Here is a 143,851-nt window from a genome sequence, read left to right on the forward strand (position 1 = left end):
ATTGATTTTCAGCTCCATTATGGAAATAGCTTTCTCTTGTACCCTGTGCACATCCCCTGGGTGTGGCTTGCTTGTGCCCTAAAGGGCTGCTTCCTGCTTGCCTCGTGATTGTAGACCATCTTGGTCCGGAAAGTCAGAGAATTTTTCACCATCCAGTGGATCTGCAACTCTACCTTCTCCAGTAAGGTCTGAACTCTTGTCCATGTTTGTCTTGCCTTCGTTACTCTCCCTCAGCCCCAAGATCTATTTATATCTTATAGTTACTCTTCTATCATAGCTTGATAATTTTTTACATTGAACTTCCATTGTTTAAATCACAGTGTACTTTCTATCTTCCGACGGGACCTATGTTAAAACGGACTCCAAATTTTGTACCTGGCACAGGTCCAGAAACTGAGCGAGCAATCCGGAATTTTTATTAAGACAACATTCTGCAGCCCTCTGTTTATCCATTCTTGCTTTCTTTTTCTAGTATTATTTTAAAAATATTTTATTTATTTATTTATTTATTTATTTATTTATTTATTTATAGAGAAAGAGAGTGTGTGAGCAAGGTGAGGGGCAGAGGAAAAGGGAGAGAGAAAATCCCAAGCAGACTCTGTGCTGAGTGCAGAGCCTGACACAGGGCTAGATCTCGTGACCCTGAGATCGTGACTTGAACCAAAATCAAGAGTTGGACACTTATCGACTGAGCCACCCAGGTGCCCCATATCTATTCTTGCTTTCTTTTTCCCATCTATTTTGCCCCTAAGGACACTATGTTCTACTAACCATCTCTACAACCCTGCAGGTCAAGTCCTTTTGGATGCCACGTCACCTTTGCCCATCATGACGACCATTGCGAACCATTGGCTTCCAGTCAGTAAATGCTGCCATTTGTCTTCATCCCCTCCTGTCAATGAGCCAAGCTCCCCTACTCCACTACTGTCAGATGAGAGCCGCCACTAGACTTCTTCGGGAGGCTGATGCTTCTCACTGGCATACACCTGATGGCCTTGGTAAATTGCCTGATCTCTGGGACTTCCACAGAACAAAATCTGATGGATTTTTCAGCCTCACAGGATATGTCCACTCAAGTGTGCTCATTGCCTGAGCTTTTTATTCTTCCTGTTCATTGTATGCTACAAAAATTCAAGCATTTCAACTTAGCTTAGCATAAGCCATTGCTTTCTTCAGCTAGTCTTGCATTACGTTTGTACTGTCTCCTGAGTTTCTTGGAAGGGTGCTAAACCCAGTATCTCAAGAGAGTTCCCCTGAGTCAATAAACTCTACCTCATTCAGTCTTTAAGTTTCAGCCCCTTTGATAAAATATTCTCAAGATCCAGTCCCTCAGATATCCCCTGGTTCCATGTGGAAAATGCTGACTAACTCTCACAGCTCCTGTGGAGTACAGGCCCTGTCCTCCCTTATCAGGCTCAGCATGAGCCTGGCTGTCACTCCACATACCTATTAACTTGACGGTTTGGGCCCAGTTGCTCTGAGGAGGAGAGGTGTCTAGAGTACCTTCCTCTGTGAAGACAGTATTCCTCTTAGTGAGGAGAAGGAGGTTACCCTTGCAGGCCCTGAGGGTTTAGGTAAGTCTGTGGAACAAAAGTCTTCAAGAAATATGCAGATATTCTTATTCCATGTATCAGGATTCTTGCGTTTCCCAACCAGGGCCCTGACATTGGCATAATAGACCTTCTTGCGTAATGTGTTCAATCGTCTTTGAAGCTAGGAACTCTATTCAATTCTGAGTTTGTTTGTTTGTTTGTTTGTTTGAAGGATTTTATTTCTTTATTTCACAGACGGAGAGCACAAGCAGGGAGAGCAGCAGGCAGAGGGAGAGGGAGAAGCAGGGACTCGAGCCCAAGACCCTGGGATCGTGACCTGAGCTGAAGGCCGAGCTTAACCAACTGAGTCACCCAGCCGCCTCCTGAGTTTGGTTTTATGCTTTTTCTGCTTCTTGCTATGAGAGAAAAGGGGCCTCTAGGAAACCAAAGAGGCTCTCTGGCCTCCACAGTTAATTTTCTATGGTTAATTGCCCTCAGCTTTTCATTATCCCTCTGTAAGACAGAGAATCTGTAAGATACACCTTCATAGCAAATAACTAATTCCATTGTCTTTGTGTGTGTGACCTTCCAAACCCAGGCCTCAGACCAGTTTTGCAACTTGTGCATTACAAAGGGGAGGGGTTTAGATTCTATCACTCTTCCTCCTGTTTAGATGCAATCAAATGATCTAGAGGTCGGATGACAAAGCCTAGGAAGAATTTAGACAGCCTCCCAAGCTTTTTCAGATGAGGATTTTTACTGGCTTACATGAACTCTCAACCTTGTGTTTCTGTCTTTCACTCTTTTTGTTTGGAAGTATCAATTTGCCTGATACGGAGTAATACATTTCTTTGCCTCACATGTCTATACGTTTTAGAAATCTGAGCATTGCATGAGAGACTATGGACTCTGAGAAACAAACTGCGGGCTTCAGAGGGGAGGGGGGTGGGGGAATGGGATAGGCCGGGGATGGGTAGTACGGAGGGCACGTATTGCATGGTGCACTGGGTGTTATACACAACTAATGAATGATGGAACTTTACATCAAAAACCAGGGGTGTACTGTATGGTGACTAACATAATATAATAAAAATATTATTATAAAAAAAAAAAGAAATCTGAGCATTTCAGTTAGTTACCAAACATGAGACATGAATCCTCCATACAGAATGCAGATTATAAGGAGTCGTCTCATTCCATCACTGAACTGTAAAACAGTGACCATGAACGGAGCATTTTATTTCCACGTACATTCTTTATTCTGCACCACAGCACTATAAAACAGGCCTAACCCACCTTATTTCACAGATCGGGAAACTCAAGGACGGGAGCTGAGGTAACTTGACAATGATCACACGTGCTAGCAAGTAGTACAGCCGATCTGACTCCACACTCACAGTATCAAATGTAATCAACTGAATCATTTAGGTAATTCAAGAAAGACATCCACTTTCTTCCAAAATTAAAAATTCAGACACATGCCTATGAGGGGTTAAGAAACTTCCCCAGACAGTAGCCCTAATATTTTGCCCTGTGTTTCCTTCCCTATTTTAAGAGTGAGTTTCTATAGCAAATCCTGGAATCTGAGTAACTACTAATTATCCTAGCGGAATGACCTAGAAAGAATGCTCAAGGGCATACATAAACTTTTATGTGTGATTACCTCAGGATAGTTATCTCCACTCCAACCCAAAGTTTAGAACATCAGACAAAATACTTTGCCCAGATTCAACTACAAAACAATGCCTTCTTTATTACTATCATACCAACTGGGTTTTTAAAAAATGGAAAAGTTTAGTTTAAATAATATTAAAAAGGAAGACCTTTTATTTTATTAAGGCAAATAGGCTTATCATTCTTGTAAGAGACTGAGGGACAACAAAGTCCCTTTGTGTAACCCTTTCTTCTTGTTACTATGGGACTACTTTTAATATTATTATCTTTTCCTGGTAAGGTCACTAGGATACCCAGCCCCCAAGCGTGCACCCTGTGTCCCTAGGCTCCTGGATGAAGTTTTTTTCTTGGTAGTCCTGTGGCTCCCGGTGGCCCCCACTGCTTTGGCACTTGCTGGGCTCATTCCCAAAATGCTGCTTCATCCCTTCCTGATATCACTGGCCATGCCCAGGAATGGAAAAGGGTCTCTCTTCCAGCAGTCATAGCTTTGTATTTGGCTCACAAAGAGTTTTATGAGTTCTTCCCTGTTGGCTGGAATGAAACACATTTGATAGTGCGTCAAAGTCCTACTTAACGATTCCTCTTGTGGAAAGATCAATTTAAGCCCCAAATTGACTCGTGTCTTAATTCTTTCCTACCCGAAGATGATTTTACCTCATGAAATGAGGTATGACTTTTTTTTCTTCTCCCTCTCTTCCTTCCTTCTTTCCTTCCTTCTTTCCTTCCTTCCTTCCTTCCTTCCTTCCTTCCTTCCTTCCTTCCTTATTTTTCTTATTTTTGTGGCTTACACACCCGCATGCTGGATTCCACATAATCACATTTACAGTTTACCTCATGCTTTCTTGGGAGCCTTGGGACCCACAGCAAATATCTGTGAGCTTCTTGAGGACAGTTTTTGTGCTTACGACTTAACAGGAGTCAACATTCAATTCATGTTTATTTGCATGAATGGCTACATTGGTGAGACAAAGCTATTAGTAAGCATAGCAGTTACGGTACATAAGAAAAATTGTGTGGTGCAGTATTTATGTATTTAAAAATACCTCTGTAATCTATTTGCGTGTATTTTTTAGACATTATGATTTGTTTATTGGGATATATAACTTTTATTGCAGTATAATTAATATACAATGTTAGGTTAGTTTCAGGTATAAACATAATGATTCAACAAATCTGTGCATCACTCAGTGCTCACCACAATCAGTGTAGTCACCATCTGACACCCAACAACATTACTGCAATCTGAATGAGATCTGACCATTTGCAACAACGTGGATGGACCTAGAGGGCATTATGCTAAGCGGAGTAAGTCAGACAGAAAAACACAAATACAATATGATTTCACTCATATATGGCATTGAAGAAACAAAACAAAGAACAAAGAAAAAAGATAACAACAACAAAAACAGGCTCAAATACAGAGACTAAACTGGTGGTTACCAGAGGGGAGGTGGGTGAGGGGATGGGTGAAATAGATACAGAGGGGATTAAGAGATACAAATTTCCAGTAACAAAACAAGTAAGTCTTAGAGATGAAAAGTACAGCACTGGGATATATAATTTTTAACAACGTATAACTGTACCTTTGAAACACTTCTTACTGAAGAATGGGATCCAGACTTACATTAATAAAATGGCGGGAAGCACTTAGGCCAAGGAAGAATGCATCTGTATCTACCACCCAAAACTCTTCATCTCTGGTTAGCTGTAGCCTCTCAACATAATGTCTTCTATTTGTCTCCACACTTCTTCTTCATGTTTTTACTACTCGTAATGACACAGAGTGACATGTACACGTTAAGAATTCATTATAATATATCTCCTAAAACACTCACAGAACTTACTAGGTGTTCCATAGTTAGGCCTGCCATTCATTTGGTAACTGCATGGCCGGCCACGGCCACCCTGTTACACAGGGCCACGGGGCTTCACAGACACCCATGCGAATGGAGATCCTGGAATTGTGTAGCCACACATAGTGGCCCTAAGATTGCATACATCTCCAAAAGTTTTACCGGCATATTTCTCTGCCTCCTTTGGAAAAGACAGGGCTTGCCTATCCGGTCAAATTCCTATCAAATCTTAGCATTGAACTAGGAGTCTGCTAATCTCTTCCACTGAAGAATTTTGATCATTTTAACAGTAAAAAGAATGTAATAATAATAATATATCTTCTCAGAAATTTTTTTTTAAAGATTTTATTTATTTATGTGATAGAGAGACAGCCAGCGAGAGAGGGAACACAAGCAGGGGGAGTGGGAGAGGAAGAAGCAGGCTCCCAGCGGAGGAGCCTGATGTGGGGCTCGATCCCATAACGCCAGGATCACACCCTTAGCCGAAGGCAGACGCTTAACGACTGCGCTACCCAGGCGCCCCATTCTCAGAAATTTTTTAAAAGATTTTATTTATTTATTTGAGAGGGAGAGAGCACAAGCAAGGGGAGCGGTGGAGGGAGAGGGAGAAGCAGGCTCCCCACTGAACAGGGAGCCCCATGTGGGGCTTGATACCAGGACCCCGAGATCATGACCTGAGCTGAGGGCAGACACGTAGCTGACTGAGCCACCCTGGCACTCCATATCTTCTCAGAATTTTTTTAAAGATGAGTTTTTAATAGAGTCATTTCAGGAGCACCTGGGTGGCTCAGTTGGTTGAGCTGCTGACTCTTGATTTCATCTCATGGTCCTGGGATCAAGCCCCAAGCCCTGTGTTGGTTCTGTGCCCATCATGGAGTCCACTTGCTTCTTTCCCTCTGCTCCTCCTCTCCCCCCTCCCCCCACCGTTCTCTCTCTCTCAAATAAATAAATCTTTCGGGGCACCTGAGTGGTTGCATCCGTTAAGCATCTGCCTTAGGCTCAAGTCATGATCCCAGAGTCCCAGGATAGAGCCCCGCATCAGGCTCCCTGCTCAGTGGGGAGTCTGCTTCTCCCTCTGACCCTCCCCCCATCTTGTGCTCTCTCTCTCTCAAATAAATGAATAAAATCTTTTTTAAAAATTAAAAAAAAAGAGTCATTTCGGTCTTCAAAGAATTTCCACATCCATTATCCCATTGTATTCCCATACCAACCCAGGGTATAAGGTCTGCAATTCTTACCGTATCAAATCTGGAACTGAGGTTTAGGGAGAAAGAGCAACTTGACCAAACATCACACAGCCACTTTGTGACAGACTCAGAATTCAAGACTCTGATTCTAAATGCTATATTTCCACTATCTACTTTTTTAAAAAAAATCAGAAATATCTTGCCTGTGCCAGAGAGAATTCAACGACCTCACAAGTGTGTATAAAATCAAAGGGGGTGTTTCATAAATAATGCTTAAAAAATATTACATAAAAGCTCAAAAAAGCAGAAAAACCACCCACAGACACCAGAAGGGAAATTTTATTTATTTATTTTTTTGTATATTAGATTTTTAAAAATTTTTAATAAATGGTTTGTTGACTCTCTCATTAACTCAGTGTACATTTCTGGGGTGTCTGTTATTAAAGAGGCACTGAACTGAGCACTCTGAGAACTGTGAAAATGAATAGGACGCAATTACTGACCTCCTGAAATATGTCATCTCTAAGCACACAAATAACTAATAACAGGCAAAATGTTATAAATGCCATACCAGACATGTGAGTATAGGGTTATGAGAAATTAGCGGAGGCAATATAATTGTCATTTTTGTCTACAGTAAATACATATTACTCTTATAACAATTTTATGTATTTATTTTCTTAATTTATTTATTTTTCATGATTTTTGTTTCCCTCCACCTTTTAGGATTTTCCCGCTCCTATCTATTTGACAACAAGGCTTTTAGTGACTCACCGATATCAAGTCTTTTTTCTTTTAAAGATTTATTTTTTAAAAAAGATTTATTTCTTTGAGAGAGAGAGAGAGCATGTCGGAGGAGCGGGCAGAGGGAGAGAGACTCTCAAGCAGACACGGTTGGTGGGGGGAACCCTGAGACCACGACCTGAGCCAAAACCAAGAGTCAGACGCTTAACTGACTCTGCCATCCAAGTGCCCCTACAATAATAATTTTAAAAGATTCATTTAATTTTTGAAGAAGAGAGAACATTACATTTATGGAGGAGAAACAAAGGTATGGAAGTAGCCATGGAAGGTCGGAAATACAGGTCTTCCACAACAGATGACGGGATCACACCGTGCTCACTCGTTGTAAAATGAAAAATTGCAAGTCAAAAATGCATTTCATACACCTAATCTACTGAACATCATAGCTTAGCCTTGCCTATCGTCAACATGCTCAGACTTACACCAGCCTACGGCTGGATACGATCACCTAACATAAAGCCTATTTTACAAATAAAGTGTCTATAATAAGGTGTTGAGTATCTCATGTCATTTATTCATACAGAAAGGAAAAATGGCATGGTTCTAAGAGTATTGGGTATTCATCCTTGTGAACGCTGGGGCTTACTGGGAACTGTGGCTTGCCGCCCCTGCCCAGCATCACAAGAGAGCATGGTACCATGTACGGCTAGCCCAGGAAAAGACCAAAACTCGAAAGTTTGAACTATGACTTCTATTGAATGCATATCACTCTCACCCCAGTGTGAAGTCAGAAAGTTGTAAGTTGAACCACTGTAAGTTGGGACTGTCTGTATATAAACCAACTTTTTCTTTGTCCAGTGAATGACCGGAAGAAGGAAAAATAGCTGCCTTCCCCAGCAAAGTTCCAAGGAAATGATATCACCTGAGGGAAAATAGGCTTCAGTTCAGACGTGCAAATTGAAGAATTTTTAGGGCTGGGTGGGGACATCTTGACTATATCATCTTGCACAAGCCCTTATTTTAAAGTCGTAGAAACTGAGGCACAGATGAGTGAAGATACTTGCCCACGATCAGGTAACCAGTTGGAACAGAGACACAACTAATATTCATGCCTCCGGACTCCACGCTGTTTCACTGATGACTGGCAATATGTGGAATGCTATGTGAGACATAAACAGTGTTCGATTGTCTTCATTGGATAGCCACAGTGCCTTACATATAATAGGCACTCGCTGATTATTTACTGAATAAGTGGAAAAATTAAATTAGTAAATTGCTATTTGATGTAATAAAAGTACAAGATGTGCTATGTGTCTATTCAGCATCCTGAATTACTAAGAGATATTTTGAATTTTACATGTCTAAAACCGAGCTCCTGGTCTTCCCTCCACAGGTATGCTTCACGCTGTCTTTCTCCTTTCTATTAAAAAAAAAAATTTTTTTTTTAAAGATTTTATTTATTTACTTGCCAGAGAGAGAGAGCAAGTACAAGCAGGGGGAGCAATAGGCAGAGGGAGTAGCAGGCTCCCTGCAGAGCAAGGAGCCAGATGCGGGGCTCAATCCCAGGACCCTGGGATCATGACCTGAGCAGAAGGCAGACACTTACCTGACTGAGCCTCCCAGCCTGCCTCTCCTTTCCACTAATAGCACCTTTATCTATCCAGTTACTCAGGCTAAAAACCTTGGAGTCATTACCGATCTCTTTCTCCCACCACATATCCATTTTGTCAACAAATCCGATTGGCTCTACCTTTGAAATATCTCTAGAATCTACTCTCCCGCCACCCTCTCTACCACCACCGCCTTCAATCAGTCCACCGCTGTCCCTCTCCGGGGTTCCTGCCATGGTCTCCAAAGCAGACTCCGCTTCATCGCCCAGTCTATCTCAAAACGGCCAGAACGATTCTTTTAAACTTAAGTCACATCACCACTCCTGTGACCCCAGCTCTAAAATCGACTTTCATTTTCCTTCTCGTCAAGACTAAAGTCCCTTCAAATGTTTATAGCAGCGTCATTCGTAATAACTAAGAAGCAGAAGCGACCCAATGTCACCAGATGAGCACATGAAGGATGCCTTTGTAAGAGCTACTTTAACGACTACAAACGCGGCGGCTGAAAACAACAAAAAGTGTTCTCTCACAGTTCTGGCGGCCAGAAATCCAAAACTGGGGGTGTCCTCGTTTTTCCAATTGATTTATAGTTCTTTATATATCCTGGATATGAGTTCTCTTTGTCAATATATGTCTTTCCCTAATCTGCCCTAATCGCCTTTTCATTTTCTCGCTTGTGTATTTTAGGCATCAGCAAACTTTTTCTGTAACGGGCCAGATGGCAATTATTTCAGACGTTGCAGGCCTCGGTGATGTCTGCTGCTGCCACTCAACTCCGCCACCGCAGCCCAAGAGCCGCTGCCGACAGCCATACGTCAAATGAACACGCACGGCTGTATTCCAATAAAACTTTATTTATTTATGGACACTGAAATTTTGAATTTCATGTACATCTCACATATCATTACATATTCTTCTTCTTTTGACTTTTTTCAACCATGTGAAAATACAAAAACCATTCTGAGCTCACAGGCTATACAAAGCCAGCAGCAGAATAAATGTAGTACGTCGGCCATAGCTCGGTGACCGCAGATATATGTTACGCATACAAGTTCTTAATGTTCATGAGATTCAACTTATATCTCTTCTTTTGTCATGAATGCTTTTTATTCCTATATAAGACATCTTTGCTTATCCCAAGTTCCTGAATATGTTCTCCTTTGTTTTATCCTAAAGGTGCATTTTATGGGGCACCTGGGTGGCTCAGCCGTTAAGCGTCTGCCTTCGGCTCAGGTCATGATCCCAGGGTCCTGGGATGGAGCCCCGCGTCGGACTCCGTGCTTGGCAGAAAGCCTGCCTCTCCCTCTCCCACTCCCCTTGCTCGTGTTCCCTCTCTCACTGTCTCTCTCGGTCAAATAAATAAATAAAATCTTAAAAAAAAAAAAAAGGTGCATTTTATCATTCACTTTTACGTCAATGATCCATCTAGGATGAGGTTTTGTGTGTGGTGTGAAGTAGAGGCTTTACACGTTTGTTTCTGTGTCCCCGAGTCATCATGGACCTTTTGCAACTTTGTCATGCAGCCATGACTTCTCTGCTCCATGAAACTCTCCCTGATGGCCGGATATGGAGCTTACACCCGTCAGCGAGTCCTTCATTCAACCACTACTTTTAAAAGGCTTATTAAGTAACATGCTAGACACAAAGGTTTGGCTTTTGTCTGAAGGAGATTATAGTCTTTTAAAGAAAACCACGAAGTCTCTACAATAAAATGTGATAAGTGCCATGATAATATTGCAAGTATTGGTTTGTTTTTCTCCTACTAAAAATGAGTCATTTGAAGAAAGGAACCGTAGGCTTTCATTTGGTTATCTCTAGCACCTCGCGTGAACTCTGGTATAGGACAGGTGCTAAGGAACATTGGATGAGTGATTAAACGAGTGGATCAATAGTCACACATATGCAGTAAACAGACATATATTCGTACAGTGCATCTGTATACAGAATACGTACATATATGAATTCAGTGACTAACACACGTCAATGTACATACGTGTACCTACGCAAACACACACACACAACCTTCTATCTCCTCTTCCCAGACACATGAGCTAAAGTGCCTTTGGGCAACCACTAATGTCTGTGTATGTTAGTCAGAGGACAAAGTTTCTGCCGTGAAGATTCGTGATTGGGGTCCCGGTGGCTCTTGTATTAGAGAGCTTCTGTTCAAATCCCGGCTCTCTCACTCAGTAGCTGCGTAATCTTAGACCAGTTACTTAATCTTCCTGTGCCCCAGTAACCTCATCTGTAAAATGGGAATACCTTCCTCGTAGAGTTGTTTAGAATAGTAAATGAGCGCATACCTATAAAATAATCAGAGGCCTGGAAAGCTCAATGAGGACAGGAATTTTTGTCTGCTTTGTTCATTGCTGGACCCCTGTCTCATAAAAGAGTGTCTGGTGCGTAGTAGATACTCATTAAACACATCTGTTGCATGAATGACCAATCCTTGGATCGGGAAAATCTCAGTAATTGTTGACTATTCTTAGTTCAAGTATGAGGTGAAAGTTCTAGATTCCCTTTCCAGCCATTCCCCATCCTCCATCGAGGACAATTTCGCTCTTCGGGAATCATAGCATTTTCCGACAGTGACACAAGGTGGCAGCATCAGTCTCCTTTTGAGCCATCAGCTGCACTAGTTCGCACGTTCTAGACAGACCCTGCAACTTCTCTATTTGCAAGTTCCTCCATCCGTTCTAGATTCTGTTATTTTAAATAACAACGTTAATTGAATTATTGTAAGGTTAGCTCTTAACTGCCCTAATTTCTAGCTAAAGAAAAGATGACTGCTTGTAAAAAGATAAAAATACTGACATTACTCCAGGCTGCCTTACAGTACCGCTACTGTTTCGTGTTCGTAAAGCTCTGGCTTTGTAAGAAATAATGAGCAAACCTCTTCCATTTCTGCTACACAAGGTGCAACAATGTTGTTCCTTTCCAAGTCTATAAGAAAAGACAAAACAAAATCAAACTTCTCTGCTTTCTAAATAAAGACAGGAGGCTAATTCTGCAGTCCTTTTAACTTACTCTGCGAAACCACGTTGAGAAGCAGAACTTTCTGGGCACCTTTGAGGGCGAGACCTTGTGGTGCAAAGAAAAGAATCTTGGTTTAAATGAAGAGAACTGGGATTCCAGTGGTGCCTCCAGGAAACTCCTTACTTTCCAGAATTCAGTATCTTTATTTGTAAAACAAAGATAACAATCTCTGCCTTACCTACTTGAAATGAGATCAGTGAATGTAAATTCCTTTAGAAATTGTAAAGGCTCTATTTTATACTGCACGAGCTAAGGTTAGAATCATTTCCATTTTACCAACGGGGAAAACCAGTTCTAGCTAGTTAAATGGGCTTGCCTCAGTTTTCTCATCTATAAAATGGGCTAATGAAAGCAACCCCACCTACTTCGGTGAGTTGTAAGGATAAAATAAGATAATAGATGTGAAAGTGCATTTAAAATGAACGTACTCTCACTTGTACAAGATTATTAGTTTAAGCAAATGGCTTTTCTTGAGTTTCACCAACAATCCTGAAGGAAGAAATATGTAACTAAATAGTTTTTTAAAAAAATAAGATTGTTTGATTTACTTCAGAATCTCAGGAAATTGCACATTTAAAAAAAAAAGATAGGAATAAAGAATCTCAAGGTATCATCGCATTCAGGGAAGGATAAATAAAATTAAATATTCAGAATTAGTTGATAACCACTTCTTGAATATTTGCATTTAAATTAGGAGTATTGTAGAAATAAATGTCTTCCCTTAAACTCCTAACATTCAGCTAACATTTGTCAACTGCCTATTTTGAAGCAAGTATTCTAAAAATGTGTTCTTTCATTTTTTAATGCTTTAGTCCTCAAAACGAGAGAGAAATTGAAATTAAATTGAAAATTAATGAAAATTGAAGTTAAAAGTTGAGAAAACTGAGATTCAGAGAAGTTGCCTAGCCTGCCTCCGGTCAAACAGCAGATCCAAGATACTCAGACCTCCAATCCCCTGCTCCTTCCTGTCTTGTCTTAGGCGCATGACTGTGGGGGCTTCTCTCCTCTCCTCGGCAGCACCCCTGATACTGCATCCAGCACTTACAAAAGCAAGCTAGCAATTTTTGTTTAGTATAAACCAGAGGTGGAGTGTACCAGTTTCAAGGAAACTGGGTAAATGGGTACTTGAGAGCCAAAACTTTATGTCTTCTTATGTGAATTTCAAAGGCTCGCTTTGACCTTTGGACTACACACTCTCCCGGAAAGGCACTCAGTTACCTTTCCCCTAAATATTTCCAGAGCCAATTCAGGCCTTTTCAAAAAATAAAAAAAAATGATTAATTATTAAATGTTAGGGGTTAAAGAGAAAGAGAAATAAAATTATGAGGTAACAGGAGATCTTAGAAATGAAAGCCATTTAAATCTCTTGGGAGGTATCAGTCGGTTAAGAATGATGTGCTGTTGTTGCCACGCATAATAAGTTAATCTTAAAAAGGCATTTATCCCCGCTGATGTTACAGTTTTTCTACAGACGCGTTTAGTGAACTGGATGCCATTTTTAGGTGTGAGTTTTGGTCAGCTATGTTTACCAGGAATTTTAATTACTTAATTACTTTGAAATGACGTGGTTCTAAACTCTGGAGTCTGTTCCATTGCATTTAACTTGCTAGTTAGACTGTTCCATTTCAGGGTTAAAGCAAAGAGGCCTTCAAGTTTCCGTGTCTGGTTAGGTGCTTTGACTTCCTATTATCTGAAGAATGATATTGACGCTGTGCTTATGACTTGTTCAAGTCAATTTTAATGAGTATCTGTAGTATTCTGTTCCCTCGAAGAGTAATCCAAATATAATACTTGTTTGCATACAACTCCATGCCTCAATTAACACTATGATCTTTGTGTTATGAGGGGAAAAAAATAGCCCACAGAGCCCTGTGAATGGAAATATAAAACTTATTTAAACATCCATTACTTTTCCCTCTTATCTGCTCCTGGAACACCAGACTTTAGGCCTCTTATTAAGTGGCTGAGTTCAGTCTGGAGGACCTGAATATTAGGTTCCTAGCATTCAATCTAGTGCCAGCTAAAGTTAACAATCTTACCCAATGGCTTTAGGGACCAACAAGATTGAGGAGTTGTAATACCATTTAGCTAGGGTAAAAGCCTGGCTTTTAAAGATGTTTATTCTTAAATTAATAAAAGTCATTTCCCAGATAAGACAAAGCAGACAGGAAATGTAAAGGGAGGTAACTCTAAAATTCTAATGATGGAACAGAGTAGAATATCTTGGAACATAAGCAGCTGCCTTATATGGCACAGGTGCCCAAGGAGGAGATGAGAGAGGTCCGCAGTTTCAAGAAGATCTGCATTTACTTTTAGCTTAGAATTCCAAAGATAGGGTTTAGTGACTTAGAACTTCTAGGATGATTATAATTACAAGGAGGGTTGGGTGGGCAAGGGAAAGACACTGAAATCCCTGAATTCCTTTCGAAATGTCAGTAATCACATTGTATTGTTTCTGCTATTTTAACATTTGAAGAGGAGTTTCTCATTGAAAAGCTATCCAAGGAATTTGTTCTCTTAGTTATCCTGGCTTAGTTTTACCTGCTGCTGTTTGAATTGAGAGTGCCGTGTCTGACAGGCATCAGGATGCCCCAGCTTCCAGAATTGTCTTGGATATTCCAGAAGACAGCGATTTTGCCTTTCTTTGCCAGCCCTATCTGTTGTCCAGCCTGGACCTGAATTTCATTCAAGAGACACCAAATCCTGTGCTGGGTACTGGGGAGATGCTGTGGAGCTGATAATCCACAGAGCTGACTAGATTACTAACGATAACGCCCAGACTGTGAGAAGTGCTGCAAGAGTGCTGTAAACAAAGTGTTGAAGGTAAAGTTAATTCTGTCCAAGGGTCAGGAAAGGGCTCAGAGAGAAGGTGACATTTCAGGGGACTCTAAAGCAAGAGAAGCATTTTGCTAGCTGGAGAAGGGATAGAGGTGCATCGTAAACAGAGGGAGTAGGAGGGCAGGGGTGGGAAGTGTCGAAGGAGTATTCCAGAAAGGACAAGTGGTTGATGGTGGCTAGATGTAGGGGTTACTGAACCCCGTAACAAGTCAGTGTAAATGTATCAAAAAGTTACAACTGTTTCTATTTTGGGATGCACAGAGACACCTGGAATAAATATCCATTTATTGTCCACCGTGTGCCCAATTCTCTGCTAGGGACTATAGAAGATATAGGGGAAGACCCATGCCCTGGGAATGTTTATAGAGCATTCTGTCTGGAAGAAAGATGAACTCACATAAAATAATGTAAAATAATATTACAGCTTTTAAAGCAAAGCATTAGATTGCCCCAGACTCAAGCTAAAGATGATACCTCCAGAGAGCACTCCTGCTGTCCTGGACTCCCCCAGCGGCCCCCCCCCCCAAACAGTGGTACAGGCAGGCTTGAGGCCAGCTGAACCAGCAGAGAAGCTTGAGGGCTTCCGCCGCCCTCACCTCAGAAACAGGTATAAAAGTCACGGCGAACCCTTATACAGCCCTTCTATATACCTGGCACTGTTCTAGATGCTTACATGGATTAACTAATTCAGTCTTCGCAATTACTGTATTTGGGAGAAACAGTTAATATCTCCATTTACATATAGGGAAACTGAGGCACAGAGCCACAGTCAGGATTCAAATCTACAGGGTCTGGCTCCAGGGTCCGGTCTCAAGTTCATATCCTCAAAGACTTCAGCCCGGTATCCGATGCTGGGCGTTTTTCCCTGAGTATTTTCAAGATAATATGATTCAAAGCGAAATAAATACTTGAAAGCCCCAAATCTGTAAGGGAGGAGAAAATGCATGTTCGCCATATACAGCCTCAACTTTTGCCCGACCCAAGGCCAACAAGAAAATGTTTCTTTTTATTTACACAGTTTTCTTTTTGTGACAACTTGGTGTTTCTGAACGCTAGGGGCTCCCGGATTCTCTGGTTTGAGAGTAACTTTTCCTTTTAGGATTTTTTTTTTTTTTTTTTTTTGAAGGGGGTGGGGGAAAATGTGGCCTTAATTATCCTACGTCTTAGGCAGCTTAAGGAAGGGGCTGTGCTTTCGGGATCTCTTCAGAGCCAAGTAAGGAGGTCCGTCTTTCCCTCTGTCCCCCTCTCTCTCTTTTTAAAAGGACCTCGTGCAATAAAAGTGCAGAAACAAACCCAGGCGACCACAACAGCAGCCGCGGCGGCAGCAGGAGGAGGAGGAAGAGGAGGAGGAGGAGGAGGAGGAGGAGGAGGAAAAGTTGGAGTTGGGGCAGGCGCTCCGGAGCGGCCGGGCTCGGAGCAGCTCCCATTCATTAAGTAAGCAGCCCCCGAGGAAGGTGGCCGAGCGCCCGCGCTGCCCACTCACCCGCTCGCGCAGCCGGACACGCGCCAGCCCAGCACGCCCCGGGCAGCACAGCTCTGCAGCAGTCTCTGCTCGGCAGCGGGCTCTCTTCCCCCTGGACTTTCGGACGCTTTGGGGCTGAGAGAGGAGCGCAGAGGAGCAGCGGGGAGCAGCAAACAGCCCGGGCTGCAGTGCGAAGCGCGCGGCGGGCTGCACCGTCTCCGCCGCGCCGCGAGCCGGGGGCCGACCCTCCGCGTCCCGGAGCAGCCGCGGCCGGGAGGCGGGCCGGGCGCGCGGGTGTGTGGCTGCCGCCGCCGGGCGTCTTCGCGGGGCCGGAGGCTCGCGCCGCAGCCAGCGCCATGCAAAACTACAAGTACGACAAGGCGATCGCTCCGGAGAGCAAGAACGGCGGCAGCCCCGCGCTCAACAACAACCCGAGGAAGGGCGGCAGCAAGCGGGTGCTGCTCGTCTGCCTCGACCTCTTCTGCCTCTTCATGGGTGAGCCCGGCCCCGCGCCGTCAGCCCCGGGGGCCCCCAGCCCGGTCCCGGAGCCCTCGCGCCGCCCCGAGCCCCGGCGCCCGCCCTTCCCCGGGCCGCCGACTTCCCGGCCTGGAAGCGGGCGTGGGGCGCGCTCAGGCTCTCCCGGGCCACGGGAGCCCGGCCCCTTAGGAGGCGCCTCCGGCCGGAGGCGCAGGCAGGGTCGGGTGGAAGGTGTGGGTTCGGCCCCTTAGCGCAGGGCGGTGGGCGGAACCGTGACCCGGAGCCCGCGCTGAGCTGGGTGCCCCCATCCAAGTAAAATGGATCTCCTGGGGCGCCGGGCCCCTGCCTGCAGCCGCGCTGCCTCCTCGCTGGCTGTGTGTAAACACCCAACCCTTCCTCTCCCGCCGCCTCGGCCCGGCCGGACTCGAGCTGGCCTTTCCCCGTCTTCCCCCCCGCACGCCCCCCGGGGGGCTGGAAGGTGCGCCCCGGGGGCTTGCTGAGGGCACCCATTCAGCTGCCACTTGTTAGGCGCCTACTATGTGCCAGTGGTAGGCGGTGTCCCGGACTTAGTTTCAACCAGCCCTCTCTCCGACCCTGTACGGGATGGGTGAGGAGCCCCATTTCACCGATTAGGAGACTGAGGCGCTGGGAAAGCAATCCAAGATCGGGATCGTGTTTGAGGACCACGATTAACTGCAGCCTCAGAAAGTTAAGGCCATGGTCCATTTCTGTTTTCCAAACTAGTTGCATGCCCCAGCCCGAAGAGCGGGGGGGGGGGGCGCTAAAAAAATTGAGCGGGGAGTGAGGAGGATTTATGAACTTGGCGGGGGCGGGGAGAAAGCTATTGACATGAATCTACAGGAGTTCCAAGGTTGAAGTCAGAGTAGATTTTTTTTTTTTTAAGCGATTCATGGTGTAATGGAAAGCGCACAGGACTTGTCGTCAGAACAGTGCTACTCTGCCACTTGCTGGGCGTGCCACCTCCTTGCCTCCTGGGCCTCGGTTTCCTCATCAGTTGAGTGAGTGGGTTGCATTAGATGCTCTCCTAAGGCCCCTTCCTGCATTAAGAACTCGGATTTGGTCCAGGAGCTGTTCTGCCAACTCTGCTAACTGAAGAAACATCTGTGTTCTCAATTCAGTTCCCTTAAAATAGAACTCCTGCACGGAGACGTAAGTCCCCTTTGAAATGGATTTGTCCGAGCAGATTGTGCGAACCAGAGACTTAGTGGGCTGGAGTTACCCTTCTCTTGTGTTTCATGAGTCTTTCTGCAGCAAGGTCCTCCCTGAGGTCCGTCTGTCCTTGGCTTCACTGTCCGTAGTGAGTTTGGGAGTCAAAGGAAGATGGGACACTTAGAATTATTAAAACACAAGAATGGCCCCCTTGGGGTACAGAGAGACAGCTGTGGCTAAAATCGTGCTCTGTGGAAGGGAAGAGAGGTGACTAGTTCAGGTGGCAAATCCCCTTCCCACCTCTTCATAGAAATTAGACGTTAAGGTGCTATGTAAAGGAATTGTCACTGGGGGGCCTGCCTTCCTGTGGGCCGCTGGCTTATTAGCCTGCACAGTGGGAAGATGAGGATTTAAAGTCAGCTGCCAAGCTATTGAATTTTTAAAAGGCCCTCCCTGGTCCTGGGGGAGTACAAGGAGAACACTAAACACATTCAAACTGTTTGCTGTAAACTTGTCTGGGGCTTCCCAGTATTTACTGGTGTGTTTTGTTGGTGGTAAGGTAAACTCTTCCCAGACGGCCTGTGCTGAGTACCCTCCTACCTCCTACTTTGTGATTAGGACAGCAAAGCTAGAACACGCCTGACAGCCTTTGCAGTTTCATTGTTCTCCTCCCCTCTTCCAGTCTTCTGATTTCAGAAGGCAGGCCCGAGAGATGGTGCATTCTTATTAAAGGGAAAAGAGGTGTGAAGGAATTTGCCGGAGGACACACCTATCAGCTCTAGTTTAGCCAGGGACAGGGTTGTACATTGAAGGTACAAGGTGGATGTTTGCACCTTTCACTTCATCTGCCCCAACTCTCCCTGTGGCCCCCGAAAGCTAATATCCTCTGCCAAGCTATCGAGGATCTTTACTCACTGTTGGTCTGTTGGAATCAATTATTTTGTTTACCTCAAAAAGGTGGTAACTGGTCCCCGCATTTTATTCTGAGGCACATAGCTATCTATTTAAAGGGTATGCCTTGCTGTTAAAAACAAAACAAAAAAACGCGCCAACAAAGTCATTTTCAAAGTGACTTATCAGTGTCTCCCCTAGGCATAGACCAAAATATAACATCACTAATTTAATGCCTCACCTACCTTCAGTAGGAAAAACTGTAAGGTAAATACTTGAGAAATTTATGCAGGAGAACTCTATTTGGCTTCCAAAAGAAAATTATTAACACAACATGTGATTTTAATATCCCCTACATGACAGCCCTAAAAAAAATTGTTTCTTCTTGGTTCACTTTTTGCCTAAGACTGTCAGTGTGATTTAATTTTTATATAGTTTATTGATCATATGGTCTGGATTACAGGGCACTAATACAGTAAAAAAGAGAAACATAGTTTTCTGTTTATTCTCTCACAGGAATATATACCAAGCGTCATCTCCTTGTATCTGGAAAAAATAAAACCTGATGTGCTACATAAGTGTTACGTGAGTGGAAATATGTGAGCAGTTGAACTTGTTTCACATACCTTCTTGGAATATGAAGTTCTTAGCAGAAAACAAAAGTCCACTCTTGTTTGAAGGCCTAAAGAATCTGGTGTCTGAGAACCCCAGAGGGAGTTTACCTCCCATTGAACAGCTGTCTTTGCCAACTAATTGCTTTTATAAATTCAGTTAAGAATCTTTGTGTGCTAGTCTTTCTAAAATTGATTTTGTTTTCCTTTCAATTACATAATATGCCCCACCTCCTGTTTTTCCGGCAGTTGGTTCTGGACACCAGGTGACAGGAGAGCCGCAGAGGCTGTTCCCAGGCAAAAAGGGAGAAGCGTGTGCCGTCTAAGCTCTGCTAGCCTCCTCTTTATATACATGTGTGTACTGTCCGCATGTAAGCTTCTCCATTTCATAGGTGAGAAAACCATGTGTCAGGCAGGAAGCTCTGAGATGCACTGTGAAGTCGACTTGGGTGGATGCCTGATTCTCAGTTAGCAAGACTGGAGTCCATCTGCCTTTCAGACTCGAGATTCTTAGCAGAAAATCCCAAAGCTGTTTGCAGAAAGTCCTGCCTCTCCCGCATTTCCGAGGTCACCTATTTGCGCCAAAGCAAATGGGTAGAGGTGGTTGAACTCTTCTGGTCAGGGGTGCAGTCTTGTTGCTCCACAGCCTTGTTTGGATTTGGAGCTAGTTCTGAGACTAGTTACCAGATTTTTGAGGGCACTTTTTTACCCCTTGAGACAGTGGTTGCCCAGAAAGAACACCAGCAGTACGTGGCTGGAGCAAAAGGCAGAGATTTGGTAAATCCGTGCCGAGTGTGCCCCCGCTTTCCCTCTCTCCTGTCCCTCATCTCAGCTTTTTGCTGAGTGCCTCCCTCCAACCCGTGCCCTTGGAGGCCTTGGCAGTTTTAGACAGGTCAGCTTTTTCTATGTGGACTTTGCTCAAGGCCCTTCATCCTTTGAGTTCAGTTAGCTCCCCTGCAAAATGGTGAGCAGACTGGCCGCTTCATTCCGTTGCTGTAAGGATCAGAAGAAATCTCTCAAGTCTTAGGCAAATGCAAGGGCAAATGCAGGGGATTCATAACCCGGAGCCCTGGGTGAAGGCTTTGTGGTTGTCTTCATACATCGTGTCTCAGAGTCATAGATAGATGAGACCATGAAATAAACACCCAGTAATATTATTACAGTGAAGACCGTAAGGCTGCACTTTAACTAGGAGAATGTCACATTGGCCCAGTGAGTTGATGACAGATGATTCCCATTCATGTCCACTCTACACTTGAGCTGAGAGGGCAGCCCCTAAAACCGAGCAGAGCTCTGGAGCCAGCTATCTGCACTGTGTACCCTGAGCCCTCTTTAGAGAAGGTTCTTTTGTTAAAAAAACAAACAAACAAACCTGTTCCTCATTTGGCTTTTGATACTAGAGGGTAGGTGAGCTGAACTTACACCAGGAGGGCTGCGAGGCGTTGGAAGAAGCTGGTGCTTGGTCAGGTTGAGTCTGAAAGGCCGGACTCCCATGCCGTTCCCCACTAGGAAATGCAGTCAACGGGTGGAGTACTGTGAAGCGAAGGGAAAGAAACTCAAACAGGTAAAAATTTAGGATTTGGATGCTCAGCAACCATGCTGTGTAATTTAGCGGTTCCAGAATGTTCTTGGCCTTTTTTGATTTTCAGTTAAATGGTTGAGACAAAATTCCTAGAACTGGTTCCGTAGATGGGCTATATAACATCATCTAGTGTTATTATTAAATTACTCCCTTTTCATCCTGAAAGAGAGGCAGTGTGAGCAAGAACAGGAGACTCGGAATCAGAAGCTTCAGGTTCCAGGCTGGCCAATGCCACTATCCAGTTGTGTGGTTGTGGACAAGTTGGTTTTCTGTGGATCTCAGGGTGTTCTTTTCCCCATTGGTAAATGGCAGGTTGGGCAGGATCACATCTGATACGCAAAGCTGCTAAGCAACGTTCTGTGATGGATTTCTGGCAGAGAGGAATGAGCCATTTGTTGAATGTCTCCCTCGTGCATGCACTTGCTTGGCTCTTCGTTGTACATTACCTCCGTGAGTCACCGCAACAGTGATGAGCCTAGAAATAGGAGTTCTGGCCTGGGACTGCTGCTTTGTCGCCCTGTAACGTCGGAGAAAGGCGCTTGACTTTTCCGGGCCTGGGTTCTTTCATTATTGCAATAGAGGGAAGGGCCTAGATCATCTTCTCAGACCTCTTCTAGCACTAACAGTTTTATGATTCTGTTCTGGTAGATACATACTGTGATGTAGAAACCCGGTCATTCCGTCATTCCGTTAGACCATTCATCATCGATTGAATTGTTACGTTTATTAACTGAAGAATGCATGCTGACAATGAGCTTATATTGGTATTCATTCTGGAGAGAAAGTAAGCACTGTTCCTAAAGTTAACCCACTATGCTGAGAAACCAGCTAGATTTTTCCTTAGCCGCATGTGTCCCCCAACCTGCCTCCTGAAATTTATAGTACAGTTGACCCTTGAACAATGCATATGACTTTTGACTTCCCAAAACCTAACAGCGTACCATTGACCGGAGGCCTTACTGGTAACGTAAACATCAGTTACCACGTATTTTGTGTGTTATATGGATTGTAAACTGTGTCCTTACAATCAAGTGAGCTAGAGAGAAGAAAGTGTTCTTAGGGAAATCATACGGAAGAGAAAATGCATTTATAGTACCGTACTGTATTAAAAAAAGTCTGTGTGTAAGTGGACCTGTGCAGTTCAAAGCTCTGTTGTTGAAGGCTCAGCTACAATCACAAGCAAACAAGCGTAACAGGTAACTTTCCCTCTTTTTTTGTTACTCTTATTATATTCACTAAGTACGTGTTTTTAATAATAGGTTTTGATCATTTAATCTACCATGCGAACCACAGAATATAGAAATAGATTTTCATTAATCAACTGGTGAACTGTCCAGCCAAGCATCTCGGATGGGTTGAAATAAAGGAGGGAACCTCCATTTTGTAGGTAAGCCATGCTGACTTTTCCAGAATGGTTGAAAACCTCTATTTCCTCATTGTCCAGAATGGCTAGGGTCTTTTTGTTTTTGCTGTTTGGTTTTTGGGGTTTTTTTTTTCCCCCTTAGCTCTTTCTTCCCCAGCTTTCTCGAGTACTTAAGAGAGACACCATGGGGGTGTAGCTGTCTTTGTGGGAGACTGTTAAGGCCAGACTTGGTGGCCTTTTCCACTTGTAGCCCTGTTTGATTTCCTGTCAATTTTGGATTCTTTCTTTCCCCTTCCTGTGCAGTTGTTTGGGCTGGCAAGCCCAGCTGGCTGCAGTATGATGCTAATGAGACCAGAGTCAAGGACTTCTTCCCTGTGCAGGCAGTTCAACCAGTACACATTATTGGAGGAGGGATCACTTATTTGGGGGATGTCTGCTGTATCGACATCTCACAGACTTACTAATAAGAAGACCCATCTGGTGTGAAATAGAGATTCTCAGGCTCCTTCTCAGGAGATTCACGTTCAGCAGGCGTTGGGCCAGGGCCTGGGAGTCTGTATTCTATCAAAGCTTCTGCTGATTCTCATCAGGCCAGTCAGAGCATCATTGTGTTAACAGCCAGTGTCTTAAGGGCAACTGGCTGTGTCCTGGGCTTTTTGTCCCTGGACTGAATGTTCTGGCACTTTTCACATCGTTAGGTTTTTTTCATTTGTGGCCAGCACACCTGTCTTTCAGCAAAGATAATGAAGCTTGTTAGAATTCGTTCAAAAGGAAAAATTACCTCTGGGTACAGGCCTGAAGGTCTCTGGTGATTTTTAGTGTAGGGGCTTGGTGGTGTCTCCTAATTGCTGAGAGGCTGGGAGTTTTATTTGTTTCTGGGTCCTAAACTGAGTTCTGTGTAGTGGGAGTTGCCCGCCTAGTGACCACTTCGGAAAAATGAGGTGTTAACTCTGTAAATATTTTCTTTTGAGATATTGAAGTTTGTGTCTGAGTGAAAAGAGAAATGAATAAATGAGATTTGGAATAGAGCCTTTAAAAGATCAAAGTTAGCCTGGCAAACGATTGTGGAAACAATACCAGCTTTGGATTCCCTCTAATCTGGGTGTGACTTGGGCAAAAAGTATTTCACCTTTCCAGGCGGAAACGTGTCCTCCTCTAGAAAAGAAGCAAGGGACCCAGTGACACCATTGTACGGGAAAGCTCGGGTGAAATCGTGACTCTGAAAGGACTTTGGGAAGTTAAAAAAGCACTCTATCTTGATTATCAGGTGTCATGTCGCTATTATTACTCATAGTAGTATTTTCCCATACTTCCCACTGTTCTTACTCCTCAATGGTGCTGTGAAATCCTCTCATTTTTTTGGCAACAAAGTTGCCTGAAATGTATTAGGGGAAAAAATTGTGAAGAGAATCGTAAGAAAAAAAAACCAGGCAGAGGGAACACAAGTGTTTCCCATTAGCCGAAGAAAATCAGTGGCAGGTTTTCTGACCCCATCTGGGAAAGTCACAATGCAGGGACCTCGGTAGTCTTTGGTGAGTTGCTTTTTCCCCTTTGAAAGGGACATGGCCATATCATCTTATGAGAAGGACAGATACATCTTAGGAAAGGTGGGAGGGAATTGGGACAAATGGTTTGTCTTACGGTCAGCTCTTATCTGTGTCTTTTGACAGCCCCGGGAAAAACCGAACTGAAAAGAACAGTCGGGATTGAAAAGGACCAAAATGCTTGTGATCCGGGGCCCTGTCCGCATTTCTGGGGGAAGGGAGGGAGCAGCTGTGTTCATTATCATATTGATTATTCGGGCCAGCCACGTGGTATTGGTACCAGACTCCTTTCATAGACAGGAAACTGCGGCTCAGGGAGGCTTAGGAACTTCCCGTGTCCCCAGCTGGTCAGTAGCCGTTCGGTTTTCCAGAGCTCTTGCCACCTTGAATCTGTCTTGCTGCCCACTTTTCAGTACAATGAATGCAGCAAAGACTCGTTCTTTTCTAGTTCATTCCATTTTATTCATTTCAATTTTATTGAGTCCGAATGTGTATGATATGTTTTACAGGACCTGATCTAGGACACAAATAGGAGTCTTTTTAAAAAGTTTTTATTAAGATCTATTTATTTGAGAGAGAGAAGAGAGAGCACGTGAGCATGGGAGCAGGGGGAGTGGCAGAGGGAGAGGGAAGAGAATCTCAAGCAGACTCCATACCCAGCGCAGAGCCCTACATGGGGCTTGACCTCACGACCCTGAGGTCATGACCTGAGCTGAAATCAAGATTCCGTTGCTGAACCCACTGAGCCCCCCAGGTGCCCTGACACAAATACGAGTCTTGAGGATCACGTTGGGCAGTGAGGAGCTAGGTATACATAAATAATTGCAAAACAGCGCAGAGAGTGTTGAATGAGCCTTTCTGTGGACAGTGTAAATTACGAAAATGCTGTTGGAACAGTTCTTCACTGCCTAGTTCATGGAATCTTTACAGTCTGACAGTAGCTCTTGGAGTTGTCGTTATCAGCCACATCAAGGTCATTTTTGATCTCCGTCAGAAATACAGGCCTCTTGGGGCAGGGCAGGAGGTGGGAGCGGGGGAGCACGGGCTCTTGAGTCCGACAGATGGGAGCTTGCCTGCTGTTACTGGCTCTTGCCTTAGACAAGTCACTGAGTGTCTCTGAGGCCCCCGTTTTCTTATTTGTGAAATCAGATAGTATGGGTATCGTGGAGGTGTGAGGCTGTGCCAGGGATGGTGCGTGGTGCTGTGTGCCCAGCACGTGGTGGCAGCTCCTGTCACCTCTGTCACCACATCCTACTCTGTGCTCTCCATGTGACATGAGGAGCCCAAGGCCTGGACTGGGTGGTGATGGTCCCGTGATCCTGAAAGATCAGGGCCTACAACCCATGTCTTGCCTTTATGCCATTTTGCTTTTCTGGTGGTGTTTACTTCTCAGTTTGAAATTGGTATTGTCCGGGAGGTCTGGTTCTCCAGAGAGCTGTAATCTCTTCTTTCTCTTGCCTGTGTCACTTAAAAAGGGAACAAGACAAACAGGTTAACTTTTTTTTTTTTTAATTTATAATAATTTCTTATTACATTATGTTAGTTACCATACAGTACATCCTTAGTTCAAAATCATTAGTCATCAGGGAAATTCAAATCAAAACCACATTGAGATACCACCTTATGCCAGTTAGAATGGCAAAAATTGACAAGAAAAGAAGCAACAATTGTTAGAGAGGATGTGGAGAAAGGGGATCCCTCTTACACTGTTGGTGGGAATGCAAGTTGGTGCAGCCACTCTGGAAAACAGTGTGGAGGTCCCTTAAAAAGTTAAAAATTGAGCTACCCTATGATCCAGCAATTGCACTACTGGGTATTTACCCCAAAGATACACGCGTAGTAAAGAGAAGGGCCACATGCACCCCAACGTTCATAGCAGCATTGTCCACGATAGCTAACTCGTGGAAGGAGCCGAGATGCCCTTCATCAGGTTAACTTTTAATCCCGATCGTTGGGTAATGGTCAAGTGAGGCCAGAGAGACATGAGGCAAATTTGAAGGACGAGGCAGTTTTTTGATGCCACTGTTCTTCCAACTGGTGCTTGTTCTAGAAAGTGCTTATTACCAAAGATCATTGCTGACTGATTTGAACTTGAACAGGCGCCTGCTTTTGCAAATGATGTATCACAGGAGAGAAGAAAGAAAAACCCAAATTTTCAAAGTTTTTGCTTTTTAAAAGCCTCTTGAGGTAGAAACTATTCTCACTGGACCGAGGACAAAACGAAGTCTCAGATTCAATAATTTTCTTAAGGTCATGCATTAATTGGCGGTGCCAACATTCAAGACAAAGCTAGGTCAGGTTCTCAAGCATCCTTGTGGAACCATCCTTCCTTTCGATCCACGTTTATAAATTAGAATCTGCATTAAAATTCCCCAATTTAAAACCAAACCAAACAACACACATAAGATCCAGTTGGAAACTTTTGAAAGGAACTTGTTGATTTCTGTGTGCTTTGAAAGTATATGTTGCAATCAGAATATTGGTGGTAAGTGTGTTTTTGAGGTTTGTCACAAATTAACAAAATTATATGCTTCGCGAGTTTCGCAGAGAAATGCAAATCAGTATAAGCGCCTTGTCATAATAAGCAGTATGCTTTGGTTCCTGTTTATGTATCCCCAAAGCACATAATACACATAATTATATCGACACGAAGGAAACCTTTCTCGTTGATGGTTTCTTTATATCTGGCCCCCAAATTAGTTTGCGGTATCAATCAGTGTAATTTCTAGAGAGCCTATTTCATTAAGTCTGGGTTTGTACCTGTCTTTCAAGTATCAGTCTTGTCTTCCATGGTTATTTCTTGAGCACCTACTATGTGCTCGGCCCCCAGGCTTTCTTGACCTGTAAGAGTTCTCAGGCTGGGAGAGGGACCCAGACCCACGTGATTAAACACACTAAGTGTTGCTGATGTGAAGGGGTAGAGGCAGAGCTGCAGCAGCCCAGGGAAGAGTGGGGAAGTTTGCCTGAGGCCGTGGAGCTGGGTCCTGCAAGAGAAATCCTAGCTCACGTGCCAGGAGAGGGGAGAGGGTAATCCAGCGAAGGGAGGAACAGATGCTGAGCCGTGGGCCCGCAACCAAGCCTGGGAAGGGTGAGTATGAGAGGCTGCGGTGTAATACCACCTTGTGTGTTTGTGTTGTGTGACGGAAGGAGGATGTTGGAGATAAGGTTGGAGCCCGATTATGACCGGGGGTGGGGTGGGGCTGTAAATGGCAGGCAGCAGAGGAACCTGAGCTTGACTTTGGAGGACCAGCCGAGCCAATGAACTTTTATTTTTGTTTTCGTTTTCCTTTTTATTATGGAAAATGTCATCTCGAAACCAAACACCGTATATACCTAGGAGTGGAATTGCTAGGTCATATGGCAACTCCGTGTTTCACTTTTTGAGGAACTGCCAAATGGTTTTTCCATAGCGGCTGCGCCGTATTTTAGAAATAGTGTGACATTAGTTAAAATACGTAAGGAAAAAAATGAAGAGTTTTATAGACAACGTTTGGAATTAACATATTCATGAATAGTTTTAGGAGAGGATGAATCTGCTCTGAGCTGTGTTTGAGATTGCTCAGTTTGAGGAGAGGGAAATGGGAGAGAGAGGAGGGACACTAGTGACACGGAGGCAGAGCTGGACCGTAAGCACTGGACACCAAGAAGAGCAGGGTGGGGAAGAAGGAGGACAGGTAGCCCCTCATCCCCTGGGTGGGAACCTCTGACCTGTGGTGCTGCCATTCCCTTCACAAACTCTTTGAATGCAGTGTGTATAGAAGGCTTAATGAAATCCGTCTTGTAGGATTACTGAAGTGCTTCATGGTTCTAGCCTTACTAGGCAGGTGAAGCTGTAAGTTCCCTTTCTACCCCCACTCTGGAATTTCTTAGTTTCTCAAATGCCCCTTAAAATACATGGGCAGTTGGAAGTCCTCCTGGTTTAGGGAAATAGTGTTTCTTGGGTTGTAATGCTATTTTTGAAACAGTGTTGTTGAGATATAATACCTGAATTACATAAAAATCACATATATATTACATATTTTAGATGTGCAGTTCACAGGCTCTCAGTATATTTATAGACGTGGGCAGCCATCCCCACTCTCAATTTTAGAACATTTTCATCACTGCAGAAAGAAACTCGGACCTGTTAGCAGTCACTGTCCATCTGCCCTCTGGTCCCGCCATCCCATGGCAGCCACTGATCCGCTCTGTGGGTCTGTACATTTGCCTATTCTTGACATTTCATGGAAGTGAGGTTATATAATACGGGGTCTTTGTGAATGACTCCTTTGACTCGAGATGATGTCTGTAACGTTCATCCACACCGTACCACGCATGTGCAGCGTGTTTGTGGAGCATGTGTTAGCACTTTACTGACTTTTATTGCCAAATAATATTCGCTTGTATGGCCGCACGGCATTCATTTTATACATGTACCAGTTGATAGACATCTGGGAATTTCCCACGTTCTAGCCATCATGAATAATGCTGCTATGAACATTCATCTACGGGTATTTTGTGTGGGCACACATGTTCGGTTCTCTTGGCTATCTATGCCCAGGAGTCGAATTGCCGGGTCACATGGTAACTCTTGTGTTTAACTTCTCGAGGGCACTGCCAAACTATTTCCCATAGTGGCTGCGCCATTTTAGAAATATCCTACGATTAATTAAAATATGTAAGGAGAACACACAAAAGTTTTACCAGGGACCTTTGGAATTAACATATTCATGAAACCACTCTAGTGTCGCTTTGTTGTTTGAGCCATTTTCCACAAAGAAGCAAAGTTTTTCATCAGTTCACTACTGTCACTGGGTTTAAGATGAGTGAGCAGAGAACAATGAAGCTGACTGAGAGAAAGCTGCTGGGTGGTCAGCTGGACCCGCTCACCCGCTGAGTAACATACTTCCACAGTCCGCGGATGTCACAAGCAGATTCCTGCCCCAGCGAAATGGAAACAAGCCTCGGATCTTCAGAGTCTCTCGAAAACTGTTAAAAGTACGGGTGCTGATATTAAGATCTTCATATGCCTAGGATCTGTTTTATAATAGTTTTTAAGACCGTGAGATAGAACTATAGTTTCTGATGAGGTTGACCAGTCACCCTTTTCCCTGCTAGATGTATGGCTGTGTATAGAATGATCACCCCAGAAGTCAGAATTACCGTGTGTCTTTTGGACTCCCGTGCTGGATGCTGCAGATGGTAAAGAGCGTAAGACCCAAGCACGCAGCCTTAGGAATTAGTTGCAGCGTCAGGTTGTAAGTTACACTAAAAATTAAACTGTAAGTGCGTAAAAAATTAAACCACCGATATGAAAAAAGGGTGAGGAAAAGAGACTCACCTTTATTATCAGGAGCATGAGACGCTGTCTTGCTTCATCTTTCCAGTAACAGAATAAGGTCGATGTCAGTAACCTGGTTTTGCAACTCAGAGAGGGTAAATGATTTGCCCAGGTTCCCACAGCTAATGTGTGTGGGGGCTGGGCTGGGACTCAGGCCTGCCAAAACAAGGACAACTGCTGACATTTGTCAGGTGCTAGCTCTGCTTCTCACTGGGGAGATCAGTGTGCACTCATTCACTCCTTTAATCCTCCCACTGAGCCGATGGCGTCCTTGTTACCGTTATCTCCGTTTTATAGAAAGAAGGTTCAGAGAGGTTAAAAAATCACTTCTCAGAGGTTCTGTGGCAAGTGACTTTTGCAACGTTGCAAGACCTAAGCCTTCAGACCCATCGGGCCATCCTTCACCACCAGGCTCTACTGCTTTTGTTCTCCGGGTGCCTCTGAAGCCCCCTTTGTCCACACCCCTGCGTGCTGGCTCTCAGGTTGGTCGCACGTGATGATTTGTCCAAAATGAATTAGACTTGGGATTCTCACCCTGGGCTCTCTGCACCTGTAAAGGTGTATTAGGGCAATTCTGGGGCATCTTATGCTCTTTTCAGCGCTTCAAAAGTAGCTAACCTGTGCGTTTACCAGTGTGCAACTAGTCTAGACTAACCCGGAGCATCAGCCCTGCCTGCAGTGGTCAGAGCGCTGGGTTCGGGGCTGTGATTTGAACGTGGAAGGACACCTGTCCGCTCATTCTGGTCTTGCTGGTTATCTCCACTAGTCAGGAGATGGGGTTGGCACTTTCTATGATGAACAGAAGTAGATGAACAGAAGGAGAGAAATGATTTAAAATATAGTTTACTTGCTAAATGAGGACATCTTCCAGACGTCACAGAAGGTCAAGAAGGAAGCGGCAGGTATCTTTGGTGGTGAAAAGGTTGGACATCCTGGAATAGATAAGCTGCTCTGTGAATTTAGAGGAGAGGAAGACACCGTGTCATGGGAAGATGTCCTAGAGGGAAGAGGGGCTTGAACTAGGCCTTTGTCACTCGCATCAGGCAGTAGTGATGAGTCGCCCCATTAGTGACCTTTTTTGTACCATGGGCTTGACCTGCTGTCCTTGTGGTTTCGTGTAACCTTTGGGTCACGTGGAGAAATTGTGAGCTTGTCTGGTTAGTGGCTGTGGGCGCAGCAGCTTCATTAAATGTGGTGACTAGAACTTCTGCTAGTAGCCTCTTCCCCACAAATGACCCACATTGTTGTGGAGTTAGCAACCACTAACAGGAAGTGGCAGAAATGCTTGTCAGCCGCACAGTGGATTTCATTAGACACTTGCCCAAAGTAGCCGTTTTGGTCAATTTGGCCTCCGTAGGTTCCTGGGGAAGAATGGCCTAATACGTTAGTTCTCAGCATTGCATTTGTCTTGCCGTCATCTTGGCCTTGACGGACATGTTGATTAAATGCGTGGTGCTGTCTTTGGAAGCAACACATACTAGGATGATAGGGAGGAACTCTTGGTAGGCTGAGATCTTTAAGATCTTTCCAAGGCTGTTACCAACTTACCTGAGTTTTTTCGTGGGCTTCTCGCTTAAGTCTCTTTGGAGAGAGCAACTCCAATAACTAGGCAGGAGGGATGACGGGCTCCACTCATCCTAGTAAACCATTGCTTCGGAAGATCTGTATCGTAGGTATTGGGTGAATGCATGATTCCCAGGGGCTGGCTGGGAAATTAAAATATACCTCTGGGGTCAAAACATTAAAAATACTGGGTGCTTTCAATTCCATGGGGGAAGTAAGCCATCTTGATTTTTGGTTTAGTTTTCCTAGGGCCATTGGTGGTTGAAGAACCTTTAATTACGATTTTGCCTTAAATTGTATGTTTGCGGTTCTGCTGGCCTCAGCTGTGGAATCCAGTTATTACTAATTAATAATCTCTTTCAGTGAATAGTTCCATCAAACGATAATGTGTGCATCTGAGAATTAGAATGTAAATACGCTTTTTTGCCTCAGTTTCTCTCCTTCTAGATCTCCAGCTGCCTAAACCCTGAAAACTAACAAAACACAAATACCTCTACACCCAGGTTGTCATTCTCCAAATGCCCACTGGAAAAAGGCTAGGAAAAGAACGTTTTTGAGCCCTATGGTATAGTCAGGCATATCCATGTGTCGCATGAAATAGTATAATGCCGAAGGGGAGATACTGCTAGAACTGATTTTTACAGATGAAGCCGTTGCCCTTTGGAGAGGTCGTGTGGCTTGCTGGGGATCCTGCAGCTGGAAAGTGGTCGACTGCCTGGGATAAGAACCAGTCAACACCTTTGCTCTTTCTTCCAGCAGTGAAGACTGGCATTGGAATTTGCACTGACTTCTATTTTCAATAATAAGCTTATGAAGCCAACAAGTCAGCCAGAAAGTTTTGAAATGAAATTATCAGGCCTTGTAAAGTGTTGCAAGTGTGATTTGGGATTTAAAGCCTTTTGCCCATTTTAGTTTTGCCTGTTGCTTTGTAAAATTCCTGGAGGACAGAGATTAGACTCAAAACCTTCAGGCTGGAAGGGGGAAGGGCATGAATTTTGCTGAATCTTTCCCTGGCAGGCAGTAACGCAAGGGGCTTTACAGGCATTATTAACTGACTTGAATTTCACAACAACCCTGTGAAGGAGGAGGTTGGAGTTCATTTTCGTTTTCTCTGAACCTAGTCAGCAATGCCTGTCTCAACTCCTTTTGGTAGGTGGTGACACATTGTATTAATAATTCAACTAGTTAATCACCAGCAGAGATCATTTACTAAGATTCCAGGGGAAGTGCTCTGCCGGAATCGGCTTGGAGCTTGTCACTCAAGCCTTGTAGCCACTTTTATTGAAAATAGGTGGGAGAAGCTCAGCTTGTGTAGAGCGTGAGGAGAGAAGGACAGGCCAGGGCAGGAGAATATTTTGCCCATTTCATACAGCAGCGGATGGACATTTCTGCAGGGGGATAGCAGCTTCACCTTCTCTTGTTGCTGAATCTTATCAGTCTTCCCCAAAGGAGTTAAAAAGGCAGGGAAATGCAACATTTTGAGTGAAGTAGCCCACGCTTTGGTTACAGGCTCTATGTATTTCCCAGGCTCTTGTAGGTTTCCTATTCATCTGGGATTTGAATGGTGGTGTGATTAGCATGAGAGCAAGTGTATAAAGTAGGTCTTTTTCTCCTTTTCCTAAAAGAAGTTCTGTGGCGTTTCTTTTTCTGACAGAGTTGGCATGAAGCTTTGACAAACACAGACCCATGGAAAAGTTAAATAGGACTCAGAGCAGACCCATTTTGTACAGATCCTTCGCGCTTGGAATGCAGAGCAGCAAAGCAGCTGGCAAGAGGCACCTCGGATCATAGAGTCATAGCAAGGGCTGTTCCTCTACTGTGGACCAGTCAGTGATGGATGGGAAATACCCACAAGCCCAATGGGAAAGTGCATTCTTGGCTATTGACCAAAACTACAGATGAGAACATTCCTGGGACCCCGTTGTCTCTCTTATCTACCCTTCAGTATTTATTGAGATAAATGCAAGGGCTGAAAGAGATACCAAGAATTACAAGAGGTGGAGCCTGCCCTTAAGGGGCAGGTGAGAAGATGAGGAGATAGACACACAGTCAGTTGATGGAGAAAACACAGCCAGGTGTCTTGAGTGGAAAATTAAATGAAAAACTCCCAATATGGAGTCTAGGAGGCAGCTCCTTGCTGGTCTTGGGCTCTGTTCCCTGCTTTGCTGTATTGGCTGGGGGACTCCTGGCAAATCATTGCTACTTTAGGAATGATATGGTGGGGGTGATGATTCATTCCCTGCCTACCTCATACAGCTCTTGAGACCCTAGGGTATGGTGTCACAAATGTATAGGAAAATGCTTTAGCCTGTAAAGCCATGTCTGTGTTGTGCAATGAATATATGTATTTTTTTTTATCTTCTGAAATTGTTCTCTCTTCTGCATTCTCCCTATTTCTCATTTTAGGTGCATGCTGTCACATACCTGTGGCTGAAAATATTTCTTTAGAGGTTTTGTTTCTAGGTGACAGTGTCCGCTCTCCCCCATATATACTTTATGCAATAAATCTATAGGAGTCATTTCTTAAAACTGCATTTCTGATCACATAGGTCCTTCTCTTCAGACCAGGACTTTTATGACCTCTCATTGATTACAAAATAAACTTTTAAATATATTTGAAATCCTTCAGAATCAGACCCCAGCCAACCTTTTCTGCTCCTCATTCCCTTGCTTGCCATCCCCCCTCTACCCCGCTGCTTCATACTCCTGTCCCAGACATCTCCATCTTGTGGCCAAGCCACGTGCTCTCCCACGGTCATTCTTTCTCTTCATTTGATATGTACTACTTACCTCACGAGACTCACTCAGTTCAAGTGCAGCCCCTTCTGTGAAGCTTTTCCTGATTTCTTCTGGGCAGAATTAGACCTTCTTTGGGCCCTTTGTATTGATCTTTCTTAGGAGGAAAATTTTGGTTTGTTTTCAGTTTTGTACAGTTCTGTCTTAATAGGATATGACTTCCTGGTATATAACAGATGCTTAAAAATTTTTATTAAAGAAAATGGGGGATGCGGGGTGGGGTGGGGTAACTGGGTGATGGACATTAAGGAGGGCACTTGATATAATGAGCACTGGGTTTTATATGCAACTGACGAATCACGAAATTCTACCTCTGAAACTAGTAATATACTATATGCTAACTAAATCAAATTTAAATAAGACATTAAAAAAGAAGAAAGATGCTCTCAAAAAAATTTTTACTGAAGAAAATGTCAACAAAATTTATTTTAGAAAATAGAGAAAAGAAGCAAGATGAAAAACAACATTTCTGCTGCCTCTACAACCACAATGGTAAGGTAGCCACTGGCACAGTATGTCTTCTTTCTATAAATAGCTACATTATTATTAAGTATAATTATAAAGCTAAACAGTGGCTACTTAATACGTACTTCTGCAAAGCAGTGTGATGGAATGGAAAAAAAACCCAAGAAAACCCTTTGCTGCTAGAGTTTGTAACAGCCCATCAAGTACTGACTAACTTGAGAGAATTGGGTATGTAACAAAATGAAATGCAGTTAGAAATTTTGAGTTCAACTTTGTATTCATACAGTGTTCTGAACTTGGTCAACAGACTGAATTTGTACTAACAATGATAGCTCCCATTCAAAAAAAAAAAAAAAAGTTTAACTTACCTTAAAAGCTAGGGCTGTTTTTAGAGTGAGAGGGTTTTCTCATCTGGTTCTGCCTTAGGTGGGGTTCTTCAGGGAGAGAGAAAAGTTGTCCAAGCTGGTGATAAGAAATCTGGGTTTATGGCCTAACTTTCTGACTTACTGGGTCACCTTGGCCAGGTAACTTTCCCTGTCTGTGACTGTTGGCCTCAAAGAGTATGTTAATATGAAATCTGTCTTCCTACAATTGTAACATGGCATCAGCTATGTTTGGTACCGTGTCGTTAAGTAATTATTACCATTATTAATAATATTAATTAGTTTTATCATTAAAAGCCCCAGAATAAGTGGTCATGATGTGTCATTTCAACAAATATTCCTTAAGCATCTTTACTGTACCAGGTACTGTGCCTGGTGTCGGGATCTAATGATGAGCTGGGTGGGGTCCCGGCCCGTGACTCTTCTGGAGTGGACACTGGTAGATCCAGGCCTAGAAGCGCAGCAAGGACATCTTACAGACAAAGCAGAATTGATTTGGGAGGCTGAGAGCAGTAATGTCACAGTTGTTCAGATGGTGAATCAGGAGAATGCTGTTCGGCACCGTTGTCAAATAGGGCATTCCGCCAGCAGAGTGGTTCTTCTGTCCCAGCTCTGACCAGTACTGACGACCATGCTTTAGAAGAATCTTAGAATGCAGGAGGTGGGGGGACCTGACCATCAGGTTTTTCCGCTGCCTACCCCTGTTTCATGAATGGCAACAGTAGGCTCAGAGAAGTTAACGATCTTGGAAAATGGGTAAATCCAGAAGAAATAAAACCCTTATCTGGTGCAAGTTCGAGTTTAAATCCAGTTAAGTACCGTATTTTATTTATTTATTTGTTTAGTAAGTACCATATTTTAAAGCATCCCTGTATACTACGGATTTAGTTATTCTGCAAACCAGATATTGGCCCCACGTGTCAGTAATCTACAAAGCCTTTTAAACCTTAACACAACATCCCAAAGCATAGTAATATATTCTTATAGTAAAAAAAAATTCCAAAAATACGATTATGCTTAAAGGGAATAACCCTCTCACCCGTTAGCCCTCTAAATTCTAATCCCCAGAGGCATCTACTGTTAACAGGTTGGAGTTCCTGCCAGCCTCATTTGGAAGGCACAGGTATTCTCCTTGACATCCTCCTTCGGCCATATTGCTCTCGTTGTTTCCTAGACACACCCCACAGATGTCTGCCTTCTGGCCTTTGATCATGTCTTCCCTCTTCAAAGCACCCTCCCCTTCCTCTCTGCCTGTGGGAAAAAGAATCCATTCTGATGGCTGGTTTCTGCTCATCTCACTCCCTCACTACATCTGCCTTGGGTGCTTTCACCCCCTACCCCACCCCTCCTCTGTGATCTCAAGTCATCTCAGCTCTGGCACTAGTTAGCAACCTTAAGCAGAGCACTTAGGTTCTGTTGTTCTAATATTCCTCACCTAAATAATGGGGCTGTTGAATTAGATGGTCTTTAAGATGTGCTTGATGCTGTAAAATATGAAAGACTGCACCTAGCACAGTGCTTAATTAAGTAGTTGGGAGTCTTGACTGTGGATTGAGTGCCTGAATCCTGTCAGAGGATTTCAACATAAGAGGAGAGATGAAGATATTCATCTAACAAGTTCCCCCAACTTAAGTCTGGCCTGAAGTGTTCTACTCTAAGAAACAGTGTGGCACAGTGGAAAAAGGATGTGTCTTGGGGGCAGTTCTGGGCTCAGATCGTGGCTCCGCCATTTTGCTAGCTCACAGCCTGAGGCAGGGGTCTGAACCTCTCAGAAATTCAGTTTCCTCATCTGCAAAATGGGGACAATAATTCCTATCTTAGAGGTTGTCCCAAGATTAGAAGATGCCTGGCAGACTGTAGGCTCTTCCACATTAGTCTCTACCCTGCCCCCCAAAACTTATCTGTCCCAGATAATCGGCAGGCTTCAGAACAAATAAACGTGTAACAGAGTGCTACCTGGATTTATAGCATGTGTAGTATACAGAGTATGGATTAGTGGTAGTTTATCTGATCTTTGAAAAGTAGCCCTGGAGTCCTGCCAGAGAATCCTATGTCAGCCACCCAGATGGGGCTACCTTTCCATCTGCTCTTGCCGAAGGAAGGTGTTTTCCAGTTGGGAGAGCGTATGCTGGGGATTCGTCTTTAATGCATTCCAGTGTTCTGAGGCAAAACTTGCCTGAGAGATTAAGCCGAGCATATTAACCAATATCATTTAAAGTTGATTAAAACTATCATCTTAATTAAATACAAGAGAACAAGAAGTTCTCAGTCTTCTGGTAGCAATTAAAGACTAAAGAGTCAATTTGAAGTTGTTTTTGCAATTCTTAAAATAATACTCTCTCCCCCTCCCCTCCCGTGAAAAGAGTTTCTTAGCTATAGACATGCCCTCACATTGAGGTTTTTGAAAGCTGTTAGGACCACAAACCTGCTGGCAAGGCATCAGAGTTCTCAAAAGCAAGAGGGTCAAGCTCAGGATACGCTGATTTGGAGAGAGAGCCCAAACAAAGGGCCTTTTGAGGCAGGAAACGGGGCTTTGGCCTCAGCACAGAGCAGTGTGGGATTGGAACAGCGCCCCGGGACTTGCCGAGGAGGAGAGGGACTATGAGATCGATGGAGGAAGTATAAACTTTCTCCATGCAGTGAAAGTTTATTCCAAAACCCTCGAAAGTTGGTTTCAGAAGCTGTTATCTTTCCTCTGTCAGCTTCATCCGTGTGCCTGTAGAATGTGGACTTACCACTCTCTATGTCTTTGAGCAGAAGAGGGAAATGGTCCATGAAGGCACACGCAGACGCGACCATTCTAGCAAGGCTGTCTGACCTGAGACCAAAGGTTTTCTTTCAAGACCCAAAGCAGCTATGTTCATGAATTCACTTATGCACCCATTTATTCATGCAACATTTACTGATCACCTGCTGTCTACTAGGAGCTGTGGAGTCGAAAGGGTACGATTCCTGCTCAGGGAGCTCAAACCTGAGTTGACCAGAGCTTGAAGATTTGAAGGGAAGAAGACTGCCCTTCTTCATAAGTACCCACCGCTGCGTTCACGGACACATGACCCTCCTCCCTGCACACCCCCCCAAACAGGTTCTTAAATTTGACCTTCCCCGAAGTGAGGCTTCTCACACTCACCTTCACAGATTAGTATCGGCAAACCGACCAGCAGATTGGGCCCTGCAGGGACTGGTGAGTTAGAGAAGGGTGATAGCCTGGAGAAGACTCAGGGATGTCAGTCAAGGAGGAGGAAATAAATTCTGGCAGATTCTAGTCTTCATTTTTCTGTATCAAAGCTGTACCTACTAAGCCGAAACTTCCATGAGCAGTAAAGACCCACTTCCTGTCCACGGCTGGGTAAGATTGGGGGAGGGGGTGGGGGTTGAAATAGAACAATGGGAACAACAAAAGGAAATGAGTGGGTTTGGCAGAACCACTGACCACAGGACTGATCCTGGGAGGGCCTGGGTCAACTGGGACTGTCACCTAGAAGAGGTGTGGTGACTCTGGGTCACAGGTTTGGAAAACTTGAGTTTTCTGGAACAGATGGGACTCCGAGCTGTGAGCAAGAAGGGACAGTTTGTCATAGATGAGTGATCTTAAATGCATGCTCTGTGTCCCCCCCCCCCCCCCCGCCATGTGCATCAATAATGTAGCCATTGCTGAGTGGCTTTTGAGAGTCAAGATCTAAGCTTATCCAGCCTCTGCCTCCTGGCATTGCTTATGTGGCTGTTAACTGCTGTTGTAGTAGTTTTGCAGACATGCTCCACCAGCAACTGCAAGCACATTGGAATTCAGAGGTGCCAGGGCCTTGAATCTGCAGACAGGTTAGGTTACCCTAACATCAGTTAAATGTTGGCATGAGATGCAGGGACGGCTAGTCTCCCGCTTTGATTCGCACTCACAGGTGGTGTTTTTGACAACTGGATTTAATCAGAGAAGATAATAGCTGATTGGTTTATTGAATAAGGACATTTAGAAAAGTTTCTGGTGTGTTTATAGATGTCTGGACCACACAGGCAACTTTTCTTTCCCTCTTTGAATTAGAGCATTTTGCACGGGAGATTGAAATTTGAAGGACTACTGCATTCCTATACGTATTTGGAGAGGTGCAAAGGATAAATATTGGTTTACGTAGAGCCCTGACAGTGAAATCTGAGGCAGGGATGCTCTCTTTTTACTTCCATATTCCTCGTGCCTAACTCGGGGCCTACTATATGTAAGTTGTTCAGTAAAGATTGAAAAAATAGAAAAACCCAAGTATTTTGACACTAGCATAAACTTTTTAGCCCCTTTTTTCCCCCTAAATCTGTGACTTTGTTTTTTTATCACTGATGTTTTAAACTACCCAAAATTTGGGAAAAGGGAGAAAATCACCCATAATCTATGACCTAACCCAAATGTTATTACCATTTGGCGCATTTCCTTTTAGTCATTGTTACTGATTTTCTTTCCCTTATTCAGGTATAAATACATACATACACATTCATACGATTTTCTGTGTTGCTACTAATTGCCATAATTAAAGTTCTTTCTCTTTACAGTCACCCAGAATTAAGGATTACCCTTTAATCACATAGATTTCTCTTCATTCCCTTTTGCTTTCCTTGCCTTGCTCCCCCAAATTAAAACTCTCTGGGTAGGTACCGTTGCCCCTGCTTGCTAGAGTGGCTGTGACCAAGTGCCACAAACTGAGTGGCCGAAACGGCAGAAATCATTCTCTTACAGCTCTAGTGGCTACAAGTCCAAGGTCAAAGTGATGCAAGGTGGTTTCTTCTGAAGGTCGTGAGGGAAGAGGTGTTCCATGTCTGGCTTGGTGTCTGGCTTCTTGGCTGACGATGGCGGTCTTCGTGTGAATATGGCGTCCTCTCCGTATGCGGCGGTCTTCGTGTGAATATGGCGTCCTCTCCGTATGCCCTGTGCGGGCGTCTCTAGTCCAGATATCCCCATTGTAGTAGGTCACTTGTCATGCTGGATAGGGTCTACCCTAAGGACATCACTGTAACTTAATTACCTCTGTGAAGACCCCATCTCCAAATCAGGTCACACCCTGAGGTCCTTGGGCTCGAACTTCAACTATGAATTTTTTTTTGCATTTATATGCAAGGAAAATGAGGCCCAAGTCAGGTAGCATGAGCTTTGGATTTAGGCTTCTGTGACTCTGAAATGTGCATTCTCATCACATCCTGTTTTCTACCCAGGAATCGAAAATCCCATGAACAAAGGAAAAAAAATTACTTCCTTGATCTGAATTTGATTAGTGTGAGACAATGTTTGATGATGGTTATTAATTGCTAAATTTAACCGTTTGACCAGTTGAAACCTGTGTAATCATGTTATTTAAAAATGAAGTACAGTACACTATGCTTTGTTAAACCTTTTCATTGTTCTAAAGTGTTTGTTAAGCCTGTTGCACAGGTCGTCCCATTCGTATTTGAAGTACCGGGGAGCACAGCTCCCTATACGCTCTGGGGCCCCCCAGTGATTCCCTGGCAGCTGGATCACATTTCACAGTAAAACCAAGCAATATTGCATATGGCTCATGAGTTTTCATCTTGTTTCCTTAGCTTTTATGTAGATTCCCTTTAGTTTTTTGTTCTTCTCCCACACGACTGTGGCAAGCTCTGTGTACACACGCGTGTGTGCTAACTACAACCCCCACACATTTTTTTACAACCAAAGTAACATGTATTCAATAATATCCCATATATGGTTCATACTCAAAATTGTACAATTGTGCCAATATCTCTTTTATAGATTTTTTTGGATCCAGGATCTAATCAAGTTTCACTCACCATATTTGATATTATCTCTTCTGTCTCCTTTATCTGCGACGGATTCTCATCTTTTATATAAATATAACATTGAGTTTATCAAAGGGTTCTGGCCAATTATTTTGTAGTATGTCCCACACTTTGGGTGTTGCTGTTTCCTTATTACTAATTCCGTGAGACAAGTTTGGTGTGAATGTCGCATACACACCAGTAGGCCCCAGGGAAGGCTAGAACCAGTATAACAATACCCAGGTGACATAGTCAGCCGGGCCGTGGTGCTTAGGGTGTGATGTTCACAAGAAGTCCGAGGCCCTGTTGAAGCTGGAGCAGAGGCGGTTGCATGGGGCCTGCTCAGCCTTCTCCACGAAGCAGGAGTGGAAATGGCCCTGAGTTTCAGTCCTGGCTGAAACTGAGGCCTGGAAGTAGTGACCTCTGGGGTTGTGCAGCACGTGGAAACCTGTGTCTCTTTTTCACCGAGTGCACTCGGACAGACCCCTGTGCTTTTTCTTAACTTCCCCACAGGAATTTTAAAAAAGGGTTTGACCTATAATCACTGCATATATCCCCAGTTGCTCTCACGTCTGTCCTTTGTTCATTGTGGGCGCGTAATAAATATTTATTGGAAAGAAGCGAATGAAGAGAAAGTGAACAAATCGTCTCCATAGAGATGGAGACTATCAATATGAAGTGAAGGTCCAAGGAAGTCCCGAGGGACATTCCATTCAGACCAGCACGAAATGCTAAGAAAATCCCCACTCTTTTCCTTTAGCTGGATATAATCAAACATTGAGAAGACACTGGTATTTTAGAGAACTCTACACATATTGTTGCCCTTGGCTGCTTTAAAGGAAGTGCAGAGCTCCCACATGGGGCAAAGGGCTACCCTCATCACCTTTCTTCATGCTGACATCTTTTGTAGGGAAGACCGTGAGTGACAAGAGCCACTCCCATGAATTGAGGGCACTGTATATATCGTGCTGTGTCTCTCTGTTTCACAGAAACCCCTCAAGGTGGGCTTGGCTAGCTCCCTTCTGCAGATGGCCTTAAAGACCCTCGCAGCTTGCCCCATGTCATAGGAGTAAAAAGGGGTGGCAGAGCCAAACTTCAAATGGAAATCGAGTCGACCCCCAAGCCTGTGTTTTTTCTGATAATCAGTGTCACTCACTCATGTCTCATAAAAAAGCCAAAGCCTTGGTGACCTTCATGGTACCTATTCAGTAACGGTGCATGAAGTAAACAATGGGTTTCTTTGTGGGCCAAGATAACACCTGTCTCTGTCCTTGCTGGAGAAGACACACCATCCCATCGTCGTCGTCATAGTAACAGTACCGAGCATTTCTGGGTGCCAGGCATCGTCCTAACGTCTTTGCTCCTAGGATCGCATTCCTCTCACATCACCGTGAGCTGAACGGACGTGGTGAAGGGGGAGATGAGACCCAGGTGTGTCTGACTCCCAAATCCACGTGCTTAGAGCTACACCAGGCTGTTGTACTTCCGCGGCCAACAGATGGGCTGCCCTCTTGAGCCGTTTGCTTCTCATCTACATGAGGCGTGTTCCCGAACAGCGCTGTGTATTAAGATAAGCCGAGAGTCTGAACAGGGGGGCTGCAGCGGTCGGGTTCAGAGAGGTGTTTAAAGCAAGAAGGGAAATAGCCCCAGACTCTCCTGGAGAGCAGGCACTGTTTGTTTGAGTTGTGCTGGCCAGGACCTAGCGTGGCGTCAGGGCTGTGGGAGGCCTTAATACGTCTTATTCAGGGTTGATGGGGGTGTGTCTACAAAATGCAGAAGGCTTTTCCTCGGGAAGGTGGTTGGTCACACCTCAGTTAGCAGGGAGCTCGAGTTCTCAGGGCTCTGTGCTCCAGCCTGTCCTCCACATGGCTGCCAGAGTCATCTTTGTGAAACAGCCTGACCACGCCACTCTCAACCCTAGACACATTTTTATGTTGAGTCTCTGCTGTATATCCAGCAGAGGGTAAATAGAAAACACTGTTACTGCCGGCTAAGAAACGAGTCTTGTTTGAAAACCGTATACGTGAAACATAATTTTAGAGCCGGCAAGAGATCATTTAGGCCCACTTTTCTTGCGAGAGTGTTCTGGAGAGCTCTGGTTCTTCGAGTTTGTACATCTCCCTTTGAAACTCAGCAGTGAACTTTGATGAAGGCCCCAGGGAAGGCTCACGCTACACTGCTTTAGGATATGACCATGACCAAATAGTCCCGTTTCCTCTCTTCTCTAGATAAGGAGGCTCAGAGAAGAACAGGGACTTTCAGTGGAGAAAGTTATCCAGGCTTGGGCTCCAAAACCCAGCCCCAGGCTTTGTCTGCTGCACAGGGACCCACTCTGTGTCTGTCTTCAGTCTAGGCAGTCCTAAGGCCCATATTTTCTCCTGTATCTTGAAGCCATATGTTTCTCCGGCTTTTTCTCCCCTTCTAAGATAGGCCTCTGAAGTTGGGTGTCTGAAATCATTCTGTTTCCTTTTTGGTGCCGTCTTGGCAAAGATACTGGAAAGCAAAGTCCACCATGAGGCAGAAGAGAAAGGAGGAGGGAAGAGCTGTAGGTTTGTAGTCTCTGGGGATCCCTAGGTTAGAAAGACTGGCTCTTCTGCTGGGATGTTGCTGCATTCCTAGACAGGGAGCTCTTCTGAGGGCAGGAACCCTGTTTTATTCGTCTCAGTATTTCCTGTCTCCAGCATACGATAGGTACAACGGCAAACATTTGATATGTATTTTTAAAGGTTTTATTTATTTGACAGAAAGAGAGAGAGCACAAGCAGGGGGAGCAGCAGGCAGAGGGAGAGCGAGAAGCGGGCTCCCCACCGAGCAGGGAGCCCGATGTGGGGCTCGATCCCAGGACCCTGGGATCATGACCTGAGCTGAAGGCAGACACTTAACCAACTGAGCCCAGGCGCCCCAAACATTTGATATTCACTGTGGCTTAAAATGGTGTTGATTTGCTGGATGTACATATAAGTTTCATTTTATGTATATTATGCATCCATGTTTTTTAAAGGCCTTGACTTCAAAAATGAAATCGTTTTTACTTTTTAGAGCAGTGACTCCCAAATCACCTGGGAATAGAATCATTTCAAAGGCTTGTGAAAATGGAGACTTCTCAGGCCCTTGTCCTGGGGATTCTGATTGAGCTATTAATCAGGTCTGGGTAGTGCCCGGAATGTGTTTTTTAATGAGTGCCCCTGATGATTTTGATGATTGGCCAAATCTGAAAGTCACTATCCAGAGAAGAACCTTGTTCCATGCCCAATTTTACCCTTAAAGACAGACGTGAAAATCAGCACTGGCTTTCAGGCCTGGAACCTTGAAACCAACAAAGCGTGCTGAGAAATTGAGAAAGGTTACAGGCAGAACAATAGGCCAGTGTACCTGGTGTCAGATTGAGAGGGGGTGATAGCAATGATTCGGAACCCTAATTAGACCTGCTCCCCAGTTCTCCAACCTGCAGCTCTAAGCCCCCTGCTAATTGGCAGTCCCTTAATAGATTAGGAGTTGGCATCAGGCTTGCATGTTATTATAAACCACACACAGAAAAACCCAGTGGCTGAGGAACTCCTGCCAAACCCAGGCCTGGGTTTTTGTGAGGCTTTTGAAGTGTGCTGGTCTTTCAGTATTTTGTATGGTCAGTGTACTGAAAGGCATCAAACCATTCCTTTGGATGGGATTTGTGAAGGGCCGGTTTGTTGAATAATGAATTCCCCGAGACCCATTCTGTCATCTTGATGGACAAGCCGGGGCCCACATCCACAGTTTTGCTCTCAGCGGTACAGGGAGCAGGCTAGGAGAGGTGACTTTTCACGGATCCGGTCCTGCGCCCGGCAGCCTGTCCCCTCCCCTCGTGCTCAGAACCCCAGTGCGTGCGCTCCGTGCGCTGCCCAGCTGGGGGCCACCCCCCACCCCCACCCCAGCTCTGGAAATCCTCACCGTAGCTCTTCCACGCGGCCTGACCTGTTTTGCCATCTCAGGACGAGGAAGTCCTGAGAATTCACTGGTCCGGGGTCACACTGCCACAGCAGAGAAGGGAGGGACTCATGCGAGGTCTGCTCCTTCCAGTCACCAAACCTGACCAAACCCAGAAACTGATTTTTGATTTTTCTTCTTGGAGCTCGGTGGATTCAGGGGGGCTCTGAAACAGTTTTCAGCCCTTGACCTCACTGAGCTGGGGATACCTGTTTGCACCCGTGGGTAATACATGCGTGGCAAGCACTCCCCCGCCCCCCGCAGTTCCATACTAGGGTCCGTCCTCTGGTCCTCTGAGGTGAGGCAGCCCATTACAGAGCCACATTGTGCACAGGGGCGAGCGGCTGCAGGAGGGGCCCGTTCCAGGCAGCCAAAGGCACAGTCAGGTACTCCTCCGGCCTCCGAGCAATCCCAGGGGCCCTGCTCTCTGCTCTTGTCTGCCCAATTAGGTTCCAGTTAGGGGCCTTCCATTTCTTTCCAAGTCCATTTCCACAAAGGGAGAGCTGTAGTGGAGGCCGAGATTTCCATGAAAACCTTCCAATTTTCAGGCAAACATACCAGGCAGCTCTCATGGCAATACCATGGTGAAGGGGAATAATGTTATTTGGCATTTCGCCCTTAAAAAAAATGTATGTGTGGGGGTGGGTGGGTAGGGAGGATGTGGGGAGGATGGGCAGAGAGAACAGTGGGGGCTTTGTAATTTACTGCTATAGAGAGGTCAGGTGGGCAGGGCCACGAGGGGAGGAGGGATGCAGAGAAGGCCTGAACCCCCGCCCCCCACTTTGAGCTTTGCTACCTTCTTCTCCCTCTCTGCCTGATTCACACATTTTGAGAGGTTGTAAGGGCGAAGTTGAGGAGTTTTTCTGTTTTTATTTGGAAGAAGGACTCTAGACATTCTGTCCCTCTGAGGGAAGCTGGCTCCTTGCTGCTTTGCAAGGATTAAGGGCCTGGCTTCCAGTACCATTGAAGAAACATCCCAGGAACTACCCTTTTCTCTCAACAGCTGAAAAATGCATCACGGAGCGTGGCTTCCTGGAGAGCTTTGGCAAAAGAACTTCCCTCTGGAACAATAGGGTTCCTATAGCAAACCACCTAGGTTTTTTTTTTTTTTTTTTTTTTTTTTTTTTTTTTTTTTTTACTGCAGTCCGTTCTCCTGTATCTGAATGCCAACATTTTGTTATCCCCATCGTGGTGGGAGGGGAGGGGAGGGCTGCCAGAGCAGCTGAGGGTGGCCCCGGGAGCACAGGGGTTTCTAACTATGGGGAGCCAGCCAGTTTGCCAGAGGCACCCCTTCTTGGTCTGGGGAGAAGCACCTACAGAAAGGGAAAGCACTGGCTGCCTGGAACTGTGGAGAGCCAGCCCGGCCCTGTAGCATTTCTGCTCTGCCTGCTCCGCGACCTTGCTTCTGATCTTCAGTCCGGGCCTTTGCAACACCTAGCTTGTCCTGCTTAGCTGGAAAGGCTGACCGGGAGGAATAGTAGAGGCCCCTCTATAAAGCGCCTAGAAGAGTACCCAGTGTGCTGCGGTAGCTGATGCTAATTCCCACCTGCCTGCAACCCACACGGCGTTTTTGCTGTGAACCTCCTTCTTTGACAGAGCCAGGAGCTGCCAATCGTTCATTCAGTTCGTATCCGAAGGTCTGCAGATTCGGGGATGTTGCTGGAGCTGTTCTTTTCTAAATGAGCACCTCTGAATTCTGAAGGGCACTGCTTGGCCAGTCTCTCTTCCCGGACTTAAAAAGAACATGGTGCGCCCCTCAGTTACCCCAGTGGGGCTAGCGGGCAGGTGGCAATGCCCATCTGTCTGTCCCGTAAGGTTGCCCTGGGAAGGAAGCCTGCGGTTTGTTTATAAAGCACCGAGGCTAAAGACGGAAACTCCTGCGTTAGAAATGTCCCTAAGACACCTGATAAAACCACCCCTTTCATTTTGCACATGAAGACACAGAGCCTGAGAGAGCAGAAGTGTGAGTTGTATAGTTAGTTAGCCTCACTAACTAACACTGATGAATACGGGTCATTAGGACTGTCAGTTAGTGTGCGTTGGGATTTGTTCTTTGAGGTCTCCTTGCCAAAAGAAACTGAACTAATACTCCCAAACTCACTTGTGCTGTCTTCTTACTGATAGCAGGCCTCTCTTCCCTGAATCAGAAGCTAGTGTGGAAATCGTTTTCTTCTCCAAGACATTGGCGAGCTGACCCGGCTCTGACCGCTTGAGACTTTGCTGTCCAGTAGGTGAAAGGTTGCCTAATTCACTAGGATAAACACACAACGTTGAGTGACCCTCGTATATCTATTTGGATTCAACTTATTTCAGTTTATAGTAACCCTGGTGATGATTAACGAGAATCCTTTGTCTCCAAGTAAGACAGTTCTTCTGGAGGGAGCAACATTTTTAGCTGCCAGTGCTCCCTTTTTAGCATCTTTTCAGCATCTGTGTTTTAGGAATTAGATGGGCTCCCTCAAACTCCTTTTCTCATTTTTCCTCAGGGTTAAAAGTTGGGTAGGGGCTGAGGGTGGGTTACCACAGCAGTTTTATTAACTGTTTTGGGGGGGGGGATCTTTCCAGTTCTGGATTTTTTTTTTTAAATTACTTTTATTTAAAAAAATTTTTTGTATAGCCTTTATTCCGTTGTTGGCATTCAAATGGCAGCAAGGAATCTTTGAAATGCATTTACTGGGTTAGTCAGTAAACTGGTATTACATCCCTGCTGGCGGCCCAGTCATGCGCTCATCCTCTGTGCTCCCTGGGCATTTTAGAAAGGCCTCCCTGGACGGTCCTGTCCCGCTGCATCATGGGTAGCTGTCCCCAGAGTCTGCATTCTTAGACGGCAGGGACCACATCCTATTAATTCCTGTAGCCCATAATTCTCCCAGTGAGGGCTGTGCTTCAAAGCAGCCTTTTTCTCCTTCACTTTCTTGCTACCCAGTGCATTCTGGAAATCTTGGTGGGGCGTACCCCAAGCCTCAGATGTGGGGGAGAGAAGTTCGACTTGTACTTTAATCAGGTGTTCTGTAATGCCATTCACTCTCCGGATACTTCTGAAACGAAAACGTAGCCTGTGAGCGCAGCACCGAGAGAGGAAATAAACGACAAATTAAAAAGTGATTAGTGAGCGTTTAGGCAGAAGGTCAAAGGGATTATTTTGGACTTCAAACTTTCCCGCTTTCAGGGCCTGTATTCTGTTACAGAATTGCATCCCTGAGTTACTTGTGCAGGTGGCAGCTGTCAGAGTGGAAGAAGGTTTCTGGGTTCTACAAAGGGAACGTTGACAGGCCCAGAGTGGGAGTGTGCTCCTGGCGCGAGGGTTGTCTGTCCCTGGCACACTGGAATGGCTCCAGCTTCGCCTGACTGGAGTGACAGTCCTTGTCGGAGCCGACACAGCCTCGTCCAGGTTAGTCTGGGCACCTTCGTGAGGAAAGTGGAGGAAACCAGTCACGCCGCCTGACTGGCATCACGTAAACAGCTGGAGAGTAGATTTTCAGGCCAAGAGGGCAGAGAACTCGCGTCCGTTAAATCCCTGCCCGGTGATGGGTCATGCTCACAGCTCTTCAAAGTGGGTATTATCCTCTTTTTACCGCGGGGGCTCTGAGAAGTGAAGCCCCTTGCGGACGGTTGCATAGATTTGAAGTGGCAACACTGGTTTTCAGACCCAGATCCGAGTTGCTGTCTTGAGATTGTGCTCTTCCTCTGACTGGGAGCTTTCTCCTGGGCAGCAGTTCCCCGGAGGATCACGGGAAGTGGGTCAAGGGTGTGCCGAAATGGATCTCTAGGTCCTCGGGACAGCGGGGCAGGGTGGAGTGAGCCGCCGAGTCCCTGAGCGGCAGGCTGCCCAGCTTACCTGGGTGCCCCACAGAGTATCTCCTGGTAGTTGCACCGCATGAAAAAGACTGGGGGACTGAAAATTCAGGGTCTTAGCGGTCGTCCAGCCCAACCGCCGCCCGTCTGAGACTTGGAGCTGGTTAGGTGCCCCGTAAGTAATTCCTCATGGATGCGTCTGCTCGTCATGAGGACGCGTGGCGCCGTGTCGTTTTGGGGGATCGCGATAGAGAAACAGGGGTTGAGACGTGAAAGAGTTCCGATGAAAACACAGAAAGGTGGGGGGAAAAGGATCTAGAAGCCATAGGCTGTATTTGGGGCAGAGCCACGTCGTCTGGATTTTAGTTTGTTTCCTATATACGGTTATCCGATATCCATTTGTGAAGCCCCCACTCAGTACTAGGAGTTACTCTTTGTGCTGGGCATACAGAGATGAGTAAAATATGGCCCCTTTTCTGAAGAGACTACCCACTAGTGTAGGGGACTTACAGAAAAAGGAGTAATGACAATGCTAGAGTATGATGGATAAAGCATACTGGATTTATAGTTGAACACAGATAGGCTTAAGGTTAAAACAGTTAAATAAACTCACGCATACACTGCTACACATACGCACGTCTCATGAGGCCGTTACCTACCACGAAGGGCATGATTGAACCAAGAGTTCGTTATTTCTGTTTTTATGGGTTCATTCAAGGACTTCCATATTTTCTAGAGCAGTGCTGGAAAAAGTAGAATGTCTACAGCGGCCGGGTGGGTAACGTAAATAACTGACACAGACCAGGCGTAGGAAAATCGACAATTCAAGCTCAGGGACAGTGATGACGGACCTGCGGCCTGGATGTCAGGGAGACAGCAGGAAAGGCGGAGACCACATTCAGCCACAGTTAGCACTGCTTACATTGCCACGTAGCATTTGAGCTGGTTCAAGAGCTGGAAATCTGGATGTTGCGTGAGACCCACTGTCATGAAGTGGTAACAACCGATGTTAAGAAATTGAAGCCACGGGTGGCCAAACAGAATATCTCTGCAGGCCAGATTCGGCCCTGGGCTGCCAGCATGTGACCTTTGACCTAGATTGGCCCATGCAGCTCGGTGCCCTGGTGGGTGCCCTGGTGGCCTTGGATGGCCCATCAGCATGATTTGGTCCTCACGGCCTCTCCAGTAATGCTGCAACTCCTCATTTTGGGCAGTGTATCTGGCTCCAGTCTTGGTTTTGGACTATCTCGAACTCTGGCCCTCCCAGGTGTCTGATGTCCTGCCAGTCCACGTGTTGTTTATCTTACCGCCATGTGAACCCCGTGCTTTGTGTACACCTGGGCAGCCTAGCTTGGGTGGGAGCGTGCATGCTGACGAATGTATGTCTAACTCTTTGAGAAAACGAAAAGGGAATTTTTTTCACCCTTATATAGACTTACCTCCCATTCAGCCTGGTGTGATCTTTTGGCAGTGCATGGCAGGGTTCCTGCCGCGATATTTCTTCTCTGCATCAGGGTGCCAGGCCCTGCTAACCACTGTCGAAGCCCCTTCTATTTATACAATCCCAAGAAGTCCCTGGGATTAGAGGATTTTATGAGCGTGCTTTTCCCGTGGGATCAGATTGCATTTGGGAAGGAGTTGGCAGGCCCCAGCTGCCTGAGTGAGCTTTTGACTGAACTCTGATCACATCTTATACCTGCTTAAAAGCTTTCCGTGGCTTCCTGTCACATGTAGGAGCAGGAGCTAACACTTAGGAGCCAGGCAGTTGGATCTTTTATAAACGGTGTCGTCTCAGTCCTCACAATCAACTCTGTACATTGGGAATTATTGTACAAAGTCCTATTGTACATTGATGCAGCCCAGAGAGGTAAAGTGACTTGCCCAGGGTCATACAGTAAGCATGGCAGATGATAGAAGTAGAATGTAGAATCCTGTCTGCCTGACTCTGAAGTTCATGGATAAATTGAAAAAAGTCACTCTACCAGAGTGGCTGAGGTGGCTCAGCGAATCCTTTGTAGAAGAGATATTTAAGTCTTGAAAGACATACAGGAGTTTGCCAGGGGTACTTTAATCTAGATGTTAAGACATTATTTCATGGGGCTGTTAGGAAGATTAAATGTGATTCTTTATGTAAGAGCTATTAAACCCCATGCACACAATGGGATTCTTGCTATGTCTTAGCTCTAGGCAGCCATATTGGAAATAAACACATTGGGGTCATCTGGGGAGACTGAGGCAAGAGATTAGCTGGATCTATATAAATCCATCTCAGCATCTAAGGAAGAGCCTTGCTTTTTATCCTTGTTCAAGGTCAGCATGCACTTTCCCAGAGTTTTGTAGCTTTGCTAATATCTGCATATTAGGAACCTAGTTCCTCTGTGTACTTAGCAGGAAAGGCTAACTGGCCCCATCTCTGAATGAACTTCAAGAGTCTCAGTATTCTATTATAGATCCTGGTTACACTGTTCTTACCAACGGTGGTGAAATATAATCTCTGTGACTCAATTCTTTGGCTATATGCTAATAATTGTTTTAGAGGATTGATTTGAATTACATCAGTTGATGTATCCAGAGCTCCAGGCATGTAGTAGGCACCCAATGAATGCAAATTTACTCTCATCCTTATTTGAAAGAGGGGTCAAAAGAGGAAGAACGTGACCCAGTTTGACCTGGGGTAGAGGAATTGTATGTCCTGTTAGCTCTGGTAGTTGTGTATTACTAGAAATACCATGCCTACAAAAGAAGGCTGGGGCTCTCTTCGTGAAAGGTGTGAATCATGCACTGTTGGCGAGTTTGTTTTTTAGTCCCTGGTGGATCTGACAACCCTTTCAAAATCCAACTGAAAAGGTCAAAAACAGACAGAGCTAAGAGTTTTAAGGTGACCCATATTATTTTGGAGAGTAAAATGTTTTCTCTTCAAGCACTTTCCAATAAGAAAGGCCATCCAAAGTTCTTTTTCACACCCATGATTAGACTAAAGACAGGTGTCCCTTTGTCATGGAACCTGAGAATTTCCAAAGTTGCGAAACTCAGAAACAGTTCGGTATCTTGATATTGTGTGTCCCCAGCACCTAATCGTGCCCCATACTCAGAAACTGCCCTGCATGTTTGTGGAATTAACACTGAAGGCCCTGGACTTGGGCTTGGGAAACCCAGGCACCAGGACTAGATCTGCCATTAATGTCTTCACTTCTGCCACAGAGTTGCTTTCGGTTCCGACAATCTTCTTTTTGTGAAGAAAGGGACTGGACTTTCCAGTTTTGAAGAATGAGCATTTGTCAAAGAAAACCCCTAGACCCAGAATATTGCCTGTTCACACCAGCCAACAGCAAGTGTTTTTCATGGCAGCCCGTTTCAAAGGTGGGAAACGCCTTCATAATAAACTTAGTTTTGTCTCATCTGGATTGTGTCCAGTATAAAAATCTGGACAAATATCGTAAACCAAAGAAAGTTTGCACACTTCTAAGACCAGTAGCAATTAATTACTTTAAATAGAAACCCTGTCACTTACAAGCAACATAAATATTTGTATTTTGAACCTCTAAGTAGTAGTTGGGTTGACCATTCTGGCCTTAAGTGATTAAAAAAAAAAGCAGTTGGTCATATTTTAACAGGGAATACATTTATAAAGAAAGGGAGGGTCAGGTCATGGAGTAAGAAAACACGAACCAAAAAACAGACAGACCTGGGTTCAAATCCCAGTGACCACCTGACTCATGTGGGAACCCTGGCCACGTTACAAAACTTCTGGCCTCAGCTTTCTGTTGGCGACACATGAAAATAATAATGTACCTTTTCACAGCTATTGGAGAAGTGCAGATACATTAATTCCTAACTGGACTCCAGGTTTGAAATCAGAAGCCCCATGCCTTCCTTCTGTGTTTCTAACATCTGCTCCATATTGGCACCCTTGCTAACTTTGCAGTGTGGATGAGCGGCTTAAAACTCTGAGCCTTAGTCGGTCATTTGTAAAATGAGCAGAACGGTAGAGTGTACCGTAGGTAAGATGTCTAAAGTACTGTCATGGAGTTCTCCTAACTGCCTGGAACGATGAGTCTGTGCTTGATACCCACACACGGATTCTGTACCCACTCTTCTTCTGTGGGTAGGTGTTTGTTTAATCATTACTCTCACAGATCCTGGACTCTGCTTATTTTAAGGTAACTACAGATCAGATGAAGTAGAAAGCCAGACAACTCTGGGGAAGGCGCCGGAAGGCCTTGGTCTCTAGGAGCCATGGGCAGCCCCTCCCTGATGCCCTAAGTTGGGTCCTGCCAAAGAGTGGAGATTTCTTTTCTTTTCTCTTCTTTTTTTTTTTTTTTAAAGATTTTATTTATTTGTTCAACAGAGATAGAGACAGCCAGCGAGAGAGGGAACACAGGCAGGGGGAGTGGGAGAGGAAGAAGCAGGCTCCCAGCGGAGGAGCCTGATGTGGGACTTGATCCCAGGACCCCGGGATCACGCCCTGGGCCAAAGGCAGACGCTTAATGACTGAGCCACCCGGGCGCCCCAAGAGCGGAGATTTCTAATTCAGTCTCCCACCCCCACTCTTTCCCTGACACACAGCACGGGCTTTCTAAAAAGCACTTTGAGAGCAGGAGTGTGTTTAATTTTGTGCAAATGTGAAGCTGGGGCTGAAGGGAGCAGGGTTCTGGGGCTGGGTCACTTTGGTAACACTTCCCACATGACTTTATCAATGGGTGGGCCGCAGAAACTTATCCTGTGTTTTTTTACACCCCACCCCCCAAACCACCCAACCTGCTCAAGTGTTAGTTTTTCAAAGCCCAAGAAGTTTCAAAGGCCTGAACCCAACACAGGGGCCTTTCTTCATGCTTTGATTTTCTGCCCATTAAGTGTTTGTCAGTGAGTTCGTATTTCGCCGCCTCTGCAGCCTACACATCCCTAGAGGTCCCGGAGGTATAGGAAGTTAATTGATCCTTGATTAAAAGAAGAAGAAGGACTTTCAGTTGGGGACTAGAATCACCAGATGGTATGTACACACACACACACACACACACACACACACACACACACACACACACACTGTTTGGATTTGCTTTGCAAAAAGCTTGTAATGTACCTTTCATTATAGATAAATCTAAAGTCCAGGATATTGGCTTCAGAGTGTTGATTAAATTAGGTACTGAGCCCGTGCGTGGTACGTGGTAAATGTTCGGTGGATAATCGCCCAAGCTATGGCCTTGACTGTTCCATATAAAGGCATCTTTTTCTTCAAAGGCCATGAAATTTGTGAGCTGTAACTGATTTATCAATACTCATAGAGGCTTCCTTCTCTGTTTTAAGCGACTCGCTGACTTTCGAAAGCACCCAAAAGTCCTCGTGTCTCTGGCAAGTCACTTTAATCCCTTTGAATCTTCGGGTGACTGAATGTGTTCGTTGTTATGACTGTTCTCCCATTAGCCCTTGGGCCACTCGAAGGTTGGGACTTCCCTCAGCACAGTGGCCCAGTCGGTGGCACCCAGGTTTGTGAAACGGCAGATGTTCACATGGGGCTCCGCAGCACAGTCTGGGCACATAATAGTCAGTTGGTAAATGTTAGCTACTCTCGTTGTGTCTGTGCTAGCTTTCCCTTTCTTCCTTTCATTGTCTACTTGTGTGTCTCTTCCAGCTCTGTAGCCAAATTTAAAATCGTATTCTCATAATGGCCATCACTTTTGATGACTGCCTTATTGAAATCCCTAAACTACATTGAATTTTTTGAGTATATTGAGTCCCTGGACCCAAAGACCTCCTAGTCACATAAGGGCTGCCTCAAGCCTCCCATCCTCTATGGGCCATCTTTGGTGCTCCTGGTGGAATAGTCTTTTTTTTTTTTTTTTAAGATTTTATTTATTTATGTGACAGAGAGACAGCCAGCGAGAGAGGGAACACAAGCAGGGGGAGTGGGAGAGGAAGAAGCAGGCTCCCAGCGGAGGAGCCCGACGTGGGACTCGATCCTGGAACGCCAGGATCACACCCTGAGCCAAAGGCAGACGCTCAACGACTGCACTACCCAGGAGCCCCTCCTGGTGGAATAGTCTTGTTGGGCCTCCCTGTACTCTATACATATGCCAGTCCTCACATTGGAAATATTGTAGTGCACTTGTTTTTGTAATTTTCTTAAAATACGACGAGCCTGTTGAGGGCAGGTACTATGATGTATTTACCTCTAGATTTCCAGGCGCTAGCACTGGGAATTTTTTTCGAAATGATACGACTGGGGACTATAGTGGTTGGTAATAAAGATGGTGCCGGTGCTGGAAATGGAGATCCTGCTGTGGAAAAGAACAGCCTCTTCCCTGTGTCCTGGAGAGGCAAGGCATGGTCTTACGTCTCTTGAGGACTAGCTCTGCCCCGTTGAGAAAATGTTTATGCTTTTCCCATCAACTGAAGGGAATCTGAGGTTACTCTCTTCTGGAGCAAAGTCAAGACTTGACTGGCAACCCCCCCCCAATCATACCACAAGTTTGTAGGGGAGACAGAAAAAGCCATTGGGTTTTCTAAATGCTATCTCCATGCCTTTCAAGAAAATAAACAGAACACATTCAGATCCAACTTCTTGTCTGTTTGTGGTCATCCTCCATATAATCAGAACCGGAAACTCCCCGAGCCTCAGGCAGAGGAATGAGAGAAAGGATTTGGATCGCTCCCAGGTTAAGAGAGGGCAAAGGAACGGAATAAACAGATTTTCTTTACTAGCCTTCTCTGTGGGATTATCCCCCCCACAACTTCATCCTTTTAACGTCTATTGAGTGTCCACAGTGTGTGCCAGACTCCGTGCTCACGTTACCCAGCTGTTGCTCGGTTTCTTTCAACTAAAGCGACTTCCGACGCTGACTTCATCCCATTACGTCTTCCCCTACTAGACGCTAAGCTCCCTGAGGGCAGGGTTGTGCCATCTTTGTATTCCTTGCACTTGTGTACATAGTGAAGACTGAATAAATACTGGTTGAATAAATGCATGGATTAGTAGCGGCGTACTACACCGTCTGAGCAATCCCCGAACTAGAGCCCGTTCTTCCCATCGCACAGATGAGGAGGGCGTTGGGGACATGGGAAGTCACTCGCTCAAGTAGCCGGGAGCAGAGTTGAGATCATTAACCCAGTTCTGTCTAACTCCACAGCTCTTTTATATGTGTTTTATTGTCCTTAGAAACATATGTTTTACAGGCCTATCATGTGAACACTATTAAAAATAGAAGCTGGGGCCTAAGACGTGGCACAAATGTAAGGCACTCGGGGTCTGTTCCCTTCCTGAGTTTATTAGCAACGCTTTGGCTCCCAGGCACCACAGAGGCTGCGGCCGGGCTCAGACGTGGAGCTCAATGTTTTATCACGATGTGTGGAACTTGAAAAGCGGACTATTAATATCATACTGCTGGCTTCTCGGCTACTTTTCATAGCCAACTTGGCCACGTTTCAAAATGTTGAGTAGTAGAATGAAGGTGGTTGAGGCCCATATGATATTTTGTCTCTCGCAGCCCCCCACCCCCGAAGATAGGCTGACTACTCTTGTCATTGCTAGGCCACCACGCTCACCCACTGCCTTCCCTTGCCCACTTCACTCCTTTGCGGAGACAGAGTCTCGAGAGCTAATGGTAACTGCCTTCCAGGGCCCCTCTGTGTTTACTTTGAGAAGGTCAGGCACAATGCTGTGGTGTGTTGCTGTTTCTTTCTTTTCAAAGCACCAGTATGAATTTGATAAAGTAAATTGTTGTTCTAGCAGGAAGCAGTTAGGGGTCACAAAATAAATAGCCGTAGAATTCAAATAAATCCAAAGAATAAAACCAAATAAATCCATGTGTGTATGCACAGTGATACATAAATACACTTTTTAGAAAGTGAGCATTTTTATCGCTGCTGGTCTGGACCAAAGTAATTGAAAAATTGTGGAGTTCATGGTACATTTTTTTTAAGAGGCGGTCTGGGGCTGCGAGCAACGTGACGTGAATTTAATTCTTTTTTGAGAATCATGAAAATGGAATTTTATCTTTTAAACAACCGCTTATCTTGGGATTTTTCAGCTAGTGAAATTCACAGTTGGATGAAACCAATTTGCAAAGTTCAGTTAGGGGATTCGGGCATCCAGGGTAGACTAAGAGACTCTGAATGAGCTAAATATTCGTAGTCTCTGTTCTCCTCACTTGAAGATGAACGCGACATGTGCTTAAATGACAATTTAACATGACCTCTTCAGGTTGTTGGAAGATCCAGTACAAAAATGGATATAAAGTGCCTTCCGCATTGCTGGTGTTAGCTGTTCCGTCAGTGCTGGCTGTTAATAAGATAATTTTTCTTGGTCTTCCCCAGTCCTAACATTTAGCGGCTCACCTTTGACTTTGTAAAGTGGCATGGCGGCTTGGTGTTGAACTTGAGTGGTAGGGAAAGAAGAGGACTTCCGATCTGAGAGATGAGTATGAACCAAAACACAGTCTCTGTGTACTGTTTCCTTGGAGGCCGTGTCCAGGAAGGCAGCAGACCATGAGTCAAGAGAGAGGAGGTCCAGTTCACGGGGAACCCCAGAGGTCATACTTAGGGACTTTATCTCATCCTGTGCAATGGGGAGCCATTGAAGAGACTTAAGCAAGACAGTGACGTGCTCGTGGTCAGGAAATGAACTGGTAGGCACGTGTGAGAGACCGTGAAGGCCAGGAGACCGACGTGGAGGCCGTCGCAGTGACCAGGCAGGAGATACTGTAGGCCTTCCCCTTTTGCTTCAGTGTTAGGAGGAACTTTTCCTGGCAGGTGATGGAATCCATTTGCCGTGACCTTTCAGAGAACGGCATCTGAGCTAACACTGATAAACCAGCAGCAGCTGCAAGGGCGGCCCGGTGCTCCCAGATGCCCTTGGGCTCCGCTCCAGGGCTGCAGGCGGCAGGGCCCCACTCAGCTGGCTTAGTCTTGTGGGTGACTCTTCACTGGAAAAAAGCTTGAAAAGGGCACCGCTGAGCAGCTCCTATGTGCCAGGCACCATGCTAGAAGTTCTATGTGCTTCGTTCTCCTCTCCTGGACCCCACAACTCATTTGTGAAGAAACTGAGGCTCAGGAAGACAGAATTAGAACCGAAGGTCACATTGCTAGGAGGGGGTGGATCTGAGATTCAGATACAGGTTATGTGACACCAAGGCCTTCCCTGCTCCAAGGGCCGGAGCCTTAGGATGAGCTTCTGCAAGGGGAATGGCGACGACCAACGCACTTGGAGAGTAAGACATCATTAGACTTGAGGCTTTGTTGGTCATTAGTACCAGCTGGGCTTAAATTTTAGCAGGGTGTTGTGGCGCAGGGGGAGAGCTCCTGCCCGGCTCTTCCACTGCCTCCCGCGGCGCTCCTACACCAGACAAGAGGGTCAGACTGTGCTCCTGCTGGGGGCGATCAGGAAGGAAAGGGCATGCGTGTACGGAGTGCTCTCTGTGGCCCACACGCTGCAAATGCAAGAAATTACTATCACTGTCAGTGCTGTTATTTGGAGGGGGGGTCTTTGCTGCTGGTCAGTGCTTCTTGGCCTCCTTTTATTGATGTTTTCCCTTTCTCTTTCTCTCTTTCTTTTTTTTCTGGTCCATGTGGTGGTTCCATCTTGAGCAGCGGGCCTGCCCTTCCTCATCATTGAGACAAGCACCATCAAGCCGTACCACCGAGGGTTTTACTGCAATGACGAGAGCATCAAGTATCCCCTGAAGACCGGTGAGACGATAAACGATGCCGTCCTCTGCGCCGTGGGCATCGTCATCGCCATCCTCGCGGTAAGCATCCTGGCCACCGCGTTCAGCCCGGCTCGCCGCCCCGGGATCCTAGTTCAGAATATCTGAGCCAGTGCAGTTGGCAGATCAAGGAGAATTTCATTTGATTAATACTGTTCATTTCATGTGGTTAATACTATTATTAAAAGTATTTTCAGGGATAACCTGGGTGGCTCAGTCAGTTAAGTGGCTGCCTTCGGCTCAGATCATGATCCTAGGGTCCTGGGATCGAGCCCCACATAGGACTCCTTACTCAGCAGGGAGCCTGCTTCTCCCTCCGCCTGCCCCTCCCCTAGCTTGTGCTCTCTCTCTCGCTCTCTCTGACAAATAAAATCTTTATTAAAAAAAGTATTTTCAAATACTAAATATATATGTATGTGCATATACACCAGAAGTATAATATATATGCACATCTATACTAAAAGTGTCATGAAAGTATGCAATGCACCCCTCTAAAATACCGTGCGTGCATGATCCTCAGAACCATCCGGTGAAGTCTAGATACTCTTCTTATCTTTCTTCTACAAATTAAGAAACTGAGGTCTGCAGAGTAAATGTAATTTGCCCAAGTCCACTTGGAGTGGCAGAGTTAGGAATTGAACCAAGGTGCCCCTTAGTCCAGAGTCTGAGCTCTGAGCCCCAGAAGAGGGGGGAGATGCCATCCGATGTCACAGGCATTTTCTGGGCTCTCTTCACACCGTGGCTGTGCTGCTGTCACAGTAATCATGCCACTGGTGGTTCTCTGGCATATCGTTCACTTCTCACATCCAGAGGCGGTGGTGCAAAGTGAAGATAAAATGGGACTTGGAATCGAGAGACTGAGGTCCTAGACCTGGCGCTCGCTGACAAGCTGTACGTCCTTAAAACCAGGGATGACCATCTTGCTTCATAGTATTGCAAAGAAAAGGAAAAGAGGTCATGAATATTGAAATACTTTGCAAACTCCCAGCTACAGGACAGGTTACCCAGGTGCGAGCATAAACACACAGATCTTTCCTTAAAGGATGAAGTCCTCATTGAGGACGCAAAAATGTGCCACGGACTTTGGGACCAAGTCCAGGATTATTTTGAGCAATGGTCGCCCTGTGGAAATTGGGGTATGGCCCACCTGGGCGTTACTTGGAAAGTCACCACCCTGTTTTAGTTGTGCCCATTTGGGTAGGGGTGGGGAGAGTAACTAATGGTAATCCAGTCTTGTAATTTGTGAGTCCTACGTTTTCACAGCTGTCCATGCTCCACCTCCAGAATTTTCTGTTTGTTCTCTGCCCTTGAACCCCAGCCATGTAGGCATAAGGGACGGGCGTCATGTCCACCAAGGTCATAAATTCTTTCAGATCCTTGAGTCATGTTTATATTAGCCAGAACCTGGAAGCTTATCTTTGGCCTGGATTAGAAGCCAAGAAGGAAGGAAGCTAAGGTTAAGAATACTGCATGTGAGTTAAATGCTAATATCTCCATTATACAAGTGGAAAACCAGAAGCTCAGAGGGGTTAAATGATATGCTCAAAGTCTACAGCAAGTAAAAATTGGGGCTCAGGCCTCTCCCTCGCTTATTTCATAGCTCCCTTTCCATTTTGCAGACTTGATTTCAAAATGAGAGTGGCTGTCTTATCCATATTAACTGCTCAAGGGATAGGCAGTTGGCTACTCTTGCCTATTCTGGGTCAGATGCAAGCCGCTGATGGTACTGAACCACATTTCATGAAGTTTTTCTTTTGACTTCCTCACTCTGGGGGTTGGTTGTAAACTTTGAGACCCTTCTTTGTTTTTTAATAACATCGTAAACCAGGCACACAATCAACAGTTTGAAATTGGGAAGGGGGATGGGGACTAGTAGAATTCTTTCCAACCTTTAAAATAAAAACAGTCCATTTGGCAACTCTAGTAGTTTCTTAAAGGTGGACTGAGGATCTTTGTGTTCAGAAACGGAGAGGTCTACAATCTAATTTTACTATTTGCTTCAAATTGACAGTGTGGGGTTGAGTTCTCTAGGAAGAATGGCTTTTCGTGGAAAAGAAGTTTGTCAGGAAGGCAAATAATTGTACAGTATCTCGTACTAAGGTTTGAACAGGTGTTTTTGACGCTTGGAGGACCAGTGAATTGAGTGCTTCTAGGAAGCAGAGTATAACCCAGGAGTGCTTAAGATAAGAATAGCACGGGGACAGGGATGTCACGTGCCCTTTGCTCTGTCTGCATGCAGTTAGTATGGGCTTGCCTGGTGGGGCGGCTCCCAGGCCCAGCACAATGGACGGCCGTGCCACCCGAGCTCTGTGAACCGGGCGAATCACTGCTCTCTCCAGCCCTCGTTTTCCTCATCTGGGTTTGCATTCACTCATGGGGACCGCTCGGAGACTCAAACACGATTATTCGTGGGAACGGACTTTGCAGTGCTAGGTCAGATGGACACAGGCTGCGAAAGAAGCTTCTCTGAGGGCTGTGCTTCTCGCCTCTGCTTCCTTGCTCGGGCAGAACTCCTGCTCAGCAGCTCTTTCCCTGCTGTTGGCCAAAGCCAGGCCCTTCTTCCTCTGGAAATGCTAGCATTTCTGAGAAAGATCTGCCTTAAGGAGTTTAGTTTGGCTTGCTTTTCTCCTCGTGTCATGTTGGTGTTTTAATTAAAATGCCCCTTGCCCTCTCAGGTTTCCTTGAAACAGGCAGTCGCACGCCGCGGCCTCGCTTATAGGATGCGGGAGAGCATTGCTTCCTTACCCCGTACGATGTCAGCAAAATAGGTTTGGAGAGTGCTTTCCTACAGTTCCAGAGGGCGGAGAAGAAGCGGGCGAGAAAATTCCGTAAGAATCGGTGCCCTGTGTTAGGTGCTATTATGCGTCCTAGAAACCTGGGAACCGTGTTTAAACATTTCACTCTTGCAGAAGCCCCAACAGCTAGGTAATCTTAAAGGTCTCCGTTTAGCATGGGGGTTAAAGGTGTAAGCTCTGCATATCTGAACTCCTGCTGTGGCATGTGTCGCAAGTTAATTAACCCCACTGAGCCTCAGTAGGCTCATCTGTTAAATGGAGATGACGTATGTCAAGTAACTCAGTGCTTGGCACCTAGAGTACGCTCAAGAAATGTTAACTGTGTTCTTTGTAAATGAGTCAACGGTCAAAAAGTAGTGAGGTGACTTTGCCAAAACCTCCTGTCTAATAAAAATAGTATCAGGAAAGGAGCTTCGGCCTTGGGACCCATCCTGTCTCCCACTCTTTCCATGTAGTTAATTCCCTAAAACCCAGATCTCTTGACTCTCATTCCAGTGCTCTTTGCAAGGGGACTTTGCCTCCAGATCCAGCTACCCCTGCATTTCAGCTGGAGGCGTGTGTGAGATGGGGGCTCATCATGAGGTCTGCTTACCCATTTACCTGCCATTAAGTACTTGAGTCCTCATGGAAACAAGCAGAAGCAGAGACCTCAGAGGAAAAATGAGTAATTCACTTTAGTGTACTCAATTCTGGAAAAGCTATATACAGCCTAAATTAAACAACAACAACACATTTCCCACTTTCCCATTATGACTGGTCATAGAGCCTGGCTGGCTCCATCCAGGATCTGCTTCTGATCAGAGGGCGTGAATGACAGTCAGGGAGGGTGGAGGGGGACCCAGGGCTGGAAATCTAATCATCCTGCTGCTTGCTGCCCGGGCCTTCTCCTGCCGACCTCGAGTTTGTTCAAAACAACAAGAGGAGCCTTGACTGATGTGGATGCCCTCGCTCCAGTTTGAGTGTCCCACAGCAAAGGGGTGGGGGGCCGGTGCAGTTCAGAGTGCGATGTGGACATGGAGATCATCAGCGGTTATAGAGAAAGCAGACACCTCTCTGTGGCAGGAGATGTGGAAAAATCTAGTCGTTTTGACTTCTTTTTCAGATGTATCTCAGATTCTGGAATTATAGCCTAATAGGAATTCTTTCCAAATCCACAAAGCAGCGGTTCCTATCCTTGCCTGGTAAAGGTTTAATGACTCTAGCAGCAGTGAGATTAGGAGCAAAAACAGTAAAGTATCACCCCCTACCTAGCCTCCTCCTAGTTTGCCTTACACTACACTGTGCGGAGTATTATGGGTGAAGATTTTAATATGGAAAAAATGCTCAGTATTCATTTCAAATAAACATGGGCTCAGCGCTTGCCTTGGTCAGACGCTGAAAGTGGATTATATAGATTCTTAATACCTAGGAGTTGCAGCGTGGATGAGCCATGGGTGCTTCCCCGTCTCCTGCCATATAAACTCGACTTTTCCTCAGAGATCCTGTTGCATGTGACTGCTGCAATACTATTCCTCACTCGAGCAGCAGCTCACGCTGCGGCAGCCTCTCGTTTATTCGTGCTTATTCATCATCGGACCCCCTTGGAAAAGAACCGTACCTTCCTTTTCTGTAAATTGGTGACAGTCATTCACCAACTCCTTAGGCTTTTTCCGGAGGTCAGATCGGGTGACATGGTGCATGTCATCAGCGAGGAGCATCCTTTTCGTTTCCGTAGCGTCCTCCAGTTAACAAAGCGCACTTGATGTGCGCATGCCCCGATTTGCACCTGGTGCTGATCCTGGGAGGTGGATTGTTACAGCTAAGGCGACCGGGGATCAAGGATATTAAGTGACTTTCCCATAACTAATTAGTGGCAGGGCCAGACCAGGGGTCGTCTGATTCAAAGGCAAGGCTTTTTTTTCTTTCTTTCTTTTCTTCTCTCTCTCCCTTCCTTCCTCCCTTCCTTCCTTCCTTCCTTCCTTCCTTCCTTCCTTCCTTCCTTCCTTCCTTCCTTCCTTCCTTCCTTCCTTTTTTTCCCCCCTAAGTAATGGCATCACTGCTGCCTTGTGAAGCCTGCCTGCCTACCTTCCACAATTACTTCTCAGACACCCCTGAGATAGCAGGTGCTGGGGACCCGGTGACACACGTCTGCCCCAGTTGCCTCTCAGGCAGACAGATAGCACCTTCCATACTTCTGTCCTGGTAATGTGATCTGTGACTGGGTCTTGTCTTCCCAGCCAGATAGTAGGTTCCTAGAAGGCCGAGACCAGGCTTTCCTTCTTGCCCATGGTAGGCACTATATAAACCCCAGGCAATCATCTCTCTCTCCAGGAAGCGTTCCTTGGTTGCCTCCTCCCCCACCTTCCGAAGGTCCCAGAGATTCCCTGGGCCCTCCTCTGACTTTGCAGTTACTGTGTGGAACTGTCCTGTCTGTTTACTCGTTTATTTTTCGGTTGCCCCGTGAGTGGCGGCAGGGACAGGGACCAGCCTGCTCTGATTTTGAATGGCTCGTGCAAGGCACGGACTGGTGCTCAATATGTGTTTGTAAGAAACCACAAGCCATACATTTTGGGCAGAAAATCAAAAGCGTTAGGCCAGGAGATGTGAGAGGACCTATGCAGCAGGGAACAGTATCCCATCTGCTTCCCTAAAATCTTAAATATGGCCCATGACGCACATGGGAACGCGCTCTGTAGCACACGCAGATTTCTCGCTGGAAAGACAAGAAGAAGAGCTTAATACCTCCAAGACTTGTTTATTCAGGATCGGGCTTCAGTGTGCCCACATCTGGACTTCATTACTTCCTCCCCAGCCCCAGCCCCCTTTATCTGAGAGAGCACTGCCAAGAAAACAAGGTTCCCCAAGATTGCCTCCTCATTAAAGGTTAGGAGAGTTTTCAACTCTGAAAACAGTGAAGTCGGGCTGGCCCAGTGGTGCCTTGGTAGGAGACCCTGTCCCCCCGGTTTACAATCCACTACATCTGTGCAATTACCAGGACCACCCACAGAGAGTGGCCACATGAATCCTTCAGCTGCGCCGTTCCCTGATCAGATGGCTACAGAGTTCTTCTGAGACCTCCTTCTCCCTGAGGGGATGGTGGAAGGGGGCATCTATGTGCCATTTAGCAAACACAGGCATTGGGATTAGGATTTAGTTTGTACACACACACACACACACACACACACACAGACGCAGACATCCAGACCCTGGAAGAAGTGAGAGCTGCAGCAGTCCTTCCTTAGCTCTATGTAGTTCTTAGGGGTTAGTGACTACTTGGAAAATGTGTCCAGTGTGAAAGTGGTTTTTAGTTTATCCATTTTAAGTGATAATGCTCTGGAGGCTGGGAAATCCATTCTGTGAGTCGTTGTATGTTAGGGGATGGGGTGGAGAATCTGATAACACTCACAAGCTGTCTAATGGGGGGGGGGGGCTATGCCTTATCTTAACAGTGAGATGAGGTAGGTATTATTTACCCTGTCTCACAAAAAGGGTACGAGGCTTACAAGGGAGAAGCAGCTAGTGCAAGGTTACTCTCTGTTTAGTGAATGAGGGAGCAGGAGTTACAACCCAAGTCTCTCTGGCTTCAAAGCCCAGTGTTTGAACTGACATTCATTGAAGGCCTACTCTGTGCTAGATGCTATGCGGAGTGCTCTTTGTTTCACGAGCTATGAAAACATATAGTTTCTGGGCTTGCTTGGAGAGCTGAGTGTATGGAGGAAGGCAAGACAGGTAGACCACTGGGCAGATGACCACCTAAGATCCTAAGACCGATGGTGTGCAGTAGTGTTTTGTATGAAGTGGTTTTTGCAGACGCAGTAGCCTGCTAGGTGGGTGCTTGGTGAGACCTCAGCCTACAGCTGGTGTAGAAGACACAGATACTGCCCTAGGAGCCGATGGTCTAAAGGGGAGGCAGGGCAAGGAGAAGGCTGACTGCACTAACTCTCAGGGAGACTGAGGACTTGGTCAGAGAACACGAAGGGAGCCAGAGCACTCTCTGCTGGTGGTGGGCCCCAGAGCTGAGAGCTTTAAGGACAAAAGAGGCCAAAGGCAGTAAATGGTGTGAGGTATAAATAAAGTGCTGCTATGGGAATTCAGAGGAAAATCACTGAAGGTTATTTTCATTGCTGAAGACTTCATCATCATTGCCATCGTCATCGAACATCGGGCACTAGTCCCACTTAATTATCGCAATGGCCCTGGAGCTCTTGATACTGGCATCGTCCCCTTCTTACACATAAGGAAACCAAGAGTTACAATGCTCAGTCATCCAAGACCCCTAAGTAAGAAGAGCCAGAACTCTAACCCTGTCCGCGAGTTGACACTGGAGCTCTCCTTTGAAGGGCAGGTGGGACTTTCATCAGAGAGCCTGGCCTTCCAGGCAGAAGGTATTGCTTTAGGGATGAGAAGCGAAACAATGGAGTATTTTCAGGAAATGTAAAGGAAACGTGTTCGCCTGGAGAGAATATCAGGGAGTAGATAGAGATGAGGTAGAAACAGAGCACAGCGACATTGTGAAATGCCTTGAATGTCAAGGAGTTTTTACCCAAATGAATTGGCTAGAGATTGATGAAAGTATTTGAAGCTAGCTTCGTCAATTTTGCAGCCAGGGTGAGGGTGAGGCCTGAACCACGGTGAGGGCAATGAAAGGGGAAGAGAGAGGAAGAGATTGGGTGGGAGACAGTTTGCAGAAGTAGGATGACCAGGTTTGGATGACAGTGGGATGAGGAGGCGAGGAGTCTACAGGGTCATGTCTTTGCAGCTGTATGGTGGTGACTTGAACAGAGATGAGGGGAAGAGCAGTGAGGTTTGGGATGGAAGTTGGAATGAGTGTGATCATATAGGTTGGTATGCTGATGTCATCAGTGATAGCTGGTTGGGAGATTTGGCAGAAGACTGGAAGAGGACTGACTGGAATAAGGGGTAAGCTGAAACGAGCGAGCGAGAGAGAGGAAGAGAGAGAGATGCCCTTTGGGTGGTCATCTTCACAGAGGTAATAATTCAGACTGTTGAAGCAGCAGAGATCAGCAGAAAGGTTGCAGCTCCAAGAAGATCTAGATTTATCTGGTAGAACCCTGAAGGGGAGCCACTGGAAGGAGAAAGTTGTTTGAGAAATAGGAAGAAAAGCACCGTGGTGTGATACTCAGGAAATTTAGGGAATTCGGTGTCAAAAAAGAGTAAGAGACGGGCAGCAGTCAGTGCAACAGAAAACACAATCAGGAGCCTCTTGCACGGACAGGCAGGGCTAGTCATCTAGGAGACCCGCGGCTCTGAGGCCCCGACCTTTGGGAAAATAATGATGCTTCATGTCTCAAACTGCCTTCTGCATAAAGCTTGTGGGCTTCGGGCAGCCACTGCTGATTTCAGCCGTAACTAGCTTCTGTGGCCTCTCTCTGGCCTTTTGCTGTCTATATTCTAGATATTGGAGTTTTGACTTACCACAGGGCCCAGAAACTCCACTGGTGGCCTTGCACAGAGCTCTGTTCTCCTCACCTTTCCCAGTCTGCAGGGCACTGATCTCCTGCCAAGAGGCTGAAGACAAACAAAGCGGGAGAAGAAGCGAAGACTAAATTTCTCGTCTGTTCTTTCTCGTCACTAAAGATCCCACACTTTGTTGTACTAGATCGAGCATCCAGCGTCCGAGGAGATACACGTCCATCTCCATCCTTAGAAGCAGGACCCAGATACATTTTTCCTTTCGCTTTGGGACTGAGAAAAATGATTTCCCCTTCTTTATTAGCCATCACCCAGTGTTCGTTGAATGAATGAATCTGTCCTGGATGGACAGAAGTGCACTCATGTGCATAACTAAGATGTGAAAGAACAGCACGGGGTTCCATGGCTAGCAGGGCCTCAGGTGTGCAAGTGCCTGACAAGAGTACGTGACCTCACCAGGTGCGCTAGGAACATCCGTTTCCCTGGAAACACAATCCTGCTGCCTGCTAGGACTTGGCAGGGAAAGCCGGCTTCGTGCGGTGGGACAGGGCCCAGGGACTGGCGTGAAGAGTCCACGCTTGAGTGCCAGCCCTGCCATCGCCGGATTTCTGACCAAGGCTGAATCACTGGCCCCTCTGGTCTTCCCCATACTCACTTATAAAGTGGTGACAATAATTTAGTAATTCATAGGGTGTTGTGAGAAGCCGATAACGCAGTGGATGTGAAAATGCTTCGTAAGTTGTAAGGTGCTATGCAAATAATTATTATTCAAGCAGATCAGAAAATAGGGAAGTTTGTCCTTCAAACTCAGCAGTCTCTCAGGGACTGTTGGGACACTGTGCAGAAGTCTTCACTTTTCTTGGGATCATTTATAGAGGGGAATGTGACAAATGACATAAACAGTACAGTAGGCCTTCCCTTGCTGCCTGGGGTTTAGACCTCTCCTCTGCTTTGTTCCCCTGAGAAAGGCATCCTATAGATACAATGGTCAAAACCAATGTATCCATACACATGTTTTCTGGTTCTACTCTGGAGGGGTGGTACTTCCAAACTCTTCGATTTGGAACGTTCTTTTCCAAGGAGCTTTTGGAAGGATCTTAGAAAGGATATGTTCTACAAGTATGTGTTAATTTTTTGTTTCCTCTTCTCTAAGGGAAAGAGAAAAAAATTAACTTTTGGAGGGCTCTTCTGCTGGGTGCCAGGCATTTGACATATCACCTTCTTGCATCCCTTGGCAGTCCCACCAGGTGGATGGTATTCATCTTATTTTTATAGACGAGGAGACCTAAGCCCAGAGAGGTGGAGCCACTTGGCCTAAGGTTAAGAGATGGGATTCAGACTGAGTTTTTTCTGGCTCCTAAGTCGATGTTCTCCAGATTTCCCCTCTGGAACACTTTGATATTTGCGAACATGTGGGCAGTGGAGCTCTCTGACACCAGAAAGGATAGGCAGGGAGGCGCTGTCTTGGAGTTGGGGACAAACTGTTACCGTTCCCAGGCAAGGAAAGATCGCTTTCTGTCCCCTCGTAGCTTAATTGCAATGCTTTCCCACTTTATTAGTTTCCAGATTCTGTGCCAAGTGCTTTAAAAGGCAGGTAGGGGAGAATTCTCCTCTGCTTCCTGGCAGCTTGCCATTCGCCCCAGAATCTGTTGCCTGCTGTTTCAGAAAGGGATCAACACGGAAGGCATTCTTGTGGGCAGTGAAATTTACATATCGCAACCTTGCTGACTGAAGTAGAAATGAGGGCTGGGGGCGGGGCCGGGCCTTCGTAGGGGGAGGGAAGAGCAGATTTTATTACCCAGGAATAAAAACATCGTGAGTAATGAATAAGGTCCGAAAGCAGTAAATCTGGAACTCCGACGTTAGGTGTGCAACGCGTCAGAGAACAATTTAAGCCTTCGCCTGTTCTGCAGGGGTGAGGTATCCGGGCTGTCCCTTGCAGCCCGCATCTCATTCAATGGTCTTTTAAGGGTTAGGATTACAAGAAGCCAAGTCCGGCTGGTTCATAATGATGATTTATGGCTGTGTTGTCGACTCCCCGACCCTTCTGTGCTAGGGGATAGAGAAAATACATAATTTGTTGCTCATTAACTGTGAGATCTGTCAGGGCTGCCCCAGAAGCCATGCGGTCCTGGAGTCATGTGTCTGCTAAATGGCTTCAGCCTGGCCCTGTCCTTGAAAATATGCGACTGGGGTTCTGCAGTGGAAATCGATGTTAATAACGATAGAGATACAGCTGATCCCCAATTTACGATGGTTTGACTTTTGATTTTTTTTTCATGGGTGAATGATAACGCAGTACGGTGCTTTCTCGTGACGCCGGGCAGCAGCAGTGAGACGCAGCTCCCAGTCAAGCCCTGCGATCGCGAGGGCAAACAGCCTTTCTGTACCCATGCAACCATTCTCTTTTTCACTTTCAGTGCGGTATCCAAGGAATGACATGTGCTATTCTACACTTCATTGTAAAACAGACTTTGTGCTTGTGCCCAACTGTAGGCTGATGTGGGTGCTCTGAGCGTGTTGAAGGTAGGCTAGGCGGAGCTATGGTGTTCAGGTTAGGTGTATTCACTGCATTTTTGACTTAGGATATTTTCCACTTAGGATGTGTTTATCAGGATGTAATGCTGTGGTAAGTCGAGGAAGATCTGTAACAAAATTCTGTTGATATAGTCTGTTGTGAGTCTTTGAACTTAAGAGTCAGCATATCTGGGGCGCCTGGGTGGCACAGCGGTTAAGCGTCTGCCTTCGGCTCAGGGCGTGATCCCGGCGTTATGGGATCGAGCCCCACATCAGGCTTCTCCGCTATGAGCCTGCTTCTTCCTCTCCCACTCCCCCTGCTTGTGTTCCCTCTCTCGCTGGCTATCTCTATCTCTGTCGAATAAATAAATAAAATCTTAAAAAAAAATAAAGAGTCAGCATATCTGGGCTTTACTTTAGCTCTGTCACTTAGACGCCTCAACTCCTTCAACTAAGTGCTTGTCCTTCAGTGCCTTACCATCCTCGGCTGTACAATGGGTATAAGTTCTTCACAGAGTCACAGATCAGATGAAACTGTGAAGTATGAAAGAAATGTACAAGGTTACTGCTGTTAATAGCTTTGTGATTAGGAATTTGAGATGCCATGAAACGCCTTCTTTACCTCTTTCTCCTCCCGTGAGAGGAGGAAGCATCTTAACTGGCTGTTTGCCGTGCGCGAGACTGTGGCACTGAAACTGAAGCTTTACAATGATGGGATGTTAGCGCGGAAAGGAGTCCTTGAGTCGTGATCAGACCCTTTCTCCCTAAAGTGGCCATAGAGGTGACTTGTCTGAGGTTAATTAGTAAATTCATGTGCAAGATGCTGATTTGCAATGAAAAGCCACGTGTTCTTTTTCAGCATTGTATAGGAAGCCAGGCTCAAGCCAAGTCAGTTTAGAGTTTCTTAATTTGTGGCCATGACACATCAAGGAGCTCAGGAACCATCCAAGGGCAGGGACTGTGCAAGGGGCCTTGGTTCTGTGCCGTGGCCGTGGCATCGTCTCCGAGGAAGTACTTTCCTCTGCTGTTGCTTATTACCTTTGCTTGGCTGGGAGGCTAGTGGTGGAGGTAGCACAGGAGAGTTGAAAATAAATGTCATTGCAATTATCAAGTGATAAATTACAGAGTCATGTGCCCTCATTTTGCAAATGGAGACACTGGCTTATCTCAGATTCACTCAGTGAATAGGGACTTGAACCCTGGCCACTGCCTCCTAGTTGAGTGTTCGTCTCCCTGCATCCAAAGTCATGTGAGCATGATTTATAAATAAAGAAGAAAGCATGATGGTGGTAGTGAACATCTGGAACTTGTTAGCCTGTAAGGTTACACGGGGTAAAAGTATAAACAGGTTCAAAGGGGAATTAGACCAGCAATGGTAGGAAAGAATGCTGGGTGGGGAGCTAGAACACCTGGGTCCAATCTTTCCTTGCGAGTTAATTTAGACCTCAGTTTCTTCCATGTATAATGGACCCTTTCATTTCTGACGTGCTAGGCTTCTCAGGTTTTAATCTCCGCAATGTGTTATCAAAGGACTTTTGGTAATATTTAGAGGATAGTTCCAGTTTTGTAATAAAACAACTGTGAAGGCTATGGTCCTATGTCCTTTCATTCATTCACTCATTCAGCCACATCTGCGAGATCAGGTGCTCTCCCGGAGAATGGCTAAGCCAGGACTGTGCACTCAACTGGCCTTTGACTATCTCTTTCTATCGTAGAATGACACTCAGTGTGATCTGGGAACCAAAGTGTAGCACTTAGAAATAATCCAGTATTTATAAACACAGGATCGCTGTACCAACGTTAGCAGAACTAGTGGTTGTTCTCGCTACCACACCTGCTGGCCCCTGGGCCCAGCTGGCATCTCCCTTCCATCTGGCCATCCCCCCACTAGACTTAGGAGCCCTTGAGAACTTGGATCAGACCCCACGCCTCGACCCCTTCCCCCGCTATGAAACAGTAATGAGGGACTTTGAAAAGGAGTGCCCGGATATGTCCGTCTATTGCTTCCGTTGCGGTCGTGAACATGCTCTGTGCCCCCTGAAAGACAAGTGTGGCTCACCATCCGCCCTGTGAGAAACTGTAAAAGGAGCTTTGTGGTGCGTGATGAGTTGACTGTTGCCGTCCCCTGGCTGTGGTTGCGATCAGGAAGTGGCCGGGGCTGCGCTGTGGAGTTAAGACAAGAGTAGCAGGCTGTGTGGTTGGGCATGACCAAAGTGGGATGGGTCCTCTGCCATGTAGGCATCGCGGGCATTTGCCTTGCGGAGAGTAAGCTGAACCCCCGGTCTTAATGTAAAACCAGGCAGTGTGGGTGGAGCTGCTTCCTCCGTCTGAGCTCCAGGCACACCTGTCTCATGGCCGGATTGTCATAAAATAAAGCATATGGGAGCGATACCTGGTATGCAGTGTGTAATCAGTAACTGGTGGCTCTTCTTTTCCCAGGAGTGAGAAACCTCCCCTAAGTGTTAGGAGTAAACACAGTGGGTTGGAGGAAGGGTATGAAAGCTGAGACTCACTGACTGTCCTTTAGGATTGAGGAGATGCGAGACAATGCCCACAGACTTGGAAATTTGCAAACACCAAAGGGCATTGTGTTAAAAGGTCCTTGGTTTGTAGGCCAGTGTTCTCACTATAACATTCTTCTATGAAGGAAAACGGAAGAATCACTTTGTATGACCCAGGTCATTTCCCATCCACATTACCAGATTTAAGCCAACGACTCGGCAAGGGCGTGCAGCCAAACGAAGCTTGGAGAGGTTGTCATGGCCAAGGGACATCGGGCAGGTGTCAGAGCTGGGACTCAAACCCAAGACATGGTCTTGGGCATTCACCTTCCTGTAGAAACCCCCCACCATGGCTCAGTGTTGACACAAGGCTGGTGATCCCCGACTCCAAAGCCCAGTGTCCTGAGATTGGCTTAGATCCTCTGACGTCCTGGCCACGCTTAACCATGTCCTTGATTGTTCATCTAATTTTTTTTCTACATCTGGGTCTTTATTTGTCTCTTTCTTTGTTAAAAAAAATACATATAAGTTATATTTAATGTATATATTTAAGTATAAATAGATTTGATTGTACATTTTTGTTGTCACAAAGGTACTATGTGGCCATGTGGGACTTTTTTAAAATAGGGAAAAATGACCATGTTAGCACTCTGATGTTTCCTCTCATCATATTTCTATCTGTATATTTCTCAAACAGAAGATTAAGATTTTCTTTTTTCAAAAAAGATTTTATTTATTTAAGAGTGAAAGGGAGCACGCACACAAGAAGGGGGAGGGGCAGAGGGAGAGGGAGAAGCAGGCTTCCCGCTGAGCAGGGAGCCCGACGTGGGACCCCATCCCAGGACCCTGAGATCATGACCTGAGCCGAAGGCAGACGCTTAATCAACTGAGCCACCCACGTGTCCAGAAAGTTGAGATTTTCTAGATTATAGCCTGCAGTCATATACTGAACATTCTCTTACGTCACTAAATACCCTTTACAACCTTCGCTTTGATGACAGGCCTCGATACTGCCTAATTCCCCTGTTGGTTTCCTTTCAGATCATCACTGGGGAGTTCTACCGCATCTACTACCTGAAGGAGAAGTCCCGGTCAACGATTCAGAACCCCTATGTGGCGGCCCTCTATAAGCAGGTGGGCTGCTTCCTCTTCGGCTGTGCCATCAGCCAGTCCTTCACAGACATTGCCAAAGTCTCCATAGGGCGCCTGCGTCCTCACTTCTTGAGCGTCTGCAACCCTGATTTCAGCCAGATCAACTGCTCCGAGGGCTACATCCAAAACTACAAATGCAGAGGTGACGACAGCAAAGTCCAGGAGGCCAGGTGAGTTACCACCTGCCATGGCCACAGTGGGCATACCTTCAACGCAGGCAGCTCAGGGAACACTTACAAAGGCACCTAGTGCATGAGGTGCCAAGCTCAGTGAAGGGCTTTGGTTTCAAGGGGTGAATAAAGCATAGTCCCCATTCCTAAGGAACTCAGGGTCAAATAATTTAGATACATAGATAAATAAGCAATTGTGGTAGAACATTGGTAAGTCCATCCATCCATCCATCCATCCATCCATCCATCCATCCATCCTTTTGCTTACTTATGCATCTGTGGGTGCCTGCTAGGTTCTAGACAGTGTATCCAAAGCATTACCGAGGACGCAAAACCAAGCAAGATAGTGCTGCTCTCAAGGTCACAGTCCAGGGAGGGAAGACAGACAGGCAAGCATGTGTCAGGGATGTGAATATGGCCCTTTCATGGCCTTCTCTTGCTCTTGCAGGAAGTCCTTCTTCTCTGGCCACGCCTCCTTCTCCATGTACACTATGCTGTATTTGGTGGTAAGTACCTTCCTTCTGATTCCAGTGGAGTGCAGCGTCCAGCCCCAGCTTAAATCTCTTCTGTGCAGAGAGCCCTTGGGATGGTTAGGGACAGACTTCATTGTGAAATCCTTGAAAGAGAAGTTAGCTAGAAAAATGAGGTTCTGTTTTGAGCTCTGCCATGGCATCAGTAGAAGTTGTTTTATTTTCTAGGCGTTTCCCATTTTTCAAATATAACTGATATTTATCATGGCCGTTTGATAAGGATTGTGCACCCATTTGAAGTTATAAAATGATGAAGACACTCGTATCACATTTTATGGTAGCAAGCACTGTTTTCTGAACATCCATTTAACTCAGTTGACCCTTCCAGGCACCCTAGGTTATAAGTAATATTATCTCTTTTGTGGGAAAGGATTTCTAAGTAAGGCTCAGAGACTTCAAGTGAACTGTCAGAATTTACACGGACACTAGCACTATTGCTCACATCCAAGCCCTGTCATCAAATTCCTTGTGGTGTTCGCCATGCCAGCCCTCCTCCATCCCCCACTGAGGGAAAGGCTTTAAAAATTATCATTATCTGATGACTTAGAGTAATTTCAAGTGTGACAGAATAATTCTGCCTCCGTGAGCACACGTGATCTCATAATAACATGGTGAGGCACAAAATGTGTGTCCCCGCTGCTGGGATCCAGAGACCAAGGCCCAGGGAGGCCAAGCAGTGTGTTGGGGGGTCCCTCAGCTAGTGGTGGGGCCATGATCTGAAACCCCGTGTTGCCCTTCCCGTGGCCATGTCTGCTCTGACTTCCTAGAGGCGCTGGGACAGTGCAGGCGGGGTGCCCTGTGCCTCTCCCGCTGCTGCGCAAACAGCGGCCGGTCTGTTTCTCTTTGTGAGTTACATACGGTCCCCTGCCTCTCCTCTCCCCTTGAATGAGGTCCCTGTGCCAAGGCACTTCCTGCTTTCGGCCCCTTTGATGAGGAGCAAGAAGGCGCTGAGAGGTCAGACGTAGCTCAGGGGAACATAAGCTGTTTGCAGAAAGAACATTTTGATTTTGACTTATTTAAAAAACATAATTAGGATTTGGAAAAACTAGCAGAAGGGTTTTGTTTTGTTTTGTTTTCCCTCGCAATCCCTTCCAAGCCCGGAGGCCTCCGGGCTTCCCATTACCTGGGATACAGAACTGAAAGGTGGGCCCCGACCTAGCAGAGCCTCACACGGGGATTTTCTTTATTCACGAATCGCTCCCCCCTCCATTCTTCATTGGTTGTTGTTGTTTTGCTTTGGTTTTGCTTTTAGAAAGCTAATTTAGCGAAGATATTTAGTTTCCTATTTAATTTTTTAATGTTTTACCCAGGTCTGGAAGCAATTTTACAAATGTAATTTCAGTGTTTTGCAAAGGTGCTTGGAGGAGTGGGTCTGTGTTCATTTTTCTCCTATTCCTTCATTTTTAACAAGACAAAAATATGGGGTAATTTTGAAACCAACTCTGTGCACCGTGTGCTCTACAGCTGCTGAAGAGATAAAGGTGCTGACGTGTTTCTGGTGCCTTCTGTGGACCAGGCACTGGGCAAGCTCACACCTTAGCATTCGGTTCTCTCAGTGACTCGGTGAGGTGCGTTTCGATTACCTCGTTTTCAGTTGGAAACCAACCAATCAACCCGAATCTTAAGAATTTTAGTAATAAAAGTTCCATCTCCTGTAAAAGGGAGAAAATGGATTTGAAGGCTTATCTTGATGACACCAGAATCACTGTCTTGTTTTTTTCATGGTTCTGCTCTCAAAACACAAAAAACAGCCTCGCCAGGATAAACTGAAAGACTATAAGTTTCCTGGGTGCCTGGGTGGCTCAGTCGGTTAAGCGGCTGCCTTCGGCTCAGGTCGGGATCCCAGGATGCTGGGATCGAGTCCTACATTGGGCTGCTTGCTCACCGGGGAGCCTGCTGCTTCTCCCCTGCCTGCCTCACCCCTGCTTGTGTGCTCTCTCCCTCTCCTTCCCTCTCTCTCTGTCAAATACATAGAGTCTTAACAAAACAAAACAAAACAAAACAAAACGATATAAATTCCTGACCCTAATTTCCATTTCACCTGAAGGCAACCCGCCTTTCTTCAGATCTGCTTTAATGGAGAGGCTACCCCGCTTGCCCCCACCCCCCCCACGACCACCTCCTACCCACTGTGATTACAGCCAGAGACCTCCTCTTGCAGGGGTGAGGAGTGAGGGGTAGATTCGGACCGAATGTTTGTTTGTGTCTTTGAGGGAGGAAAAAATTATAGTGCCTTTATGTTTCTGGAAAGAAGAAAGGGAAGGAGGCAGGGAAGATGGTCGGAGGAACAGAAGAGCCTTCTTACTCCTCCATCGCCCTAGCGTCTTACTGCACACGTACACACAGCCATGCACACACCACATGCTGGAGAAGCTTTGCAAATACACACGTTTTAACATGCACAACTCCCGGATAGCCATATATACAACATATAAACACAGGGCTCTATGTTTAGCTCTAAGGTTATCTTGCCCTGAAACAACCTCTGAGGCTAAATTCCAAAGAGGACAGTGCTCTTTGCCAGGCTCCTTTCTACGTGATGCTACGCAGAAATTTCAGCCCTCCGAATGTCCAATGTGCAAAGCTTTCTAGAGCACGTTCGAGCACCATTGCTGCCTATCAGGGTCTGTGGGAAATGCTGCACTCAGGGGAGCCCCCTGGCCCATCCCCCGGGGCTTCTCCATGGAGGTGGGCAGAGGAGACCCTGGCCTCCCCCAGTGCACCTCCCCGTGGGGCCTTGGGGAAAATCACCTTTGAACCAGTTGGGCGTAGCATTGACGGCGTTTGCCCTCAGGGTCTGGCAGACCTGGATGGTTCCGTCGCCTCACGACTAGCTCTGGATCCAGGGGTTGCTTTCCTAGGTTTCGTGCCTCAGTACTCCTCTGAAAAGTGGAGACAGTCATGTCTCTTTTGCAGGATTCTTGCTACTTTTCATCTCTAGACCCCACTTTCTCCATATGTCAAATGGGAGAGTGGAATCTACTTATTTCTCAATCTCTGTGGTTCTGTTTGAAAGAAGTTTGATCTACCCCAAGCTCAACAAGAAAAGATGGGAAGCCGTCCGGGACAAACTTATGCCCTCATTACCTTGGCATTCAAGGCGGGGGTTGGGGGGGATGGGAAGCACCAGCCACCCCTACTCCAGGCCTGTCGGCAGCAGCTGCCATGTGAACCCTCCCATGGCTCTGAGGGACACTCCACGTTAGGTTTTGATTTGTAAAATGGTTAGCTTAGAAAAACCATGCCCCAAACACCAAATTATCTCTGGGCATAGAAGCTTACAGATGAGGTTAAGGCATGTTAGCGATTAATGCAGTCTAATAGGAAAAACCCACAGCATATATAAGCATATGTGATGCTTTTCTAACCCTGAGTCCTGGCCTAAGCCCCAGAGAACCACATCTGGACCGGCCCTGTACCTCCATGGTCAGGGACCGAGGATGACTTACTTGGCTTTCTGGATAAAATGCCAACACCCGCACAGGCCCCAGTTTGTGGGGCATACCTGGCATTGCTTCTGTTGTGCCAGGCACTCTGCTACCTCCCAGGGCTACTAACATGAATCAGACCTGGGCCCTGCCCTCAAGGACCTCAGCGTGGGTTCAACACTAGGCATATCAGCACGTATTTGGTGGGTGACTGTGATAGACCAAGCAGCATGCTAGGAGTGGGGATAGAGACATCGGTAAGTCATGGGCACAGCCCTTGGGGAGTTCAGTCTAGGGGAGCAAGTAGACAATGACAGCAGTTTGGTACACTGTGTGGGGGTGGGGGGTCAGGTGTAGGTCCTTATGGAAACTTAGAGTTGGGGCCCCCAAGCCAGCATGGACTGGAGGTGGCAGAAGCTGGGGAAGGCTGCCAGTAGCTGAAGATGGGCAGAGCGGAAGAACCGCTTATGTGCGGTGATTTGCAAGCTGCAGGTTCTCAGTTCAGTCCAGCTGTGGTGGCCGGTAGGAAGCAGGGGGTGGAGGGTGCAGTGAGAGCTTCGAGGACTTTCAGGACCAGCCCCTCCTCCTGCAGCTCAGATCAGGAAGCAGCAAGCTGGTGGCGAGGCCCTTCCTTTGCCGCTCAGACTCCCTCCCCGAAGGAGCACCTTGCCCCCTTGCCTTCTTCAGGGTGCTTTGTCAGAGAAGCCTTCCGTGGTGATGCTCCCTAACTCCCTTTGCAGCCTTCTTCCACCACCACTGCCGCCCCCCCCAATTTCTCACCATCTGAAGTCTATTTTAATTTCTCTACCAGATAAATTGTAAGCTTCATGAGGGGGACATTTTTGTCTCTTGATTCACCACTGTACCCCACGGCTCCAAACAGGGTCTGACGCTTGGTTAAGTATGCAGTGCATATTTGATGGGTGAATGAACGAATGAATGAATGACTCAGTTGCAGGCCTTCTACATCCCCAAGCCAGTCTCCTTCCCATTCCGGTCAGAATCGTGTTCATCCCCTCATCCCTGAATTGGTCGGAAAGGACCTAGGTGGTGTAGGGAAGGCCTTTGCTGCCTCTTTGCTGAACTATTGACGTATTGACTCTTGACTGGGGCACCCGTGGGAACTGTTTATGTGTCAAAGGGTTTGTTGGATACCAAGGAAACAGGGAAGTGGCTGTCCTCTGACAGCCATGTTCCCTGGCCTGTGGTTGTTAGTCATTGAGGTTTTGTTCAGCGCGTTTAGAATCGCGGAATGGTGGGGTCTGGTATGCCCACGAGACATGCCCACAGATCTTGGGAGTGTCTGGTGAAACCCCTGGCAGGGACAAGATTGTGGTTTCTACAGGGAATAAACCGCCGTATCAGATGTAGATGTTTTCCCTTGTCTTTCCCCTGCCTGTATCCATCCATCATCCATCCACCCATCTGCCTGTCCATCTGTCCATCCATCTATCTGTCCATCCATCCATCTGGCAGTTTCTGAGCCAGACCTTGTGTGAGCATCTGGGGACACCAAACTACCTCCTATTTGGTGTGGAAAGCCTGAAAAGTGAATAGTCTCAGAACAGGTGGATGAGGTCTCCGACTCGGGTGGACTGAGCCACGGCGCCCCGAGGGGAGAGCTGCTAACTCCACTCTGAGGGGCACTGACTGCACGGTTCACAGGCTCTGCTTAGCTTAGAATCAGGGCGGAGATTCTAATACTCTCACTCTTAGAAAAGCTACACAGTTGCAATTTAGACAGTGGCCTTAATGAAAGTATGTGACAGGTGAATTCCAGGAGCACACGCTTCCAGGTATCCCCTATAGGCTGTCCTTTAGCCCACGACAGCCTGTAGTCTCCACATTGCTTTTCTCCTCAGACAGAAGTCCAGTACAAAGACCAGTACTTTGTGTGCAGAGTACTAAGTCCCTCGAAGGAGGCCAGGTTCTGTGATTAGAGCTCGGACACATCAGTGTAAATCATGGCTCTCTGTTACCCTGAGCAAGTGACATGGCCTTTGGGCCTTGATCTCTTCATCTCTAAAATGGGCACAGTGGTGTCTATCCAATAGGATGATTGTGATCATTGCAGGTAAGGTCATGTAAAGCGCCTGGAACAGTGTCTGGAACAGTGCTCAACAAACTGGTAGTTTCTTTTTCTCCCCTTGATCGTGACAGAAAACAAGAGCCTATTCCCTCCTGAAGGAGGAGAAAAGTTCACTAAAAATTCTTCTTTTGTCCTGAAAGCAGTTGAATAACTTCCCAGAGAGAAATTCTAGTTCTGCACCATGTAGACAAGTCACCAGGCGCATGGACCAGAGCCAAGCGTGAGCTGCAGCGGAGATGAGAGAAGGGAGAAAGTTTCTCCCTATGGGTGTCAGTGATCTGGACAGACTTCCAGGAAGAGAGCAGGCAGGGACATAAGGAAGGACAAAAGCCTCCTTTTCACTCTGAGCAGAGCAGTCCCAAGAGCGATGGAAATGAAGTGAGAGGACAGTACAGACCTGTTTCACCAGTATGCAAATCATGTAATGAAACACAAATGACTTTGCAAGAACCCAGTGTGACTCACCCCCCACATCTGACTCTGCTGGTTTAGACCAGAGGAGCCCACGAGTTCAGACAGACCTCTCTAAAGAGGTTTTGTTGGAATTCCACAGGACCCCAGTTTTGAAGCTAGGACCACGAAGGAGGAGAGAACTCCATTTATGGAGTGAGTTCGGTGTGCTGGGGACTTCCACATACATCATTTTGGGGATGGGGGTTCGTGGGCAGGACCTACAGCTTTCTGTTGTAATCTTCCTGCCTACAGTCAGCCGTTTCATTTTAGCAATTGGAAGAAAAATCTTAGTAAAGGAACGAGATTTGATTTTTAATTTTAACATTCTTTTTTTTCAGCGAGGAACTTTATTCATGTTTGCATCTTTCACAATTTTGAGCAGAATAGATGCTCACGACAGGTGTTTGTTTTTTAAATGAACAAATCTCATTGTGTAAGAGAAAGCAGGACTTGAGAGAAGCAGAGTGACGGGTTTAGGGCCCTACAGGTGACATGGAGCAGAGAAAAGAGTCAAATTTAGTTTTGCTCTGATTGCAAATCAGACCCTTTTCTGCAGGGTCACACTGATGCTTAGAAGTGGATTCTGCCAGCCCAGAGACCTTCACGCAGATGGGGAAGTAAGATAAGTCAGGACCTCAGGGCTGTTGACCTCTGTGAGAGGTCAAGGGGATTCAGCCTTTCTGGTTTTGTCCAGCTCTGCTTACCTCTTTCCTAACCACCCTTTTGCAGGGTGCTTACGACTTTCCTGAAGCCCCCCGCAGAAATTCTGAGTCTGGGCAAGTCTCCCTACTATTTGGTTCTGGACAAGGCCTCGGTATCACCGTGGTGAGGAGTGTGACTTCCTCCCGTGGAATGGGAATAAATGCAGCTCCTGCCTCTCATCCTGTCCCCAGGCTCAGGTTTCCAAGGGAGCAGTGTGCTCCAGAAAGTTCTCTCTGGCCACAGTGAGGTCCAAGTCCCTGGTATGGAGAGCCTCACGAGAACTGGGGTATTAACCAGCAAAAGCCAATCCATTTAGCAGTAGGATTGGTGGGGCGCGGAAGGTCTTATTAGATCCTTTGGTCAACCTCAAAGCCTGTTGCGACCAGCTTCTCAAATCAATGTGGAAGGTCATTGTGCAATCTTTCGCTTTAGTCAACTGCTTGTTTTGGTGAAATCAGCCACAGTCATTGAGTAAGTCTCATTCACCAAGGCAAAGGGTGACACAGATTTCTGAAGAATGCCTTGAGTGCCCAGTCCTGTGTGTCTCATTTGACCCTGGCAACCCAGAGAGGGAGATGCTCTTTTACCTGTTTCCCAGATGAGAAGTTGAGGGACCGCCCACTTAGGAAGTGATGGAGCTAGGGCTGCTTCACCCCCAAACTCACGCTACTCTTGCTGCTGTGCTTCCCCCTGAAGCCCCAGCTGCAGACGCCAAGGTCAGTCCTGAGACCTCAAGGTCTGAGTCGATGTGTTCGTTCCTGAGGGAGAGCGAAAAACAAGCTTCAGAGTGCTGCTGGCCATTCCACATCTGACTGCTTCCCCAAGGCATTCTTTTCCCGTGGCCCCTGCTCCTTTCTCATTCATAAGCACTCCCTTCCTGGAGCTCTTCTGATGACTGGTCTCTTCCTCTCTCTCCTCAAGTTCCTCTCGTGTATTTATTTATTTTTTTTCTTTTCTTCAGCTCCAGGCTTAAGTATCTGAGTCAGTGGAAGGGGAGATGTGTGCCATGTCCGGTTGGGAAACCCACCCTTCCTCTGCCCCACCCTGATTTCCAAGGCCCATGACCTAAACTCTGCACGGAGGGGCGGGGAGGAGTTGGAGGATTTTAAAGGAGCGTTTTCTAAGGATCTGCGGATTATTTTATATGTGAGAAAACCTAAGGCTCGGTGAGATTTTTCTGATGAACACCTGGTGTTCTTTCTGTCCCTGCCCCGGCCCTTGTCCACTGCCAAAATGCTGGAAGATGGCCGGATCATGGTGGGCACAATGCAAACGGACTGGTGTTTTTGCCCCAAGACTTGTGTCAAGTGGGAGCTACGCCAGTGTCACCCCATGCCCACTCCTAGAAGGAAAGGATCTTTCGATTCACGATTACAGAATCCATTGCTGGCTCATTTCTGTGCAAACGAGGGGGTAGCCTTTGACCTACAGGTTATTTTTGATGGTACTGAGGGCCTTGCTTAAAATAATTTAATTTTTCACCATTTCCTTACAGTCACATTTCCCAATTGGGATTCGATAGACAGATACTCTGTAAATGTCAGTAAGTATTGTCAGTAATGAAAGTAAGGATTTCCTATAGAGCATTTACCCTCTTTGCTTAAAAGACCCTTAGTATGCCACGGAGTATGGTTTGAGAAAGACTGACCTACTAAGTAAAAGCCAAGTTCTTTAGTTTGATATCCACACCCTTCCTGAACTGCCCCCCTTTGCCTCTGTAGCCCTGTGGCTCATCGGTCCTCCCACCCCCACCCTGAAGAGCTGTACTGAAAGCCGTGAGGTTCTCCGGAACTCTGGCTTCTAAGCCATTGCTCCGCCTGGAATATGCATCGCTGTCCCCTCTACTCCTAGCAAATGCAGATTGATCTTTAGGACTCAAGTCAAGTACCCCTCCCCCTTAGTAACTGACCTTGGTTCCCCAACTTTCTTCATAATTCCTAGGAAACCTGTAAGTGCCCTTGCTTGTGTTTATGGATTCCCCCAACGAATGAATGGTCTATAGGGCAGGAATTACAGCTTCCCATTTCTGTGTCCTTAGCACCTGCTGGAGTGCCTGGCTTATTTATTTGTTGGTTTGTGCTCTGGCTAGTTGTACAGTTTGGGCCTTTTAGTTTGTTTTTAGCATGATTTCTTTCAAGTCTTTTTCTCCAGATCTTTTTAGGATGTCCCTACAAATCGGATGGGATTTACGTTATCAACCTGATGAGCTTATAAGTTGAGTGTCTATACATAAAAATTGTAGCTGTCTGTTCAACTTGTCCTGTGTGTCCCTTACTTCCTAAAGGGTCCTATGTAGTTCTTGGTCAGCTAATTACTGTTTGTAGAATCACCTGGGCTGCTGTGACGATTTTACCTCTTCTTCTAGGTTGTTCACTGGTTATGTTTCACATACGAGAGGCTGTTGATCTTTATCGCTTGTTAACAGCCACCATCCGTGCATTCTTTATTACTATTTTTCATTTGTTATTCTTAGATTGCCCAAGAATGCATTCATAATGATTATAAAGTTGTCTGCTGTTGTGGAGGCCTGGGTTTTTGAAATCGCCTTCCAGGTAGTTGAGGAGTCAGTGCTAGGCCATCTTCCCCCACCGGCAGGAGTGGCTCCGGAAACTTCCACTCATCTCTGTCCTCAGGATCAGCCACCGGCTTGCTCCTTCCTGTCCGCCAGAAGGAAGGTGTCCCTGTGTTTCAGGAAGGGCTGAGTCCCGCCTCTGCCGCTCTCCCAGGTCTATCTTCGGGCCATCGGCTCCCCCCCCCCGAGCGCTCCCCCTTTCTGCTGGTCTCCCCCAGTGCCTGCCTTTGATTTGTTGTCGGAAGTCCCCCTGGACCAGTTGCCTTTTCCCCCTCATTTCCCAAGTTCCCACAGGAACCTGGGAAGTAGGTTGTGCCCAGAGGTTAGAACGGAAACTGCAGCTAGATAACTCTGAGGGACAATGCTCCGCTGACGTCATTTCAACTTCTTTGCTTCGGCCAGAGGAGGTGGTTTTTTTCTCCATTTTTCTTCAGGTTACTCTTCTACTCCACCCAGCCCGGTGTCTGTCAGCCTCTGTGTGAAAGCTCTCCGGCATTGTCTGGTTGCTTTATGGGTTTCCTTATAGTCGAGCTCCAAAGTCCATAGTTGGGAGTGGTGACTTGGAAACATATTCTTCGGGAGAGGTGCTTTCTGTTGAAGCAGAAACATCCCCTTGTGACTATCACGAGAACCTCTCCTAGCAATCCTGCATTTGTCCAAGACGGTCCTAAGCGGCAAGTAGTGTGGGGACTGCGCTGCCCGATCTCCAGGGAAACACACAAATGCAGTGCATGGATTGTCACCGATTGCAGAGAAGAAGCCTTACTCCGCTGTTACTACGCTTTCATTCGTTTCAGTCATGAAGAAGATAAAAGGGAACGCACGTTTATGAAGTGTCTAGAATGTGCCAAGCAGCGGGCTCTGAGGCATTCCTCGGCTCTTCTCTTTTTTCTTTTTTCTTTTCTTTTTCTTTTTTTTTTCCTTTTTTTTTTTTTTTTTTTTTTAGTATGGGAACTAAGGCTCCAGGTTTAAGGAGCTGACTTGAGGTCATATCCAGGTTGAATGTTCTTTGTACACCATGCCCCCGAAAGTCCAGATGGTTCCATTTAGTGGAAACGGAGTGGGTGTTGACCTGTAGTCTAATGCACTTAATGTGTGTTCTTTTTCTCCCCTCTCTCCAGCTGTACCTGCAGGCCCGCTTCACTTGGCGAGGGGCCCGCCTGCTCCGGCCCCTCCTGCAGTTCACCCTGATCATGATGGCCTTTTACACGGGACTGTCGCGTGTGTCCGACCACAAGCACCATCCCGGTGATGTGCTGGCGGGATTTGCTCAAGGAGCCCTGGTGGCCTGCTGCATAGTGAGTAGTAGCATGTCGTCCTCGGTCCGCAAGCAAAGCCCCGACGGCTTGCTTGTTCCGTGTTTCCAGCTCAGCGACCAAAGCTAGCGAGCTCTCCATCCTTTTCTCTGCCCGGGGTATCCAGAGTCCCCCCACCCCAGGACCCCTTCAGTAAAAGGATAGTATTTTCTGTTTTCCTTCCAGCCTGTGAGTTTTCCTTCAGCAGAATCTCTTACGTCCTCTTCTCTCTAACCGTGGAAGGTTTGGGCTCATGAAACATTGCAGCCAGAGGAGATCTTAGATGCTGTCCACCTTGGTCACTTGACTGATGAGGACATTTAGGATTTGAGAGGGGAAGGAACTTGCCCCAGGTCACATGTCAAGTGACTAGTGGTGTTCCTGACTCATTTGGTGCTCACATGCTTCTTGGGAAACATCTACCCTTCCCACTGTGACCTTTAGGGTGACTTGGTCAGGCTCTAAACTTGGTGTTGGCTGGAGAAGAGGGAGTTGGGTCAAGGCTAAGCCTTCCCCTGGCTAGCTCGAAGGGCCTTGTCCATCAAGAGAAGGGCCTAGAGAATGGCCTTGGGAGGGGCCGGGTTCCCATTTGCCCCAGGTGACCGGGTTACTCTCTCCTCACACTTCATCCCTGACTCTCAGTGAGTGCGGCATAAGGCATCCCACCTCCCTGAGCCTCCGTCTCAAGAATCTCTGTTTTTCTTGCCTGCTTAAAGTTTTGAGGGGCTTATGCAGCAAGCGCGAGGCACACCTGCTCTGATCCTGTGCCTTCCTGGGCCTCACTCAGGGGCGCTCACGCCAGGCCCGCGGGATCCCAGAGCACAGTCACGGCTGGGTGTTTAGGCACCACGTACATGGGGTGTGTTGTGCGTATAATCCTTGCCCCACCGACTGTAGGACTCATGAACAATCCAGAGATCTGGACGAGCCCTTGGCCTTTCCTCCTTTCTAAGCCTGGCTGCGGCCCCGTGTCTCCCGACGGTGGCCTCTCGCACTCTCCTCTGACGGCGTGCTTCGCCCTGTGCTGACGTTGCTGATGTGTGTCTCTCTCGAGACTGTAAAGTTCCCCGAGGATGGGGACCGTAGGCGACGTACGTGTTGCTCTCCCTGTCTCACCAGTGCCTCTCAAGGCATCTAGCTCAGAATAAATGTGGTTTTTAACCAACTAAAAACGAGAATCAGTGGGTGGCTGTCTTCCTTGAGAACACTACAAGGGCCATTCTCTTGAAGGTAGAGGCGTGAGTAAGGCAGGGCCCTTGCTGCCAGGGAAACGCCAGTCCAGTTGCTCGCAGCGCCGGCCAGCACGGGACTTAGAACGTGGCTCGGGGCCGTGACCGAGAGGCCCCCAGCGCGCCTCGTTGCAGGTGAGGGCCGAATGCGGGGTGCGGCGGGAGGGGAGGGGCGGGGGGCCGGGGCCATCGGAGAGGGCACGACGGAGAAAGTCGCATCTGAGCTGCTTGCCAAGGGGCTGCCTGTTTCGATGGTTGTATTCATGACTTTCTTCTTTTTTTCCCAGTCAAGGCCAGAGGGGAGAGAAATTGTGAGAGCAAATCGTTAATGAGAGCAGCTGTCACTGGCCCTTTAACGTGAAGTGACAGCAGGGGTCTGGTGTTTGCAGGGAGGGGTCACCCTTGGCTGACTGTGCCCTTCTGAGCCGTGCTCTCGGCAGGCAGATGGCCTGCTGCTGTGTTTCCTTCTCTGTGCTGCCTTAGTTAGGGTCTCCTGCACCCCCGATTTAAAAAGGTGCTGGGGTGCTTCGTTGCTGTCCTCTTGCATAGCCTAGAGCACTCTCCGTGTGCGGTGAGACGGTGCCCGGGAGGGCAGGGTTTATTTCCAAGACGGACGTGAGGGGTCTGGCTTCTATCCTCTTCGGCTCTGGCTGACTGTAGCGCGGGGTAGGAGTTCGGGACTAGCGTTTGTAAAGCCCCGACTCGGTGCTGGCACCATTCTAGATCCTTTACCCACTGGCTCCTTTTAGACACATGCAGCCATTTTGGAGATGAGGTAACTGAGACTCCAGAGAGACCAGCCAAGTCATCTAAGGTCAGAACTGGTCAACGGCTGCTCCCACATGCCCCCTGACTCCAGAGCTTTGCCCTGTGCACGGGGCAAGGAAGGGTGTTGCTGGAGGTGAGGCCAGCCAGAGTTGACCCGAGGCAGAACAGCATAGAAGGCTGCTTAAGGAGCATCATTTAAGGGTGTCACAGGGCCTTTCCCCACCCTTTGGGTTGATCTGGTCATTGCTTTGAGTTTATTTATTTATTTTTTAAAAAGATTTTATTTATTAATTTGACAGAGAGAGAGACGGAGAGCACAAGCAGGGGGAGTGGCAGAGGGAGAGGGAGAAGCAAGCTCCCTGCTGAGGAGGGAGCCCAGTGTGGGACTCAATACCAGGACCCTGAGATCATGACCTGAGCCGAAGGCAGATGCTTAACCCACTGAGCCACCCAGGCGCCCCCATTGCCTTTCAATTTAAAAGCCTGTTTGACGGAGTAAAGACGGTTTGGAAAAGGATGATAAATATCTTTCCATCTTTTGCCTACTTAGCTGTAAACACATGAGGGCAGGGGTTTGATCTTATTTACGATTTTTCTCCAAATGCCTAACACCCAGTCTGGTACTCATGATACTCAGGAGCTCGTGGTCCTGACAGGCTTGGCATCACAACACAGAGCCGTCCACGTCACGGACGCCATCAGAGAGGCCAGGGCAAGACGCTGTGGCTAGTCAGCCCAAGAGCTCAAGAGTGCTCAGCTTGGAGGAGAAAAGGCAGTGGGTGATTGGCCATTACAAGAGCTGTCATCCTGGCCTTGAGTGTGAGGAAGACATACAGAGCTCAACCCTGGCCCGAGCCGGAGATAGGTCTGGGCAACCTGCCATCTGAGCGCCCTGTAGTCCCTGGGGGAGAGGACAGGTGGCGAACCACGGCCCCACAGGTAGAGCTTTGCAGCATGGCATTCGTGGCCTAGGCCAAAGCCCGTGGCCTCTGCTCTGTTTGGGTCTCGTAGCAGAAACTCCCACTCAAGAACCAAGGCTGGCTGTCCCAGCGAATCCCAGGAAAGCCAGCACTCCTCTCTGAATGTGGCTGTATTGAATGGATCTTGAAACACAGAGCACAGGGGCGTCTCGTGGGGGTGTGAGGAGGACCCGGAGGAGGCAGCACAGAATGGTACGAGGCCACTCCCGGGTGCCAGGAACCCCAGAATCCATTTCACCCTCGGCCTGATTACCTGAGCCAGGCTTCACTGGACCCCCCACCACCTTAACAGAGAACTAACACTTGCGAACATGTATTGCGAGCTCCCTGTGCCAGCCGTGATGATGAGCACCTTTCACAGAGCATCCTCAGTCCCCTTAAAATCCTGTCCTACCCTGTACCCATGATTGTTCTCTAAAGAGACGAGGAAGGGACGCAAAGGATGGAGTACCACAGAGAGAAGGTAGGGAAGCCAGGGTTGTCCGCAGGTGGTCGACAACCAGCACTGTGAGACCCAAGGGCCTGGTCTCCTCCTCTCCACTCCCCTCACCTCCAAGCACACCAGACTTCTCAACGTTTCCCACTGCCTGAGCTCCTGTCTTAGATGCCGGTCCCCCTTTGATGGAGCATGGCTCTGGTTTCACCCCATCGCTGGTAGAACCTTCTGTGTTTCCCGTGTTGCTGCTGCAGCAAATTGCCTCAAACCTAATGGCTTTAAAACAACAAATTTACTTTCCTGCAGTTCCTGAGTTCGGCGTTACAAAATAAGTGTCAGTGGGCTTGGATCAAGGCGTTGGCGGGCTGCGTTCCTTCTGGAGACTCGGGGGGGGGGGCGGTTTGCTTCCTTGACTTCCCCAGCTTCTGCAGGCCGCCTGCATTCTTTAGCCAATGGCGCCGTCCTGCCTCTTCAGATCTTTCTTCCATTTTCTCTGGTCTCTGCTTCCATCACCATCTTCTGAGATTCTGACTCTGCCTCCCTCTGCGGAGGGCTCTGGGGGGTCATCGGGTCAGCCGGTTAATCCAGGACAATCTGCCCCTCTTGAGGTCTTTAACTTCATCATATCTGCAGTGTGTTTGGCCATGGAAGGTGACATATTAGCAGGTCCTGGGGATTGGGACACAGACATGTTCAGGGGACCATTGTTCATCTGCCACACCTTCCCCTCCCTCTTCCCTGAAGACAGAATTGTTTGGCTTTCCCCTCCTGCTTCCACGGCCCTTTGTGTGGTTTTCCTGCCGTGGCCTTCGGCCTGGTTTTATTGTGGTTCTGCTCAAATGTCTGTCTCCCCAGCTAGACGGCCAGGGTCTCAATAGCAAACCCATGGCTTCACGTTCTGGTTGTTCGTCCTCAGGCTTGGTGTGGCGGTTGACACGGTAGGTGCTTAATTAGCCTTGGTTAAAGAGTGAGTGATGAATGAGCTTGTGACCTCAGGCCAGACACTTCCCCTCTGAGCCTAGTTTCCTCATCCGGTGAGCCGATGTTGCAGGCCCCGGAGCTCTGTGACCTTCTCCCACAGAAGTTCAAAGGCATAGCTGCCTTTGTAGTAATTAAGCTCGACCTGCCTTCTCAGATGGCACCGTCTCCCTGCAGTGTCCGTGAAGGTGGCCTCTATTTGGGGATGGGGACTTGTCTCTAAGTGGGAACAGTGCCTCACTCTTGAATGTTGGCTGAGTCACTGCGGAGCCTTGGGCAACAGGCCACGACAGCTTAGCACTTTCACCCAGGTCTGTGGAGAGTAAGTCCTGTCCCAGCAAGCAGATGTGTCTAGACAAAAACCACGTGCCAAGCAGGAGCAGATTCAGTTTCCTCCGCCCACTGCTCACTCGTGGAACCCTTTCCAGAAAGGGAAGATGATGGCACTCATCACAAACAGAAAGGCTGTGTGGCGTCATGGACTGAACAGAAACATGGGTACGTGGGGTGGGATTGGCCTGCACACTGACGTCCATCTTCATACATGTGAATGGTAGAGAGACCCAGAGGCACACGGACAGACCAGGTAGCGTCCAGACTTGTAGACGGCCATCCTCTCTCTCTCTCTCTCTCTCTCTCTCTCTCTCTCAGCAGCACTGAGAACCACAGACATGCACCGGCAGACAAGCCAATGCAAACACAGGCACATACTGACCCTCACAGCCCCCCTCCTGCCCATCTACACACACGCACACACGCACACACACAGTTGTCCCTACCAACACAGGAGCTCTACAGCTGGGCTTACCAGACCCACCCCTGGAGTAACCCAGGGACTCAGACGAGGCAACAAACATCAGTTCATTTCCTGTCTGGTGACAACTTGCCTATCTGGTCACCTCCTCCCTGACCCTCTCGCAGATGGCAAATTATGGGGCCCTGGGAGGGGTCAGGGCAGGGCCAGGCCGCCATTGCTGTGGGTTCGGCAGAGGAAGCAGCTGCTCTTGGATGTCATAAACACACAGCAGAGTCTTTCCTGGTTTTCCTCTTCCCTGGGGGTGTAGCTCGGCTAGCGGTTACTCTTTTGTGTGCTGCTGTCTTCCTCCAGGATGTAGGGAAGGGCGAGGGTGTTCTTTGTCTCTGCCCCAGTGAGGTGACCTTGAGAGAAGAGACAGGCAAGAACAGGACTGTGAAGAAGAGCTTGGTGGCGACACCCCTCAAGAGGAAACGGGTGCAGAGAGGGTGTGACACACCCAAGGACACAGTGGCAGAGTTGGGACCAGATCCCAGTGCTCTTAATTCTATCTCACCGGACTAAGACCGTGAACTCCAAATGTGCTTGGTCTGTGTTAGGAATCTGTGAGGTCTCCTTCTCTAATGGAAGATTCCCATCTATTCCCATTAGATTTATCCTTGTGCCTGAGCACAGGGAAATGGATGAAATGACCTTGCAAATGTCTTCTGGCCCAGCGGAAGTCTAGCTCCTTGCCCAGTAGGCCCTGGGGCTGACCTTGCCTCCTCAGGGCCCCCACTCTCCTGTGGGTAAGGGTGCCAGACTGTGGTTATGGGAGAGAGAAGGAAGCAAAGGTGAGGTGGAGGCAGACTTTGGCCCCAACAGATGATGACTGTATCCTCCAGTCTCGGCAGCGTCCTTCTCAGATGTCCTTTCTCATTGCCCTGCTGAGACAATTGGGATGAATGATGAGGCAGGAGACTCCAAAAGGGGCGTCTCACTAGCCATCCGCTCATTAGGCATGTTGTGCAGGTCACTTCCTCTCAGGCACCTTTCCCTGTCGTGTGATGTGGGGATGACAGTACGTCCCACAGTCTTTGGTTTGAGGATTCATTGAATAAGACTCGGCACGTGCAGCACAGATGGAATGTGTGTCACGGGGATGTACTACGTTTTGTCTTAAAGGTTTGGAGCTAAGAAGAGTGGGTCCTTAAAGAGCTGTCGTGCGGGAGCTTCCCCAGACTTGACCATGATCCGTGATAAGGAAACCATTTTCCATCATAACCCAATAGAGGCACCCACACGTCACTGAAACATTTCACCCGATAAGACTTAGCTTCCCTGTGTGTGTTACATCCTACTATTTGTTATTCAACCTTTAAACATGCCAGTAGTGACCACCAGTCAATGGACTTTGTAACTTACTAATGACTTGTGACATGCAGTTTGAAAAACACTGATCGAATGGGGACCATGGGGGCACAAGAGAGGAGATACGTCTTCCTGAGGGTGTTAGAAGGCTAGAGAGAATTCCTTGGGGAGATGGAACCTTGACGAGGGGACATTTTTATGAGCTACAAAAGAGAAGGAAAGGCATTTCACACAGAAGGAATGTTGCAGAGACACAGGGATGGATGAGAACAGTGAAAATACAGTGTGTCTTCTGATCCTAGAAAACTTTAAAAGGTAGAGCTTCTGGAAGTGGGGGCCCCTGCCTCTTTCCAGCCCCTGTTATCCCTTTGTACGGTGTTCGTGAACCCCATCTCCTGCTGGATCGAGCACCCCACTATCAGAGCTGTCAGCCAGGAGCTCCCCCTTCCCAGAAACCCTCCTTCGTCATAACCTAGAAGTGCCTTCCCAGAAGGTCCCCTGGGCAACCACAGATCTCTCTTCTCCAGAATGGCCCCCACTCTCTCTCCTCTGCTGCTCGGAGCCCTCCTTGTTTTTGTGAGACTAACCTCCTTCACAACCCTCAGTAGCAGGGATGGCCATGAACCATGGTAACTAAGATAGCATTTGAATGGCCCTGTATGGGTAGGAAGTGTTTTCATATAAATTCTTCCGTGGAAGCCTGACAGTAACTATGGGAAAGTGAATTTTTAAATAATGTTTGTACCCAAGTACAGGGCAGATCCATCATCTGAAGTCACAAACCTCTTCACTTTGGATAAATTCTAGCCCCGACAGGAGTGTGACTTGGCCTGGGTGACACAGCAGTTGCAGTTTGGGGACCAGATCCTGCTGTCTGACTCCGAGCGTGACATTCTTTCCACCCCGTCAAGTTCCCTCGCAGATAGACCAGGAAATTATTCAACAGAGACGCTGGCAAGTTCCCAGTGCCAAAAGCCACTGGAGGCCTTTTTTTGAGGTCAAGAAGTGATGATTGCAATTGTGTCAGTCTGATTTGGTCAAAAGACAGGGCTGCCAAGGATGGCTTTTCTTTAGACGTACACTGAGGGCATGAGGGTGAGCTAGGTCCCGAGGCTGTCTCCTGCAAAGAAAATGATTCCTTTAATCTAAGAGATTGTTTATTATGGGAGAGCGGGGTGCCAAAAGGAAATCCAGGGGCCAAGGCATGGGGATGTCTGCAAAAAGAGCAGCAGAGGGGCGCCGGGCTGGCTCAGTCGGTGGAGTATGCGACTCTTGATCTCGGGGCTGTAGGTTTGAGCCCCATGTTGGGTGTAGAGATTACTTAAAAATTAAAAAAAAAAAAAAAAAAAGGAGCAGCACATGGTCTCTATCCTCACATGGGGTGGATTCGAATTTATTGGGGGCTATAGTTGCTGGGCTCTGAGTAGTTCATGAGCTTGAGTAGGTCATAGTCTAAGTGGAAATATGGTGTAGCATTATGCCTGAAAGCCTATGTCTAGGGCTAAGATGGAAGGTCATTGAAAGCTGTGTGGGTAGCAAAGAGAAAATACGGGCAGCATGGGGAAGGTATCACGAAATCCAGTGTACAGATAAAAGAGCGGCTCTCAAAGCAATTCCAAGATGTGTAAGACATTCAGCCATTCAGTAGCAGATGTAGGATTTGAGCCCATCTGTTCATCTGTACAGTGTCCACTGATGGTTCTCCTCACTTGAGTCTGCATAGCAGACACCTGTAAGGGTCGTTGAATGCAGACTTCAGGCCCCACTTCCGGTAGGTCTCGGGCGATTCCCCAGCTGGTTCTGAAATAGATGATCTGAGGATGACACTCTGAGAAATACCAGAACGGACAACTTGCTGTTTTCTTCTGGTTAGAAGATTCCAACATTCTTCTCTTTTTGTATTTATCCATATTTATCCGCCCTGTGCTGGCATCTAAGCTCGGGGGGGGGGGGGGGGGGCTTATAAAAATCTCAGTGTACGAGGACGTGATTCCTCTTTTCAAGGCGTTCACTTACACATTCTCAGAAGTCGACACACTCCAGGACTCCAGAAACATGTAAAGAACAATTTTGCCGTCATGATCTACCCTTTACAACATGACCCGCAGAATTTGCTGAGTTGGCCGTTTGCAGCAGTGGGAGTGGAAACCTGGTGACGGGCCAGAATGCTGGTTCCTGGACGGCTTGGTTCTCGGTGCACTCCAGCCAGGCAGCACCCCAGCGGCGCTGGACGGTGTGGGCTCCAGGGGGCTGGCGCCTCTGGAACTCGTGAGTGCCGGCGACAGGACATCAGAGACATCTTCCTTTTTGATTGTGCTGACTCATTCCCCAAAATAGCCTCAGCAATTACAGGACTTTGAGATCTGATTCTATCTTTCTTGTGGAAAACTCCCACCTGCAGATGGTCTTCCTGTCTGGCTTGACTTCTACCGATTGGCTTATATTCTGAATCATTCTTTCCCCCCTTTTCCTTTTCCTTTTTTCTAGCTCCTTCTCTGTTTCTTGCCTTCCCACAAAGGGGCAAGGGGAAGAGAAGTGACTTTGTACAGGTAGGCACTGGACACACAAGCCAGTGGCAGTGGCTCATATCTTAACCTCTTACGAGGCCCCAGGCACGTTGTCATCCTTGTGCTTTTGTTACAACACACCCTTAGAGTAATGCTTGGAGGTGTGTCCTGTGTCCTCAGTTAGGTATTTTACTGAAAACAGCAAAGCTTGGATTTGAAAACAAGTCTGACTTGCTGTAGTGGGCTGAGCTGGTTGCCAGTACACAATGGCCCAGTAGAGATAGTTGCCATTTGCAAGGAGACTCCCTGTAGGCCTCTTACCTCCTCGTAACCATGAATGGGACTCCTCGGCCTGGAATTGCCTTGTTTGCATGTAGTCTTGCTCTCGGTTGAAGGACTCTGCCGTCCTGAGGGCTTGGGTCCCATCAGGCCATCTTGCACTCCCAGGTCACAGAAGAGCCTGCCTTTCTGACTCAGGAGAAGGTCAGAACCAATTCCCCAAGATACTACAGGAGGGACCCCAAATATTAGAAGGCAGAGGAAAGCAGAGCTAGAATGTTCTTCCCCTAGCGTGGTTGCCCAGACCTTAAGAGTTTTGATGGGGACAGGTGCAAAGATTTCTGGAGTTAAACGTGGAACTGGAAAGGAAAGCATCACCTCTCCTGCACACATAACCACCCCCACACGCACACAGCACCTCTGTCAACCGCAGTCCGTTTGCAGCGGTTCAGACATCCGTGTCTTCTTCGCCGGTATTACAACCAAGCCGCGGGCCCGTCCTCCCCTGCATGCTGCAGGTCCTACCTGGCGCCCTGGCCTTCAGGTTCTAAGCTCCCTTTTTGACTCCTTCTGCTTCTGAGATACTGTCTTCTCAATATGCTGCTTCCCTGCGACAGCCTTGACCGTGACTCCTGAGGCCCACGAGGATAAGGTCCGATTCCTTAAGGTGTCCTCGGAGGCTTCTCGAGATCTGGCTCTCTCCTCTCCAGCCTTACTGACCACTTGGCCGTAGCCAGACTGAGCTTCCTTCCTTCGGCTCCTGAAGGTGCGGTCTTCTCTCACTCCTGTGCTCTGCCTAGAACGACATTCCTGGCCTTTCCCACCTGGCTAACTCCTACTTACCCTTATTGAGCTCAGCTCAAATATACCTCCTTTGGGGGAAGCCTTCTAAAGCCCCCTCCCATCCCCTTCGGTCTGCATTAGATGCCACGTTCTCTGGGCTGCTTCAACACCCTGACTTCCCTCTATCCTGATCCTTAACACTGCATTGTAAGCTGTCTGTTTACCAGGATCTCCCCCTCATTGCCCTGTGAACTTTTGGAGGGCAAAGACCCTTAAGTGTATTTATCTTTAAAATCTCGGCGTGGCACAGAGCAGATGTTCAGCGTGAAAAAGCAGTTTATAAAATGCAAGGAATCGGAGAAATAGAATTGAAGGCACATGCTTCGGGCAGCGCAAACGGGAACTGTTCTCGCGGCTTGGGGTCTAGATTTCTGGCTTGCCGACGCTGCTGTTTATAAGCCACCGTGCTCTTTCCTACGTAGAGATCTGTGGCAGCGGGGCTGGGAGCCGCTCCCTGGACCTCAGAGAGCTACCTCACTTGTATAGACCCTTCCCCGCCTGGGCCTCTGGGTTTTCTTTTTGGGTGGAGATCACCTTCTGCAGGAAATGGAGCTGCTCGGAGCGGAGTTTTCACTTCTGCTAGTCCTTTTTGTGTTCTGCTGTTCAAGCGTTAGAAAGACTGAGCCCTGTTTGAGTCCTGACGGGATCGGGTTTCCTGATCCCAAAAAAGCGTTTGTGTGAGCTCAAGCCACGCCAAAAGCGAAATGCGGCTTAGAGGGCGATTCTGCTGGACCTGAGTCAGCTTTCATCCTGCCGCCGGCCGCGCACACGCAGGGTAGGAGCGCGCGGTTCCCCTCAAGTCGGGGGATTTGCCTGTGCCGATAAGATCGAAGGCCAGGGTGCTTGCTTCCAGTAGAGAGGAGTTTAGAAACTCAACAACAAACACTTACTGAGCCCCTGGTGTGGGCAAGGCTCGGTGCTAAGTGTTGTGGGTGATGTAGGATCACTAGGGCCCGGATTCCATCCTCAAGAGTCCTCCCATCTAGGAAGAAACGCTGACAAGCAAGGTCTGGGACACATGAGGGGGGTGGCTTACTCTAGGTCCATTAGGTCATCACTTTGGGGCCCAGAGCATTACAGAAAGAAATGTTTTTTACTGAGTTATGTTCCAGACGCAGGTTTAGGTCTCCTCAAGTACATTATTGCCTTGAACCTCCATATTATCCCTATCTTGCAGCTGGGAAACGGAAACCCTAATATGCAGTAGGTATGAGCTAAGAAAATTAAACTGGAATATAAGCCAGTAGATTAAGGTGGTGTCACAGTCTTGAAGGGAAGATGTTTATTGAGGGCTGGGAGACCGAACTCTGCTGTATTTGTCTTCAGCAGGTGGGATGAAGCTGGGAGAAAGATCTCCGAGAAACGAGAGCAGTACGAGCCCTTATCTGGTGTGGCCAGCTGCTAGGCGGGAATAAGTACCGCTGAGAGCCCGCCATGGGGGCGTTGATCGAAGCCTTCCTCCGAGACAAAGCTAAGGAGGAAGGGGAGGGTGGTTTCCAGGTAGAGGTGGGAGCACTGGCTCTGCACCTGTCAGAAAAGAGTTGAAAAGTTTAATTGTCTCCATGTTTAACTTTAATCACATTCGTTAGTATTTCCTTATCCTGGGAGCACTTGAAGGCTCTCCTCGAGGTGGGAGAGGCCCGGCACCTCCCAGCAGGGTTGGGTACAAATCTTTTCTTGCCTTGGCTCTCAGTTCTTTCACTGTTTATACCTCCTTGGAAAAGAAAGGGACAGAAGGCTTAGTTTTTTCCTTTGGTGAACCGTGTGTTCAGTAGCACTTGGGCTGCAAATGTTTGAGTAGGTGATCTGTGGCATGGGTACAAAATGCAAAAGGTGTCATGGTTTTGTAGTGGCTGGTAAGTCTCTGTTTCCTGTTTGTCTTCTAGTCACCTCTTCTCCCAAGTAACCAGCAGCGCCAGTTTCTTACTGTGATTTTTGTAGCACTTTTGTTGATTGTTGTATTTCTACAGAAAGGACATTTTGGAAATTGGTTCAGCAGGGGTTGCAAGTCCCTACTACGGCTGGGCCTTGGCTGGTCTGAGCCTTGGTGTTGGCGAAGTTTTATTAAATTAAGAACTTCACTTGCTAGCCTGTACCGTGTCCAGAATGAGGTCACAGTACCGTCATTATTAGTGAGTGCATGACCCGCGGCGGGACAGGGACTCTTCAATCCAGAAAGCTGCTAGACATAAGGAAATTGGAAAGTGTGTTCTAGTCTCCGTTCCGAATCCCAGCCATGTGTTCCCTATTAAAGGACATGACTGATAGCTGCCTCTTATGGTTTATACTCAATACAAACTCCTGTTGCAGAGTGGCTCGAGTGGATGTCTGGGTGTTTACTTTGCCATCTAATAGAAAGCACAAATTTTTCTTGCTCCGCCAACTCACCAAGTTCTTGAATCTGTCATCGTAAGCTAATCGAGACAGAAACTGCGAGTGAGCCATCCCCGTAAGCTTGCAGGCTGGGTGTTCAGTAAATGTTCCTCAGTGATTCTAAGACTGGGTGAGGTCTCGTGCTCACAAGGAGGAAGGACTTCGGGAAGGAGCGATAGGAGTTTTCATTGACCTCTCCTCCGGGTTAGTTGCTGACTCCCTCAGCAACAAAGCCCCGGCTTCTTCACCCCCATCAAATTGTTGAGCTCGCTGGGCTTCCAGGAAAACGTGGTCACAACTGCTTCCTTCTCCAGTCCTGCTGATAGGAATTCATGTTGGCTGATCTCTTGTGGTCACACCCTAGATTTCTTTATGAGGAAAGGGAAAGTATCGTGGATTAATGAGTGTGACTAATTACGACTTGCTTCCTTGTTTAGGAACTTCTTTTTCATCACTATTCGTTTTCCTTGAGAAATAAAGGAAGTAGGGTTTTGGATATGGAGCACTGGACTGAGAGTCCAGAGAACTGAGTTCTACTCCTACCACAGCTGTGCAGCCTGGGGCATGTCACTGTCCTTCCCTGGGCTTTAGTTTCCCTATCTGTATAACACAATTTGGAATATTTATATACATGGTCTTTATATGATTCTTCCCTATTCAGAGATCTATGGTTTGGAGTCCCCTTTTCCCAAAGTCTGTGCTCCTATGACCTTCCCTTTGCCTATGCCCAGACCCCAGAGGCCAGTTACTGATTTGGATGTCTCATTTTGTGCTTCTAGGTTTTCTTTGTGTCTGACCTCTTCAAGACCAAGACGACACTCTCCCTGCCTCCCCCCGCTCTCCGGAAGGAAATCCTTTCACCTGTGGACATTATTGACAGGAACAATCACCACAACATGGTGTAGGGGCCGCCCACCGCCTGAGCTGTTCTATACAGTGACTGCTGACAGCAAGTTCTTGCTGCTCTCCAATCTCATCAGACAGTAGAATGTAGGGAAAAACTTTTTGCCCAACCGATTTTAAAAAGGAAAAAAAAAAAGTCTTACTTTGTGGCCTTCCAAAATAGGTAGTGTTCACCTATGTGGAAACAACAGCAAACTAACACCAAGTGCCGAAATCCTGGATGTGCAATTGGTTTAAGTGTTCATGTTCTAGTGAACACGGGCTTGTTCTGGAACAAACACTAAAACGATTTGCGTAGAGTCTGCCAGTCACCCTTGTGACCCGAGGAAGCCCAGACCTGTGAGAAAAGCTCAAGTTCCCATTGTAGCACACAATGCCAGAAATAGCACTGAATCAAGAAAATAGCCATCGGGGGGCTCCTGTCTCGTGTCTCTCTGTCCACACCACTCTATTCTGTACTGTGACTTCGGTTCGGGAAGTTAAATACAAGCCAAGAGCAGAGTTTCTAAGCCAGGTGATTCGATCCTGCAGCCAAGCTCCCAGTCCTGAGGCCTCAGCCCTCACTCCCCCGGCCCGCAGGCCAGCAACCACAACCCCTCACTTCAGTGATTAGGAGACTCTTTGTGGATGAGTGAATTTCACAAATAGGACAATTTCAGAAGAGATCGAGGGTGCTGGCCCTCATTTGTCTTCTTTTGCCACATAATGCTGTGATGGGGGAACGTCTGCTGCGGGATGTGGCTGTTGTGTTCACCCGTCACCCAGCACCTGCACACTCAGTAACAGTTAGCTAGCTTCGGTCACTGCTTTCTCCCTCGAGGCCCTTGCTGTGCGCCCATCAGGGCTTCCTGGGAGGGTCCCGAAACCAGCAAAGGCGTGCGTTGCCGCCACCTGATGGAAAGCAGCCTTACGCACCAGAGACGTGGGAGCGAAGGGGCAAGAGTGAAAAACTCACCGACCTTTTGGCTACTCGAAGTCAGAATGGGCCAGAGTAGCAGACAGACAGCCTCACGCCCGCGAGGCTACGCTTCCGGATCTCGGAGCTGACGAGGGTCTCTGTGGGGGCCGCTCTTGCTAAGCTGTGTAAAGCACTCTTGTCTTGGGGTTGATCTCTAGGGCAGTTCTCGGTAGGTTCTGCTGGGCAGAACACATGGGTTAAATCTCCGTAGAGTTGTTCTCCTCTTCTATCCGTAAGTGTCCTTCCAAGCAAGGCCCCACTCTAGGCAGTAGACAGAGATCCTTTCTACTGAACCTTCGAGGAAAGGAGGAAGGAAGAAAGGCTTTCCGATCGCGGATGCAGACCTTTCAAAGGGCTAAATGTAACCACATGAATCAACCACATGCACATCCTTACTACAGAAGCCGTCCTTTCATTTCAACTCCTAGCAAGCTATGATTTTTATATATAAATATTATATAAATAATGTATAAAACATTAAAAGTTAACTATGTAAGATATTATTTCTGAAACAATTTTAGCTATATCCACTATGATTATAAACTGTGTCTCGACCTGTGTTATTTACATTAGCTGCTTAAAGAAGCATTGAGTTAATTTTTTTTTAATATCAACTAAGATATCGTAGTTCTGTGGTAGACAGTGTTTTACAATGAAAGAAATAACTACAACTAGAGAAAACTGTATAAAAACATTAAAGTGTCAGTATTTTTGTAAGGTTCCATTTTGTAAAGAGAATAATATTCAAAGACTTTTGTAGAATACAAAGTGAAAACTTGTATCTGCGAAACTATACTTGTATTAAATGTGCTTTTTAAATAAAAGCTCATAACACAACTAATGAAGGAGTTGGGATCCAAGAATGTTTGAGGGATGTGTTGTCTCGGCTGTGTGGCAGGAGGAAGGGGAACTGCGGGCGATCTGAGGTCTTTGAATGGGCCAGCCTCACCTCAGGGCACCTCTTCCCGATCCTTCCAGGGGGAAATATGGTGGCTGTTGGATAGCCATAGCTGTCTGAGCTGCCCTTTCATCTCTGAAAGCCTGTTTGCCCAGCGAGGCTCTGGCTCTGCTCTGTCTCAGGCCCTTCTAAAGAGCTTTTGTATTCTAAAGGGGTTTTGTCAAGGAGGGAGGAGCTGTGGGTCCCCCAAAGGCAGATAAGGAGCAGTGCTACAGATAAGGTGTGCTTGGGGAGCTCCCAAGGGAGCCCTTTTATACATCAAAGGAAAGGAGGATGGAGGGCGCTCCAGGAAGAATGGCAGTTGGCCCTCGCTTTTCCTCCCTGTGTCGGCCCAGCCTGGGAGAAGTGGGGAAGCTGGAAATTGCACCTTCATCACGCACCCGTGTGCCAGGCACTTCTGCCTGTTTGTCATTTTTGATCCCGATGGCAGTTCTTATTTTGAGAAATGAGGAATACGAAGGAATGCAAAGATGAAACGACTTGTCTAAGATCCTGGAGGAGTCACTTGCTGGCTGGGGCTTGTATTCGTTTCCTATTGCTGCTGTAACAAGTTACCACAAACAAAGTGGCTTAAGACAGCACGGATTTATTTTTTTATTTTTATTTTTTTAAAGATTTTATTTATTTATTCGACAGAGATAGAAACAGCCAGCGAGAGAGGGAACAGAAGCAGGGGGAGTGGGAGAGGACGAAGCAGGCTCACAGCGGAAGAGCCTGACGTGGGGCTCGATCCCAGAACGCCGGGATCACACCCTGAGCCGAAGGCAGACGCTTAACCGCTGTGCCACCCAGGCGCCCCGACAGCACGGATTTATTATCTGACAGTATTGGAGGCTCTAGGGCAGAAGCTGTTTCCTGGTGTTTTCCAGCCTCTAGAGACCATCTGCATCCCCTTGGTCTGTGGCCTTCTTTCTCCATCGTCAAAGGCAACAGCGTTGAACCAGGTCCTGCTCATGCTGCCTCTGATTTTCTGTTTCTGCCACCTCTTCCGCATGTAGGCCCTGGTGATTATGTGGGGCCCACAGGGGTAATCGAGGATTCTCCACCTGTGTTAAGGTCAGCTGACTAGCACCCTTCATTCCATCTGCTCCTTAATTCCCCCGTGGCATGTTGGCATGGCAGACGCGTAGGCCCCAGGCATTAGAACACCGACATCTTGCGGGGAGGGAGAGTCATGCTACCTATCAGAGTTCACCCTCCAGGCCCCAGAGTCACATCCAGCATGCGTCCAAAATACTTTCACCGGATCCCAACATCCCACAAAGTTTCAACACATTACAGCATCAACTCAAATCCAAAATCTTATCTAAGTCTTAACTTCAGAGTCTCAGATCTCATCATTGAAACAAAATCATCTAAGTCAGGTAAGGGTGAGGTTCTGGGTTTAATCCATTCTGAGGCATAATTACCCTACATCTGTGAGCGGGTGAAACAAGTCAGCTGCTCCCAAAATTCAGTCATGGGACAGGCGTAGAATAACACAGACATTCTTGTTCAAAAGAGAAAATGGAAGGAAAAGAGGAGCCATGAGTAGCACACAATTTCAAAACCCAAGAAGGCAGACTTCATCAGACCATGGGAATAGGTCCGTGCAGCTCATAGCTCGGGCTGCCCAGGTCAGTCTGCTTGTCACTCTAGACAAGCCGGCTCAGGCTCTGATGCTAGCTCAGCACTTTCTCAGCATTTTCCTGTAAGCAGAAACGTGCCATTGGGCCGCAGCATGCAGCTAGGGAGATCCTCAAGGTCAGAGTCCAAATTTTCCCTTCAAATCGAGGGGAACAAAGGTCCAGATAGACCAAATAACTTGCTGGGGGTGTGTGTGTATGAAGGGGACACACGGCCAGTTAGGGGAGGGACTGGGAGACCAAACCCCAAGTGTCCCCATACTGCTAATCCTCCAGTCTTCCCATAGTAACTTTCCAGTAGCACTTGACAGACTCAACTGGTCTTCAGAAGAAATAACCCTATTTCCTGGAGACTTAAGGAAAGACGGAGCCATGCCATAGTACGAGCAACTCTGGGATTCAGATCCAAACCATTGCAATTACTTGTCGACTAGTATTAATTACCTACTGTGTACTGAGCACTAGCAAACACATAAGGTAGGATAGTGGATAAAAAGAATAGGAGGATCTCAGTTTTAAGGAGTTTATAAGCTAGAGGAGAATGTATAAAATCAAATAATCATATTTATACGTAAGAACTAAGATATGTGAGTAGTTTTGTTTTTGTTTTTTAGAGAGAGAGTGAGGTGGGGGACAGAGGGAGGGGAAGAGAGAGCATCTTAAGCAGGCTCCACGCCCAGCATGAAGCCCAACGCGGGGCTCAATCTCACACTTCCGAGATCATGACCTGAGCTGACATCAAGAGTTGGAGCCTCAAAGGACGGAGCCACCCATGCACCCCAAGATGAGTGAGTGTTATGAAGAAAGCAGAGGAAACTACAAGAGGTGTCAGCAGGAGGACCTGTCTATCTGAGGATTGGGAAGCTCCCCTGGGCCAAAACCTGTTTGCATCACTCCCCTGCCCCCCCAAAATGAATGAAGAGTCCTGCCAAATGCAGGTCTAGAAGAGATAAATGAGTAGTAAATAATGATGGTGATATGATAGAGGAAGGAGGGACCTGTATAAAGTGTTCTAGGAACATAAATAGAATGAATTAGAAAGACATTGAGGCCCTCCATGTGGACCCTCTTCCCACCTCATGTAAGCATCCCTTCTAGAATATCCAATCCTGAAAAAAAAATGCCAGCTTCTGTGAGAACCCTTCCAATGATGATAATCAGGCCTTTAACAGCCCTTTGCAAGTGTTCAAAAACACTAGAGTGCACACAATCACATTTGGATTCCCCACATCTCTTTTTAAATGAAGATGTGGAAGGAATGGCCCCAGAGATGATAGATGAATGTTAGTAACAGGGATGCCCTGGTAGTTTTATTTTGACACCAAAACAATTTGTAGATAATAATAAGAAAAATAGGGGCACCCGGGGGGCTCAGTCGGTTGGGTGCCTGATTCTTGGTTTCAGCTCAGGTCATGATCTCAGTGTCATGGGATCGAGCCCCATGTCAGGGTCTGTGTTCAGCGAGGAGTCTGCTGAAGATTCTCTCTCTCTCTCTCTCTCTTTCCCTCTGCCCCTACCCCTCCCTCCCTGCACTCGTGCTCATGCACACAAAAGCACACATACTCTCTCTGTAAAAATAAATACATCTTTTTTAAAAAAGAAAAAGAGACTACTCATTTTTAAAACTTCATAATGGAGGATATGCAAACGGAAGATAAACATAAAAGCATGTTTAATTCTTAGGGGGAAAGGCACAGATATCACTACATATTTGTGACATCCTTTTCTAACTTAAAAAAAAAGAAAAGCAACCCAATAGTACAAAGTGGTGATGACATGAACACTGGAACTCTCATCACTGCAAGTGTGGAGGTAAACTGGCACAACCATTTTAGAAAAGGTTGGCAGTTATCTGCTAAAGCCAGTAATACACATACCCTATCCCCCAGAAATTCCTCTCCTAAATATATACCCAACAGAAGGATGTATGTATGCTCAGCAAAAGCCATGTACAAAAATGCTTACAGATGCACTAAGACTGGAGACAACTCAAATTCTCATCAACAATCAAGTGGATAGGGGCGCCTGGGTGGCACAGCGGTTAAGCGTCTGCCTTCGGCTCAGGGGGTGATCCCGGTGTTCTGGGATCAAGCCCCACATCAGGCTTCTCCACTATGAGCCTGCTTCTTCCTCTCCCACTCCCCCTGACTGTGTTCCCTCTCTCACTGGCTGTCTCTATCTCTGTCGAATAAATAAATAAAATCTTAAAAAAAAAAAAGCATTAAAAAAAAAAAACAATCAAGTGGATAATTAAATAGTCACACAAGGAACACTATTTAACAATGAAAATGAACAAACCCCCATTATGCACAGCAATATGAGCAAACTTCACAGAAAGACTATAGAGTGAGTGAAACCAGGCCTAGCAGAATACACACCGTGAGTTCATTTTCATGAAGTTCAAAACAGACAAAACTCATAGTGAAAGCAATGATCAACCAAATGAAAAGAACAACCAATGGAATGGGAAAAAATATTTGCAAATCCTATATCCGATAAGGGGTTAATTATATTCAACACATATAAAGAACTCACATAATTCAATAGTAAAAAACCAAATAACCCAACTTAAAAATCACCGAAGGACCAGATTAGACATTTTTCCAAGAAGATACATGAATGGCCAACAGGTAGATGAAAAGATGCTCACCATCACTAATCATCAGGCAAATGCAAACCAAACACCTGTTAGAATGGCATCAGAAAGACAAGAGATAAGAAACACCAGCGAGGATGTGGAGAAAGAGGAACCCTCTTGCACTGTGGGTGGGTGCAACCACCATGGAAAACAGTATGGAGGCTCCTCAAAAAATTAAAAATAGAAATACCAAATGATCCAGCAATTCCACTTCTGGGAAGATATCTGAAGGAAGCAAAAACACCACATCAAAGAGATGTCTGCACCCTCCTGTCACCGCAGCAATGTTTAAAAAAGCCAAGACATGGAAACGACCTAAGTGTCGTCAATGGATAAAGAAGTTGTGGAATATATGTACAATGGAATATTTTCCAGCCATGGAAAAGGAGGAAATTCTGCCATTTGTAACAACATGAATGCACCTTGAGGGCTTTAGGCTGAGTGAAATAAGTCAGAGGGGAAAAAAAATAATGTATGATCTCACTTCTATATGAAATGTAAAAAACAAACAAAACCACAAAACCATAGAAAAAGAGATCAGATTTGTGGTTACCAGACACCAGAGGTGGGAGGAGAAGGAATTGGATGGAGGTGGCAGAAGGTACAGAGTTCCAGTTATAAGATAAATAAGTACTAGGGATGGAATGATGACTACAGTTAACACTGCCGTATGGTATATTTGAAAGTTGTTAAAGAATAAATCCTAAGAGATCTCAGCACTAGGAAAAAAATATTTTCCTTTTCCTTTTTTTTTTTTTTTTTTTTGCTATCTGTACGAGATGATAAATATTAACTAAGCTTACTGTGACAATTATTTCACGATGCATGGAAGTCAAATTATTTTGCTGTATACCTTAAACTTACATAGTGCTGTATGTCAATTATATCTCAAAACTGGAAAGCAGCAACAAAAAATAATACCAACCCAACAAAAACAATACTTCAAGGAGCTGAACAAGAACAGAAAATTCCAGAATAATGATTATACCTTAGACAGAAAAAGACTCTTGAACCAAAATAAATATTTGTACTACTTGATTCCTAGCATTGGCCTGGTTGGAAACCAAGGAAATTACTTGACCGTCATAATGGCACCCAACCTAAGAAGGTTGTTCTTAACCTATTTTCCGTCATGGAAGCTGAAAAAGAGGGTCACTAGCTTCCCAAGCCAGCTTGAAGGTGCTCATGTTCTATATATTTGAGAAAACAGGAAGGCATTTGAGGAGACTTCTCATTAACCTGGTTATTGCTACTTCCTTCGTCATTGTGCGGTGAGGGTATGATGTTGGGGGTTGTGGCTGCCACCTTGCCAGCCTAAGGAAAAAGCCAGAATTTCAGAGAACCATTGACCCAATGCCCTGGGTGGATCAGCTCTGAAACCACCTGGATCTAGACCCTCATGATGTGTGATAACTAAATGCCTCTGTTATTTGATTAAATTCAGTTCAGTGTTTTTAAAAAAAACAACAACAGATGAAACTCATCTTTGGTGACATCAGATGTGTGATTACCTTTGGGGGTATATTTGACTGGGAGAGGACTTGCACTGGGAGGTGGTCACTGTGAAAATTTTTAAGCGGTATACTTATGATTTATGCATATTGCTATGCATACTTCAATTGAAAAGGGAAGAAGGAAAGTTTGTAAAAACAAACAAAAAATACCAAAGGGTAAAGAAAAAGACTGCCAGTATATCGTCAATTTTACTTCCTAAATAGCTTTCAACTCATCCCTTCCTTTCCCTCCCTGACCATGAACTTAGGCCAGGCCTCATTAACTCTTTTTTAGTCTCCTGTAATAGCCCGGCCTCTGCCTACATTCTCATAAAAATTCCTCCACACAGGGGCCGGAGGGAGCTTTCCAAAGCACAAAACTAACCATGTCGCTCTCTGCTCAGGGAATAAAATCCTTTGCATGGCATTTATTCTTATTTTAAAATTTCAATTTATTTAAAAAATGTAATATAATACAGAGTAACATGGAAACCATATGCCTACCCCTCAGATATAACAAATTTGCATTTTTGCCCTATTCCAGATTAAATATTGTTATAATTTTAAAACAAACTATTAAGATACAATTTTAGGTCAGTCCCTCTCTTCCACACAGTCTGTCTCAAAGGTAACCATTATCCTGAATGCTAGTCCTTTCACATCAGATCTTAGTAGGCCCAATATATGGATGCATTCATGAGTAATGTATAGAACTGTTTTATGAGTTTTAAATACGTATATATGTAAAAATTATCAAAACAGCATGTATTTTTATAGTCTGCTCTAAATACTCAACATTGTGCTTTTGCAATTTATACATGAAGGATCACAGATCTAGAATGTTCACTTGAGCCACTCTGTAGCATCACTGTATGCATAAACCATTTCTTATTAATTCATTATGATATTGAAGGACATTCAAGCTGTTTGCAGTTTTTAACTATTATACATGGTGCAGCAATGCACACACTATGTCTGTCTCCTTGTCCAAGTAAGTGAGTTTGAGTCCTGATATACACAGAAATGGAATCACTGGATAGCAGAGTATATACGTCCTTTCTTTAACAGACATCATTGCCAAAATACTCTCAGAAGTAGTTGTATCAAACTTACACTATTATTAGCAGCACATGAGATTTCCAATTGATTTCCATCTTCAACAATTGGTATTGTTGGACTGTTAAATTTTAACAATCTGGTAAGTGTACATAAGTAAACCCCCTTCACATTTTCATTTTCATTTTGGGTACTAAATAGGTTGAGCCTGTGTTGTTTATCATTTTTTATGCTAAACTTATCTGTAGCAGGGCTATGTTTTTTATAGGAGTCCCATGTGCCCTGGTCTTTAAAAGTAGTTTTGTCTTTGCTCCTGCTGGGAGGGAGTCGCCATAGGCCTTGGGCTATGCAAATCTAATCATATAATTCTCTTTTTAAAATTTCTAAAGAAGGATTGCAGGAAAGAGTTGAGACTCCTGAGATACACAAGACTGCATGATTTGACCTCTGCATACCTCTCCAACATCAACATCAGCCTCAAGGTATTATCTTGGTTTTATACTTTTCTTTCATTTCAGACTTAGGGAACTTTTACTGATCTGGCCCATGGATTAATGAGCGCATGGAATATTATATTTTATTCAATGGAGAGAGGTAGTATATTTTATTCAGTATTTCTATGTGTTTTCCTGGGGACATAGTTCTATATTAGTGAAGTCTGCCATGTTGCTAGATTTGGGATTTCAGCATGGGACAACTTTCGTGATCTGGGACTTGCCTATCCCTCTACTCCTCCTTTTTTTTTTTTTTTCCCCAATGTACTTATTTTCCCCCTTGTCCCCTAAAATCCAGCCATGCTGAACAGCTTGCAATTCTTCTAAACTCGTACTGCTTTGTTTTTGCATATTTAGCTAATCATTTTCAAGGATTGGATCTGCCCCTACCTTCACTGGAAAAACTCTGAGCCCAGAGGTCGTGTTGGATGACTTCTCTGGCCTTCCATCTGCCTTCTTGGTGTCCAACTGACCATATGCCTATCTGTCTCACTTATTGATTGAGAACTTCTTGAGGGCAATGACAGTGTCTTATCCTTCATTTTTTCCTTAGGATGGAGAACAGTGGCCAGCACAGAGTAGAAACTCCATAAACAAATTTTGATTGAATAGATACCTAGAGAGTCCCTCTTTTAGCTTATTTATGTGAAGTTGTATGTGTGTGTAGGGGTGTGATTATGTGTGCCAGTATGTATATATATTTGCAAATACATGATTGTGTATCTCCGGATTTGCATGCAAGTATGTGTGTGTATGTCCATGTTCACTCTGCTTCTTTTGAGTGGGAGACACAAACCGTTAGGTGGCATTTGTGGAGATGCTGTGATGTTTGCGGTGACAGTGGAGAGGGGAAATAAAGGATAATTGCCACTTTGGTGACCAAACTGTGGAATATGCGGTCCAAGCAGCTCTCAGTCAGAAACTTTCCCTACGGAAGGTGCCTGTTATGGGGCAGGGGGTATGTGTGGAATCCATTCTACCTAAGCAAACACTACGTTGCTTTTGCATTTAGGGTGTTGGGAGAAGGGGTGGAATGAGTTTTGACATCAATGGGACAGCCTCGGTGGACAATAGTTCCTGTGGACCTGATCTCTTTCATGCCAATTGAAGCTTATGTGCCAAGTTTTCACTTTTCATTTTCTTTTTAATCCTTTGAGGCCAGTTCCTGCCGTACACAGGGGCCTCTTTCCATCCCATTAAGCCCCTGTCTTCTATTTCTGTGCGTCTTTTCTTCTCATTACTCTGGCATGTGTGGGCAAACAGAAACTTTCTACCAGCGCTGCCACTCGACTTCTTTCTCTTTCTGCTTGATTCATGGGATGCTGTCTGGGGGTCCACCTTTATTGGCACAGGAGTTCCATGACCATGATGTCACCTCTGCTCAGTTGGAGGACCCCAGCATGAATCAAGACATCAGAGGAAATGAGTGGTGATCCCCCAAGGAGACAAGCTCATAAAGTCATCATCAGTGACAGCAGAGGAAATTAAGGAAAACCGAGGTCAGAGTTATAAGAGTACAACCAGTGTTTGTTGATTCATTCCTCATTCATTCAATAAATATTCACTGAGCTCCTATGCTGTGACTTAAACATAGTTCCTGCCCTCAAGGAATTTACAGTCTAGGGAGAGAGATTGATATATGGACAAACAGAAAGACAGACATAAGCCAGGATACTAAGGAAACCCAGAGAAGAGGAATCTAAATGGCAAAAAGTTCAGAGAGGAAGCAAATCTCACACCATGATAAGGAATGTGAGTTTAGAAGCAGGTAGGCTTGGAATTAAGCCTCCATTCTGCCACTTAACGGTAGAAGCCACCCACTAATGGAGCCTCCATTTCTTCCATTGGACATTGGAGACAACACACCGATGTGAAATAGGTTGATGATTAAATGACATGAGTTTTTAGCATAAGGTCTGACTCATGGCAAGCATTTAAGTGGAAGATTCGATTCTATTTTATTTTTTTTAGTAATCTCTACACCTCACATAGGGCTGGAACTCATGACCTCTCAAATAAATAAATAAATCTTTTAAAAAAAATCTTAAAAAATAAATAAAGAGAATAATATGATTAGTTTTGCATATTTTTAAAAGATTTTATTTATTTATTTGACAGAGAGACAGCCAGCTAGAGAGGGAACACAAGCAGGGGAGTGGGAGAGGAAGAAGCAGGCTCATAGCGGAGGAGCCTGATGTGGGGCTCGATCCCGGAACTCCGGGATCACGCCCTGAGCCGAAGGCAGATGCTTAACTGCTGTGCCACCTAGGCGCCCCTAGTTTTGCATTTTTAAAAAGTTACTCTGAGACAACTTGATAAAAGTGTCAAGAGCCTTAAGCACATTCATATAATTTGATCTAATAATTTTACTTCTAGGAATTTATCATAAGGAAATGACCAGACATAAAGAGAAAAATTTATATGTGAGAATGCATATTGAAGACTGTTTATATAATAAAACTAGAAATAATCTAAATGTTAAATAATTAAATACATTATGATACATCCAACTGATGTAATATTTTAAAGCATTCAAATGTATTCGACAACATTGAAAGGTATAGGAGACATTCATAATAAAATGTCAACCCACAAAGAAGAATTCAGAGCTTAATTACAATGGTTCTGATTTTGGTTTGAAAGAAAGAAGGAGAGAGAGAGGTAGAAAAAGAAAGAAAGTAAGAAAAAGAAAGAAAGAAAAAGAAAGAAAGAAAAACAAAAACAAAAAGAAAGAAAAGAAAAGAAAGGAAAGAAAGAAAGAAAGAAAGAAAGAAAGAAAGAAAGGAAGGAAGGAAGGAAGAAGGGGGAGGGAGGAAGAAACTATGCATACATACATACATACTTACATACATAAGTACATAGCTGGATTTATCTCTGCATAGTGGGATTATTGGTGATTTCTGTTCTATTTTTCATTTTTCTGTACTTTCCATATCTTTAGAATGAATATATAGCTTTTAAATTTAAAAATATTTTTAAAATTATCACTCTTATGGACATTGTACAGAATAAGGGTTTAAGTAGGAGAGAAAAAAAAAAATGAGACGATGGTTGGCTATTATACTAATTCAGGAGAGAAGGATAAGATTTTGTACCAAGGCATACCCAGAAGGGATATATGGAAACAGGGACAGATTCTAGAAATATCAAGAGCTAGAACTGAGCGGATCTCACTGCCTATTAGATATGGGTGAAATCACACAGAAGAAGTCAGGTTTCTGACTTGGGCAGTCAGGTGGATCGTGTACTGATCTCCAAGAGAGATAAGACAAGGAAAGGGCAGTTTGGAGGACAGACTGGTAGAGATGAGAAGGTCTACTTTGGGTATGTTGAACTTCAGGTGTTTGTGGGAGGAGTGAACACATCCAGTGAATAATGAAAAGATAGGCCTGCATTTCGCTTATTCATTCATTCATTCATTCATTCATTCATTCATTCATTCAACAAATATTTATTATCTATTATGGTGCCAGACAATGTTTGGTTTTCAGCATGTAGCAATGTACAAGACAAAATAGAGCTTGCATTCCAGTTGGGGGCTAGAATCTCTACCGTAGAGTCGACATCTGGGCTGGATGTAGATTTTTTGGAATCAACAGCTGGTGGAGATGGTGGACAAGCATGTGGACATAGTGGAGGTGGAGGAAGCCACGAGCAGTGGGTGGCATCGATGGCCCAGTGTGGGAGTGTAGAATGAGAAGTGGGCTTACTGGGGATCAAGGTCAGTCAGGCTACTTCTTTTTCATAGTTTAGGGGATTGAACTGCTTTGATAAATGTCTGCAAACCCCTAAACTATGATGACTTTCTGGCTGTACTCAACTCCCAACCCAGCCACCACTTTGGGAAAGGTGGATAAACACTGTCTCTCTCCTAGATTTGGTTGTCTTATCTCTAACATAGAGTACTATGACTTTAAGCTGCATCAGTATAACGTTCCTGCTTCAGGACTTCTGCATTCTCTGTTCCTTCCACCTAGAATGCCCTTCCTATGTTCTTCCCCTGCTTGACTACTTCTTGTCATTCAGGCCTCTGCTTAAATAACACTTATGCAGAGACGACTTCCCTGACCCCCCAGTATAAGTCAGTATAAAGCCAGTATAAATCCAGGCCCTTGCTACTCCAGCACTCTTTTTTAAAAATTTAAATTCAATTAATTAACATAAAATGTATTATTTGTTTCAGGGGTACAGGTCTGTGATTTGTCAGTCTTATATAATACTCAATGCCCATTACAACACATACTCTCCCCAATGTCCATCACCCGGTTACCCCATCCTCCCTCCCCCTCCAGCAACCCTCAGTTTGTTTCCTATGATTAGGAGTCTTTTATGGTTTGTCTCCCTCACTGGTTTTGTCTTGTTTCATTTTTCCCTCTCTTCCCCTGTGATCCTCTACCACATTTCTTAAATTCCACATATCAGCGAGATCATTTGATAATTGTATTTTTCTGATTGACCTCTTTCGCTTAGCATAATACCCTCTAGTTCCACCCATGTCCTTGCAAATGGCAAGATGTCATTTTTTGATGGCTGAGTAGTATTCCATTGTGTATGTACACCACAACTTCCTTACCCACTCATCTGTCGATGGACATCTGGGCTCTTTCCATAGTTTGGCTACTGTGGACATTGCTGCTGTAAGCATTGGGGTGCAGGTGGCCCCTTCGAATCACTACATTTGTATCTTTGGGGTAAATAGCCAGTAATCCAGCACTCTCTTCTAATCAGAGCCTGGTATTTTACTGATTGTTGGTTCTCCCACACCCCAACCGGAATGTGCCATGACGGTGTGGATCCAGCTTTTCTTGTTCTTTGTGACAGTCTGTCTCCTAGAATGGAGCCTGGCTCATAGAGGGCAAGCAGTAATTTTTGAATTATTTCGAATTTAAATTTTGAATTATTTGAATAATTTAGAACAAATAAATAAGAGATTTTCCAACTTTAGGAGTAAACCTTAAAAAAGAATTATTAAACATTTCTAGGTGCCAAGTACCTTGTTAAAGTGCTGGGGATACAGAATAAAATCTTATTTGTTTCTTATTTGCAAACAGGTTTACAATCTCATGAGAGATACAGACACCTATGCAGCTATTATAAGGGAGTGAATAAAGGTGGGCAGAGGTTTGAGTTGGTGTGAAGAAAGATCTGGAGACCTGTTGTATGCTTGGAGGATGGTACTAGGTAGTTTCAGGGCTCCAAATTGGAATACTGAGATTGTGATACCAACTTGATATTCTGACTCATAGGCTTGATTGATGGAAGAAAAGATAGGATAGGAGAATGGGTCAACTTGGAAGTCTACAGCAGACTGTGTCTGGGACATCACATACAGATATATATGCAGAAACATAGTAGGTGATCAGTAAGTATTTTTGAATTAAAGAAAATCTTATCTTGGGGTGCTTGGGTGTCTCAAGTTGGTTAAGCATCTGCCTTTGGCTCAGGTCATGATTTCAGGGTCCTGGGATCGGGCCCTGTGTCAGTGAGGAGCCTGCTTCTCCCTCTCTCCCTCCCACTCTCCCCCTGCTCATGCTTGCTCTCTCTTTCTCTCTCTCTGAAAGAAAGAAAGAAAGAAAGAAAGAAAGAAAGAAAGCCTCTAAAAAAATCCTGCCTCAGGGGCACGTGGGTGGCTCAGTCAGTTAAGCATCTGACTCTTGATTTTGGCTCGGATCATGATCTCAGGGTTGTAAGATCGAGCCCCGTGTGGGCTCTGCACTCAGTGGGGAGTCTGCTGGAGATTCTCTCTCTCTCTCTCTCCCTCTGCCCCTCCCCATGTTCTCTCTAAAATAAATAAATAAATCTTAAAAAAAAAATCCTACCTCAGTGTGAAATAAAATTCAGAGCTGGTATATACCAATAGTGGAATATTATTCATCCTTAACAAGGAAGTAAATTCTGACACAGGCTACAAATGGATGAACCTTGAGGACATTACGCTAAATGAAATAAAACCGTCACAGAAGGACAAATGAAGTATAATTTCACTTATATGAGGTATATAAAATAGTCAAAGTAATAGAAAAAAAGTAGAATGGTAGTTGTCAGGGGCTGCGGGAGGAAAGAACAGAAAATTGTTAATGGGTATAGAATTTCAGTATTGCAAAATGAAAAAGTTCTGGCAATTGGTTGTACGACAGTGTGAATACACTTAACACTACTAAACTGTACACTTAAAAATGGTTATGATGGTAAACTTTATATTATAACTTATTATATTTAAAAGTTAAAAAAAAATAAAATTCAGAGTGCGTGGCTGGCGATTCAGGTGTGGCTGGCGATTCAGCTGTTCCTGGATCTGTTATTCTGTTCTCCTGAGAAGTTAAAGAACTCAAAATGTCTGTGTTCCCAGTGAAAGTTCCTTCTGCCTCCAGATTTCGTGGGCCCCCATGAAGGGGGAAAGGGAAGCTGAAACTCAGAAAGATTGTATAGCTTGGGCAAGCTTGCACTGCCAGCAGAGACTAGGTCCTGCGATTAGAATCCAAGTCTTTTTTTTTAAAAACATTTTATTTATTTATTTGAGAGAGATGGAGAGAGAGAGAGAGAACAAGCAGGGGGCAGGGGAGTGGCAGGCAGAGGGAGAGGGAGAAGCAGATTCCCTGATGAGCAGAGACCCTGGCTCTCCAGGGGCTCCATCCCAGGAGCCTGAGATCATGACCTGAGCTGAAGGCAGATGCTTAACTGGATTGAGCCACCCAGGCACCCCTAGAATCCAAATCTTTTGACTGCAGTTCAGTGTTTTTCCCATTCCACTGGCAGTCAGGATCAGGATCAGGATCAGGATCAGGGTCAGGGTCAGGGTCAGGGTCAGAGCCAGGCTGTGCAGCCACCTCTCACATCCTGATGCTGCCTGGAATTCCACTGTTTTCACCACAGGAGACAGAAAATGCATTTCCTCGACATCTCCGCCTAACTGTCTAATATGCGCCTCGCACTGCCCTAAATGGAGCTCCTGATTTGTCATCCAGTGATACACTTTTGAAAATAATTTTTGATGATAGTTCACTATGTGGTTTTTGGAATATGCCTTCGAAGAAATTCAAAGAATTGAGTCACATTCCTCTAACAAACTCTTTCCCCACGTACTTAGTTCTGAGAATAAGGTTTCTCAGTGCTGACATCTATAAAAATGAAAAATAGGAACAGAACTGATGCTTAACCTTGTTCCATTCTAGCAATAAATATATGCCAATGGGTACATGAAATGAGTAAAGAAAATCCTCATTTATCTCATGATAAGATTCATTTCCAATAAAATTTTACTTTATGTGTTTAAGAATTATTTTTAAAAATCCATAATGCATTTGTTTTGATTGTGTACTATTGACTATTTTAATTGATGGAATTTTTTAATACTTCGAACCACATGGATACAGGAAACAGAACATTTTATCTTTCTATTTATATCTACATTTTTGTTACTATGTGGTGGGATGATGAATAAATGACTTTCAATCAAATAATCTGCACTAGGCTGAGCTTCTAGAGTGGAGGTAAATGGAAAAAAAACATGAGTTCAAGGAATTAAAGGAAGTATGTAAAATTTCTGATTCTTTGGTTCTTTCATCTATTTTTAAGTAAATGTAAGCATCAGAATGCTATATTTAAATTCAGCTGAATACATCTAAAAGACTAAATACTTTTATAATTTCAGTATTTACAAGTTACCATAAATTATCATGTTTGTAACTATTTAAACTTAAAATGAACAATTTTTTTCAGGTTTGTGAATTTATTTGTGGTAAATTTCGTATGACTGCATAAAAATTAGATTCTATTGTGCATTTACATAATTCTCTTAATAAAATAATTAAAAGTGTATGACTGTGAAACTGCTGGGAAATTTCTGGTGGCCATTCATGTAAACTAAATGCCATGCATGACATACACAAATGTATATGCATGACAGGGATTCAGGGATGGCTGAGATCGTAAACATAAAATGAACGATTTAATTTTTAAATTAAAATTAAAAAAATTTTAAATTTATTTGATACAGCAGCAGAGGGAAAGAGAGAAGCAGACTCCTCACTGAGCAGGGAGCCTGATGCCCAACTCAATTCTAGGACCCTCGGATCATCACCTGAGCAGAAGGCAGCGGCTTAACCAACTGAACCACCCAGGTGCCCCTAAAATGAACAGTTTTAGATGCTAACTTAAAAATGTGCTTCAGAGTACATAATTTCTCCATATTCTTTTGAGGGTAGGTGAACCAAACAAGCTTGACCACCACTGGCATATACGGATTTTGGTGATTGCTCTGTAAAAGTTGTAGAGAAACGGGTAGAAAGCTGGAGGAAGATGGGGAGCCAGAAAAGATTTTGTTTTCTCGTTTGGCTTTGGTTTGCTTTTGTTTCTAAAGATTGGAGGAAATTTGTGTGCCAAGGGGAATGACTTAGACGCCAGGGGCAGGTGACAGTACGGGCGAGAAGACGGGAGTGCCCACGGAGGCGAGGCGAGGCCTAGGAAAGGGGCTAAAGCCACCTGCAGACCTCCAGGCGCGAGAGCGGGCAGAAGGCCGGGCGCAGGCCCAGCGCGGATGTAGATGCGGGGGCCGGGCCTGCGTGGACCGGGGGCCGGGCCTGCGTGGACCGGGGGCCGGGCCTGCGTGGACCGCGGCCCAACCCACGCGATTGCGTCTGCCTCCGCAGTAAAATGGCGGCAAGATTAGGCGCTGTGAGGATGAGGGAGGAGGTGTTGGGCCAGTAAGAAAGAAGATGTCAACTGTCGTTTAGAGGAGCGGGGAAGAATCCACTCGGGAAACACAGTGGACTTGAAGTTGGTGAGAGGAATTTACTGAGACCGGTCAGCAAGGTGGTGTGCTCCCGGGCCGAGTTCCTGAGGCCGGCGCAGGTGAGGCCGGACGCGAGGCGGGCTTTAACCAGCTTGGGGGTTGGCATGGGCGCAGGGTGGTGGTGGTGGGGGCTTGAGGCCGAGTAAAGGTGATGGAGCCGGGCCTTGGAGCTGTGGAAGGAGCGAAGGGGCGGCATAGAGCTGAGGGATGGGAGCAGTGGATCACTGAATTTCTGAGGGTGGGGTAGGGATTTTTATATATTATATATATAATTTTTTTCCCCAAGAGCACTTTGTGACTCGCCAGTTCTCCTTTTCTTTTTTGGAATAGCCTCTGCGTCATTTTCCCGTGTGGACTATCTTCTGACTTTCGGGAGGAGGTGAGTGGCGGTCTCCCAGGGTTACCATAGTAACTTGTGCCTTGTGGCTCGCCTCTGCCCGCTTTCCCGCTTTCCCGCGGCCCGTGCACTCAGGTGGCGGGAGGCGGAAGGAGGTGCTGATTGGAAGCCCGTGTGCGGGGGCGGGGCCTATCCCGGGGGGGGGGGGGGGACGGCGACCCCGCTGTGAGCTAGCCGCGCTCCTATCCGATCAGCGTGGTCTCCAGAACTCGCGGTGCGGTGTCGGGGTTCGGGGGGTGGGGCCGGTTGGGCCCCAGTTCCCTGCTTTTCATCTCTGCCCCCGCGGCTTGAGACTGCGAGTGCGGAATGCTGCGTGCAGCGGCGGTGCGCTTGTCTAAGGGCGGGTTTGGGGTGACCGCATCACAGCACAAGGGTTTTGTTTGGCGTTCTTCTCCCTCCGCCGCGGCCCCCGGTGGGACAGGGGAGGGCGGGGCCTGCACGGGCCCAATGGGAGCAGCCCAGAGCTTCCAGCCAGGCCAGGTTTTGAGAGGACCGGGGTCAGAAGAGTGGTTGACGTTAACTCTTTGTGGCTGCGGCTTATCCGTAGGGGCGGCGGGTGGCTTTGGATTTCCAGGCTGCTCAGGGTACTGCGTGGGGTCCTTCAGCAGTGTATTTCGTGCTGTCTTTGTGCCACACCCGGGGGACGTTTCCAGAGAGAAAGGCAACTTGCAGCCTTTTCAAGTGACTCTCTCGTGCCCTAGCTCTTGGCCGTCCCTGCATGGAATCCTCACAACCCTATGATGTAGATACTAGTCTACCTCTTTTTAGGTAAGGGTTGAAGTGACTTCCGAACATCATCTAGATGGCAGGGACAGACAGAATTCGGGTTGGCCTGGATCTGCCTTGATAGCCTAGGCACTTTGTAATACTCCACCTGCGCGGTGCCCTCCAGGGTGCCGGCTTTGCTGGGTGGGGAGAGGAGAGAAACTAATGATTAGTGAGTGAGGTATAAGTGCTGTATCTGGTGAATGCTAAAGGCAGGGGAAGATGCCAGTGGTCACTTTTGTGTGTTTGCTTCTTTCTGTGTGATTCCGCGAAGCATCCTCAGACGAAATTAAATATAACCTGGCCAGTGAGGACGAGTAGGGAGTTCACGGCAGAGACAGATGCTTCAGGCCCAGGGAGCAGGAGGTTCCGAGGGGTAGCTATTGGGACCCTCAGAATGGAATGACTAGAAGATCCTTAGGGATCCCCTACCCTTTCATTTCACGGAGGAAATAAATGGAGGCCCAGAGGGGATAAGGAATTATTTAAGATCCCCAAATGGGCCTGGAATGCAGGTTCTCTGCCTTTTATGCTGTGCTCTGGCTTTCTTAATAATTTAATGGTCAGACTTATTCTGGAAGAGTAGTTCACACTTGTTTAGTACTTACTAAATAAGTACTTTATTATGTACTTTAGTCTGTTTTAGTTCCTGTAACAACTCCATGAGGTATTTGGGCAAAATACAGTATTTTTACAAGTGTTTTACAAAGGAGAAAGTTGAGACAGAAATAACTTACCCAGAATCACCCTGCAAATCTCAGCCCAGAGCCCAGGCTCCTCACTCCTGTTATCTGTAGAGATAAGTAAAGTAGATAAGGAAAGAAGGGCATGACAAAACAAACAAGCAGAAACCTTTCAAAGTAGAATTGTGTATCTATCCCCTTATTAGATGAGGACCTGAGGCTGAGAGATGTTGGGTGATTTGCCCAAGGTCACAGAGTGAGAAGGTGGTGGAGCCCACCCTGGAGACCATGCATGGGTTCTCTCTGCTCCACCTAGCACAACCCCACCTTAGCTAGAGAGGCAATCACAGCCCTCCTCTGGACTCACATCTGACACTCTGCCTTAGGATATTGGCCTCTGCAGGCAAAATAGCTCTAGTCCTGGCCCAGTTGTATGGTCAAATATCACTTTTCCCATGAGGAATTTCCTGCTCAAACAGGACAGGGACCTGGGTCTTCTGGCTGCCATTGTGGTGGTTTTCTGCATTCCTCCTCACCTTCTTCTGTGCAGCATGTCCTCAGGGGATCTGGATTGCATTATTCCAAAAAACCAAAGTGTGAGTTGCCTTTAGCTCTGGGACCCTTTAGAGAAGCCAGTTGGTAAAGCAACTTTGGTTTAGGTTTGCAGGTTAAGAATCAAGGGGGCAAAGCCCGGTCAGAGCAGCCTGCACTGGAGGCATGGGGCCTGCTGGAACTCAGTTAGCACCTCTTAAATCTGGGTGAAGAGTGACGAATAGAGTTATGAATTGGGGGTGGAAAAATGAGACCCCCTCCCAAGTATTTCTCTTCACAAGTAACCCTCACTGACCTAGTGAATAAGATGCATGAGACTTCTCAAAATTCATATAGCTCCTCTGGCTTGTCTTCACTGCTAACTTAGGTGTCTCTGAAGGCTTGGCTTCTAGAAGGGTTATTTAGAAGAAGGGCTTCTACTGTGGAAGGCAGCTCTGGACTTGATTCCAGGAGGTCTGGGGGGCTTGAGCCAGCACTGCCAATCACTGGCTGTGTGACCCTGCAAAAGGCAGTTCCTTCTCTAGAGCTCAGTCATTATTCATTCAGTCATTCAATAAACATTTCTCAAACCCCCACTGTGGCCTGGAATGGTCCTAATGAATGAGACAACTTCTAACAAGACAGCCCTACAGTGGAAGAACTCACAGCCTCGAGGGGAGAAGAGACAAGACTGGACATTGTGAGTGGATCCTCAGTTACTCTGGGGTATGGGCAGAGGCCCTCCGGGGGAACTGATGTCCACAGGGCCACAACAACCCTTTAGAACCTTCATGAAAATTTGAAAAAGGTGCCTCCCACCTTTTTTTCTGGGCACTTGTAGCCCCATACGAGAGCGTACAGCTTGGCTAGTAGAGCCCAAGCAGATATTTGTGCTTCTAGTCGCCCCCTGGGCTGGTCACTCCTGCCTGGTGAACAGCTTATAGATCTGACCACCGCAGCCCTGAATGTCAAGACTTCGGTGTAAAGGTCCAGTAGAAGGCAAAGGTGGAGAGTCCATTTCAGGCTGAGGAAATGAGCATGCATAAAACCCGCAGGCTTGGGAAAGTGCTTCCTTCACTTGGGGACCTATGGTGTTCAGTGTGACTAGAAGAGAGAGTGAGTGGCACCCTGGGGGAATTGAAGAGACTAGGTTGGAAGGATTGGGAGAGCCATTTATTCACTCATGAAGTAAATAATCAATGGGGGGTCACTCTAAGTTTAGTGTTATAAACATGAGGGAAATAGTGAACAAAGTCTACGTAATCCCCTGTCCTGGAGGAATCTACATTCTAGTGAGATGATGGGCCTCTGGTGTCTGTTACAGTTGTCATAAGAAACCTTTCCTCCAGCGTTGTATGTAATGAGATAATGTGTTTAAAAGCCCTTTGAGAACTGAGAACTTCTGGATCATTACTATGAATAAGCACTTTTAATCTTAATCTGTGTGGCGGACACCAGTGCCCAGGCATTTGGGGGCCTGTTCCTGACACCAGGCACCTACCTGATTGATTGTACCTTCAAGGCAGAAGTGACCTTTGGTCCTGATTGCAGTGCTACAGGAACTATGACACCTTCCCTCCATCTGCTGTCACCGCCCATCCTGACCTGGAAAGAAATCCTCTCCCTTTGGGTCAGATGAGCTGGCTGGGTGACCTGTGACTTTCTGGGGCCTGTATGGGAAGTCACTGGCTCATCCTCAGGCTGTGACCACCTGCTGCGGTCAAAGGCTCTTACTTTTCTGGCTGAAATACCAGTGGATTTGAGTGAGTCACTTAAAAATTATGAACGAAAGGGAAGCTCCATCTCTGGGGTAAGGGTGAGCTGAGGAACTCCAGGAGTCTTGTCAGATTGTCCCCAGGTTAGAAGCTGTGTGGTCTGCCCAGTCAGGTAAAAGAGGCTGATTTTTAGGCCTGGGAACTTGGCTTCTTCCTCACTGTGCGGTTGTGGGCTTCCTCTTTCTGTTTACTAGTTCCTTCCTCTCTTAACTAGAAGGTTTCACTTATTGAAATGTGAACAACAGAGTTCTTTGAACTCTTCTGTTTACCCCCAGTGTATAAAACAGATGAAAGTGGTGGTACTGTGGTTGAGGCAGGTTTGGGGCCTGGAGTTCTGCTGATTTCAACTGCACCTTGTCCTTACTCATCCTCTCAGGACTTCTGGCTGTACTAGATAATGCCCTGGAATCATAGTGGAATTTAGTTTGAAACAATCGGGTTGGACATTTTCCCTCTAAATTGGCTCCTCTTGTCCCTGGGCTTAAGGTAGGGGTGAGGGCAATTAAAAAGTCTTGTGATCATTTTTATAATGTCACGTATACATTAAATGATTATCTGACCCTTTCCCCATTCAATATGAACATAATCTGGATTATCTAGAGGACCCTCCCTCACCTCTTTTTTCCATGAACAGATGTGAGATTTCAGCAGTCCCCTTGGTGTTTATATGTATCACTATGGCAGCACCCTAAAAACATCGAAGATGTTCCCTGTTTCACTTTCTATGCGTTTCCCAAATTGGGGAATCTGAATTTTTTTTTTTTTCTTTAGAAGCGATGTATTTGTTAGAAGATGGTGGCATAAACATGTAGGAATTTATTTCTCTCATGTATGAAGTCCAGATAGGTGCCCCAGGGCTAGAATGATGGCTTCTCAAGCATCAGGACCTCAGCTTTTTCCATCATGTTGCTCTGTAGTCCTCAACACATGCCTTCCATCTCGTGATCCAAGATGGCAGTCCTAGTTCCTGCCATCAAGTCTGTATTCCATCTAGTAGGAAGGAGGATAGGAGGAAAGGTGAGAGCCTACCATTTCCTTTTAAGGGCAGAAATTGCACACATCCCCTTCTTTTCACATCCCCCTGCCCATAATTTTGTCATGTGTCCACCCCTACCTTCAAGGGAGGCCAAGAAATCTCTAGCTGGGCATCCTTGTGACCAACTAAATATTCTTTCACTAGGCAAAAAAAAAAGAGAACAGATAAAGGGGCCAAATGGAGATTGCTGCCACAGGCTCTAGCTATTTCTCAAGCTTGAGAAAAACTGATTTCTACAGTCCTTTCTGGGAATGAAATTCTGTGATGTGAGTAGACTCTACGGACTTCAAGCTGTGAGGGAGCTCAAGAGTTTAGCTAATCCAGTCTCCTTCACCAGATGACTTTACAGATAAGGCCGCAGGGGGTGCACAGAGGTTAGGCAATTTGCCCAGGGCTCAGTAGCAAAGGGAGAAGTCAGTCACAGGAGTGGCAGGATTCCTTGGGCACGTGGAAGGGCTCTTGTCTCTGTTCTTTATATTCCTACACCCGTGATGTCCTGGCCCTTCAGACCATCCCTTTCCATTTATGCCATTGTTTGGGGGTTATGGTAGACTCTGCTGCAGGCATCAGGATACCCCGAAAGGAACATGAGCTTTGGAGTCAGGCATAGTTGGCTTTCAGTCCTGCTTCTGCTGCTTATTGCTGTGTGGCCTTAGGCGAGGCATTTCGTCTCCTGGCTTTGCTATCCTCATCTTTACAAAGAAGATATTATCCACCTCACGGGTTTCTTCTTTCCTTCCACCCTTCCTTCTTTCTCCTTGCCCCCCTTTTTTCTTCCAGTCATGGAATGAATAAGTGGAGGGACCTGCTATGGGATTTAGGACATAGAAATGAAACCAAAGGCCGGCCCTTCCTTCCTTCCTTCCTTCATTCCTTCATTCCTTCCTCTTTCTTCCTCTTCTTTCATTTTCTTTCTTTTTTTCAGTCTCCTTTGATTTTTGTACTCCTTCCCACCAGCCTTGATAATCACAGGATCGAGAGGACTAAATACATGTAGGAGTTGGTAGGTGCCAGATTCTCTTCAGAATATGCGATGCCCAGAAATAGTTTGCCCTGACTGGTAAACTTCTACTTCCTTTTACCATTTTTTTTCTTATTTTTTAATCAGACAAGGAGAACTGCAGTTCTTCTTGGGTTTCCCCCTTGACCATCTCATCGCTGGACCCTGATGTGGCTGTTTCCCCCCCTTCTCCATGACTTCTGAACTCTTTACAGTGTTGATATAATTTCATGCCTACTGTGGGTTTTTTCTCTTCCTTGTCTTTGGCTAGAGTCTTGTGTGAGCTCCTAGAGGACAGGGAAGGGACTTCTGTGTATCCTCACAACTTGGCGCACCGCCTGGATACACAGTCATGTGGTGTCTGAGAAGTCGGTCAGGGAGCATGGGTCTGGAGAGGCCATGTCTTCCACCTTCATGTTTTATAGACATGGGAACCAAAGTTCAACTGGGGGTGAGCTTCGTCTGAGCAAGGACCCTGTGCTCTACCCTGCGTCCGTCATAATACCTGCTGGGAACAAAGCTGGAAAGGAGTGGAGGGAAGAGGGAGGAAGAGAGAAGGTGGGAAATCACCCTGATTCAGCACTGAAAATACCTGTTTTTAAGTAAATGCTGTCTTTCTTCATCTTGACGACAGGAATGTGAGATAAATACCATCATCTGTCCTGCGGACGGTGGAATTAAAATGGAGGCTGAGAAAGGTGAAGTCACTTGGTTAAGTTCACACGGTGCCTAGGAAGCGGAGTGAGAAATGAAACAAGGTCTGCGAAGCTGAGGCCACGCTCTTACTCTTGAACCATGAGTCAGAGTTACTGACACGGTCAAGTGTGAGAATTAAATGGTCTGTGTAGGAAGCCAGATCACTTTAGGAGATTTCTCCCAACAACACTAATGAGGCTCTGTGACCCTGACGGGACATGCGCTCTGTGAGTGCTAAGTCCCTCTCAACTCTTGAGTGCTGGGATTCAGTCTACCTCTCTGAATTCCTCCACCACCAGTGTGAGCCATTTAAAAACAACAGATTCTTCCAGGAGCAGTGGTCTCTTTAACTTGAATCATCAAGGTCAGGCCAAGCAGACTTATTTGGGGTTTTTGATGGGATTTCTCTTAATTGATTGGGGTGAAGAGTTCAGAGCTGAGTTGGAGGATTGGCTTTTCAGCTCCACGCTGCAAGAGACTGGGGCTTGGCACAATTCTGGGTTGTGTGATGAGGCTGCTCCTGCCCCCGCTTCATCAGCCCACTGGAGAGCACCTGCCAGCACCCTCTATTCTCTACAGCTTATGGAGCTAGCTGCTGCACAAGGAGTAAATATGCTCTTAGTCTCCAGAGAAACTATGTCAAATTTCTGGGGCTTTCCTATTTTGAGTCTACCCACTGCCTGGAGGGTTTTCTGTGTGTTTTGCCTATCTCTCTCTGTCTCTCTCCTTCTCCCCCCCCTCACTTTTTCTCTCCTTCCCTCTCTCCCTCCCCCCCTTTTTTTCTTCTTTTCTTCCTTCCAGATATTTTATTATTCTAGCTTTAAAAACATTTTAGGACTATAAGAAGTTTTGAATTATAATGCTCCCCAGAGTCTAGCATACAGTGATTTTTGTCTTCTGAGTGTTTGTATGTTCTGTCTCTTCCTTATTCATTTATCTAAGATTCACCAATACTAGCAATAGTTTCAATGGGGGAAAATTTACTTACTGATGGGTACCAAGCACCAGTCTTTCAGGGACTACTGAGTACTACATTCTTTCTGTCAACAGTGTTGTCAAGCCTCTAGCCATTTCAGGGCACCATCATGGAATGCTGAGATTCAGCAGTGACTGGGACAAGGCCCCTTCACGGAGCACACTTTGTAGTTGGGAACACAGGCAGTAAGCGTATAAACAAATATATAATATCCTTTCTATCCTTATCTAATTACATTTTCAAAAAGACCTCACATGGCAGGTATTACAAGCCCATTTTAGATATGCAGAAATACTGAGGTGCAGATAATGAACTTATCTGCCCAAAAAGAAAGGAGAAGTTGGAATGTAGCCCAACCTGTGGTCTTTCTAGCACCCAGTGAGGCGTCATACTATGAGCCCAGAGGCAGATACACTGTGAAGCTGTAAAGCTTAACTCCAGGGTCCCTCACTTGCACGGGCCCTTTCTAAATTCACTTCATATCTAATTTTTCACCTGTTTCTTAATGAGGATTATAAGTCTCAGGCCTTGGCCTCACAAAACCTGGACCGGTCCTCACTGATACAAGGATTCAGAGACCATTCTGAGTTTCCATAAGAACTCAGAAGCCAGTGGAGGAGACAGATATGAAAATAAATTATCCTAATTCATAGATGTAAGAGCTGTAATGGAGGTGCCGCGGACTTAATTTTGTCCTCCTCCCGTAAGTTCATATATTGAAGTCCTAACCCTGAATGTAACTGTATTTGCAGGTATTACCTGTAGGGAGGTAATTAGGTAAAATGAGGTTCGTTAGGGTAGAGCCCTAGTCCAATAGGATTGGTGTCCTTGTAAGAAGAGGCAGAGATCCTGGGGAGCTCCCTTCCCATGCACACATAGAGAAAAGGCCATGCCAGGTCACGAGAGAAGGTGGCTCTCCCTAAGCAGGAGGAGGGTTCTCATCAGAAACTGAATTTGCCTACATCTAGATCATGGATTTTAGCCTTCAGAACTGTGGACAGAAACAGAAATAAAAGTCTGTTTTTTGTACTACTCAGTCTATGGTATTTTGCACCCGGAGCAGACTAGTACAGGAGGGAAGTATGAGGCAGATGGATTTGAGGAGGGGGAGGCCTTCTGGGCATAGGAAATAGTCTGAGGAAAGGTACGGAGACCCAAGAGAGCATGGCCTATTTGCAGACCTGTAAGTAATCCTTGTGCATTATATGTAGTATGAAGGCAGGGCGGCGGGGGTGGGGGGGTGGGGGGGGAGCATCGCAAAAGGTGTGGTATGGCATGCTGCAGAGTTTGGGTTTTATCTGGCAGGTGTGGGAATGTCCCTGGCTTGCCCAGAGCAGGGGAGAGTCACTGACCACTGTCATGGTGGCTGCACGGAGGAAGATGCACAGCAGGGCGGGAGACTAGTTGGCCAGCTAATGCAGTAGCCCAGGGAAGAGAGCGTGTGGCTCTGAAACAGGCCAGCAGTGGTATAGTGAGAGGGATGTGTTTTGGATCTGGCAGGAGACACTAGGAGGGAGGGGGAGGAGCTTGGATCACACTTGGGTTCTTGTTTGGGTGTGGGAATATTTGTTTGGGTGTTTAAAATATTTTGGCCATGCCTAAAGTAACTTGAATATATATATAGATTGAATTTACTTCCGAGGAAAAGGGTTTGGAAGTCCCATATTTCCAGAAATACCACGTGGAGGTGTGCTATGGTCCTAGATCTATAGGCTGGGTCAACTGGATTCTCTGCCATTACAGAGTTTTGGAGGGAATCAGGATCAAACTTGGTAATTACTTGGCTTGGTGCAAAGAACACTTCTGTCCTAACCTGAGTCTTGGTCCTGATCCAATTTGCTGTTTATCTCTGGGTGAATCATTTGCTCTCTCTGGTTCTTAGTCTCATGTTCTCAAAAAGGAACCACTTGCGTTAAGTGATCCTTAATTTCCCATTTAGGGCTAATAGTCTACACGTCCATGTTTAATCAGCCTATGTACAAATCAAGACTTGGGCAAAGATTAAAGTCTCATTTCCGAGGACAATACTCAATTCAGTCACAAAGGACAAGCTTAAACCCCACGCCATTTCAGCTCTGCTTGGACTTATAGATTCATAGAGGACTTTAGAGAGAGGAGGCTATTTGGAAGCTATTCAGTCCAGCTTCTTTATTCTGTACTTGAAGAGACTGAGAAACAGGAAGAGCACTGTTCAGGGGCATCATATAGCTAATTAGAAGCAGAGGCAGGAATTGAACCCAGGTCTCCTGACTAGGGGCGTGGGGGACTGATTATGCACTGCATGACTATAGATGCTGATGTGAGTTGTAACTCCTGGAATTATGGAAGTGAAGGTCCTGCTTGTCGCCCCTATTTTGGCATGCTTTCACTCTATGTATCTAATTGTTTCAAATTCCTCCTCCACCCCCCTAGTTACTTGATATCCCCTGTTCCTCCTTTTTACCTGCCTGGTGGTACTCTGTTCATCCTTTACAAATGTCACCTCTCGGGTCACCATTCTTCCCTTTGTACATACCTTTATGGCTGTATATAGTGAACACATTATGTGAAAATTGGTGTCTTATCTCCTTACAGTTGACCCAACAAGGGTGGAAACCATGTCTTATTTATGTCTGTACTTCTAGTAGGTACTTAGTTAATGTCCATGGAAAGAACGAATACAACAGATAAATAATGATGTCATGAATGAATGAATGTAAACTGAGGTCCGCTAGAGAATATACAATTCAGAAAAAGCTTAGGAAGCCATGCCCCATGAAGGGGTAAATGAGACTAAGTTTTCCTCTCATCTCGTTATTTCTTGGATCTACAGGTCATCACCCTCATTAAGGATAGCTCCCCTAAGCTGTAAGCAGGAAATGCCTTGGTATCAGGCCCAATGGCCCATATTGAAGACATAATCCTTTGGCCCATGACTCACCAATGGATTCCAGAAGGCTCAGTGTGTGTGGCCTTCCTCAATCAATCAATGTTTGGGCGTCCCAGCTTGTGATTGGATCCCCTTTCTGCCACCCAAGCTTATAGGTCTCTCAGATGCAGCCTGTATGGAGACCTCTGGCCATCAGGCCTCTTCAGTTTCTAGCCACCCACGAGGAGACTAGGGAATCATCCATAAAAGCTAGATTTTATGACCACTGACACCCCTTAAGCATGGTCATTATGGTTATTTAACATTTATGAGACACCCTCAGTGCACCGGGGGCAAGGGAAAGGCAGTTTGGCAGCCTCAACACGAACGGATGTTTCTCTATAACCCCACAAAGATGCTCCCTCCCACCCAGACTAGTTCATTTGTAACTATGTTCAGGAGCTTATATAGGCCAGGGCAGACCTCACTTAAAGCATCCTGTGTACTGTTTAACCTGGGCATTTCCAAGAAAACCTCAGTTAGCCAAATCCCAACAAAGGAGAATCAAAATTAACCAAATTTTGATTTTTGCACTTCTATTGCTTTGTTCTCTCAGTGATGTTGATGTGCAAAGTCCTTCATTCTTTCACATTCAGTAAAATATATGGGCTTCTGACTTTATGCCAGACCATGTGTCTGATCTTGGCATTATAGGAATAAATAAGACAGCCCATGCCCCTAGACAACTCAAGCATGGAAAGAAAAATATGGTGTTACAGGTGATCTGTAAGGAGCCAGGTTCACAGAAGAGTGGAGGCCTACAGGAGGGAGTGGTCAACTCACTCTGTTGGCGGGGCTCAGGCTAAGAAGGCTTTACAGGAGGAAAAGCTCAAGATAGCATTTGACTGATAACAGTTTCAGAGTGGGTGAATGTGGACCTCATAGGCAGAGGGAATGACTGAGCAAAGGTATGGGAGGGTGAAATGGCAGAGCATAGTCAGGGAATTCTAAACCATGCAGATAAGCTGGGATCTACAGTGTGAGGGGATGAGGTAGGAAATCTAGGCAAAGGCTGGATTTTAAAGGCCTTGCCCATCGCTGAAGAAGTGTGGTCATGACTGCTGCCTTGGGAAACCATGTCACTCTTCTGGAAGGGCGCCCCTCCCTTGGTTTGGTTGGCATTACTCTCTGCTGAAGCAGCTCCTATCTCTCTGGCCATCACTCCCCCTCTGTCATTTGCATGGGGTTGTCTTTCTCTCCCCACCTTTTAATGCCAGTGTTGCTCAGGGTTTTTTCTACTATTTGTCCCACTCTAGATCCCCTCTGGGGAATTTTCCCATTGCAGTGATTGCCTAAATGACATCTCTCACCAGATGAGTGCTTTCCTGAACTCCAGAAGTGTACATAGACCCCACTGCCTGGTGAAGTGTCTACCTGATGCAGGCGGCCATCTGCTCCCTAAACCTTCACTCATCCTCTGTTTCCTAGGCTTATGAAAATCATCACTGTCCAGCCGCTCAAACTTGGAATTAGTCTAGACTCCTCATTTCCACTCATAAGTTACAAAGTCCACTAAAGAGTGATTGATTGATTGATTGATTCATAATGCATTCATTCATTCATTCAGCACTTACTCAATTTTTACTTTCTGCCAGGGCTGCGAATAGCAGCTGGTGGTGTAGAGATGAGTAGAACAGAGCTCTGGCTCTTGAGGAGTTCAGTCAGATGGGAAGAATGGCGCATGAACAGCTGGCTGTCACTCTGGTACACAGTGTAGCCAGAAAGGGCTGTGGGCAGATAACTTATCTGGGTCCTAGAAGGGGCTGTGGATAAGGCACCTACCCTCGCCAGGTGGCTGGGGTGGGGTGAGGAAGGCCTGGCAAGGCTTCCTCGGGGATGATCCTTGTGCTGTGCCGCAAAGAATGAGTAGGAGTTATGCAGGGGTGGGAGTGGGTGAGGGAGGGGAGGGTGTCTCAGGGAAAGGGAAAAACATGAGGAAGTGAGAGGAGATGATAAACGGTGTGATGTGGTTTTAAGCAGCTCACAGGTGCCGGAGAGAAAAGTGAAAGGCAGAAGGGGTAAGAGGCGATGAGGCTGGGTTCTGTGGGGCCTTGTGTTTCCTGATAGAGAGTGTGGATGTATCCCAAGGGAAATCGGGATTCAACAGTGGGAGCAGAGAACTGACCTGATCAGGGTTATTGTGCGGGAATTTACACCAACAGCTAGGGTGGGTTGGCAGGCAGAGGAGGGCTGCTGCGGTATGAAGGCCAAGAGAGAGGTGATAAGGCCTGGCCTAGGGCAGGTACTCCAGGAATGGAGGGGAAGGGATATTGGGAAGACATTTCTCAGATCAAGTCTGCTGCCTTTGTTCATCATTTGAATATGAGAGTGATACAGAGATGAAGTGTAGATGCTGAGTTGTTTTTCTAGCTCAATGATAGGTGAATATCGGTGTCTACTGAGAACACAGGAGTGGAAGTAAGCTTGCAGGGGATAAGAGCCCTCAATTTTAGACCAGTTTTGAGATATTGTACCCAAAAATTGTTTGTAAGCTTGAAAGGTTTTTTTCACATGGGGACTGGGCGGTGACTGCTGCTCTGGGATCTGACCTTGGCCTCTCCAGGTGGAAGCCATACCCTTGACTTGGGCACAGAGGTCCTGAACAGAACAGAAGGTTGTTTTGCAACTTGGGCAGCAAGGACTGAAGTCTTAGTGAATCTTAGACTGAGGAGAGGCCTTGGTAACCTTTTCTGACCCCCAGGCTGCCAGCCACCCTGAGACTTGTACTCTTTGCCATCTCCGGCTGGGAATACTGGGCCATCTGGGACATGTGGTGAACCTCCCATCTATGCCAGAGAGGCAGAAGCTTCTCGAGCTCTGGCCATTCCCGTGGTTACTCCTGTCCACCTCCACATGTTTCTCGTGAAAGGGGTGATGGAGGGGGCTGTTGTGGTTGGTGGATTCATCCTCCGTCTGCTGTCTTCCAACTCAATCCTCCAGAAAAGCTGCGGTCTTCCAGGGCAAAAAGGGCTTTGAAGAATAAAGTGCAGTTCTCAGGGAAAAATGGATTTTAGGGTTCTGTCTAGATAATGGTTTTCCTTTTTCTCTCTTTCTTTGTTTTGCTTTTCATTTATTTTGTTTTAAAGGGCAGTTGTTTCCTGCTATCTTGGAACAGAGCAGTGTTTATCTGGTATTTGTTTGGAGTAAAGGGAATGAGGTTGGCCTGAGGATGAGGATGGTGAGCCTGGAGCCCCTTCTTCCTTGTCCATAAGAGGTTGGACCAGATGCAGCTGGTCCAGCTCTTATGTCTGAGCATGCAAGATACGGTTCTAATGGTCAGTGAGTTGTGGAGACTGCACCAGGAATGGAAGGAGCAGGAGGTCGGGAGTCCTTACTCCCCAGCCACGAGACCCTGGGTGACCACATACATCTCCCCAAGTCAAGAGTGTCCTGTCTGTCTGATGAAGACAGTTAGCCTGTTTGTATACTTTTCAGGCTGTTGTAAGGATTAAGTGCAACTCTCAAAGTGGAATCTGTAAAAGGGTGTGCGCCGTCAAGGAGCTTGGGCCTTCCTGGTGACTTTGCCCAGCCTGCTGTTTCACCGGTTCGGGCCAGTTGAATTGCAGCCTGCCGTGCAGTTGGTGTAAATAGTCAGGGTCACTCCTCAGGGACCCCCAGATTTGCTCTTCTGCTCCATGAGTATAGTAGTATCTCAGAAGGCCTAGTGACACAGTGACACGATTCTATGCACCTCTGCTTCCGTCCGTGTATCCATCCAGCAAGCTTGTATTGTGCACCCGTTCTGCACAGTTTCTGTGCCGAGTTCTAGAGATGTAGAAATGAATAAGACACGGATGGCTCTGTTCTCCATGACAGCACAACGCAGGCACAGGGACACCAGCTCTCTAGGCACACACGCAAACTGTACCCCCCCAAATTATAAAACAACGTGGGAATTCCGGGAGAGCCCTGTCCTGGAGGGACCTGGGAGCCCCTCGGGGAGCACATCTGGCTTAGCCTGCAGGTCAGCCAAGTCTCTGTGGAGAAGATGGCGCCAGAACTGAGCCTTGGAGGATGAGTCAGCCGGCTGTGAGTGGGGGAGGTGCGCGGGAGAGGCTGACCACCGCGCAGAGGGGCTGCTTGTTCTGCTTGTTCTTCTCATGCCTTGCTCCCTCACCTTGTCCAGGCTTCTCAAAATGTCTCCTCCTCACAGGCGTTTATTCTGAGCACCTCGGTCACTGTCTATCCCTTTACCCTGCTTTAGATTCTTTAGCTTCACTGATCATGAGCCGAAATGTCTTTCTGAAATGTCGGTCTGTCCTCCCCGTTGGAATGTAAGCTCGCTCTGGGCAGGAACCTCCTGTGTCTCATTCCGTGTGGTCTCTCCATGGCCTTGGGCCTGATGCTGGTGAGTCTGCTTGGGCTGCTGTAACGAGAGACTGCAGGCCGGGTGGCTCAAACAACAGAAATTCAGTTTCTCCTGTTTCTGAAGGCTCGTAGTCTCGGATCAAGACATAGGCAGTGTTGGACCCTTCGGAGGCCTGTGAGGAAGAAGCAGTTGCATGTCTTTCCCTAGCTTCCGGTGATGTGCTGGCGATCTTTCGTGTTCCTTGTCTTGTAAATACATCACCCTGCTCTCTGCCTTCGTGTTTGTGTGCCATTACCCCATGTGTGTCTGGGTCCAAATTTTCCACTTTTAGAAGGATACGATTCATATAGGATTAGGAGTCCATGCTATTTCAATGTGACCTCATCTTAAACAAATTACACCTGTAATGACCCTGTATCCAAATAAGATCATATTCTGAGATATTGGGGGTTAGGACTTCCAGATATGAATTTTGGGTGGATGCAGTTCAACCCACAAAAGACACATAGTAGATAGAATATATCTGTCGAATGAAGGAATGGGTTGGCTAAAGGCACAGAGGCAAGAATCAGCTTGCTGGGGGGCTGGTGGGGAGGCAGCCTGTAGGGAGCTCTGGGTTGTATGGGATTCTTGGAGCTTCAGGAGCAAGGCAGGGACTGGTCAGAGCTGATACCCAGGAGGTATGCGTACTTCCTCCTTAGCATGTGGAAAACACAGAGGTAGCTTCTGTGATCTTAATTTCTACTAGTTGTTAGGTGGATCCGTGAGTGTGTCTGTGTGCATGTATCCCTGCTCCTGGAAGACTCCCTTCATAGAGGAGTGGAGCTGCCTGTCAGCAGTTTGAGCCGGCACCATCCTGTTTACAGAGGGCCACAGGGCACCCGCTTACTCAGCAGGTCCCAGAGGCCAAGTCTCGTACGAGACGCTCTAACCGGGTCATCTTTCCTTTACATCTCAACAATAGGCTGCCTTCTGCCCCTCTGGTAAACAGCCTGTCCTTCATGAACTGAGATCAGTGATGGGTTGGTGGGGGCTCTGGAACATTTCCTTCAGGGTCATAACCACTGAGACACAATTTCTGATTAATCAACCCTTGTGATACAGCATGGCAAGGTAACAGAACATAAATAGCGTAGGAAACCAAGATTAATGTGGAAATGTCCCTGAGATATCAGGATAGGAAATTGCAAAGGAGCCACAGGGCTCCTTGGAGAATGAGCTGGAAGTCAGAGGGAGATAAACTCATAGTGAAGTGGAAAAGGGTCCCGACATGAACCCAGCCTCGCCTCCCACCAGCTGTGGGTTCCAGGGGAAGTCACCCTCCTGCTGTGATTCTCCGTTCCCCAGCCCAAAGGTGGGAATACTATGATCCATGGCATTGTGAAAATGAGAGCAAGTATACGGAACTTGGACACAGAGGCTGGCATTTAGCAAGAGCTCAGTGCAGGGCAACTATAATAATAGCTTACATAAATTGAGTGCTTACAAATGGGTGAGGCATTATTCTCAGTGATCTAACCTCACAAGGTAGGTGTGGTCATAAAACTCATTTTGTGGAGGACACTGAGGTTTAAACAGTTTAAGTAAATGCCCAAGCTCACCTAGCTCCCAGGTGATGACGCTGAGATTTAGAGTCAGGCAGTCTGTCCTAGAGCTTGTGCTTTTGGCTATGAGGCTATGTGATTACTGGCATAATTATAATTGATGCGGATATTCTGTAGCTATAAAGTGAGAATTTGGGGCATTTTCCATCAAGAAAACTGGAAGGAAGAGAAACAACAAAAGTTATTAAGCAATTCCCAGGTGCCAGGCCATCAAATATTTATCTCAGTCAGCTCTCACATGCAGCCTGGAAAAGATATATTGTCTACTTGCATTTTAGAAATAAGTAAACCAAGACTCAGAAAGATCGAACAGCCTAGAATCAAACCCAAGTATCTCTGGACCCAAAGCCCAAGCTCTGTCTGCCACACCCGCTGCCTCCAGGAAATTCACTCAAGTTAACATGGAATGGGCTGCAGGACGTGGACAGCCCTGTCCCTAAGGGGTGACTAATACATGGAGGCTCTTTCTGACTTGTGTCAGGGCTGACAGTTAGGTAAGGGAGACCATTAACAAGTTCACAAAACATCGGGTCCAAGATGAGTAACAAGTCAGACTGCCAGAGGAAGTTAAGAGGGCAGTAGGAAAAACACTGCTGGTCTGATGGTCCGTGAAGTGAGGAGGAAACATTGGTGAGTAAGGAAGATGGATAGGAGAGCCTGTATTTAAAACTGGCTGGAGGAAGGGAAGGAAGCGATCAGCCTAATTTTAGAAGCGCGTCTCCTAAGGTAGGAGACAAGGAGCTCAGTGAGGATTACTTGTCCTTTTTCATCCACGGGTCTCCAGGGGAGGGGCTGGGGCCGATTTAGCTCTGAGGAACCCCCCGGTGAGTAGAAAAAGTTCAAACTTTGAGGCCAGAGAGACCTAGTGTTGAGCTACATATGATCAAGTCATCTCTCTCAGGCTTGGTTTCCTCATCTATAAAATGGGACAGTAGTATCTGCCCAACAGAGTTTTTGTGAAGGATGACCTGAGAAAAGATCGAAAGAGCCCGCTCAATTGTCTGGCCCCTGGTAGGCACTCAGCTAATGTTCACTGAATGAGTCTCATGGGGAGATGAAATGTTTGTTAAGAGAAGTCTTCGTTCAATCACGATAAGAGTATCACCAATAGAGTCTAATTTCTTTAGATCAGAAAAGAGATTTTCAAGTCTGTAGTGTTTGGTCTTTCCCTAACTCAGGCGTATGATGTGCTAAAGGCTCTATCTGAGAATGGTTAATAACGGCATGACTATAAATGTATATACTCAAATCCTGGCATAAAATATTGTTGCTAATTACATAGTGCACTCTGAAGTTCACAGTATAGGACTTTAACACCATTACCTCTTTTGTATCCAATATTGAGGTATCTGTATTTTTTTTCTGATTCTAAAAATAATATAAGTTGGTTGAGAAAAATAATTTATTTTTTATTTTTATTTTTTTTATTTTTTTTTTAAAGATTTTATTTATTTATTTGACAGAGATAGAGACAGCCAGCGAGAGAGGGAACACAAGCAGGGGGAGTGGGAGAGGAAGAAGCAGGCTCCTAGCGGAGAAGCCTGATGTGGGGCTCGATCCCAGAACGCTGGGATCACGCCCTGAGCCGAAGGCAGACGCTTAACGACTGCGCCACCCAGGCGCCCCGAGAAAAATAATTTATTAATTCAGGATGATATGAAGTAGCAAGTGAAAGCATACTCTAATTCGACTTCCCAGACATAATCGTGTTTTATTATATGTATATGCTTCCAAACCTTATTCATATAAACATACATGTTGCATTCTACATGCACATGTAGACACACACCCCTTAGCGCAGAATCTTGATTTTTAGCTGAGCACATTGCCAGCTGGAATAAAGACTACATTTCCCAGTCTCTGTTCCAGCCAGGTGTGTGCATGTGCCTAACTTCTGCCCAATAGCAGAGAAGCAGACAGATTGTGTAACACCAAGAAGGTTGCTTAAAAGAAGCTAATTCAGGTGAGAGGCGTGGCTTTTTAGCTCTTCCTGCCTCCTTCTGGCCTACAAAACAGATGTGAAGGTAGAGTTCCGGCAGTCATCTTAGGCCGCGAGGGGACCCTGAGGATGGGAGCCACACGCTGGAGATCACAACAAAGTGTCTGAGTCATTGACAACTTAAAGGAATAGCCATACCACTTTGGACTGTCCTTCTTCAGGTTCTCTTTCACATTGGAGAATAATTCCCTGTGATTTTAAGCTACTGTGATGAGGTCTTCTGCAATTTCTAAATGACACACAGTTCTCTCCCACCCCTTCTACTTACCTTTATATTATAGGTATTTTCCCGTCAGTACATTGAAAAATCTACTATACTCTTTTTCATGAGTAAATAAATATGCCCTTGTAAGATTTACCATAATTTACTCCATTCCTTATTGAAAAATATCATAAGTCCTTGTTTCAGTTTTTGAAAATGATAAACAGTGTGAAACAGAAATCTTTGTGCACATTTTAATATTTTCCAGGATAAGAAGAGGAATTTTAGAGCTAAAATGTTTGTGCATCTTCAGTTGGTAATTTAATTAATGAAATTAATAAATAAATTGGTGCATTGTAATTGGTGTATGTTGCCAAATTGCCAAAAGTCATTCTGAGTTATATTTCTTTAAATAAAATTAAAAAAAATTTTTTTGGTGAGATTTTTCATACATGCAAGGCACAAAGAATAGCATCAAAAACACATCTTCACTATCCAGTTTAAGGAGTTGAGATTTTCTGTGGTTCCCTGAGGTGCCCTGTGTATCTTGCTCCAGTGGCATCATTCAGTGCTTCTCTCTTAGCAGGCCAGGGGCTCTCTTGATCTTTCACCAATGCTGGGGGCCAGTGGGTGAATCTGTAAGGTTCTCTCTAATAAGTGATAGACATTCTTCCCTACCCAAAAATAATACCTTGGTTCATACAGTTTCAATGCCCTGGGGGAGAACTTGCTATAGGAAGGCCTCAGAGGATGTCATCAGGACCCCAACTGTCTTCCCTTCCTGGGCCTTCTTTTCTCCCTGCTGGCTTCATTCCCAGTTTCCACATAGTGCCAACATGGCAGCCAGCACCTCTACATCTGCATTCTCCATGTTCACATCCAACAGAAAGACATAGTGCATCTTCCCAGTAGCTCCCTCACAAAACCTGAGTAACCAATCCTGAGTATATCCAGCTCCCACTATGACTGGAATCCTTCTGATGCTCATTTCTATTTGCTGCCTATTTTGGGTTACCAAACCCCAGGGTTAACTACCTTTTTGGTAATGTGGTCCCTGGCCACAGAGGATGCAAGGATAATCATTGTTAACATCTCCTGAGTGCTGTGGTGTGCTGGGTGCCTTATCTCATTCAGTCTGCCCAACAAATTTGTGAGGTGGGTGTGATGTCCATTTAATAAATGAGGAAAATAGAGGCTTAGAGAATATAAATAAGTGAGCCGAGGTCCCACAGCTTGTGTGTTTTGGGACTGGGATCCAGCCCTTGGTTTGTCTCACTCTAGTGCCTCGTGGAGACATGGCAGACCATATTGTCTCCTGCAGGAGGCTTGTGTTTACCTCACAAGGTTGTCGGAAAATACGGTATGAAAACATTGTGTAAGCTGAAGACTCACAAACATCAGTTCATTGAACTCACTAATATGTCCTAAATTTACCTCCTTCAAGCCTCCCAGGGGAAGGAAGGGGACAGCTTGGTAACTGGCCCAGTCATCCTGAATAAACAGATTAGGTAAGGGGTGAGGGAGACAAGTTATTCCCTGAATGATTTTTTTCTTTATTTCTACAAATACATTTTTGAAAAAATATCTACAACTGTTCAGGATTTTAAGAATAATTTGACACTTTCAGTGATTGTTTACTCTGGGCAAAGCGCCGGGAGGACCCTACATGGTGTGATGGAAAGTAGGATTCTGAGTGAACAGGTTGGGTTTCCAGTCTGCCTTTAGCCTTTGTTGGCCCCACTGTGTGATTTGGAGCTGGCCCAGTCTCCTTGCTGGCCTCAGTTTCCCCATTGGTTCAGTAAGGGGTTTGGATAAAGACCTCTCCTATCCAAAAGCCCATAACGTTTTTTCATCTATAGAGTAAGTACAGGGTGAGAGTGACTAGGAGGTCATGGGAGCCCGGACTAACCAGGTGTCATCCGTGAGAATCTCAGAAGGAAAAGAAAATATCTTCCATTGGTTTCAGAACAGCCTCCTTGTGGGCTGTGGAGAAGCTGAGGAATGGGACCCTAGGGGTTTTCCTGTTTCTGGAAATATCTGACTTTGGTTATTCCCCAGTCAAAAGCTTCACAACTCCTACAAGGGGTTGCCTGGAGCACCTGGCCAAGCTCCAGTTTGAGGGTGAGGAACATAGGTCATTAGTAAGAGACTTTAATGTCCCGTAAACTGGCTTCCTGGAGTGGAGTGCTCACCCCAGCATAATCGAGCTGTTAGCAAGAAACCCAGCCTGTTTCCAGCCAGGGAACAAGTAGTTCCGTGGAAGACTGGAGGGGGTGTAGTGACAGAGGTGGGAGGAGTAGTAGACTGGGAGTCCGAGTTCTAGTCCAGGCTCTGCCACAAACTGGAGCAAGCTACTCCCAGTCTCTGGGCCTCAGTCTTCATTTGCAAAATGAGGGGTGGTATTGGATGTACTTGGAGCTTTCCAGCTCAGACAGAAAACATATGAGGAGATTAAGTGAGCAGATTCAGGAACCGCCCTGCCTGAGTTCTGATCCAGCCTTGCTGCTCATTGTCTTTGTGTTCTTAGGTGATTTATTTAAACTGTCTGCACCTCTGTTTTCTCATCTGTAAAATGGGAATACTCATAGTACATACCACATGGGGTTTTGCAATGATGAAATGTAAAGTACTTCAAATAGTGCCTGGCATAAAGTGAAGGAAATGCCCTGCAAGTGTAAACAGTTACTATGATTATCACCCATCCCATAGCAGGCAGTGCCCTCTGTTTCATAGGGTGGATGGAGCCAGCATGCCGCTGCTGGTACCACAGGCCTGTGGGGCCCTGACAGCGCACCAGGCTTCCTGTGCCGGTGGGAAGATGACTTTATGCCCAGATCTGTCTCTTCAGGACTGCATGGGGGAGGATGCCCCTCACCAAGGAAACCCCTGGGGGGTCCAAGTGTAAGAATCAGACATCTCATGGCAGGGGAAAGGAGAGGGCAAGAGAAAGGAGGGGAAGAGGAGGTGGTCTACCCTGTATAGTCAGGGCAGGAGGGATCCCGGTCAGACGGCGCCAGGAAGACTTGGCTTCCCGTCCTGGCTATGACGCTTACTTGCTGTGGGAGCCCTGACCTGGTCTCTGGATTTGTCTGACCTTCATGTTGCTCATCTGTAAGATGAAAGCATAGTGCCCAGACCACAGATCTGTGCAGGGTCTGAATGAAACCGCACAGTGGCACAGTGTCAGCTGTCCTGGGGATGCCCGACAAGTGTGAGTTGGATCTGAGTCAGAGGGACAGAGGATGCAGCTGGTGACAGCACCAGGGCACGTGGATTGGTGCTGGGGTGTGTGTGTGTAAGGGGTGCATGTAAGGGAGGAGGAAGAGGAAAGGTGTGCAGTTTCCTGAGGTTTGGGAGGGCCTTACCTAATGACCTGTCAGAATCTCGTGAGCCTAAACACCATTGCTGGGGTCCAGGCCTACACCCCTCCCACGGGAACATCTGCCACGGCCTCTCAGCTGGCCTTCCTGCCTCCAGTCCTTCTCCTTCACACTGTGATCCATTCTTCTAGAACACTCCACTTAGTGCAGTGACAGTGTCACTACCGTGGCTCCCCACCACCCTCAGGATAAATACCAAAGCCCTGAACAAGGATGTTTTCAAATTGGCCCCTGCAGTCTGCCATCCTCCTTTCTTCTGCCTGCTCTGGGCCTCAGGACCCTGACCCATACTGAGTGTGCCAACAGGCCCACTGGCGTGAGTGTTTCCAGTTGGCTTCAACCAGTGAAGCTCCAAGAGGTGGGGGGGGGGGGGAGGGGAGGAGAGGAGGAAGGGAGTGGTCAGAGCATTTACCTCCCACTTCCTTCCTGCCAGGTTCCCACGGACCCTGCACCCCTCTACCAAAGGCCATAGGTCCTGTCACATTCCTGTCCCCCTCCTTCTTCTTGTCCCCTTAGGCAGCAGGTGGTGATGGTTGCTAGCCTGTGAGCACTACAGCATCCATGATTATTTTCCTAGTCCTGCCCACACTTTGTGTAAAGTTCCTTTCTTAAGCTTTTCTTAAATCACACAGGTGAGTGTGTCATCTCCCTTTCGGCTGCTCCCTCCAGTGTTCACATGCACCAGTCTCCTTCTCACCCCAGGGCTTTCCCGCTTTGTTACTGCACATTCACTTCCTCCAAGAAGCCTTCCTTGATAACCCCAGGCTCAGTCAGAACCCCTCCTCTGGCTCCAGAAGCCACTTGTACGTCCCCCGTCACAGCTGAATCATACTCTCATTGTTTGCTTACTTGTCTCTTTCCTGCCAGACTGTGAACTCCCTGAAGGCAGAAACCATATCTTGCCCCTGGAGAGGGAGGAGGTATAAACGTTAGGAGCACAGACTCTGCAACTGGCCTGCCTGGGTTTGTAGTCCAGCTCTTTACTCCTCCGCTGGTCTCTGTAGCCTTAAGCAGGCCACTTAACCTCTCTGTGAACAGCTGCCCCATCTGTAACATGGGGATACAGAAACTACCTACAGCCTTGTTACGAGAAATAAATTAGTTAATATATGTAAAACTAAGCTTTTTAAAAACACATATTAACAAATTTAATATATGAAATTTAATGTAGAATTACTAACTAATTTGATATATGGAATTAGTACCCAATAAATCTTAGGTATTATGGTCAGCTTGTGACACAAAGTGTATGCTCAGCAAATCGGGAATAAATGGATTCTTTCTTACAGGTAAATCATTGCACAATACTGTACTTCCCCCTTGAATTTTTACAGCAGCCTTAGGAGGAAAAGAGGGTAGCAGTTCTGTATCCACTTTACCGAAGAGGACGCTGACCTCGGAGGGACTTGCCCAGGGACCCACAACTGACACAGTGCTGAGGGGCAAGTGGAACCTGGATGCGGAGACCCCGCTGGGTGCCCTCTCCCTCAGCTGCCACAGGGAGTGAGAAGGTCTGTGGGCTGCAGCTCCAGCCAGGTCTGCCCCTGAAGAGGGGTAGCTGTGGGGTGGGAAGAGTCCAGGGGCTTTAGTGGCCTCAGCCATGGTCACTTTCCCTGAAAGTCTCTGAGTCACCTTTGGGATTTTCCAAGTTATCAGCTCCTGGAGGGTTAAAAAAAAAAAAAGAAAGAGAGAAAAAAGGTCCATTGTGTTGCAAGTTCTGAAACAGCTGCATTTACAAGTTCTATTGGCCCAAGTGTCCATCTGAGGAATGCGGGATCTGAAGGGAGAGCCCAGGAAGGGAGACTCAGAAGGGAAATGAGCCTTTAATGTTCCAGTGACCAGCAATAATAATAATTTATGTCAGGTTCCTCAGAACCCTGAACATTTATCTGGTGCTGCTGGGTGTGCTGTCAGTGCTCTAATAACGCTTAGCATGCTGCCTTGCGTTAGTTGCATCGCGGTCCTTTGTCCTTGTCAGCGGAGATTCTCGTTCAGCTCCCAAACCCCAGAACCCGGCTCAGTGCCCCATATACCAGGGGAGCCCCACAGGTGGTTGTGGAATGACTGGGTGAGTACGCGAACAGATCTAATGTTCTTGGTCCCCACACAACTCTGTTTTACAAATAAGGAAACTGAGGTTTGGAGAGAGTCAGTGCCTTGACCGAGGTGGCACAGTTAATAAGGGAAAGTGACATGTTAACTTCATGAAATTCTTCCGGGAGGCCTCATGGTTCAGTGAAGAGCAGCGAGAGCATTTAGTCACAGACATAGGTTCAGGTTCCCAATCTGCCAGCTACCTGGTGTCTGATTTCGTTAAATCACTCAACCTCTCTGAGCCTCAGGGGGCCGAAATGGTGAAGTGGGCATAGAGTTTTATCAAGTTGTCCTAAGGATTAACAAAGAAAGAGCTCTGGATATGTTGGTCACAGTTACCACTGTTCTCATTTGTCCTTAGTTTCTTTTTATTGCTATTATTTCTTATTATTAGGGAAAAAATACTGTAGTATTTGTTACTTATATTATTGACTATGGGCCTGGTGTTCATTTGGTTTGCAGCAAATGAATTTTTTTCCTTCTTCAGGATTAGTCTCTCCTCTAACTGGTGGCCCAGTACTGAACGTTTGCACACCCTGACTCCTGCAGATGTCAGGGGCATGGAAATTGGGGGTGAAGAAATTGGGGGTGATGACCTGGTAGTACATTTACTATAGGCAGGTGTGCCAAAAATATCACCTGGTTTCTCAGTAACCCTAGAATCACATTGCACAAGTCCCAGATCACCTACACTTTTCCTGCTGTGGCCGAGTGAGCTGGTGACTGCGTGAGCTGTTTGAGGGACTTTCCGAGGATATCTTGAAGCTCTTGCTTCTCCCAAACACTCCTACATCTCAGTCCCCCTGCCAACCTCTCCCTAGTGACCGACATAAATGCTTTTGGTGTCTTCTGAGATATTTTCCCAATACAAAGACAGCTTAATGGCCAATTACTTAAACAATATTTATTCATAACCCAACCAGGAGCCAAGTTGTCTCTCCAACACGTAGGGACTGTTTTAATGGGCCTCTGTTGTTTCATATTTACAAACCTGAGAGACTCTTCTGCCTTTTCATGATTCAGAAGGGGAAACTGAGGTTGCAAAAGGTGAGTGATTTGTCCCAGATCACACATCAGTTAGGGGTAGGGGTAGGAAGAGATCCAGACTTTGGGACTCATCATCAGTAAGGCAGTGTGAGGGAGTCGGAAATGAGGACCAGCCTTGACTGTAGCCTGGTTCTAACTTTTTATTGCATGTGTGACCTTGGGTATAAACACTGCAGTACTCTAAACCTCAGTTTTCTTACCTGTGAAATGGGCATAATTACACCTTCCTCACAAGAATGGTAGGAATAATGAAGATAATGGAGAGGAAGTCATCTAGCACAGTGCATGGCAGAAAGCTAATCCCCTTCCCCCCAGCTGTCCCTTCCTTCCTGAAGTGAACAGGGTCTTTGGAATCAGTCCTAGGTTCAAATCCTCTGTGAACCTGGGAAAGTATTAGTTTTCCTAGGTTTTAGTTTTTCTTATTTATGAAATGATGACAGGAACAACCATATCGAGGGTTCTTTGAAGAATTCAAAGAGATGATAGATCTAACATAGGAGGCCCTTCTAGACAAAGCTTCTCTTTTTCCTTCCACCAGCCTCTAGGATTCCTTCCAGGGCACCATGGGCCAGGGTCTCCCAACCCCAAGCTAAGATGGTGGGAGACTGTGTGTCTGTGTGTCTCTGCCTCCTCCTCTGGGCATGGAGCTCTGCAGCCAGCTCTCGGCAGGCGCGGGGGTTCAGCCAGCAGAGCTGATGGCTCTGGGGACAGCAGTCCTCCCTCCCAGCCCTCAGGCCACTCCAGGGTATGGATCCCTCGGGGAGCGTCAGACCCAAAGAGGGTCACTGCAGCAGCTTCCAGAGGGGGTGTTGGATTCCTGGACATGTAAATAACCCTGAGGAGACAACCCCTTGGCACCCCTTCTGGTCGTCAGAAGTACACATTACGTTATTCAGAGAGACACTGAGGTTTCAAACCACTTCATATTTAATCGGCAATCGTGCTCCCTTCCAAAAGCCATTCCAGGAAAAACATCAGTTTAGGGCTTGACAAGAAACAAAGCTTTCTGAAAACTTGCGCACATAGCCCGGGCCTTGAGGGACCAACTCACAGCCTGTTTTGAGCCAGAGGTGGCGCCAGCCTCGGACACTGTGGCCAAAGCAGTGCACAGTGTCCTGAGGAGCGGTGCCGCCAAGTTCAGAAATACAGGGGTGTACATGGGTGGACGCGGATAAACCTGTGTTTGAACCCTCCTCTGCCTCCCACTGATGCCGTGTCCTTCAGCAAGATGTGGAGCCCTGCAGAGCCTCTGTTCTTTGCTGCAAAATAGGAATAACATACCTACTTGGAAGGTTGTGCTGAGGTCTGAATCACATATGCTAGTGGTTTAGGTTGAATCATATGAAATTGCCACTTTCAAAGGTCAGAAATGGTTGAATGTTGGTGATTTCATATACTTGAAACTCTCTGTAAATAAATAAATAAATATATATTTATTATTAAAAAATATAAATATATAAAGTGGCACATTTGAATAGTTCCTAAAGTGAGCTAAGCATTTATGCAGTGAGTCTCGGAAGTTAGTAAGTGTAACAGTGGGAGGGGGCCAGTGGAGAGATGCGTGGGGCCTAGAAATACGCATTTGAACAGATGTGATCCCCCACTGCAGGCAATATTGATGAGGTGGTGCTTTGTGCTTGGTTGAACTGGGCTTTGAACAAGAATAAGCTAGAGAAGGGGGAGTAGTTAGGACACTATATGCCAGTTCCCTCCTCTATCTCTTATCTTCTTCTTCTCCTTCTTTTCCTTCTCCTCCTCCTCCTCCTTCCTTCTTCCCCTCCACCTTCTCCTTCTTTTTTTTGTCCACATGGGTAGTAGGATTAACTTGGTGTGTGGTGTGTGTGTGTGTGTGTGTGTGTGTGTGTGTATGTATAAGGAAGAGAGGGAGAACATGGGAGAGAGAACTTGAGAAGCCCTTCTGGTCACATTAAAAACCCTAACCCTAATATTTGGGGCCTCTCTTTCCTTTTGAATTACCTACATCCTAAATCTTTGCACCCTTCTGAGGTGGGGTGTTGGTCAACATGTGTTTTACCCTTAGTAGTGTCTCTAATTTCCTAATATTAAGGACACAATTTCAGCTCTCTGTGAAATATCCTTAGACGTTGGAGCTAAAAGAATTAGCCAGTGGGAAATGTGAATATCAGACTTGGAAGCAAGTTGTGAACTCTCCTGACCCCGCCTCCTGTCATTCCAGGAAGGAAATGGCACCTCCCCACATCATGCAGTGGGTGATGGGGAAGCAGTGAGATTTGAACTCAGGTACTCGAGGGCTAAACTTTTGCTTTTCTAGTAGTTTGTAAGCAAACTTCAACTTAGTCTCCTTGTCACTGTTAATGGCCTAACAAACACTGGCCAGCAATTACATTACTGTGAACCCATATGATTTGTCTCAACTGCTCCGTTCTGTTGCTATTCATGCTGGACGCTAGGTAAAACAGGCTTCTTAATTATCTGTTCCTTCAGCACTGAGGATATGGTGATAAGCACATTAGACATAATTCTTACCCTCATGAACTCCACAGCGTCAGTGCTCCCACTGTGTATAATTCTCTGAGCTATAGGTAAATGCAGTGGAACTTTGAGAATGTATAACAGGGAGACCTGCTCTAGTTGAGGCTGGGGGGGAGTTGCCTTCCCTTTTCTTTATGTTGGGAGCCTGGTGATGCATCCAGGCTTCCAAAATACTTGCAGATTTTTATTAAATCCATGCTCATTCCAGACACTATGCTGGTCTGTACAGTTTAGCCACAGATCAAGAAAAAAGGATGATGAGGCCAGGAAGAGTACCAACACTCAAGCCGAGGGGATGCTGGCAAAAGCCTTGAACCTCATGATGTGTCAGTCGGGTCCTCCTCTTTCCCGTGGAGAGGCATTCCTAGGACCTCCACGTTTTACGCCAGGAAGTGATCGCAGAGACTCTATCAGTGTTGCTTGGTCTTGAGTTCTGTCCCACTTCTGCAAAACGGAGACAATAAGCATCTCTGCCTCACAGCCATTGTTGTGAGGATACCTGAAATAACAAGACAGAAGTGCCTAGCATCGGCTCCCTTTTTGCAGTACCTGCGGGATAATCACTAGTTTCTTCCAGGAAACTTGTCCACATAATTGAGGCAGTCTGTGGCACGGGCCGGCGTTCAGCTCAGCATGTATGATTCCTAGTCCAGAGCCCCCCTCCACCGTACCATGAGCTCACCTCAGGATATGTGGTGGAAAATTCTAGCAGACCTTAACTTGATGCTTTGAATTTGAACTTCATTTGGGAGATATTAGGAATTCACTGAAGCTCTTTAAACTGAAAGTCTTCTGACAAAACCACTTTTAGATGAGGAGTGACCAGGGTAGATACGGGGGTTGAGGAGGGAATGAAAACAGGGAGCAAGAATCTATTTTGTTTTGACTGTTCAATGCATTCGGGTCTAGAGGAATATCTACTCCTGAACTGGGGCAGGGCAAGGCTGGGAAGGACAGATGGGAGAGTAGTCGTCTCCTGTACCAAAGCACTTAGTGGCTGCCTGTGTCATTTGAGCCTGGTTCTGATTTAATTTATGTGGCCCATTAGCTGCGCCCACAATGCCTTCAGTACCCACTTGCTGTGATGTTGGATGGCGTTTATACCCTTCCACCCTTTGAAGAAGGTGATGGCTTCCGAAGCCAAATTTAAATCGCCGCCGTTCAGAATTAAAATGGCAATCATTTCTGCCAGTCACCCATCAGGAATAATGTCATAGTGGTTCTTCCTGTTACAAACTTTCCAGATATTCTCTCTCATTCTCCCAGCAACCCTGAAAAATGGGTATTATTATTTATACTTTATAGAAAAGGAACCTGAAGCTCTGAGGTGCCTTTAGACCACATGCGAGGAAACCGTTCCCCAGATCAAAGAAGCAGAAGATGAACCTAGCCCGTTCCAAGTGTGAAACTTACTGCCTTTTCCCCAACTACCTTTTACAGATGATCTGTTTTTCCAGATGAGGAATCTGAAGCTCACAGAAGCTATGTGAATTGCCCAAAATCATACAGCTAGTACAACAGCTAATTTTTACAGAGTGTTCTCTTTGGCCCTGGCAGTGGGCTTAGGTTCTCAC

General features: G+C 46.3%; 1 protein-coding gene and 1 long non-coding RNA gene across 2 annotated transcripts; one reads left to right on the top strand and one right to left on the bottom strand.

Annotated features, from left to right (window-relative positions):
• The first annotated feature begins 15,824 nt into the window (after positions 1–15,824).
• PLPP3 (phospholipid phosphatase 3) lies at positions 15,825–98,147 on the top strand. The gene is made up of 6 exons (XM_026498001.4): positions 15,825–16,431; positions 57,217–57,374; positions 71,599–71,879; positions 72,328–72,385; positions 82,775–82,951; positions 96,225–98,147. Exons 1-6 carry the CDS (start codon positions 16,293–16,295, stop codon positions 96,348–96,350), a joined length of 939 nt encoding a protein of 312 aa, XP_026353786.1. The 5' UTR covers positions 15,825–16,292; the 3' UTR covers positions 96,351–98,147.
• Positions 16,273–29,037, bottom strand: LOC123000997 (uncharacterized). The gene is made up of 3 exons (XR_006409437.3): positions 28,895–29,037; positions 28,460–28,542; positions 16,273–25,040 (listed from the first exon to the last, which is right to left on the bottom strand). It is a non-coding gene; the product is annotated as an uncharacterized LOC123000997 (long non-coding RNA).
• Positions 98,148–143,851: the final 45,704 nt, after the last annotated feature.

This window comes from Ursus arctos, unplaced genomic scaffold, assembly GCF_023065955.2.
Source record: "Ursus arctos isolate Adak ecotype North America unplaced genomic scaffold, UrsArc2.0 scaffold_12, whole genome shotgun sequence".
Classification (NCBI taxonomy): Eukaryota; Metazoa; Chordata; class Mammalia; order Carnivora; family Ursidae; genus Ursus; species Ursus arctos.

Excerpts from the sequence above, each read along its gene's own strand:
- PLPP3 (XM_026498001.4), top strand. The coding sequence starts at position 16,293 with ATGCAAAACTACAAGTACGACAAGGCGATCGCTCCGGAGAGCAAGAAC. Across the intron at positions 16,432-57,216 it reads CCTCTTCTGCCTCTTCATGG|CGGGCCTGCCCTTCCTCATC; the intron begins GTGAGCCCGGCC and ends CATCTTGAGCAG. Across the intron at positions 72,386-82,774 it reads ACACTATGCTGTATTTGGTG|CTGTACCTGCAGGCCCGCTT; the intron begins GTAAGTACCTTC and ends CCCTCTCTCCAG.